This window comes from Rhinopithecus roxellana, chromosome 3, assembly GCF_007565055.1.
Source record: "Rhinopithecus roxellana isolate Shanxi Qingling chromosome 3, ASM756505v1, whole genome shotgun sequence".
Lineage (NCBI taxonomy): Eukaryota > Metazoa > Chordata > Mammalia > Primates > Cercopithecidae > Rhinopithecus > Rhinopithecus roxellana.
In genome coordinates this window covers 102,511,109-102,655,287 of record NC_044551.1, presented here as the reverse complement: position 1 = coordinate 102,655,287, position 144,179 = coordinate 102,511,109, and the positions used below count along the sequence as shown (strand labels likewise).

The following is a 144,179-nucleotide window of genomic DNA, read 5'->3' as shown; positions in this document are numbered from 1 at the left end:
CTAAATACAACATATCGATGGGTCTTGACTCTTTATCCAATTTGCCAGTCTGTGTCTTTTAATCGGGGCATTTAGCCCATGTACATTTAAGGTTAATATTGTTATGTGTGAATTTGATCCCATCATCATGATGCTAGCTGGTTACTTTGCCTGTTAGTTGATGCAGTTTCTTCACAGTGTCATTGGTCTTTATATTCTGCAGTGGCTGGTACCAATTTTTCCTTTCCATATTTAGTGCTTCCTTCAGGAGCTCTTGTCAGGTGGGCCTGGTGGTGTCAAAATCCCTCAGCATTTCCTGGTCTGTAAAGGATTTTATTTCTCCTTTGCTTATGAAGCTTAGTTTGGCAGGATATGAAATTCGGTGCTGAAAATTCTTTTCTTTAAGAATGTTAAATATTTATCACCACACTCTTCTGGCTTCTAGGGTTTCTGCAGAGAGATCTGATGTTAGTCTGATGGGCTTCCCTTTTTAGGTAACCTGACCTCTCTCTCGGGCTACCCTTAACATATTTTTCCTTTGTTTCAACCTTGGAGAATCTGATGATTATGCGTCTTGGGGTGCTCTTCTCGAGGAGTATCTTAGTGGTGTTCTCTGTATTTCCTGAATTTAAATGTTGGCCTGTCTTGCTAAGTTTGGAAAGTTCTGCTGGATAATATCCTGAGGTGTGTTTTCCAAGTTGGTTCCATTCTCCCCATTACTTTCAGGTACACCAATCAATTGTAGGTTTGATCTTTTCACTTGGAGGCTTTGTTTCCCATATTTCTTAGAGGCTTTGTTCATTCCTTTTCATTCTCTTTTCTCTAATTTTGTCTTCCTGCCTTATTTCAGTAAGTTGATCTTCAGTCTCTGATATACTTTCTTTCACTTAATTGATTCAACACTTGATACTTGTGTATGCCTCACGAAGTTCTCAGGCTGTGTTTCTCAGCTCCATCAGGTCATTTATTTTCCTGTATAAACTGGTTATTCCGTTTAGCAGTTCCTGTAACCTTTTATCAAGGTTCTTAGCTTCCTTGAATGGAGTTAAGAGATGCTACTTTACTTAAGTTAGGACATGCTACTTTAGCTCAGAGGAGTTTGTTATTACCCCATCTGAAGCCTACTTCTGTCAATTCATCAATCTCATTCTCTGTCCAGGTTCGTGCCCTTGCTGGAGAGGAGTTGCGATAATTTGGAGGAGAAGATGCATTCTGGTTTTTGGAATTTCCAGCATTTTTGCACTGGTTTTTCCTCATCTTCATGGATTTATCTACCTTTGATCTTTTAGGCTGATGATCTTTGGATGGAGTGTTTGTGTGGGGGTCCTTTTTGTTGATGCTGATGTTGCTGCTTTCTGTTTGTTAGTTTTTCTTCTAACCGTCAGGCACCTCTACTGAAGGTCTGCTGGAGTTTGCTGGAGGTTCACTCCAGACTCTGTTCACCTGCGTATCACCAGTGGATGCTGCAGAATAGCAAGATTGCTGCCTGCTCCTTCCTCTGGAAGCTTCATCCCAGAGGAGCACCAGCCTGATGCCAGCTGAGCTCTCCTGTATGAGGCGTCTGTTGACCCCTGTTGGGAGGTCTCTCCCAGTCAGGAGGCACGGGGGTCAGGGACCCACTTGACAAGGCAATTTATCGCTTAGCAGAGTTCAACTACTGTGTTGGGAGAGTCCTCCTTGTCAGGATCAGTGGCTGTCTTCAGAGCCACCAGGCAAAAAAGTTTAAGTTCACTGAAGCTGCACCCACAGTCGCCCCTTCTCCTAGGCGCTCTGTCCCAGGGAGATGGGAGTTTTATCTCCAAGTCCCTGACTGGGGCTGCTCCCTTTCTTTCAGAGATGCCCTGCCCAGTGAGGAGGAATCTAGAGTGGCAGTCTGGCCAGAGAAGCTTCACCACACTGTTGTGAATTCCACCCAGTCCAGACCTCCCAGCCTCCTTAGCACTGTCAGAGGAAAACCGCCTACTCAAGCCTCAGTAATGGCAGACGCCCCTCCCCCAACCGTACTTGATCGTCCCAGGTTGACTTCAGGCTGCTGTGCTGTCATTTAGAATTTTAAGCCAGTGGTTCTTAGCCTGCTGGGTTCCATAGGAGTGGGACCTGCTGAGTGAGACCACTTGGCTCCCTGGCTTCAGCCCCCTTTCCAGGGAAGTGAATGGTTCTGTCTCCCTGGAGCCCTAGCTAGGATATATAAAAAACAAACAAACAAACAAACAAAACTGCAGCTAGCTCGGGTTCTGCCCAAACAGCTGCCCACTTTTGTGTTTGAAACCCAGGGCCCTGGTGATGTAAACACCCAAGAGAATCTCCTGGTCTGAGGATTGCAAAAATTGTGGAAAAAGCGTAGTATCCAGGCCAGGTAGCAGTCCTTCATGGCTTCCCTTGGCTGGGGTAGGGAGGTCCCCCGGTTACTTGCATTTCCCAAGTGAGGTGACACCTCACCCTGCTTCTACTCATCCTCTATGGGCTGCACCCACTACCTAACAAGTCTCAGTGAGATGAACTGGGTACCTCAGTTGCAAATGCAGAAATCACCTGCCTTCTGCATTGATCTCACTGGGAGCTGCAGACTGGAGCTGTTCTTATTCAACCATCTACTCAGATCCCATTGTTGTTTTTAACTACACACCAACCAAGCAATTGTGCAGCAAATATCAGTTAGGTGTCCCCTTATTTAATTCTACCTGTAGTATAACATCCCCCACTTTAGACATCAATCATATGTAGTAGGCTGTCACCTATCCTTCTGACCAACCATATAAATCAGAGTTCTCAAGACCCCTCTTTGGGTTGCATTAATCAGATAGGGTGGCTCACAGAATTCAGGGCAACACTTTACTTACATTTACTTATTATTATAAAGGATATTATAAGGAATATAGATGAATACTCAGATGGAAGAGATGCATAGTGTGATGTATGGGAGAAGGGGCATGGAGATTCCATGCCCTCTCCAGGTGCCTCACTCTCCAGGAGCTGGCACATGTTCAGCTGTCTTGAAATTCTCCAAATCTAATCCTTTTGGGTTTTTACAGAAGTTTCATTATGTAGACATGATTGATTAAATTGTTGACCATTGATTATCAGCCTAACCTTTAGCCCATTTCCCCTCCCAAGAGGATGGGAGGGTGAGGCTGAAAGTCTCAGTCTTCTAATCCTGTGTGTTGGCCTATTAGCCATTTGCATATCTTTGGAGAGATGCCTATTCAAGTCCTTTGCCATTATTAAATCAAGTTGTTTTGTTGTCATTTTTTAGTTGTAGGAGTTCTTTATATATTCTAGATATTTACCCCTTATTAGATATATGATTTGCAATTGTTTTCTCCCATTCCATGGGTTAGCTTTTCACTCTTTTGATTATGTCCTTTGCAGAGAAATTTTACATTTTGATATAGTCCAATTTATTTTTTTCCTTTGTGGTCTGCGGTTTTGGTGTCATATCCAAGAAATTATTGCCAAATCCAATGTCATAAGGATCTCCTCATATGTTGTCTTATAAGAGTTTTATAATTTTAGGTTTTAATTTAGGTTTTTGATGCAGTTTCAGTTAATTTTTATATGTGATTTAAGGTAAAGGTCTAACTTTTTCTTATGCATGTGTATATCCAGTTTTCCCAACACCATTTGTCAAAAAGACTGTACTTTCCCCATTGAATGGTCTTGGCACCTTTATAAAAATCATCTAACCGTATGTGTGTGGGTTTATTTCTGGGCTCTCAATTCTAGACCATTGGTCCATATGTCTGACTTTATGCCAGTACCACACTATTTTGATTATATAGCTTTGTAGTAAGTTTTGAAATCAGGAAATGTGCGAACTCCAACTTCACTTTTTTTCTTCAGGATTGTATTTGTTATTCAGAGTCTGCTAATGTTTGAATGGTGGTGTCCTCTCCAAAGTTCATGTTGAAACTGAATCCCCAATGCAACAGTATTAAGAGATGTAGCCTTTGGAAGGTGACAAAGTCATGGGGGCTCTGCTCTCATGAATGGGATCAGTACCCTTATAGAAATGCTTAAGTTTGGAGGAAGTACTCTGTTGTCCATCCTTCCCTTCCACCATATGAAGACACAGTGTTCATCCCCCCTGCTGAAGGATGCAGCAGCAAGGTGCCATCTTGGAGGCAAACAGCGACCCTCACTCGACCCCAAACCTGCCAGTGCCTTGACCTTGGACTTCCCAGCCTCCATTACTCTAAGAAATAAGTTTCTATTCTTTATAAATTATTCCAACTTAAACATTCTGATATAACAGCACAAAGGAACTAAGACAGAGTTCCTTAAAATTCCCTATGAATTTTAGGATGGGATTTTCTATTTCTGGAAAAAAATGTTATTGGGATTTTGATAGAGATTGCACTGAATTTGTAGAATGCTCTTGGTAGTATTGACCTCTTAACAATATTAAATCTTTCAATCCATTAACATGAGATGTCTTTCCATTTATTGGTTTCTTCTTTAATTTCTTTCAACATCATTTTGTAGTTTTCAGTGTACTAGTCCTTAGGAATAAACTTAACCAAGGAGGTTAAGGTTAAGTTTATTCCTAAGTACTTTCTTGATGTTATTTGTAAATAGAATTGTCTTCTTAATTTCCTTTTGAATCATTCATTGTTATTTTATAGAAACACAACTGACTTTTTTCTTGTCAATTTTGCTTTCCAAAAGTTTGCTGAATTCATTTATTAGTTGAAGTTTTCCCTCCTCTTCAATATTTTGAAAGAGCTTGAGGAGGATTTTTAAAAATTATTTTTAAAATATTTGGTAGAATTCAGTGAAGCCATCTGGTCCTGCTAAATTAATTTATTGCTTTTCCTGGAAACTTTAGGGTTTTCTGTTTATAAGATTATGTTATCTGTGAACAGAGACAATTTAACTTCTTCATTTCTAATATAAACACCTTTTATTTATTTTTCTTGCCCAATTGCCCTGACTAGGACTTCCAGAACTATGTTGAATAGAAGTGGTAAGATTGGGCATTTTATGATTAAAACACTCAAACTAGGAATAGAAAAGAACTACTGAAGTTTTTCTAATTTAAATGTTGTAATCATGAAAGGGTGTTCAATTTTGTCAAATATTTTTCCTAATCAATTGAGATAATATGAAGATTTTCTTCATTAATGTGATGTATTAAACTAATATTTTTATTTTTTCTGTATGTTGAACCATCTTTGCTTTCCAAGATTTAATCTCCCTTGGTCAGAGTGTATAATTCTTTCAATGTACTATTAAGTTCTGTTTGTTAGTATTTTGTTGAAGATTCTCATATCAGTATTCATCGAGGATATTGGTTTGTATTTTTCTTTTCTTGTACTGTTTTTTCCTGACTTTGTGATTAGGCTAATGTTGCCTCAAAGAATGGAAGTTTTCCAATAGAATGAAATCTACCTCAAATGAAAGTTTTCCCTCTTCTTTAATATTTTGGAAGAACTTGAGGAGGATTGGTTTTAATTCTTTATATACATCATAGAGTTCACCAGTGAAGCCATCTGGTCCTGGGCTTTTCTTTGTTGGGATATTTTTCACTACTAATTTAATCTTTTTACTAGTTATAGATTTTTTAAAAGATTTTCTATTCTTTTATGATTGTCTTGGTGGGTTGTGCGTTTCTAGGAATTTGTCCATTTCATCTAGGTCATCCAATTTGTTAGTTTACAATTGTCTATAATATTCTTTTATAGTGCTTTCTATTTCTGTACAAATCCATAGTAATGTCTTCTCTTTAATTTCTGATTTTAGTTATTTAAGTCTCGTTTCTTTTGCTTAGTCAACTAGCTAAATATTTGACAATTTTGTTAATCTTTTCAAAAAGTCAACACTTAATTTCACTTATTTTTTTCTGTTGTTTTTCTGTTCTTTATTTTGTCTATGTTCTAATTTCTATTTCCTTTCTTATGCTAGATTTGGGTTTAGAGTGTTCTTTTTTCTAGTTAAGGGGTAAAGTTAGGTTGTCAATTAGAGATTATTCTTTTTTTATTTGAGCACTTTTAACTATATATTTTTCTTTCAGCATTGCTTTCACTATATCCCATAATTTTGGTATATTGCATTTTAATTTTTATTTGTGTCAAGGCATTTTGGAATTTCTCTTTTGATTTCTTCTTTGACATATTCATTGTTTCATTTTTACAAGCTTGTGGATTTTTCATTTTTCAGTCTGCTATTGATTTCTATTTCATTTCATTGCTATTGGAAAAAGTACTTCATATGATATCAACTTTGTAAAAATTATGAATATTTAGTTTGTGGCCTAATGTGTGATCTACTAATGCTTAAGTCTAAGACCTGAAACCATAAAAACTCTAGAAGATAACATTGGAAAAACTCTTCTAGAAATTGGCTTAATTTTACCAGTGGTCTATCAGTTTTATTTCCCTTTTTGAAGAACCAGCTTTTTGTGTCATTTATCCTTTCCATTTTTTTTTTTGTTTGTTTCAATTTCATTTAGTTCTGCTATGGTCTTTGTTATTATTATTTTTTTTTCCTGCTGGGTTTGGGTTTAGTTCATTCCTGTTTCTCTGGTTCATTGTGGTGTGACCTTAGATTGTAAATTTGTACTCTTTTTAAAAAACTTTATTTACTTATTATTATACTTTAAGTTCTAGGGTACATGTGCACAATGTGCAGGCTTGTTACATATGTCTACATGTGCCATGTTGGTGTGCTACACTCATTAACTCATCATTTACATTAGGTATATCTCCTAATGCTATCCCTCCCCCCTCCCTCCACCCCATAACAGGCCATGGTGGGTGATGTTCCCCTTCCTGTGTCCAAGTGTTCTCATTGTTCAGTCCCCAGCTATGAGAGAGAACATGTGGTGTTTGGTTTTCTGTTCTTGTGATAGTTTGCTGAGAATGATGGTTGCCAGCTGCATCCATGTCACTACGAAGGACATGAACTCATAGTTTTTTATGGCTGCATAGTATTTCATGGTGTATATGTGCCACATTTTCTTAATCCAGTCTATCATTGATGGACATTTGGGTTGGTGCCAAGTCTTTGCTATTGTGAATAGTGCTGCAATAAACATACATGCACATGTGTCTTCATAGCAGCATGATTTATAATCTCCTTTGGGTATATACCCAGTAATGGGATGGCTGGGTCAAATGGTATTTCTAGTTCTAGATCCTTGAGGAATCACCACACTGTCTTCCACAATGGTTGAACTAGTTTACGGTCCCACCAACAGTGTAAAATTTTTCCTATTTCTCCACATCCTCTCCAACAACCTGTTTCCTGACTTTTTAATCATCGCCATTCTAACTGGTGTGAGATGGTATCTCATTGTGGTTTTGATTTGCATTTCTCTGATGGCGAGTGATGATGAGTATTTTTTCATGTGTCTGTTGGCTGCATAAATGTACTCTTTCAGACTTTTTGATGTAGGCATTTAATGCTATGAAGCTTCGTCTTAACAATGCTTTTGCTGTATCCCAGAGGCTTTGATAAGTTGTGTCACTGTTATTCAGTTCAAAGAATTTTTAAATTTTCATCTTGATTTCATTGTTTACCTAAAGATCATTTAAGGGCAGATTATTTAATTTTCATGTATTTGCATAGTTTTGAGGGATCCTTTTGGAGTTAATTTCCAGTTTTATTTCACTGTGGTCTAAGAGGGTATTTGATATAATTTTGATTTTTCTCAAATTTAAGACTTGTTTTGTGGCCTATCATGTGATCTATCTTGGAGAATGTTCCATGTGCTAATGATTGGAATTTATATTCTGCAGTGGTTGGTAGAATGTTCTGTAAATATCTGTTAAGTCCATTTGTTCTAGGGTATAGTTTAAGTCCATTGTTTCTCTGTTGACTTCCTTCCTTGATGACCTGTCTAGTGCTGTCAGTGGAAAATTGAAATCCTCCACTGTTATTGTGTTGCTGTCTATCTCGTTTCTTAGGTCTAGCAGTAATTGTTTTATGAATTTTGGTGTTAGGTGCATATATATTTAGGATTGTAATATTGTCCTGTTGAACTAATCCTTTTCTAATTATATAATGTTCCTCTTTGTCTTTCTTTCTTTTTTTTTCTATTGTTGCTTTAGAGTCTGGTTTTTTTGTTTGTTTGTTTGTTTGTTTGTTTCTGATATAAGAATAGCTACCCCTGCTTACTTTTAGTTTCCATTTGCATGGAATATTTTTTTCCACTCCTTTACCTTAAATTTATGTGAGTCCTTATGTGTTAGGTGAGTCTCTTGGAGACAGAAGATACTTGGTTGATGGATTTTTATCCATTCTGCCTTTCTGTATCATTTTAAGTAGAGCCTTTAGGCCATTTATATTCAATGTTAGCATTGAGATATGAGGTACTGTTCTATTAATCATGCTAGTTGGTGCTTAAGTATCTTGTTTTTTATTCGTTGTGTTATTGTTTCTTAGGCCCTGTGAGATTTATGCTTTAATGATTTTTTGTTTTATTTCAAGATTTTGCTTCAAGATTTAGAACTCTTTTTAGTGTTTCTTGTAGTGCAGGCTTGGTGGTGACAAATTGTTTGAACATTTCTTTTTGTCATAAAAAGACTATCTCTCCTTCATTTATAAAGCTTAGTTTTACTGGATACAAAATTCTTGATTAACAATTATTTTGTTTCAGAAGGCTATAGATAGGACCCCAATCATTCTTGCTGATAAGGTTTCTGCTGACAAATCTTCTGTAAATCTGATAGGTTGTCCTTTATAGATACCTGATGCTTTTGTCTCACAGCTTTTAAGATTCTTTCCTTCACCTTGATTTTCGATAACATGATGACTATGTGCCTAGGTGATGATCTTTTTGAAATGAATTTCACAGGAGTTCTTGGAGCTTCTTGTATTTGGATATCTAGATTTCTAGTAATACCAGGGAAGTTTTCCTCAATTATTCTGGCAAATAAGTTTTCCTAACTTTTAGACTTCCCTTCTTCCTCAGGAACACCAATTATTCTTAGGTTTGACTATTTAACATAATCCCAAATTTCTTAGAGACTTTGTTTAATTATTATTTTTTCTTTTTTGTTTTTAATATACTTTAAATTCTGGGGTATATGTGCAGGATGTGCAGATTTGTTACATAGGTATACACGTGCCATGGTGGATTGCTATACCCGTCAACTCGTTGTCTACATTAGGTATTTCTCCTAATGCTATCCCTCCCACCAGTATGTGATGTTCCTCTCCCTGTGTCCATGTGTTTTCGTTGTTCAGTTCCAACTTATGAGTGAGAACATGCAGTGTTTGGTTTTCAGTTCTTGTATTAGTTTGTTGAGAATGATGATTTCCAGCTTCATCCATGTCCCTGCAAAAGACATGAACTCATCCTTCTTTATGGCTGCATAGAATTCCATGGTGTATATGTGCCACATTTTCTTAATCCAGTCTATCATTGATGGGCATTTGGGGTGGCTCCAAGTAATTGCTATTGTGAACAGTGCTGCAATAAACATATTTGTGCATGTGTATTTATAGTAGAATGATTTATAATCTCCTTTGGGTATATACCCAGTAACAGGATTGCTAGGTGAAATAGTATTTCTAGTTCTAGATCCTTGAGGAATTGCTGCACTGTCTTCCACAATGGTTGAACTAATTTACACTCCCACCAATGGTGTAAAAGCATTCCTATTTCTCCACATCCTCTCCAGCATCTTTTGTTTCCTGACATTTTAATAATTGCCATTCTAACTGGCATGAGATGATATCTTATTGTGGTTTTGATTTGTATTTCTCTAATGACCAGTGATGATGAGCTTTTTTTCATGTTTTTGGGCAGCATAAATGTCTTCAGAAGTGTCTGTTCATGTCTTTTGCCCACTTTTTGGTGGGGTTGTTTTCTTCTTGTAAATTTGTTTAAGTTCCTTGTAGATTCTGGATATTAGCCCTTGGTCAGATGGATAGATTGCAAAAATATTCTCCCATTCTGTAGGTTGCCTGTTCACTCTGATGATAGTTTCTTTTGCTGTGCAGAAGCTCTTTATTTTAACTAGATCCCATTTGCCAATTTTGGCTTTTGTTGCCATTGCTTTTGGTGTTTTAGTTCTGAAGTCTTTGCCTATGCCTATGTCCTGAATGGTATTGCCTAGGTTTTCTTCTAAGGTTTTTATTGTTTTACGTGTTACATTTAAGTCTTTAATCCATCTTGAGTTAATTTTTGTATAAGGTGTAAGGAACAAATCCAGTTTCAGCTTTCTGCATACGGCTAGCCAGGTTTCCAAACACCATTTATTAAATAAGGAATCCTTTTCCCATTGCTTCTTTTTGTCAGGTTTGTCAAAGATCAGATGGTTGTATATGTGTGGTATTATTTCTGAGGCCTCTGTTCTGTTCCATTGGTCTATATATCTGTTTTGGTACCAGTACCATGCTGTTTTGGTTAGTGCAGCCTTGTGGTATAGTTTGAAGTCAGGTAGCGTGATGCCTCCAGCTTTGCTTTTTTAAAAAAAGTTTATTTGTTTATTTATTTATTTGCTTAGGAGTGTCTAGGCTATACAGGCTCTTTTTTGGTTTAATATGAAATTTAAAATAGTTTTTTCCAATTCTGTGAAGAAAGTCAATGGTAGCTTGATGGGGAAAGCATTGAATCTATAAATTACTTTGGGCAGTATGGCCATTTTCATGAGATTGATTCTTTCTATCCATGAGCATGGAGTGTTTTTCCATTCGTTAGTGTCCTCTCTTATTTTCTTTAGCAGTGGTTTGTAGTTCTCCTTGAAGAGGTCCTTCACATCCCTTGTAAGTTGGATTCCTAGATATTTTATTCATTTTCTAGCAATTGTGAATGAAAGTTCACTCATGATTTGGCTCTCTGTTTGTCTGTTATTGGTGTATAGGAATACTTGTGATTTTTCTACATTGATTTTGTATCCTGAAGCTTTGCTGAAGTTGCTTATCAGCTTAAGGAGATTTAGGGCTGAGACAATAGGGTTTTCTAAATATACAATCATGTCTTCTGCAAACAGAGACAATTTGACTTCTTCTTTTTCTAATCAAATACTCTTTATTTCTTTCTCTTGCCTGATTGCCCTGGCCACAGCTTCCAATACTATGTTGAATAGGAGTAATGAGAGAGGGCATCCTTGTCTTGTGCTAGTTTTCAAAGGAAATGCTTCCAGTTTTTGCCCATTCAGTATGATATTGGCTGCTGGTTTGTCACAAATGGCTCTTATTATTTTGAGAAATGTTCCATCAATGTCTAGCCCTTTACTGAGAGGTTTTTAGCATGAATGGGGTGTTGAATTTTGTTGAAAGCTTTTTCTGCATATATTGAGATAATTGTGTGGGTTTTGTCATTGGTTCTGTTTATGTGATTGATTACGTTTATTGATTTGTGTATGTGGAACCAGCCTTCCATCCCAGGGATGAAGCCGACTTGATCGTGGTGCATAAGCTTTTTGATATGCTGCTGGATTCAGTTTGCCAGTATTTTATTGAGGATTTTTGCATTTATATTCACCAGGATTATTGGCCTGAAATTTTCTTTTTTTATTGTGTCTCTGCCAGGTTTTGGTATCAGGATGATGTTGGCCTCATAAAATGAGTTAAGGAGGATTCCCTCTTTTTATATTGTTTGGAATAGTTTCAGAAGAAATGGTACCAGCTCTTCTTTGTACCTCTGGTAGAATTTGGTTGTGAATCTGTCTGGTCCTGGACTTTTTTGGTTGGTAAGCTATTAATTATTGCCTCAATTTCAGAACTTATTGGTCCATTCAGGGATTTGACTTCTTCCTGGTTTATTCTTGGCAGGGTGTGTGTGTCCAGGAACTTATCCATTTCTTCTAGATTTTCTAGTTTATTTGTGTAGAGGTGTTTATAGTATTCTCTGATGGTAGTTTGTATTTCTGTGGGGTCAGTGGTGATATCCCCTTTATCATTTTTTTTGCATGTATTTGATTCATCTCTCTTTATTAGTCTGGCTAGTGGTCTATTTTGTTAATCTTTAAAGAAAACCCAGCTCCTGGATTTATTGATTTTTTGAATAGTTTGTCATGTGTCTATCTCCTTCATTTTTGCTCTGATCTTAGTTATTTCTTGTCTTCTGCTAGCTTTTGAATTTGTTTGCTCTTGCTTGTCTAGTTCTTTTAATTGTGATGTTAAGGTGTCAATTTTAGATCTTTCCTGCTTTCTCTTGTGGGCATTTACTGCTATAAATTTCCCTCTCCACACTGCTTTAAATGTGTCCCAGAGTTTCTGGTATATTGTGTTTTTGTTCTCATTGGTTTCAAAGAACATCTTTATTTCTGTCTTCATTTTGTTATTTACCCAGTAGTCATTCGGGAGCAGGTTGTTCAGTTTCCATTTAGTTGTGCAATTTTGAGTGAGTTTCTTAATCCTGAGTTCTAATTTGATTACACTGTGGTCTGAGACACTGTTTGTTATGATTTCTCTTCTTTTGTATTTGCTGAGGAGTGTTTTATTTCCAGTTATGTGGCAATTTTAGAATAAGTGCAATGTGGTGTTGAGAAGAATGTATATTCTGTTGATTTGGTGTGGAGAGTTCTGTAGATGTCTATTAGGTCTGCTTGGTCCAGAGCTGAGTTCAAGTCCTGGATATCCTTGTTAATTTTCTAATATTGACAGAAATATTGGGGTGTTAAAGTCTCCCACTATTATTGTGTGGGAGTCTAAGTCTCTTTGTAGGTCTCTAAGAACTTGCTTTATGAATCTGGATTCTCCCGTAATGGGTGCATATATATTTAGGATAGTTAGCTACTCTTGTTGTATTGATCCCTTTACCATTATGTAATGCCCTTCTTGTCTCTTTGGATCTTTGTTTGTTTAAAGTCTGTTTTATCAGAGACTAGGATTTCAACCCCTGCTTTGCTTGGTAAATTTTCCTCCACCCCTTTATTTTGAGCCCATGTGTGTCTTTGCATGTGAGATGGGTCTCCTGAATACAGCACACCCATGGGTCTTGACTCTTTATCCAATTTGCCAGTCTATGTCTTTTAATTGGAGGCATTTAGCCCGTGTACATTTAAGGTTAATATTGTTATGTGTGAATTTGATCCTGTCATTATGATGTTAGCTGGGTATTTTGCCCTTTAGTTGATTCAGTTTTTTCATAGTGTCGATGGTCTTCACAATTTGGTATGTTTTTGCAGTTGTTCGTACCAGTTGTTCCTTTCCATGTTTAGTGCTTCCTTCAGGAGCTCTTGTAAGGCAGGCCAGGTGATGACAAAATCTCTCAGCATTTGCCTGTCTGTAAAGGATTTTATTTCTCCTTCACTTATGAAGATTAGTTTGGCTAGAAATGAAATTCTGGGTAAATTCTTCCTTTAAGAATGTTGAATATTGGCCCCCACTCTCTTCTGGCTTGCAGGGTTTCTGTAGAGAGATCCATGTTAGTCTAATGGGCTTCTCTTCATGGGTAACCCGATCTTTCTCTCTGGCTGCCCTTAACATTTTTTCCTTCATTTCAGCCTTGGTGCATCTGACAATTATGTGTCTTGGGGTTGTTCTTCTCGAGGAGTATCTTTGTGTTGTTTTCTGTATTTCCTGAATTTGAATGTTGGCCTGTCTTGCTAGGTTGGGGAAGTTCTCCTGGATAATATCCTGAAGAGTGTTTTTCAACTTGGTTTCATTCTCCTCGTCACTTTCAGGTATATCAATCAAACATAGATTTGGTCTTTTCACATAGTCCCATATTTCTTGGAGGCTTTGTTCATTTCTTTTCACTCTTTTTTCTTTAATCTTGACTTCACACTTTATTTCATTGAGTTGATCTTCAATCTCTGATATTCTTTCTTCCTCTTGATCAATTTGGCTGTTGAAACTTGTGTATGCTTCTCGAAGTTCTTATGCTGTTTTTTTCAGCTCTATCAAGTCATTTATATTCTTCTCTAAACTGGTTTTCTAGTTAGCAATTCATGTAACCTTTTTTCAAGTTTCTTAGCTTGCTTGCTTTGGGGTAGAACATGCTCCTTTAGCTTGGAGGAGTTTGTTATTACCCACCTTCTGAAGCATACTCTGTCACTTCATCAAACTCATTCTCCATCCAGTTTTGTTCCCTTCCTGGCAAGGAGTTGTGATCCTTTGGAGGAGAAGAGACATTCTGGTTTTTGGAATTTTTAGCATTTTTGCACTGGTTTCTCCCCATCTTCATGGATTTATCTCCAAAGATTTATCAAAGACCAAAGTCTTTGATGTTGGCAACCTTCAGATTGGGTTTCGTTGTGAATGTCCTTTTTGTTGATGTTGATGCTATTCCTTTCTGTTTGTTAGTTTTCCTTCTACCAGTCAGGCCCCTCTGATGCATGTCTGTTGGAGTTTGCTAGAGGTCCACTCCAGACCATTTGCCTGGGTATCACCAGCATAGGCTGCAGAACAGCAAAGATTGCTGCCTGTTCCTTCCTCTTGAAGCTTCAACCCAGAGGGGCACCTGCCAGATGCCAGCCAGAACTCTCCTGTATGAGGTGTTTGTTGATCCCTGCTGGGAGGTGTCTCCCAGTGAAGAGGCATGGGCATCAGGGACCAACTTGAGGAGGCAGTCTGTCCCTTAGGAGAGCCCAAGCATGGTGCTGGGAGCTCCGCTGCTCTCTTCAGAGCTGTCAGGCAGGAATATTTAAGTCTGCTGAAGCTGTGCCCACAGCCGCCCCTTCCCCCAGGTGCTCTGTTCCAGGGAGATGGGAGTTTGATCTATAAGGCCCTGACTGGGGCTGCTACCTTTCTTTCAGAGGTGCCCTGCCAGAGAGGAGGAATGTAGAGAGGCAGTCTGGCTACAGTGGCTTTGCCAAGCTGCGATGGGCTCCACCTAGTTTGAACTTCCTGGTGGCTTTATGATGTGAGGAGAAAACCACCTATTCAAGCCTCAGCAATGGTGGACGCCCCTTCCCGCACCAAGCTGGAGCATGGTCAGGTCGTGCTCAACTTCAGACTGCTGTGCTGGCAGCGAGAATTTCAAACCAGTGGATCTTAGCTTGCTGGGTTCTGTGGGGGTGGGATCCACTGAGCTAGACCACTTAACTCCCTGGCTTCGGCCCCCTTTCCAGGGGTGTGAACGGTTCTGTCTCACTGGCAGTCCAGGCACTACTGGGGTATGAAGAGGAACTCCTGCAGCTAGCTCGGTGTCTGCCCAAATGGCCGCCCAGTTTTGTGCTTGAAACCCAGGGCCCTGGTGGCATAGGCACCAGAGAGAATCTCCTGGTCTGAGGGTTGCGAAGACCATGGAAAAAGCATAGTGTCTGGGCTGGAATGCACTGTTCATCACAGCACGGTCCCTCATGGCTTCCTTTGGCTAGGGGAGGGAGTTCCCCAACCCCTTGCATTTCCTAGGTGAGGCAATGTCCCACCCTGCTTCTGTTCGCCCTCTGCGGGCTGCAGTCACTGTCTAACCAGTCCCAATGAAATGAGCCAGGTACCTCAGTTGGAAATGCAGAAATCACCCGCCTTCTGCATTGATCTTGCTGGGAGCTGCAGACCGGAGCTGTCTCTATTTGGCCATCTAGCCAGCCACCCCCTACTCAATATTTTTACAATTTAATATTTTCTGTGGACTAATATATGCTCATTGTTTCTGAATATTTCAAGTAAACTTGTAAAGGTTGATTTTCTGTTCTCTGAATATAGAACGCATATCTACAACAAATTATACCTTTTAATTATATTTAGTGCCAGGTGTGGTGGCTCACACCTGTAATCCCAGCACTTTGGGAGGCCGAGGTGGGTGGATCACCTGAGGTCAGGAGTTCAAGACCAGCCTGACCAATATGTTGAAACCCCATATCGACTAAAGAATACAAAAATTAGCCAGGCATGATGGTGGGTGTCCGTAATCCCAGCTACTTGGGAGGTTGAGGCAGGAGAATCATTTGAACCCAGGAGGTGGAGGTTGCAGTGAGCTGAGATCGTGCCATTGCACTCCAGCCTGGGTGACAGAGCAAGACTCGATCTCAAAATAATAATAATAATATTAATATTTAGGTCTTCTATGTTCTTATTTTTTTTCTCACTCCCTTAATGCAGTGAAGGAAAGAAGTCTGCAAACATAGAATCAGAAGCAAGAACATACAGAGAGGGTCCTCTTGGTGTTAATCTCAATGGCATTTCCACCATTCTTCATTACCGCCATCATTTTTACAGGGTAATTATTTTCTATTTGGTGCTTAGCGATTTCAGAATGAATTTCTGTCACTTACAATAAGAGCATTGATTATGACAATATTCCAGTTCACTAATATTTTCCCTAGCTTTAGTACTTGCTAGTCTGTATTTTCTCTTTCCTTCAATAATTTATTCTTTTCCTTTTGAATTAAATATAATTTTGCAAAGTGCCTCAAATTCCCTGTGAAAGGAAGCAAGCTATAAACCTGAACATAATATCAAATAACTCCAAATATAGTACTTTTTCCCCTCTGCTGCAGCAGCCCGTCATGGTAGTCTGTGACATACAGAAAAGGTAACTCAGTTTCTGTAGTCTGTGATTCAACATTCAAAGGAGGCTGTGATACATTTTTTGAAGGTTTACTTTTAAAATGGTGAAAATAAGCAGTTTCCAATGGAGTAAATGCTAAGCCTCCGTTATCTGGAAAATCTACTTATGTGGAAAAGTACATGCTGGGCGTGGTGGCAGGCGCCTGTAGTCCCAGCTACTCAGGAGGCTGAGGCAGGAAAGTGGCGTGAACCCCGGAGGTAGAGCTTGCAGTCAGCGGAGATCCCGCCACTGCACTCCAGCCTGGGTGACAGACTGAGACTCCATCTCAATCAATCAATCAATCAATCAATCAATCAATACAAAAAGACAACCAAGGGTGGATTGGCAGCTGTTATTTTAGTACCGGTATTTTAAAAAAATTCAACATCTTTATTTAGGTTTAATTGCCATAAGATAAATATGTGCCAAAAAATAATAAGTGGCACATATTGAAAGTATACATTTTGAAAATGTTGACATGTATAAACCTGTAAAGCTATCACCTGAATCAAAATAATAAACCTATCCATTACCCCTAAAGTTTCCTCATGCCGCTTTATAATTTCTCCATCCTGTTCATTTCCTTACTCAGCATCCCCACAGGAAACAACCACTGATCTGCTTATCACTATAGATTTTCACTTTCTAGAACGTTCTATAAATGGAAGTATACATAATGTACTTTTCGTTGGGCTTCTTTCATCCTGTGTAATTATCCTGAAATTCCTCTATATTGTTGCATGTTATCCGTAACTCATTTTTATTGAAGAGTAATATTTAATTGTATGGATATGTCATAGTTTACCCATTCATCTGTTGAAGAACATTTCTTTTTTAGCTACAAAGCTTTTATGAACATTCATGTACAATTCTTTGTATGGATGTATGCTTTATTTCCTGAGTAAATACCTAGGAGTCCATGGTCAGTCTATGTAGTCCATTTAATTTTAGCCATTTTAATAGTTGTGTAGTAGTGTCTCGTTATGGTTTTAAGTTGCATTTTCCTAATTAGTAAGGATGTTGAGCTTCTTTTCCTGTACTGACTGGCTATCCGTATATGTTTTGTAGTGAAGCATTTATTTAAATGATTTATCTTTTTAAAGACTGAGCTGTTTTCTTACTGATGCTCAAAAATTCTTTATGTATTCTGGATATAAATCCTGTAATCAGATACATGACTTGCAAATATTTTCTTCTAAGCATGGCTTGTTTTTCATTCTCTAATCAGTGTCTTTGAAGTGCAGAGTTCTTAATTTTGATGAAGTTCTATTTATCAGTTTGTTCCTTTATGGATTGTGTGTTTGGTGTCACATGAAAGACATCTTTGTCTAACCTAAAGCCACAAAGGCTTTCTCCTGTGCTTTCTTCTGGAAGTTTTATAACTAGCTTTTACATTTATACCTATGAACTATTTTGAATTAACTTGTGTCTAGTAGTTGGGATCAAAGTTTAGTTTTTTACTTATGGACATCCAGTTTTTCCAGAAGTATTTGTCAAAAAGACCATCTTTTCTCCACTGAATTGCCTTTGCACTTTTGTTGAAAATCAGCCGTCTATGTATGTGCAGTCTTGATTACTGTAGCTTTAAAAATCTTGAAATCAGGTAGTATTAGTCTTCCCACTTTTTCTTTCTGAAAGAAAAACAAAATGGGAAGAGTAACACTACCTGACTTCAAGATTTATAAAGATATTCTAGGTGCTTTGTGTTTCAACAGAAATTTTAGAATCAGTTTCTCAAGTTTTACGAAAAAGTATGCTGGGATTTTGATAGGGATTACAAAATGACACCTTAACAACACTGACTGTTCTGATATATAAACACGTCATGTCTCTCTAGTTACTTCCGTTTTCTTTAATTTCTCTCAATAATATTTTATAGTTTTCAGTGCATACGTCTTTCACATTTTTGTTATGTTTATTCCTAAATATTACATATTTTTATGGTATTGGTACTGTGTGTGACTAATATATAGAAATGTGACTGATTTTTTATTATTATTCATATTGACCTTGTATTCTGTAACCTTGCTAAATGTACTTATTAGTTCTAGAAACTTTGTAGATTCCATTGGATTTTTTGAGATAGTCAATCATGTAATCTGTGAACAAGGATAGTTTTGTCCTACCTTTGTGATCTAGATGACTTTAGTTTCTCTTTTCTTCCTTATTTCAATGGTTATGAACTTCCAATACACTATTGAATAGAGCAGATGTTCTTGTTTCTGTTCCTGATCTTGGAAGGAAAGCATCTCCCTTTTACCATTAAGCGAGACATTAGCTGTAGGTTTTTCATAGATGTCCTTTATCAGGTTGAGAAAATTCCTCTAAGTTTGCTGGGGAGTTTTTTTCCTTTCTTTTCTTTGACCATTACTATCACTTGTCTTAGTCTGTTTGGCCTGATATAACAAAATACAAAAGGCCGAGTAGCTTATAAATAACAGAAATTTATTTCTTACAGTTTTAGAGGCTAAGAAATCCAGTATCGATATCTGGTGAAGGTCCACTGTCTGATGCATAGATGTCCCTGATAGCTGTGTCCTCATGTGGTAGAAGAATGAAGGCAGCTTTCTGGGTCCTCTTTTATAAGGTCACAAATTCCATTCATGAGGACCCCACCTTTATTATCTAATCACCTCCCAAAGGCCCCACCTCCTAATATCATCACATTGGTAATTAGGTTTCAACAGATGAACTTCGAGGGACACAAGCATTCAGACAACAGCATCACTTGTACCCCAAATGTCAAAAATGTTATGTTCTATAGAGTGCATTGGACCCTATGGATTTTAAGGGTACCTTAGAGTCCATCTGAGTTTGCATATACTCATTCCCTCATCCTTTGCTAGCCAACATTTTTGGAGTACAGGCCTAGAAATAGATTGGGGTGTTCCAGTCTCCTCAATAAGCTTACCTCTAAGTTCCCTTATGACTAGCAGCTAATCTAATGTAATTTGTGACAAATTGCTTCTCTGGTTCAAATGGGTTTGATAATACTTGTAGTTTCAAATTTAGTATCTCCTCTTACTGAATCTGAGAAAAAGGTTCTTGACATAAAATAATTAACATGTAGGCCGGGCGCGGTGGCTCAAGCCTGTAATCCCAGCACTTTGGGAGGCCAAGGCGGGTGGATCACGAGGTCAGGAGATCAAGACCATCCTGGCTAACATGGTGAAACCCCGTCTCTACTAAAAATACAAAAAACTAGCCGGGCGAGGTGGCGGGTGCCTGTAGTCCCAGCTACTCGGAGGCTGAGCCTGGAGAATGGTGTGAACCCGGGAGGCGGAGCTTGCAGTGAGCCGAGATCGCGCCACTGCACTCCAGCCTGGGCGACACAGCGAGACTCCGTCTCAAAAAAAATAAATAAATAAATAAAATAAAATAATAATAATAATAATAATTAACATGTATAATTAGAGCTTTTAGTAATAATGCTGTGATTAGAAACTTTTGTGTACTGTGCATCATAGCAACTGAAGCCATCATTGGGAGAGCAGTGAGTGTAGATAAACGAGAAGAAATCTATCTGTCTGTCTATACATGTTTTATTCTGTCTTTGCTATTGATTACATGAAGGCATTGGAGGCCCCCCTGACACTTTCATAATTTCTTAATAACAAAGAAATGTGTAAATCTCTTTCCAAGATACCATAATGGGAAGAACAATAGTAATACTTTATACACAACTATGTAAAGTTTTAGACTAAAAAGCTTCCGTATACTTGCTAAATATATACATTTTAGTTGAATGAATTCCTCAATTTATTTGATCACAGTAAATAGATTATTCTCTTTTATCTAGTAGAAGGGCACACCATTGGGAATTATACTAAATGTGTATATGCACTGAGGGTAGCATTAAAATGCCTACTGCACATATAGAGGAAATTTTAAATTCTGGAGTCATGCCAAAACATACTAGGTTGACAATTGCATCTCTTCATATTTGCACTGCTGGGATCATAGAGATGCTCAGATAGATGTGATAATGACACTGCGGTTCAAGTGACAATATGAGGCAAAAAATAATAGTAGAAGCAGTGGAACCATATGACAATTCTATAGACCTTAGAAAGAAAAAGAAAACAGCCCAAATGAAAATTGGGCTCCAAGCTCTGTCTCTTCTCCATCTCTTTCTCTTTCTTTATGTCTGTCTATCCCTCTCTCTCTCAGCATATCTCTCTCGCTCTGAGTTTTCTAAATAATCTTTTTAAGACAAATTTGGAGTGTCAGTGTTCCTGGCAAATGTTATACATGGATAAGGAGATGGAAGAGAAAAAAAATGAGGATTGGTAATAGAGGAGAAGAGGTAGGCTAAATGTGAACTTGCAAATGCAATTTTTACTGGCAAAAGGAAAAAAAGTCTGTGGGCTAAATTACTTCTGAAAACTATTTACACATCTTTTTCCTATTTGATACTTTTATTCTCTTTGTGCAAATTTTACAAATTTCAGTTAGTTACCTAAATAAACTTCTGCCAGAAACCAAGAGAAGACCATTAATCTCATCTGCCAACAATGAAGCTAAATCAGGAACTGAAATCTCCTTCCTCAAGGCAACAATTAAGTGAATACACCAAGCAGACTGCTACACTATCTTCTCTGATCTGAACAGAATAACTGAAGATGTGTACTAATAGTAACACCTCAGATTCTTGATGACTTACCATCTGCAGGGCATCGCATTTTGCTCACAATATGAACTGAATTCAAGTAATGTGATAATAGTCTTGAGATTCCAAATTTCAAGAAAACAGACTGAAATTTTAGTAACTAAATCCTTCTTTGCAAATTAGTCATAGAAATGAAACTAGTGCTTTAATAATGTTTTTAATCCTGCTCAATCTATTCACTAATATGAGAACTTGCTGAAGAATTGAGCAGTATACTGTAACCTACTAGACATAGACTCTCACTATTGGGTTGACATTCACTAAAATTCACAATTATGTCAAAGTAAGATTTTATAGTCAAGTTTTATTTGCTCTAGCCAAATTTTAATCTAAACTATTGGGGAAAATTCTGCAGTCATCCAGTACATCTGCATGCTTTTGACTAGTTAACATGTTAATCAAGAAAAGAGCTATGCTGTCCAACTATTAAATAAGTTATTTGGAAAAGAAAAGAAATTTGTCGACGAATGTGTGAGTGAAATGTTTCCAAGAAGAAATTATAAATGGACTCTATTTTAGTTCTCTCCTATTACGAATGACAGGTTTAACATTCTTAGAAACCTTAAGAATATAATAACATCTTTAAAAGCCTCTAGGGATTATTGTACATTAATATATCAGTCAGTAAATTATTTATCTAAAAATTAATCTTCCTAAACAGATTTCCACCCCTCTTCAATTTGAAAGCTAAACTTCTGAGTCTCCACTTCAGCAACTTCATATCTGAAGAGCCTACATCTGTAAAAACATTTCAAATGAAAACACTAAGACAACCCCCAGAGAAGCAAATAAAATGGGAATTAAGTATATAGCAGCCTTTCTACAGTTACATTCCTAACAATAGCAGATTCTAATTTGATGCCAAACAGAGGTTATATAACAAAATCAGTGAGCAATCTAGTTCTTTTAGTTTCAGTAGAACATTTAGGTACTTCGGCAGTTCTGTCTCTATTTCCCCATTTATGCCAATATGGATGGATTACGTGTCTCCAAGACCTGGAAGCAGAGGGCACATTAGCTAGGAAGAAGCATGATCGTACACTAGAGCAAGTGGCAGAAGAAGGGTATGATGAAACGTCTAGGCTCCAAGGGATATGCTGTTAATACAATTGCCAAAACACAAATGTCTAAGACGGATTTAAATTTTCAAGTCATAATTTAAAATTAGCCAGACTTTAACAGGCTTACACAAACCATGTTATTGGTTAGTAAGACCACTAACCGACAGTAAGACAACCTACCACCAAAAAAAGACACTAAGCCTACTTTAGGGTACTAGTAATATGTTTTGGGGTTTGTTGTTTTTAATTCTCGCTCCAATTTACATCCATCGTCTGGACTGTTAAATTTTAAAAACCAATTTTTTTTTTCTAAATTGTCATTAAAGATAACAAGACATAATTTTATAAAACATGAAGGCATTACAATTCTAAGTTTCGAGGAGTCTCCAACTTATCTTTAGAACTCAGGATTTAAATGTAGCCATTAGTTTTCACTCATTTCAGATTTTGGTAAAGGTACTATAAACATTCAGGGAAGCATCTTTGATCCATTTCTACAATCAAAGAATGACAAGATGTTATCTTCAGAAATGACTTGACAAGCGACTCTTGTGCAGAAAACTTTCAGCATGAGAACACTGGGTAGGCAGATTTGAGGCACAGTTTGAAGCAAACTTTTAAATTGTGGTAAAATATATAGAACATAAAATGTACCATCTTAATTATTTTTAAGTGTACTATTCAGTGGAATTATTCACAATGTGTGCAACTATTTCCATTATCCATAATCCAGAGCTTTTTCACCATCCCAAACAGAAACTCTGATCCTATTGAACAGTAATTCCCGTTTCCTCTTTTCCCCTAGTTCCTTTCAGCCCCTGGTAACCACTAGTCTACTTTCTACATCTATGAATTTAAAGCAAACTTTTTTTTTTTTTAAGCAAAAAACAATCCAACAAACAGAACTCCTCCACTTCTACAGGGCCTAGGCAGTCAGACCACAAGTTCATAAACCTGTCAGTGAGGCCATGGGGTCCTATTTTCCCCTGCATTTCAGCCGTCAAATTTTTTTACATCTATTTTGACAGGTAGACCATACACAATCTTTTTATTTCTTTATGAATTTAGCAAATATTATCTGAGTGCCTACATATGGCCGGCACTCTTTTAGTTCTGGAAGAAACTAAGACAGACCTGGTCGCTGCCCTCGCAGACCTCACATTCTGGTTGACACTGCTTCATTTATCCCCAAACTCTGAAAAGCATGGAAGAGTGTGCAATTTTGATGAGATACCGATGATATGTGTCAATAACCCCATTTTCAGTATCAGAATTGCTAGAACATTATCCACTTTTCACTGTTGTATTTGGTCAGTGCTTTAGAGGTGATAGATAGAAGAAAAGTTGAACTCTTTTCCCAATGGATGAATATGATGATGAATATTATGCCCTTATGTTGGTCTTCTGAGTCTCTGTATCATTTAATTCAACATCCGATAAAACATATAGAAACTAGTGGTAGTTTAGGTTTTCTAATATTTTCTATTTTCAATATCCAATTTGGGATTCCATTATATGAAATGCCCAGAATAGGCAAATCCAAAGAGACCAAAAGATTAGTGGGTTAGGGGCTGGGATAGAAGGGAATGAGGAGTGACTGCTAATGGGTACAGGGGTTTCTTTTTGGGGTGATAAAAATGTATAAAATAGTGGTGACAGTTGTACAACCTTGTGACTATATCAAACACTGAACTGTATACTTTAAAATGGTGATTTTATGGTGTGTGAATTATATCAATTAAAAAAATAAAAAATTTAGGTATTCAATCAAGTTAGACAAAAAGGTAGTGAGAACACATCTTTTAAGTCCATAAATAGCTACCAGAGGGCCCTTCCTACAGACTGTAAAAAACAGGTCGGTCCATTCTGCAGTGGCTGCAAACAGGCAATGTATGCTGGGGCAATCTGTGAACTCAGATTCAGGTTGGGCAGCATCTGGACAGGAAGTAGAGGAGAAAATCATCTGGTCAGATGAGACTGTCTCCCCATCAGCAGAGGCCCTAATACATCCTTAAACCACATTCAAACTCCCACATATGCTTGAAGCAACAGGAATTCAGGTACAGATAGAAATTACTAGGATTTATCTGCAAGGGAACTCCTATGTTTATACAGATATGGTATTAGATATACCTGGTAGACATTAAACACCCCTCCTATGCAGTACATGCCTGCATTAAACATGGAAACTAGACTTTTTCCATGAAAAAAAACACAGAAATTTTAAAGGTAAATCTGATTTTACCTTAAAATATTTGATATTTTCCTGTTACTGGAAACTTATTCACCTACCCATGCCTGCACCCACTCACTGATTTATCTACTGTGGTCATACTCATTAACTCCTAGGCAAAATCAGTGTAAAAACATTCGATGCCACTTACAAATGGAATGGTTATTGCTAAAAGGACTACAAAAGAGAGTGAAGATTTCAGACTCCCCTAGTTGTAAGACAAAAAATAGTATGTAAACACTTGAGAAAAAAAGACAGTCATTTGAAATAGGAAAACTCGAACACTTTGCCAACTCTGTTTAGAAAAAAAAGAACTCAAGCTGCTCAAGAACTCAGAGATGCACACAATTATGATTTTATTTGTTAAATTACAATAGCCAAAAGAGCTTTACAGAAGGCAAAATCAACTACACATCCATTTTAGGAAAGTCCTTTTTGTTTCTCTAAATCAGAGGCCCCCTCTAGTGTTTGAAAGCAGTCTCAGGCACCACACAATGCAATTGCAGCAAACAGTCACAGCATTTTACCCCAGACCTTTCAAAACAAAAGGCATACTTCTGTTCCATTCAAGTGGCACAAAAATCAATGAGAGAAATAGCTAATCATAATTAATATTGCAAATTCCTGCTATGATTCACAGATTCATTATCCTCTCATTCAGTAATTTATTATTTACTGCTGGGTTATTTTTTAGAAGATTAATGCTCTGTTAATAAGGAAAAAAATAAAAGCATAGGGACTTTAATCTCCCTAGTAAGAAATATATCTCATTTAAAATGACAGAAAATTAATGTTACCATATATCCTACTCTGCTTTGATGGAAGTTATTGGTAACTTCCTAAAGTATATACTTAATTACATTTGGAAATCAGAACTTTTTAAAGTACATATATTTTGAAATTCAACCTAATCTGTGACTTTGCTAAAACTTTTTCAGTACTCTGTAAAAGGAGGTGGGAAGCGTTGCTTTGAGGACAAATGTTGGCTCTGAAGAATATGATATAAAGGAACTCTTAGAGTTTATACAGACATGGCACTGAATAAATTCAATGACTGAATCTCGTGCACTTTGAAAAAGATTGATTGAAATTAGGGGGAGTAAAAAATAGTTGATTTTCATTCTATTTTTTCAGCTAATGTCTTTATGTGTCTGTTTCCATGTTCTATTACAGAGGGTTTAAGCTGACAGCTAGTATTACTATAACTGGAAAATAAAAACAAATCTCTAATTTTAACAAAATAAAACAATGCAAACTTGAGGAAGAAACCAACAGAGAACACTATATTAAGCTAATACTTCATGTTCTTAAAAGTTATAAGTACACTGAGAATTTGAAAATTCAATAGCTCTTGAAACAAATTTAATCTGTATTAACTTTATTTAAATAAATGACCAATTTGTCACCCAACATGTCATATGGCTTCTCTGCACTGATCTTGCTTTGTTTTCAAACTTGTCACTTGCAAATATTATAAGTTAAGAAAAAAAGGTCATCTAAAATGAGTTAAACTGGTTACAATTGGTTTCAACTTTTAAGAATTTACATTCAAATGGAATAGGATGCAGCATTTTTAAAGTGCAAGATACACTCTTTTGGCTCAACATGAAATATTATAGAACTGGAAATTACCGCAGTCATTTCTCCTACAATTCACTTAGTGAAAAGCTGTTTTGAAAGTTAGCCACCAGATTATAAACTACGAAAAACACTGAGAAGTCATTTAAAATGAGTATATAAAATGCAAATTACAAATAAAACCAGTGTGGGAGAGGTAGCATAAAGTAAATAAGATCAAATAAATACTATACAATAACATACAAAATTTTGCTTATAAAAAATTGAAAATACCATTTTAAAACATCCATTTTCCTCACTTTTGAAGGTTTTACAAAGAAATTAAAATTCAGACTTAGAGTCTCTATAAAGCTTTTCCAAATGTTATTAATTACTGGCATTGCTTTTTGCCAAAATCTCTCTGATCTTTCGGTCGAGTTCACTTATTATTCGATCCTCGTGATTATACACACCCGTTCTCATCAAAGTATCCCTTTCTTCTATTAGGCGAGTCAAATAATCATCCAAGCCTTCTTCCAATACACTGCCATGGGGACCATCCTTTTTTCCACTTGCAGTCTCTCTGGAATCCTGGTATTGTTTTTGCTCTTGTTGCCTTAACCTGAGAAGTCAAGAACAAATGCCACTCTAGCAACTGTGTTGGTTTTCTTAACATCACTATTTAAAAACAAAATGATTCAATGGTAAAATAAGGTTTCAGTAATATTTTCAGGAAGAAAACAAAAACAATGTTCCACTTGGCTAGTCAACAGTCTGCAGATTTATAAAAGGCAACTTTAAAAACAATACTTGCTTTTCTAATTACAAAATACATGAAAACTAGATATTTTGGAGCTATGTAAAGAAGAAAAAAATATCATCTGTAATGTGATCCCAATTTGAGTAACATTTTTCTGTATTTTCAAGTTTAAAAAATGCATATATGTACTTAAAATATGTATGTCTTGAAAAACTTAATGATACTACATATGCAATTCTGTATACTACTTTTCTCATTTATATAGTGATTTTTTTATATCATTAAATGTTCTTCTAAATTGTTTTATAATATTCCATTATTTGGGGTATCATCATTTAGTCATCCTTTATTATTGATCTTTAGGTTGCTCGTTTTTAAACCTTTGTTGTTGCTGTTTTGAACATATTTAAAAAAATTCATTCAACAAACATTTATTTGTGCCAAACAAGTTTTGGGGATACAGAAGTGAACCAAGAAAATTCCCTACTATTATGGAGTTGTATCTCTAATTATTTGTAGAAAGTGAAATTCTATATGTATGTGTGGTTCAAAGGGCATATGCATGTTAAGGTTTTGTATGGATATCTTCAAGTTATGTTTGTTATAATCTCATTTGGGGATAAGAAAAGGAGAGTAGATGCTGACCTGCGATTTGGGTATTTCCAACAGAACACTGTTGGTCAAACTGTCTTGAAAATGGAGCAGTAATAATAATACTTAGTATATTTTGTTTGTTTGAGACAAGGTCTCACTCCGTCGCCCAGGCTGGAGTGCAGCGGTGCGATCACAGCTCACTGCAGCCTCAACCTCCTGGGCTCAATGGATCTGCCCACCTCAGCCTCCTGAGTAGCTGGGACTATAGGCCATGCCACCACGCCCAGCTAATTTGTGTGTGTGTGTGAGATATATATATAGTTTTGTAGAGACGGCATTTCAGTATGTTTTCCAGGCTAGTCTCAAACTCCTGGGCTCAAGTAATCCACTTGCCTCGGCCTCCCAAAGTGCTGGGATTACAGGTGTGAGCCACTGTACCTGGCCTACTTACTAAGTGATAATAACACTAAATTTGGATATGGAATATGTTTAATTTAGAACGTACAATTAAGATATAATTTTGGCTGGGCACGGCGGCTCATGCCTGTAATCCCAGCACTTTGGGAGGCCGAGGCAAGCAGATCACCTGAGGTCGGGAGTTCAAGACCAGCCTGACTAACATGGAGAAACTCCATCTCTACTAAAAATACAAAATTAGCTGGGCGTGGTGGTACATGCCTGTAATCCCAGCTACTTGGGAGGCTGAGGCAGGAGAATCACTTGAACCCGGGAGACTGAGGTTACAGTGAGCCAAGATCGGCCATTGTACTCCAGCCAGGGCAACAAGAGTAAAACTCTGTCTCAAAAAAAAAAAAAAAAGATACAATTTTATATTTTTCTATATTAGTGGCTACAAAAGTATTTTAATTTGCAACGATTCCGATATTTTGTCTTGATTTTAAGACAAAGCAGTTGCATCTAAGTTCCTCCCTTTGAGACTGGCTTTTCCGTGGCTTATTTCCTCTGAAGACTAAGTCCATTTCTAAATTTACACACAGGATGAGGGAGAGGGAGAAAGAAGCAGTGAGGAACAAGTCCTGCTCTCACAGACCAGGATGGCCCCAGAGGGTACATGACTGTTGGCAGAACACACTTTCATTTGTTCAGATGACCCTCTGAAACTCCTATAATTCCTCACAAAAAAGGAAACTACAGTCCAAGAAGGATACCAAATGTCTTTATCTATTCTAAAACAAAAAGCCTAAACAGTGCAGGGCACTGTACTCTGGGACCTGGGTGGGCAATGGAGTGGTTAGTGAGACACTGGTACCAAGTCTTTCCATGCAATTTGAGTGATTCATGTGGATAAGGAAGGGCAGATTTCTGAATTGTTGTTTCCCCTACGCTAACTCTTACAGCTGCCTTGGAGGATAGGGTCCTCTAGGTTAATTAATGCACACCATGCCAAACTATGTACCAGAAAATTTAACCATTTCCCTTCTGTGCATCATCTGTCTATGCATATGGGACAAATGCAATTTTTGCACAACTGATAGATCATCTCTACCAAATCTTTGCTAAAATGCAATTATCAGTCATGATCGCAATAGAATTTTAGAACCTGATGGCTGAAGAAACTCATAAAGAAAACTTTTAGAACATTCCTGACAGCTGCTATTCTGGACTCTACAAGCACACTCCCTGCCACTAGGAACATATTACTTCGTAGAACTGCTCTTAGAAAGTTCCTTCTTATATTGAACTCGGTATGCCTCTTTATATTTTCTTTCTTTTTTTTTTTTTTTTGCCTCTTTATATTTTCAATAATTGGCTATGATATTGCCTAAGAGGAGAAGCCTACTTACTTCTTCTTAATATGGTAGCTCTCCAGATATGTGAAAACAGTTACCTACCACTTTGCCCAAGAGTTCTCCAAGTTCAATATCCCTCATTCTCTTAACCACTTCTTGGATGGCATGATATATTGCCCCTTACTGTCCTGGTCACATTCCACTGGAAGCTCTCTAGGTAGCTAATTTCCCTCAAAGTGTGCTGCATAGTGGTAAGAACACCCCAGAGGTGATTAACCAGTCCTGAATAATGAACACCACTGCTATGAATGACCCTAACTGTACTGACTCTTCGGCAGCCAAATCACACCATTATTAGTGGCCACAGCAGTTCTCCTAGGCTTCTACCCATCAACTGTTTTATGTCTTATCTATCACTTAACTGATTTTTCTTATAGCTTATACAGAGGACTCTGCTTTTGTCTCTAATATACTTAATCTTATTGGTTTCAGTTTTCTCAGAATCCTTATTTATTAAGGCATTAGTAAGATTGTGTCTGATCTACAGATTTGATAGGCAACATGGATATCTTTAACCCACCAAATCAGTGCTTAGCAAACAGCAGGAGCTAAACATATATTTGCTAAACTGGAACCAAGAAAGTGCTATATATGACAGCAAAATTTTGGAAGGCAAGGATATTATAATTCGTTAAGTTGTAATATCTTCCAAGTCTACAACATGGTAGATACCAAATAAATATTTCCTGAATAAATGAGAATAAAAGTACCACAGATTGAACCCTGTTAAGCATGGTACTTGGAGCTGACCTTTTACAACTGGTATTTCTTCAATTACCTTTTAAATACAGTTATTTAATTCAGCTAGGAACCCACTTAATATAGTGACCACATTTTTCTCCACTTCATACATGGAGATATAATAAGATACTGTGTTAAATGTAATGTGTATGCTCTGAAATGTGTCCCTGCCAAATTCAGATGTTGAACCCCTAACCTCCAATGTGACGGTATTTGGAGATGGACCTTGGGGAGATAATCAGGTTTAGATGAGGCCATGAGGGTGAACTCTCATCATAGGATTAGTGCTCTCCTAAGAAGAGACACCAGAGAGAGGACACAGCGAGAAGGTGGCCCTCTAAAACCAACCACACTGGCACCATGATCTTTGACTTCTAGCCTCTAGCACTGTGAGAAAATAAACTTCTGTTTAATCTACCCAGTGTATGGTATATTTTTTAACCAGTCCAAGTTAACTAAAACTGCACTTTGCTCAAACAAAAATATACTAGACCCTTGATAGACTAAGCCAAAAAGTCTTCCCCCAAAACTACCCTCCAAAAAAACTAGAATTCATTTATATGCTGCTTCCTAGTGATTACTTTTCTAACATGAAACACCGTTGAAGTTGTGATTAAGATGAACACAGCACTACAGAGAAGCCCAGTGTAGCATAGTAGTTAAAAATGCAATCTCTGGAATCAGATTTGAACTCTGGCTCCATGATTTACTAGCTACATGACCTTGAATAATGTGTTTAAGCTCTGTCTTTAATCTTCAATCTCTTCATCTCGAAAACGGTGAAAATATCTTCCTCACAAAGTAGCTTTGAAGATTTTTTTTAAAAAAAGAGCTGGGCAATACAAGACATTTAAAACGGTTCCTGGCACAAAGTAAGGGCTCATTAAGAGCTATTGTTACAGATATTAATAATATAACTAAATTTGAAATTTCTTATACTTTATGTAAGTCAAGACTCAGTTCAATAGTAGCAATAATCCTGAAATCACCACACAAAAATAAATTTTAAAGTAGTAATGCTATAAATGGAAACACAAGAGCTGAATGGACTTCCACAGCTGTATTCATAGCAAAAAAAAAAAAAAAAAGTTTAATAGTCTTTGGCATAGATTTTCTTTTCTTTTTAAATTTGACACAAGGCCTCACTCTGTCACTCAAGCTGGAGTGCAGTGTGGCATGATCACAGCTCACTGCAGCCCAGAACTCCTGGGCTCAAACGATCCTCCCACCATCCACTCAAAGTGCCAGGATTACAGGAATGAGCCACAGTACTCAGCTGGCATGGATTTTCTATTGTATATGTCTGTTACATTTTCTATATTTTTATATACGATCTACTTTATCCTTGAGAGACCTGAAGTTGTACCTTCCCTGAACCAAACTTTGGTTTTTGAAAGAAACACTCTTTTAGTTATTATACCTGTTCAATTCATTTCTTATATCCAACAATTCTTGTCGCTCAGTTTTTACTGTATCTTTTTCCTCAGCAGCCAGGTAACGTAGTCTCATCTGTTCCAATTCTTCCTGCTGCTTTTTAAGACGAGCCATTTGACTTTCTTGTTCCCTCTTGAAAGAAACAAAGAAACAAGCCATATCCTTAATATTAGGAACAAATATTTCATATGACTTTGACTTGTGATTATAATCCTATTTGACAACACCCATGATATAGCCACACACTGCCAATTCTTTTTTTTAAGAACAGAATCTCACTGTGTTGCCCAGGCTGGAGTGCACTGGCTAGTCACAGGAGCAATGAAGCACACTAAAGCCACAGACTACTAGGCTCAAGCAATCCTCCTGCTTCGGCCTCTGGGCCCAAGTAGGAGTACCTGGGCCCAAGGTGTGTGCCCACCCTTGCACTGCTAATTTTATGAGTTATATATTATCCAGAAAATACCCAGGTAAGTTTTCTCTAAACACTCTTTTACTTCTCTTTTACTATAAGTCATAATCCTTCAATCAGTGATTGATATTAGCTGACTATCACAGGACAATAGATGTCGAAGGCAAGAAAGAGGCAGCTGTCAATACAATGAACTGTCAACACAATGAACTGCCAAAAGACTGGTGGTAAGAGCAGCATCTGAGAAAACATTATACAAAGATGCACCTAGAAAAATTCAGTAACTGTCCCTGTACAAATCACTAACTCCACTCCTACTTCAGTAAATATGCCTTTCCACTCTGTTCTCCAGACTCATACAAAAACCTATGCACATATGTTTTTAAACAAAAATGAAAACAAACAATACATTCTAGTTTGCATTTTGAAAAAAGTTTAACAATTCTTCAGGTCAATAGATAAAGTCTTAAACTAAATGAGTAACGTTCCACATAATGCATATTCCATGACTTATTCAACCACTTGCTCAATAACAGACACTTTTGTTACTACAAACAATGCTGTAACAGGACACCCTGTCATCTATCACACAGGTTAGCTCAGGAATCCTTAAGTCATTTTCTTTTGTTTAGGACAAAATCCCAAAGTGGGAAAGCTGGGTCAATAGGTTTCTGTTAACTATTTTTTAAAGTATTTATTGAATTGTAACGGAACAGAAAACTGCCAAATGACAAGATACATTTTGATATATTTTCACAAAGTAGACCACTCACATACTCACCATCCGGAGATCAGACTGCCAGAATCCCAGAAATCTGTGTCTCCTCCCAGTCACTAACCACTCACCCTTTCCCAACGATAACTACTACCCTAATTTTAACAACACAAATAAGTTTTGAACTTAATACAGAATCTGTACAGTACGTATTTGTGTCAGGGTTCTTTCATTTACATTGTTTTTGAGACTCATTGTTCTATGTAGTTAATCATTTACATTATTATACAGCATTCCACTGAATGAATATACAATTTATTCATTCACTGCTGAAAGACACTGGGCAGTTTCCAGTTTTGAATTATAAATAATGCTGACGTGAAGATTTTATATATGTCTTTTGGAACACACTTGTATGCATTCCTACTGGATATATACATAGGCTTCAAATTGTGTGGTCAGAGGATGTAAGAATTAGAACAGCCTTAGTAAATACAGGTTTTAGTATCCCTTATCTGAAATGCTTGGGGCCATAAGTGTTTTGATTTTGAAATATTTGCATATACATAATGAGATATCTTGGAGATGGGACTGTCTAAACATGAAATTCATTTATGTTTCACATACACCTTGTATACACAGCCTGAAAGTAATTTTACACAATGTTTTACACAATGTTTTAAATAATTCTGTGTGAACTGTCACATAAGGTCAGGCGTAGAATTTTCCACTTGTGGCATCCTGTCAGGGCTCAAAAAGTTCAGATTTTGAAGCATTTCGGATTAGGGATGTTCAACCTGTATTTCCAAACAGTTTGCAAGTAGTCATATCAATTCATACTTCCACTTGAGCATTCCAGTGCTTTATATTCTTGCCAGCCCTTGGTGGTGTCATTTTTTTTTCATTTTAGCCATTTGATAGGTTACGTAGCAGAATATTATTGTGATTTTATCTTGCACTATTTAAAGACCAGTGAGGTTGAACACATTTTAACAGTTTTATGACATTTAGGTATCTTTGTTTATAAAGTTCCTATTTAAGTTTTTGGTACTTTACCTGGTTGTCCATCTTCTGTTATTGATGCTTATAAATACTGGGTAAGTCCTTTGTCAATTATATAAATTACAACTATTTCCCAGTAGTCTTTGGCCTGTGTTTTCACTCCTTTAATGTTGTTTTTAATAAAGAGAAGTCCTTGATTTTAACATAGTTCAGATTTTTCTGTTTATTCCTTTTTGGTTAGTGCTCTTTCCTGTTTAAGACATTTTTTGCCTGTCTCCGTCTGTTAGATATTCTTTTATGTTACCCTCCTGAAGTTTCACTTTTTCCCCATACAGAGCTCAAACTGACCTAGCAACATTTGCTGAAAAACACCTCTTCTCTTGTTGCTTGGCAGTTACTACTACTTGTCACATATCACCTCCATCCATATATGTATGTTTTTGTTTCTGGATGCTCTGATCTATTTATTCTTGCATTAACACTACACTGTTTTAATTACTTCAACTCTTGTAACAATGTGTTAATATATGATAGTGTAAGTTCTTCTACCTTTGGCTATTCTTCAAAATGATTTAACTATTCTTGGCTCTTACATTTTCATATACATTTCAATTTCTAAGGCTAAAAAAAACCTGCTGAGATTTTATTATGATTATATTGAATCCACAGATCAATTTGGCCAAAACCGGTGTCTTTAAAATATTTATTTTTAATCAATGAAATGGTTTACCTAATGATGTAGGTCTTAACTTTTAATAATAGTTTACAGTCCTCTATATGCTAAGACTAACATATTTCTTTGATTGTACTGCTAGATATTTGATTTTAGATGCTACTGTAAATGGTAGAGCTTTACAATTTTCATTTCCTAATTACTCTAGTAGACAAATAACATTGATTTTTACATATTGACTTTGTTTCCAGCAAACTTGCTAAACTCACTTATTCCTAATAGGTCATTTTAGATACTTTTTAGCTTTCTAAATACATCTGTGTTATCTGCAAATACAGGTAGTTTTACTTTCTCCCTTCCAAATGACACACTATTTCTTTTTCTTGCTCTATTACACTGGCTAGAACACCTCTAATACAATGTTGAAAAGAAATGGTAATAGAGGGAATGTTTCTCTCATTTCTGATCTGAGGAAAGTTTCATTATTTTAAGAATGTTTTTTGTAGGCTTTATGTAAAAACTCTACTAGATTAACAAATTTACTGTCTAGTCTTAGTTTGTTAAGGAATATGACTTTTTCTGCAGCTATTGGTATTTTTTTCTCCTTTACTCTTTGAATGTGGTAAATAACCAACCTTGCATTTGCCTAATAAATACACTTCACTGTAATGCTTATAAGTTTAATATCTTAAACTTATTATCTTCAATGTTTTAAAAGCCTGGCCAATTAATTTTGTCCTTGTAGGCTTTTAGGATCAAGGTTATGCTAGTCTCATTTTAAAAAGGTGAGAAGCGTTTTCACTTCCCATTTTCTAAAATCTTTGTGTAAGATTAGTGTTATTTCTTCCTAAAATATTCACTGAAATTCAAGTGTGAAGACATATGGGTCTGGAGCCTTCTTTGTGGGCAGGTTTTTTTTTATTACAGATTCAATTTCTCTAATAGCTATAAGACTATTTCTATTTTCTGTTTCTTGGTGTATCCGTTTTGGAAGTTCTTTTTTCAAATTCACATGAAATTGTTCATACTATCCTCTTATCTCTGTAAATGTCTGAGATCTGTAGTCTTGTCTCTTTTTTCAATTCCTGATATGGATAGTTACTGTCTATTCTTTTTGTCCTTGAATACTTGCTAACGGGGAGTAGAGGGGTCCTTTCAAAGACATGACTTTTGGCTTTATTGATTTTTATTGTACTTTTCCCCTCATTTCATTAATTTCTATTCATCTTATTTCCTTGCTTCCACTTTACTTTCTTGTTCTTCTACTGAGTTTTTGAAAGGAATATTTAGAGAACAGATTTATTCTTGTCTTATTTTCTAAACACAACTGCGGTTATACATTTCCCTCTAAGCACAGCTTTCACTAAATCCCACACTTTGATGTGTTTTATGTGCACTATTTTTCAGTTCAAAATATTTTCTAATTTTACTGTGGTCTCCAGTTTACCATGGGTTACGAGAAGTATACTACTTAATATTCACTCATTTGGGCACATTTTGTATTATCTTTTTACTTCTAGTTTAATATCACTGTGGTCAGAGAACATATTCTAAATTACAGTCTTCTGGAATGTGTTGAGAATTGTAGTTTAATCCAGCATATAAGCAACTTGGTTAAATGTTCCATGTGCACTAGAAAATAGTGTATATTCTGGACTTTTTGGATGAAGTGTTCTAGAATATACCAATGGTTAGTTGTGTTGCCCAAATCTTCTACATTGTTACTTATTTTCGGTCTGTTTGCACCATCAGTTCTCAGGAGAGTTATGGTAAAATCTTCTATCTTCTATCATTATAGATTTACCTATTTCTCTTTTAAACTCTATTAATTTATCTAATTTGTTGCTATGTTACCAGGTACAAATGTAGAATTGTTGTCATCTTCCAGGTGGATTAACCCCCTTTTATAACTATGAAAACTCCCTTTACCTACAGTAAAATGTCTCTCACCCTGAAGTCTGGTTTGCCTAATATGAAGTATTACTATACCAGCTTTCTCTTAGTATTACTATAGTATATATTTTCCTTCTGTTAGAATTCAACCATCTTATGTTCTTATATTTAAGGTTTATCTCTTACAAAGCATATTGTTAACTTTTTAAAATTCAGCTTTTAAATATCTGTCTTTAATGGGAGCATTTGGTCCACTTATATTTAAAGCAATTGGTGATATATATAGATTTAAATCTTTCCATCTTATGATTTTCTATTCATTCCATCTATTTTATATTCCTTCTCTCTCCCTTTAATGAAATAATTTGTCATTCAATTTTCATCCCCTATCTTGTTACTAAATCATTTTTAACTCTTCTTTTAGAAATATGTATCCCTCAACTTAACAGAATTTAATTAGGACTTTTACATCTTCAGATAATTTAACATACTTTAAACATTTCACTCTCTTCATATTTTTGCACTATTTTTGTCATAACTTTTAATTCTATGTATATTTTAAAGTCAACAAATACTGTTATTGTTTTCCTACAACCAATATCCATTTACAGTTAGCCTGATATTTATTTCCATTGTTCTTTACTCTTCTGCATTTCAAAGCTTTCATTTGGGATCATTCTTCTTCTTCTGCCTGAAGAACCCAAGTATTTCTTTTGCTTCAGATTGCCATGACAAATTCTGCCAATTTTTGTTGGTCTGAAGTCTTTCCTTTATAAATAATGCTTTTACTGGGTAACAAAATTTTAATTCAGCAATTGTTTTCTTTGGTACTTTAGGGATGCTATTTTACCATCTTACAAATTCCTTTACTTTTGTTAAAAAGTCATCTGTCAGTCTTATCATTGCTCCTTTGAAGGCAATGTATCTGTCCACCCCTGCTCCCAACAGCTTTTAAGGTTTTTCTTTGCTTTTTGTCAATTTTGCTGTGATGCATCTAGGTAGGTTTACTTTGTATTTATACTGCTTGCAGTTCATATTTTTGAATCTATGAACTGATATCTGTTTTACTTTGGAAAATTCTTAGCCAGTATCTCTTTAAATATTGCTTTCTCCCCATTCTTTCTCCAATTACACATAAGACAGTCTCAAAATATACCACTTCTCTAATACATTTCTTCATCATATCACCTATTTTCTACAGTATAATGATGGTAGTATTTCAAACTTCTTGTCTGATATTCCAGAATCTGAATTACACTTGTTGATTAATTTCTCCTGAGCACAAGACATAAACAGGCACTCCACAGATGAAGAAATGTAAGCAGCGTGGCAAAACCCTGTCTCCACAAAAAAAAAAAAAAAAAAAAAATTACAAAAATTAGCCAGGCATGGTGACGTGCACCTGGAGTCCCAGATACCTGGGAGGCTGAGGTGGATGACCTGAGCCTAGGAGGTTGAGGCTGCAGTGAACTGCGAATGCACCACTGCACTCCAATCTGGGTGACAGAGTGAGACCTTGTTTCAAAAACAAACATAGGAAAAGATGCTCAAAGTTAGTTATTAGTAACTACAGGAATAAAAATTTAAGCCCCAATGTGACACTACTTGGGGCCAACCAAACTGAAAAATTTAAGACATCTGACAATAGCCAACTGTTTGCAAAAATGTGAAGGACAGGAACGATTATACGCTACTCTTGGGAATTGCAAATTAGTACAACCACTTTAAAGATAATTATGCAATATTTAGTGAAACTGAAGAAATGAATGTCCCCTAGTACCAGAAATCCCACTTTCAGATATAAATACTAGAGAAACTCTTATAGGCACTAACACATTCAGGGTTCTCGTATCCTGGATAAAATTGTGCAATATTGATAGAGAATGATTGTATGTATATGAAGGTTCAAAACACACAAAACTAAGCAACGTTGTTTGCAAATAGTAGACTTTTAATGTATCTTATGTCACGAAATTATGAAAAAAAGCAAAGGAATAATAAATATCAAATTCAGGATAGTAATTACCTCTGGAAACAGAAGACACAGTTGAGAAAGGGACACAGAGGGCTTCTAAAGCATTCATAATGCTCTGTTTCTTAAACCAGGAGGCAGGTGGAAAGAGGAGAAGAACCTCCTTTGAAATGTGTATTTCATTTTAAAGGTATTTAAAAAGAAAAACATATCTGGACAAAAATGCACCAAACTGTCTTCTTTGGCTAAGGAGAGGATTACTGGTGATCTGTAGTGTCTATGTTACATGGTGCTGCAAATTGAGTAAGTATGACTGCAAGCAGGAAATAAGTAATAAAAGTTGATTATTAGCTTTACCCTGTAAAACTAAGTTTTTGATAAAATTTAACATTTTCTAAAACATAAGAAAACCCTTTAGATGCTTAGAATTTTGAATCAAGAATAGGGCATTAATAATAATCACACACACACACACACACACAAATTAGAGGTTAGTGAAAGACGTCCTCTCCAGTGCCAGGTGCTCTGGGTTAAAGGCTCCTCAATCAAGTGAGTATAATCTTTATTTTGCCTTGGCTGCCTATAAATCCAGAGAGGAGATGTAAACATACATACACTAGACTAAACAGCGGCTAAAAAGTGGCCACTACTTACTCTCCCACTCACACATACCATGTAAGTCTGTGGGAAAAAACTTACAACTAAACTAAGGAACTCAAGTAAAGTTTTCTGAAAATAACCCAGAGCTGACAAGTCAGTAGGAGGGCCTGGATGGTTTCAAGACACAGTTTTTAACCAAGACTTGGACCTCCAACTGTTTTCTTAAACAAAGATTTACATCCCATCCTTGGCTAAATTGCTTATAAATTAATCAAATTAATTACTCAGAGTGGATAAGCAGGAGGCTGGACAAGATAGTGCTGATGTCAGCCAATGAAGTCTGTGTTGTTTTAACTAAATATATCAGCTCAGTTTTAAACAGATCTACTGTGCACAAATATGGTAACAGACCCACAATCCTTCCCAAAATATTACTTCTCTTTCCTGTCCTGGGAACATACATACCTACTTTGAATATATCTGACATAAAAATGTTAAATTGTCTACAACAAACTCATACTTCATAACAATGCTTCATTTATTTTTTTTAAAAAGTAGGCTTTATTCTACTTAATGATATTCTAAGGTGTCAAGAAATGTTTTTAAGTAAATATGCAAATAGGTTATTTAGAGCACAAGTAGGAAAGCAGACAACTTCACTTGAGTATTTGTAGACCAATGCAATTCAAGTATTTCTTTTGGTTTTAAAATATTTCTATAGTATATCTTGAAGAAGAAAAAAGGAAACTAAATTACCTCTTACAAGTCTAACAAGTAGAACTTTTAACTTTGTCCCATGATATCAAATTTAAGGGTATCACTTCCTTGTTTTCTAAATCAGGACTCATTTTATGTTATGCTTATTTATATTTTACAGCTGTTGCCTTCCCAGTTACCAAAGAACAAAAAAGTTTTCTACTGGGAAACAGGCTTTTACAGTTGCAAATCAAAAGAAAAGATTTTTTTCTAAGTAATTAGAAGGTTATAAAATAGTTAGAAGGTTATATTTTTTAATTCACAAATTTACTATTCTGGGTCACCTTCGAGTAATGGAAATCTCTGTTTAAACATTCTTCTGGCAATGGGCACCAAGCATTAGGTCTTATTTCCAAGCTTTACCAGCTGGGTTTTGTCATTAACATTTATTAACAATCTAAGATATGGCTTTCACCATCTAATCCGTACTACACAAATGTTTTGTATGGCCCTCCAGAGGGTTTTGATGTGACAAATTACTGGCAGAGATTACAGCCCCGTGGCTATTCACCAGAGGCAATGTAAAATTAACATGGTACTAATCCAATTTAAACAAGAAGTTGCACAAACAATCTTCTGAACAAAACCAGATAGATGATTCCAAAATTATATTCAAGCACAATAAATGTGTTTTTAATAAAAAATTTAAGGAAAAAAAACTGAGTAATTTTCACACACATGAAATGTGCCTATTTGATGAAGTTATTAATTTTAATCTTACTAAAACAGTTAGGGGCAGAGCACAACTCACTATGGTAACCCCAAGGTCTATTACTTTTCTTCTTAAACTGTTGCATCTCAGTGTAGTCTGCAGAACATCAATGATTCCTAGTGACCTCAAAATGTGTTTACAGAGGTGCCTCTAAAGCAGAAAGTTTGTGGGATAAGGATTAAATTGGTTTGCAATGAAAAAGCAATGAGCATCTCTGCACTCAAAGAACTTTTCTTTCATGAAGCATAACTTTCAGAATTGAACCACTCATTTAAAACTTTTTTTTTCCCTTTCTTTACAAAAGGTATCTGAATGTTTGTGATATCCTCCTTATTTGAATAAAATAGCTAAAATTACTTTGCAATGCTTTTTGGGCAAGAGGGTAGGAAATACACAGGAAGAAGGTTAAATAAAAAATGGATTAAATGGAAAAAAGATCCAGAAGATAACAAAAGTGTATGAGGATGCGTGTGTTAGGAAGGAGGAATTCTTACATTGGAGCCTTTCACACTGAATCTTCTTTTAAAGGAGACTCCTTCAATACCCCAGTGTAAAACTAATCAAAAGCCAGGAATTTGGGGGATTCTATTCAGAACACTGTTTGTTTACTTATATTTTTTGAAACTACCTCAAATGGTGAAAAACTTAAAGAATGTAATCTATAATATACACACATGGACATGACAAAGTAAGAAGTTCTTGCATAGATACTTCTCAATAAAAAAAAATGTCAATTATAATGAGATGAAGTTTCCATAATTAATGATTATTCAGTTCTGCACAGAAAATGCCCTAACCAACAGCTAACAGTTTCTCCCTTTTCAGCTGATTTGGGTAATGTGTAATGACTGTTCACTACTCAGCTTCTTCAATAGAAGCACTATCTTCCACTTCTTCCCCATCTACTCTCCATTTAAAAACTTGAAATGATTTCCTATCTATTAGTGTTATTTGAAGCATTTTCTCTTTGAAATATTTCTCCCTTAGCTTTGAGTGACATATGTGGTGATAGCCCCTAGTGGTCCCATTGTTTTTCTAATACTTGCTGACTTCATTTACATTTCTTACCACCCTGCTATATTCTAAGTATCAGTCCTCCTAGGTGAACTTTAAGTTCCACATGGGAGCAACTGCTATATCTATAGCATCCCACTGTGCAAGGTGCATAGCAGGCTCTCAATAAGCACTTGCTGAATGAATGAAAGAATGAACTAACTACAGATGTTTCTTCATCTCAACGTACTCACATTCCTTTATACTCAAACTTGGGAAGTTTACCTACTGACACTCTTGCACATGTGCACATTTAGCCCTTACATACTTTTTCCTTCTGTACAGTTTTCTACAGAACGTCTAACTATCACTGCATAACAACATTCCTCAATTATACACACTTAAGAATTCTGACTCTCAATCACACAGCCCTCTAGTATTTGTTCTGTTCATCAATATCCAAAGCTACTGTCCAATTAGGTCCCCACTGACTGAACGCACCACCACTACAGAATGGCTTTATGGCTCATCTCTTTTTAATAAGTTATGTACCATTTACTGAGCACATACTATGTATCAAACACCGTATTAAATACACACTTTAAAACCACTCGTTTAATTCTCAGAATAATCTGTGGAAGAAAATTTCTCATTGTTTAAATGAAGAGACTAATCAGAGAAGTTAAATTACCAAAGTCAGAGAGGTAGAACCAAAATTCAACCTAGCTCTCTTGACTCCAGGGCCATGTTCTTAATTACTATTTATGCTGCTTTTGATGGAGTTTGTATCTTGTTACCTTTAACAGCCATTCTCATCATATTTCCTTGGCCCCAATTCCACAGGGACTCCTCTCTATTATACTATATGCAACTTAAATATCTTGGCAGCAGGACCATATATTAGCTGCTTCTCTCTCAAAATCACTTTAATTCTCATTACCAGACCTGGTCTCTCTTGTGGTCAATGATGCCATTTTCCTTCTTAGGATATACCAACTCGCCTAGCTCAGTACTCTTGTCAGAGTGGCTAATTTTCTTCTAGAAATTCTTTCATTCCTTGACATCAATGGACTAAGACCATAATATCATAAAAGGGAAAGAAGCCTGAGGCTGGATTCCTCAAAAGCTTTCAATGCTAGGTCTATCACTTAGTACCTATGTGATCACATGAAACTTAACTTCTTTAAGTCTCAGTTTCTTCATCTATTAGGCTGGTGCAAAAGTAATTGCAGTTTTTGCCACTTTCACTTTTGCACCTCTACCGTTTTACTTTTGCACCAACCTAATAAAACGGGAATATTACCTGCTATATAGGGATCTTTGTCAGGATTAAATGATAAATTCTGAAGGGCTTAGTGCTACACCTGGCACAAAGTAAGCCTTCAATACACGCTAATTGCTCTACCAGTATCATCATAATGATCTTCACATTTTCTCTAGTTGTTATTTCCTTCATTAGCTTTCTTTTTTCTTTCTTAAACACAAGAATTCCAAGTTCTAGCTGGCACAACTTTAAACACTACCTCTGCAAAGGACTCCTTTATGTCTATTTTTAAGCCCAATCATTCTTTCTAACTGGTAGCCGAATTTCATTCTGTAAAAATTAAAACATCCAAATTTGCAAATCCTATCTCGTTCCCACCCTCCAAACAGCTTTTTCGTAACTATTTCCAAAACGGGACCAGACACTGAAGCTTGGGCCCTTGGCATCACCTTTGACAAGAATCTTCTTGTTGCATTCCTACTGCTACTAAAGTTCCAGCCCTTATCACCAGAAATGACTTAGAAAACAGGTCCTCCTCTGTTTTATAAGAACAGCCTATGCTTTCCCACTTCATGCCTCTTTGCTATGATCATTCTATTCATTATATTCACATTTCCCTCACTACTTTCCTAAATCACAACCAATTCCTCTATTAAAATCTTAAGTATCTATCTCCAGAGGCCTATCACAAACACCTCCTCTCCCATGACACCTTTCCAACTCCCGAGTACTCTATATGGTCTGCGTCAAGGCTCCTACTGTTAGGCAGTGAATTTTATATTTATGGTTGTTTCTTCCTTACTACTAAATTGCCAGCTCTGTGATGGAAAGGCCAATGTCTTGCATAGATTTACACCTGGTATAATACTATTTTATACTTAGTATACCTGTAAGACACTGCTTTCAATACAGGAGACTCTTAGTACTACACATAATGTCTATCCTTAGTCCTGTCAGTATTAACATAGTCACATGGCACATTATTTTATATCTATATATACCTGTCTTCATTTGTAATGCTTACAATCCCAACTCCTCCATCATCTATGTTAGGGTAAACTATCTACCCTAGTTTTTAATTCTCATGTAGACTGGTAGTACTCTATGAAAGTGGTAAGCATTTAGTATAATAGCATAATGATTTTTAATAGTATTTGACGGTTATGGAGACACATTAAGAAAAATACAAACCTGAAAGACCCTATGTGTGAAATTTCATTCAGAATAAAACTGACACATTAAGTAAAAGTGCACTTGGAATAAACGAACCATTATGACTCTCTAAAAGATTTAGGTCAGTTAGGGTTAGATTCAAAATAAAAATCTTATTCATAATTTCTTCAAATGATTCAGATCAAATATGTTCAAAATTAAGACTAATTTCTTCGGAAGCATGCAGCATTTGTTGATTAGTAGCAGGAAAGAAAAAAAATATGTAACAATTCAGAAAACTTTTATCGAGGTTTTTAAACTCTTTAAAAATCATGCAAAAATTCCCTGTAATTCCTTTTCTTGACTGAATTACTGTGTCTTAAGAATAACATTTGAAATATATTCTTAAACTTGACAAAATGTTCAAGTTATCCTTAAATTTCGTCCTAAAAGGCACTCCCAGTGGAAAGTTTAATCCTAAGAAAGAAAAGAGTGGTTGTTTTATAAGTGAAAGTAAAATAAATTATTCCCAGTTTCTTCTGGGGAAAGGGATAGCTGGCATTTTTTTTTAAAGACACAATTGTTTCAGTTTCTAACTATAAAAAAGAAAGATCTTGCCTTTATAACATATTTTTATAAAAACCTCTAATCTCAAAAAATAGCAATATTCAAATGCAGACATCTGAATGTAACAGATATTGCCAAACATGCGAATTTGCAAAGAATCAAGGGAAAAAGATATAAAAAGAATAAGCTATAAACTACATACCTGTTTAAGTCTGGCAAGTTCTTTCAAAGCTCGTCCCCACTGCTGCTTGTAATGCAGTTTAGACTTAGTTGCAGATTCCAACTTTCTTTCAAGTTCAACCTAACAGTGATTAAAATCATATCAAGTGAAACACTATACCACTGTGTACAACCACTGAAAGATAATATATACAAAGAGTCTGGCTTAAGAAAAGAGTTTATACAGTGTAACATACGACATCATCTAAAACTGTTATATAATTTACTATAAATATTATGGCACATGAACATTTTCTTGTTTAAAATATAGTCTTATTTTTATTGCCTAACAGTCTATCCTAAAAAGAACTGAATTAGTCTTAACCTCCAGACAGTTACTATAAATGTATTTAAACATATATATTATATAAAGATCATGGAGTGAGAAATACATTCATTTTTTACAAAAAACAGTTCTAACTGTTAACATTCCAATTTAGCTGGCACTCTAAATCTTAGAAGCCAAATTTTCTTTTTGGAGGCCTATCTTCATATGGAATTTTGTCTTACGAAGACAGCCAGTAGAGATGCTTTTAAAACTGTATTTTGGCAAAATTGTGAAACTCTGAAAACAGTGAAATGTTTTATCAGAAAGCAGTTTACTAAGAAAGAGTACAAAGTCAAAAATATTTTAAGAATGTTAACATAAAGCCAAGAGTAAGAAAAATAATGTTCCTTAATAACACACATTCTGTTTTCTATTTTTCCTCAAATATATAAAGAAAAACATTAAAGTGATTCAATTAAAAATATGATTATTTATACTTGCAGCAGGCAATCTGTTGTACATGAACTGAAGCCAACTTGGCTATGTTTTGGAATGTACTCAGTGTTTCAAACCAAGTACCAAACAAATTCATGTAGCCAACAGATAGTTTTACTATTAAGTGATAATGTAATAATCTGCCTGAATTACAGTAAAACACTGTTACTCTGAACCAGTCTAATTTTTATATCAAGTCTAGTTTTTCCCGTACATATAGCTTGTAGTATTTTACAGGAAAACAAAAATGAAGATACTGTCCAAAATTTCCAACTTCAGAAAACTCATATGAAAATAAAATGAAAGGAAAAGCAGATGGCCAAATTCCCTTCACAAAAGCGCAGAACATTTTCTGCAGTAATATATGACTACATGGAGTCAAGGTCTTTTCTGCTTTACAAATCCCTAGTGCTTGGATTTAAATGTGTTGACATTTCACAACTAGACTCAAGCATCTTAAGTTGAATAATACTGCTGAGATTAAGATGATCTCTTCTACTTACGCCCCAAAGATGTATACCTACTACTTGTTAATTTAACAAGAGGCCATAGCTCAGAAGAAAAGAAAAAAATATTTTTATACCTGTGGGATAAGAGGATAGTATTCAATTATATAAGCAATCATGTCCATGGGTCTTGGAGAAGGTCTAGTATACTAGATGAGCCCCAGAATGAGAGTTAGGCCAGAGATGAACCTAGAGGGATTATTTATACTCAATGCACCATCAGAAAAAATTGTGGATAGGTTATATCTGTTCTGCCATAATTATTAAAATAGTTTGTATTTGCATAGTCACACTAATTTAAAACACAGGTATAGTTATAGATATAATTTCTTTATTCTTAATAAAATCTTGTAGCTAGTAAATCTGAGACACAAACCTCATTCTTCTAATTTATTCCTACACCCAAATCAACGATTCCTAACTTATTTTTTAAGATATAGATGTCTCTGTGATTCTAAAGAAATATACGGACCCAATTCCTAGAAACAATGTACACAACTAAAATTTTATAATTTCAAGACATTCAAAGACCTTGGGTTCTTAAGAGCCCTTACTGTAAGTAGATTTAAACTTCTGGAAGCCTTTGTACTTATATTTTTCCTTAGGTTTTCTTGGTCATGACTGAGGTAATAGACCATAAGCCAAGTTATATACTCCTCAAAGAAAAACTCAGCTCAGGACCTACAGTCCATTCAGAGGCTAGTAAAACTCAAAGCATAGATGAAAATTCACTGGTTTCCAATCTCCCTAGTTCTACCCTTGATACACCTACAATTCTAGTTCTTTACTAGAAGTATGGCATTGTCTTTGTCTCTTAATCTGCTATTCCCAGGTCAATTCTGTCACAAGGAACTCTGCATTTCTCTCTTGAAATATTTTCAACTTCTATTCCTTTATATTCCTACCACTACCTTCCTTAGCCCAGGTTCTTCTCAACTCATCTTGACTATAAGACAAGAAAGAGGTTCTCTTGTCTCTCCAGCCTCCCCAGCCTCAAATCTAGTCTATGTACAAATCTTGTAAAAACCACTATTAAATAAATCTATAGTAGCTACTATTTATCTACAGTATTAAACCTAAACTACTTGACCTAGGATTGAAGGCACTGCAAAATACAGTATCTGTCCTACCTGCTCAACCTGCTTTCCTCAACAGGAAATCTACGCCAACCAGGTTTGTGTCCCCTGTGTCTTCCCCACGCCTTGCCCAAGTTACCTTCTGAGCCTGCCAATTCTTTTTCCTCTGCTTACCTAAATCTTAAGGCTCAACTCAGATTCTACCTCTACATGAAGCTGTCTTAAAACTACTAGATTCCGAACGCCAAATGGTTTCTATCACATTCCTTGGAGTTTGATTATTGAAGGTCATTTACTGCTCTCTGAGTATCTCCCAATTACTTTACGAACTCTTTAAGTGAAGTCACAAAAGGAAATCCCAAAAGGATAATGTAAGTTTTCTCTTCCTATCTTTGATTTTTCTCTTACTTTCCCATTTGCCCCAAGTCAGGGGTGGCATATAGTAGATACTCGCCAAATATTCTTATGTACATAAATTTTAGCTTAATTAAAAATATCTATGTTCTTTCAATATATCTTCAGTCTTTTCAACCTCTGTAGGCCCTACTAAATTACATGCCTTCCCCATTTCATTTTTAAAGTCCCCATTATTTAAGCTATATATATATTTAAAAATTTCCTAACTAAAAGAAAACCATAAACTAATACTCACTTCTTACACAATACAAGTTGGGTATCCCTAATCCAAAAATCCAAAGTGTTCCAAAATCCAATACTTTTTCAGCACTGACATGACACATAAGAAATGCATCTCAGACTTCAGATTTTCAGATCAGGCATGCTGAACAGGTAAATACAATGCAAACATCCCAAAATTCAAAAAAATCTAAAACTGGAAACACCTCTGGTCCCAAGCATTTTGGATAAGGGATACGCAACCTGTAAAAAGAATCAACAATTCCATTTGCTAAAACTATATGTTAACTTATTTTCAGACAATTTCAGTAAGAAATAGGAAAATGCATATTACACTGAAAAGAATAGGTAATGAGAAAAGAAAAAAGCTCTCAATCAGACATAACCAGAGCTTACAAATTAAATCAGATACTTTTAAACTTGGGTCTTTCTTTTTGTGCAATTATCTCTTTGTCACTATTTTAAGAAATAAGATTCTGCCCTCTTCTGGCTCCAAAAAGATTTACAAGGAATTTTCAGAAGAGCTGAAAAGCCTTGTTTCACTAGGCACTTAAACATGCTGGATGAATGTATTAAGTCTAAAATAGAGGCAAATCACTTATGTACTTTTCTCTCTCAATGCAAGCTCACAGTACTGCTTATACCTTTAATATGTTTAATGATTTTTATCCTTTTGATAAAAGCGTAGTTGGAAGAAATTTTAAAAGTCATTTAAAATTTATTTTTATCGTGGATATTACTAGTCAACCAGTCTATATTCAGGGATGAATAAGATAATACCTCTGTTACTATTTTGATTTCTGGTCTTTAAATTTCCCCAGGGTAAAAGAGAAGTACTCTTAGACACCCACGTAATAGATCTTGTGAGAATCGATGTGATATTATCCAATGAGTGCTTTAAATATTTCTGGTAGGTACAACAGAATTCATATTTATAAACACAGAAATACTTTAGAAGTGGGAAATGTCCAGCTGGATTCAAGTTCACTGGCAGAAAAATGAAGAGACTGTCCAAACAGGTAAGAAAAAGAATCAATTAAGACTTGCAATTAAATCAATGTGGGCATAAGAGTACCCCAAGATAGCTTGGCAGTTAACAGGCTACAGAAACATTTACTGAGTTCAGAAACACTAGATGAAAAATGTATTTCAGGGAGATGACTGAGTTTAGTTTTGGACATTCAGGGATATCTTGAAGACTGACCTCCAAGGGTCCAGGAGATGGACACTATTTTCATAATACCAAAAGATTATTTGTCTTTTCCACTTTCATTCTTCTATGAATGTACACTGGAGTTTTCCAGAGGCTACATGACGTATAGTATCACAACAGAGTGAATTCAAAATCAGATATAAGAATTCAGATGTCTATTATCCAGACACTAAAGAGATTTGTAAAATAGTAAAACAATGTTACTCTTTTCAATTTTTTGTTTTAGAAAATATTTTTCATAAAAATGTTATCTAGGTATTTTTTCCCATTTCTAATACAGTGATCATCAGTAAAGGGACCCTGAGTCCAAAAGTTTGAGAACTACTGTTCTAAGGCATTCAAGAAAAGATGTTGGGTAGGCAGCTGAATATATGGGTCATAAGCCAAAGAGACAGGTTTTGTCCTCTAACACACATTTTCTACACACTAGATGAATAATTTTTTTCCTTAATGTAAAGATCAAGTTACTCTCCTACTTAAAACCCTTCAATGGTATCTCACTGTTTACTTAACTCTTATATTTACAAACACAGGATTTAAGTAAAACAATGTCCTAGGTTCTGTGCTTAGCATTTTACAAATACTGAGTCATTTAAATCTGTCATCAACCTTATTACTTTACTACCTCCATTTAAAATATATGGAAATAAGTACAGAGAAGTAAACCAAGTGGCAGAGCTAGGATTTGAACCAAAGTGATGTGGCTCATTTCCATACTGTTAACGGCTATTATACTATAACTCTATTAGAATAAAAACCTAAACTCCTTGTCATGGCTTTAATGGCCCATACTTGGAACCTCATCTTGTATATTCTCCTTCCCTCAAGCTCTAGGATGGCCTTCGTCCTCAACCTCAAACAATCCAGGCTTAGTCCCACTTCAGTTCCTTTGCAGCTGTTCCCTGGACACCTTCCACAGCTTTTCACATTGCTAGCTCCTTCTCTTCTCACAGGTCCCAATTAAAATGTTAGTTACCTCCTCAAAAAGGCCTTCCTTAAACACCTCATGTGGGGTAGTATCTATCCTGACAGGCCACCTACATTGCCACATTCAATATGACATCACCTTTTTTATTACTTTTATGTTTGACATAAACAAAAATGACCTCGTTATTTTTTTACTCTCTCCTCTATAATGGATCTCCCTGAGGAATCTGTCTTGTTTAATGCAAGACTAACTATAATCCTAGTAACACAGAAGGTACTCAATAAATAGCTGGTGGAATGATTAGCAGCAACTTAACATCTCAAAACAGTTTTGAAACAAGATGACAACATGCCCTCCATTAATTTTTGCTGAATAAATGAATAAATGAAAATTCTGAGTAGCAAAGATGGTGCTGGTTCATCATCATGATTAACAAAATGTTTACTCAGTGCTATAAGGTACAGTGTGCTGTCCTAAGAACAGGTAATATGAAAATAGCTATAACATGGTTTCTGCCTTGGAAAGTTTAGAATTTAGTTTGGATTATGGTAGTTCTGAAATAAGTGCAGAAAGTACACAATAAGTATTAACAGTTCCTAAAGGAATCTATTCCACAGCCTACTGTCAGATTATAGTATCTCAACATAAGCTTTAAGGATCTGAGTGCTGGATTTATTAAGTAAAAGATTTTGAAGCTATTCCACAGTCTTTCTCTCCCTGCCACACTTTAGCAGACACCAGACACTACTTCTCTCAAAGTACTCTTGGCTGTGATTGTTATTCTTTAGTCCATTTTCCCAAACATGGAAGTCTATCTCTCACTCTCCAATGCTTTGTTTTTTTTTTTTTTTCTTTTTTTGAGATAAGTTCTTGCTGTCGCCCAGGCTGAAGTGCAGTGGTGGGATCATGGCTCACTGTAGTCTCTTTTGGGCTCAAGTGCTCCTCCCACCTCAGCCTCCTGAGTAGCTGGGACAACAGGTACATGCCACCACATCCAGCTAGTGTGTATGTACTTTATATATATACACATATATACATGTATATATGTGTATATATACACATATATACATGTATATATGTGTATATAAGAAATGCATAAGAAATGTATATGTGTATATATATATATACACATGTATATGTGTATATATACACATACATTATATATATATACATATATATATATTTTTTTTTTCTGTAGAGACAGGGTTTCTCCATGTTGCTCAGGCTGGCCTTGAACTCCTGAGCTCAAGCAATCTGCCCACCGTGGCCTCCCAAAGTGCTGGGATTACAGGCATGAGACACTGCACGCAGCCCCCAGTGTTGCTTTCTGATTACGATTCATCAAAACTCATTTATATTAACATCCATTACACCAATCTTACAAACTTGGGAGTAACATCTGACTTTTCTTACCAGATAAAATTTGAATTCTTTCACTTAGCATCTAAGACCTTCCCCCATATGGCCAAAAATTACCTTTACTTCCAGCATTCTCGTATCAGCCCTATTTTGTAAACTACTACTACAGGTTCAGCATCTCTAATCCAAAAATCTAAAATGCTCCAACATTTGAAACTTTTTGAATGTCAACATGATGCCTATATTAATTTGTTTTCACGCTGCTGATAAAGACAAAGCTGAGACTGGGCAATTTACAAAGGAAACGGGTTTAATGGAGAACTCACAGTTCTACGTGGCTGGGGAGGCCTCACAATCATGGCAGAAGGCAAGGAGGAGCAAGTCACATTTTATGTGGATGGCAGCAGGCAAAGAGAGAGCTGGTGCAGGCAAACTCCCATTTTTTAAAGCCATAAGATGTTGTGAGACTTATTCACTATCAGGAGAACAGCACAAGAAAAGACTTGCCCCCATGATTCAATTATCTCCCACCAGGTCCCTCCCACAACATCTGAGAATTATGGGAGATACAAGATGAGATTTGGGTGGGGACACAGAGCCAAACTATAGAAATGCCCAAAGGAAATGCTCACCAGAGCTCTGTTGTCCAGTGACTAGAATGACAGTGAGGAAGGAAGCTGGAGAGAAGGGCTCTTGGATGGGACATGGAACCATAAAAAGATTCTACTACTGCCGGTGAAAATAAAGGAAGTAGAGAGATGGAAAAAACTACTGCAGCATAGATCCAACTCCCACCCACCAGTCTTCTGCTAGTGCCCCCTGGTGGCGAGTCTATGAGGGCAAGGAAGCCTTCAATACAAAGCTGAGTAGGAAAAGACAGAGAATGGCTGACACAATCAAATCTTTAAATTTTGAAGGTAATTTTCCTATGTATTACCTGTGTTATTTTCCTCTGAATGCTATATTTTTAAAATCATGCCTAAAAGTTATCAAATCATAAAATGCAAGAACACATATTGTCAAACTTAGATTGTCTAATGGACATTATTTTTAATGCCTAGCACCTGAACATTCTGTTTGTGGAGGAATCTCAATTTAAATGAGAAGAACATGGCTTCCAACAATAGAAAACAAAATAAGACAACCATCCCTTCTTTCTAGCTAACAGACAGAGTGCAAGTCTGTGGTTCAAATGAATACTCCTACCTAGGACATCGAATCTACAGGGGTGATACATGGAGAGAATACTCACAATGGCTACCACAAAACAGTTCAACAGCATGACACTAGAATCAGAGGGCAGGGAATCCAGTGACAGCACCAACAGGAGCATCCAAAGTAGACTGTTTTCTGACAGGATCTTAGCTATGCCTTGCTTCCCCTATCTTGCCCATAGTTCTTTAGCCTCCTGAAAGTTTTGTAAATTCCTTCCTTACTAGAGTTAGTCAATTCTGAGACGTCTGCAACCAAGGACTCTAATTTGTATAAGCTACAACTGACATAAGCCAAGAAATTCAAGTACTAATAACATCATGTGCCTTTAATTCTCTGATGCGTTCTTATTTGACATCAGAACACTACAGCAAAACATTATTACATTGTATACACATTATTTACTGATTTTATAAATTGATCACTGGGACTAGTTAAACTGTGCAAAATTAACATGTGTACCTTTTCCAAGGTGAGAAGATTTATTTCAGACTGTAGACGGATTTCTGGTTTGTTGTTTTGCTGGTCCTTGAACTGTTGGAACTCCTTTTCCAAAATCTTATACTTATTTTCAGCATCATTAAGCTGTATTAAAAAAAAGTTTAGCCATTTCAAAACAATGATATGCAAAGTTTAACAATAAAGAATTCAATTCAACAGAGTCTTTTTTTTTTTATTCTAAAGCATGCTCATAGTAGAAAATCTGGAAAACTGCTAGGGCATAATGAGGAAAATAAAGATCCTTAGTAATTAAAAATTCAGTAAATCAACTGATTATACAAAAACTTTTGAAGAATATGAAATTTCTTATCAAATAGTATCATGAAAATGTTTTTGGTAAAGCTCAAACGTCAAATTTAAAAGTTACCTTCAGAAATATACTTTTTTTACACTTTTCTTAAGATGTCACATGTAAGAAAAAATTCAGCAAGAGACCAACAGAAGCAGAGATGAGCTAACACATTTCAACACTAAGGCAACTCTGTCTCTCCTGGATTCCATTAGAGCAGAGTAAGTGCAAGTTCTCTGCCAACCCAGGATTAGGCCCTACAGCTACAGTGGAAAAGAATCTCAGGAGAAGACTCAGGAATAAAAACAGAGAAAAAGATTTCAGGCTAAAATTACTAGAAATCCTCAGAAAACAAAGAAGGAAAAAGAAACCAGAAAAACCATCAGCACAGTTAAGTAAATCAAGGAGTGACCGGGAGATTCAGTTTATAAAAGAATGGAAATTTCTTGAATTTGAAGAGTTGAGGACGAACAATCAGGAATAGTCTAAAGCAACTGCCCAGTGTCCAAAGCACAGGAGCATAAAGAAGAGATGGTGACAAGTTTCCAGACTTTTACCGGACTACTCTGATGCCAACAACCCAACCCCGGCCCTCTACTTAAGGAGAAGGCCTACACAGGATTCTGGGATACAGATGGAAGGACGACATCTTTTCAGGTTCTGTCTTTACAAATTTGGTCGTCCTTCCAATTCCTAAGTTCTAACTCCAGGCCTGTGTTTTGAGGAGCTCCTCTGAGCCACATGGAAGATCCTCGGGTACCCCAATGGAGCCCTGGAACATAAGGCCTCCATTGTCAGCTCCACACTGACTCCTTTTTCCCAGAGACCCCTAGCCCCTAGCAGCAGTGGTCAACCTCTTCTGATTGTGCTCCAGATCTTGAATTTAGAGACAGTTACAACCTGGATCCCAATTCTGTTTGAAAGTAAAAGAACAACATAATCATCAATACTCTGGTGCATGACTCTGCCTGGCCCAATGTAATGAAAATAAAATGTGAAAAAAATGAATAATCCTGACCCCCTGCCAAAAAAAGACTGAGCATTACAGATATGCCAGATAAGTATCCATGTAAATAAAAATAAGCTCAATTTTAATGTAGCATTTCTTGTTTCTATAGTTTGGTACCGTATGAATTTTACAAATTCAGATACTATTACAAGTTAAGGTAATTTAAAGATTATTTGGTTCAATTCCTTCATACTAATAGGTTAAAAAAAAAAAAACTGAAAGTCAAAGAAGCTAAATAATTGAGGTAGTGTCAAAGACCTAGTGAGCTAAGTCAGTAGCAGGGGCAAAAAGCGACTTTAGACTTTTTTATCCCCTTGAATAATGCTTTCATTAAAGCAGTCAATACTTCCTGAAAAACAAAATGACACGACAGTCAGCCTGGACTGAACATTCAAATTTCTCTTAGAACAGTTTCAAATTTTTTCTAAAAAAAGGTATGAAGATGTTCTTGAATGAGATTTTTTTGAAATGCGAACAAAGACTGCTGAAGATGTTTTCCAAAAACATGTACTGCTATGACTATCCATCATTAGATAAACCAATTATCTCTTCCCTAAGGCGTAGGACTTACCTAAATCTGAAATATTAATACTAAGAAAATATGTGGCAAAAATGGAAATCATCAGTAATAATTAGGATTTATCTAGCATCTTTAGGTAATGTGGTGTTCCATACATGAGAATTTTCCATATGACAGAAGTTTACCTATTTTTTAACATCCAAAGTTGAATAGAAACCTTTCTAAAGTCTCTCACTTTTCTGTTTTAAACAAAAGCTAAGAAACCATTAAATTTGGTAGTTTCTTCACAATTCCAGAACATTATCATAAACAATTCTTGTTATAATAGGGTTATAAAGCAGTAAGCTATCAAGGCATGTTGGGCTCTTTTTCCTTTGCTAAGTGATCCACAAATATAGTGATTTGAGTTCCGGTGCCTGCTATAATCTATTTGAGTACAGATACTTTATCTTCATCAGCTCTCACTGACAGTGTATTTAACTGTCCCTTCTGCCAGGCTAGTTAGAATTGTGTGTATAATACACATAACATGGTCAAGGTAAGGGCCCAAAGAGCTTTTCCATACCTAAAATGTGATACGTCTACAGTCATGGACTTAGCAATCTGGGCATCTTGGTAACTTCTCCTGTCCTTCTTACCTCCCCTTTTTTCCCCCAGGTTTTAGAACAGTAGTTCAAGAATAGAAGTGTGCTCTGGGTAATTTTTCCAAAATACCAGTTCTTCCCACCAAAGTTAGTTATTCCTACAAAGAAGTAAACTACACAATACACAACACTATCTGCAAGTCTTTTTTCTTTTTTTTGAGAAAGTGTCTCGTTCTGTTGCTCAGGCTGGAGTGCAATGTTGTGATTACGGCTCACTGGAGCCTTGACCTCCTGGGCTCCAGGGATGCTTCCACCTCAGACTCCTGAGTACTGGAACCACAGGTGTGCACCACCATGCTTGGCTAATTTTTATATGTGTTGCAGAGGTGCAGTTTTGCCATGTTGCCCAGGCTGGTCTTGAACTCCTGGGCTCAAGCAATCCTCCCACCTTGGCCTCTGAAAGTTTGAGATTACAAGTGTGAACCACCGTGCCTTGCTTATACCAGTCTTAGACAAGGTACAAACATGCGTATTTCTCAAGAGCTCTCCTGGTGACTCTAATACATGTTAAGAGCCTTTGTTCTAGATGGTTGAATCCTCCTGCTAAGTGGAAGAAGAGAAGCATTACTGGTGAATCCCACAAGTGCTCACTTTTACAACTTTATCTTTTGTATTTTAAACGAATCTACCCTACTTGGTAACAATCAAATTCATATTTTTACAACCACCTAAATAATGGCCCTGTGCTGTTGTGGAAACTGTTCATGAGAAAATTTACTGAAGACTTGGGAGGCATTCATCATACATATCTAATCTACACTGGAATTTTTCAAGAAAGATAAGCTTAATTTTTAACAGCTTGATTCCTTTTTTTTAGCAAATATTTATTGAGCCCCTTTTATGTGTTGACAACTGGCCTGGACTCCTGGGATACAGCTATAAACCAGAACAGTTTTTATGGAGCAAACAATCTGATACTGATTAAATTATCATGCTAATGAAAATAAAAACAAACTGATATGACATATCATAAAGAAAAAGAATAGGAGAATAATGTCCTATGAGACCATAAAATAAAAACCTGACCTAGACTCGGGGAGCATGAAATAGGGAAGATTTCTAGGAGTAGGTGATGCTTTAGCTTAAAACCGAAAGAGGAACAGAGTACATCAGGCCCAGATAATGCAGCAAACATGAAGATCCTGTGGGTGAAGTGAGCATGGCATGCCTGAGAAACTGATGGAAGACAAGCATGGCCAGAGAGTACACAGCACAGGCACAAGAGTGTGGGATGAAGTCAGAGAGACAGGCTCTGATCTATGCAGAGGGCTGCAGGACAAGGCAATGATTCTCATCTTTGTCCTATGAGCAACGAGACAATGCTGAAAAATTTTAAAGAGGAGAGTATCAAGATTCCCAAATTTCAAAAATATCTTTCTGGCTACAACATGAGGAGTAGATTAGAGGGGCCCATCACTGAAACAAAGAACATTTACAGGTAGAAGGTCAAGTATGGAGACAAGGGCCACAATGGGTTTTAAATGCCTTTAAGACATCTGAATAGAGATGACAAAAATGCAATCAGATATATGGGTCTAGAGGGCAAAGGTAAGGTCTTGGATATGACCCTGGATGTGAAAGTCCCCGGATATACAGATTGTCTCTGAAATCATGGGCATGAAATCATGAATAAGATTATTTTTGCAGAAAGTAAGTCCTGAGCTTGGAGGAAGTCCAATATGTAATGGTTAAAGGAAGACAAGCCTGCAAAAGAGCCTGAGGGTGGCCAGAAAGATAGAGAAAAACAAGGAGAGTGGTGATGTGGAAGTTGAGAAAACACAAAAACAAGGACAACAGTGTTGATCAAATCAATCAGCTTTACTGAGTATGAGGGGAGGAAATAGGAACACTGACAATTCTCTCATGAAATTTGGATCTTAACTAAATTTGGTCCTTAAATGAATTTGGTTTAGTGCTACATGAAGAATATCTGTTTGCTTAAAGAAGACTTATCAGAAAAAGATTTAAGTTGGAAATGACCTGAAATATGCACAATTTCACACAAAACAGTTAGAAGATCCAACTTAAAGTATATTTGAATCTCAGTGCAATAAATATGATTAATAGTCTAAAGTACTGTGAATTTTACCACTTTTTAGTAGTGAAATATTTCTCTTATTACTAGAATGCAAATAAACTAAGTATAAAAAGATGACAAGTACGTTATCCAACCTGTTGCTGAAGGCGGTGTTTATCCTCTTCAAGTTGTTTGATTTTTAACCTTTCTAGTTCTACTTGGTGAATACAGTCCTCTTTGGCCCTACGGATAGAGTCCTGCAGTTCTTGCAGGTTCCGTTGACGTTCTGATTGCAGTTCCTTTTTTTCTCTTTGAAGCTTAAAACAAAGGCATCTTTAAGAGGTTGGTTTATTACTAGCTGTATTATACTATTCAACATTCCAATATCTTTCTATACACTCAAATGTTCAGGATATTGACAAATTTATTTTCACATATTTTTCAGTTATTAGAGAGTTAATGTTCAAGTGTACCATTATAAATTTTCAATCACTGTTTAATACTATTATACACACATATAAAAATCCATAAACAATTTGTATAAATTCACTTCAAAACCCTAACCACTTAACATTTCCATTTGAATAAAACCTTTTTAATTGTGTAAGCAAATTTGCCCAAGTTTCTCTTTTAGAAACGTCTGATTCTTGCCTAATCACACAGAATAGAGCCTTCATATTAGGAACATATCTACACTATTAAGTTTAAACACTCTGACATACTTTTCTACCTATTCTAATATGTAAGATATGCTGAACAACAGTTTGAACAGCAGTTTTCTGCATGTCTAAAAGACAATTTTCATGAAATATATAGAGCACAAAGTAATAAACAGTAAGAATTTCATATATAGACTGTGAAATAAAGATATATGATAGATGACATGCTTACTAATAACACCACTTTCCACCTCTTTCTAAATAATTATGTAAGACTCCCATAAATGGAATCCCTCTAGTTCCAGTCTTTGCTGTCTCATTCTTATAAGCAGCCCATCCTGAATCCCTTCTCTCTTGGGACTATTTTGCACCTAACTTTCAAAATAGTATTTCTACTTTGCAAGAAATCCCTCTATGCTGAAAAAAAAAAAAATATGATAGATGAATGAAATACCTCTGATTCCGCACTAGCAAGCTGCTGTTCTCTCTTCTCCAAGTCAATTAGAGTTTTTTGAAGTTTTCCTTCTAGAATAGTATATTCAGCCACCTAAAATATAGTATTAAAAAAAAAAAGTTACCTACCTTCTCCCAAACTTAAAACACACACAAATTCAAAAATATGTATCATTTCACTGAAACAAAGGACCTGAGAATAGGAAAGTCACAACTTACATCCTCCAGTTCAAAGAAAAAATGTGTTTTTATGAATTTGAGAGTGGTGATGGCCATATTTCCTCCTCCTGGTCTTTTTTCTTCTCCAAGATAAACACAAATTTTAACTGTTATTCATATATTATGATTTCCACATCCTCTAATATATTAGACTTAATCTAAATTTACAGAGGATGAAAACAAAAGACTGTTAAATTTGAAACGCGTATGTAGTGTAAGCAACTAAATAGCCAAGTGCAGAGTCCAGGGAAGAAGTAAGGGGATGGGGGGGTGTGTGTGGTGGGTGTCTTGGTGTATATCATGCCAAGAGAGTGAATGAAATCATCAAAGGAGTGAGCATGCTGAGAGAAGAAAAGATGGTATTTGAGGACAGGGCTCTGGGACAAGCCAATAAAGCCAACATGAGGAGAATCTAGCATGAAAATTAGGAAAGAGAGACCAGTGAACACAGCGGAATACAACAGTAGTAAAGTATAGCCCAAAAAAAAAGTATAGTCAAAGAAGCCAAGTAGAGGAAGTGTTTCAAAGACACAGATAAACTGAGTAAGGATGAGGAAGGATTGTCTGTTAAGACAAAAACTAACTGTTTTGGTGAGTGAGAAAATGAATTGACTAGGGAAAGCAGTAGGATTGTGAGCAGCCACGAGGACGTCTTAGCACTTGAGGTCCTAAACCTCCTTAAAATCATCTCTACAACACCCACCTTTTCTCCATAACCTTTCGCTACTATAAGTTTTTGGCTTTCGTTTTCTTTAAGACATACTGCTTTCCTGGTCTCCTGGACGTTAGTTTCACATTACTCTATTCTATCCACTATACTTCCATCAGAATTATTGTTACAGAATGAAAACCTAATTATCTTATTTTATATAAAAATCTCCATTTTAAAAAATTCTGATATTTCTACCTTTCTCAACTAGGGTTTATCATCTGAACCACAAAACACAGAAAATGATTTAATTATTTTCTCCATCCTCTCCTAAAATGGTACATAACTACCATTTTAGATGCATAGGATAAAGTGAATTTATTACCAATAATGGATCCCTTAGGGTATTAAGGGCTTCATTCTCTCAGGAAGGCCTGGTTAAAAAAAACCCTACAGTATCTAGTCTACACTCTACATAATGGATTATGAGATCATTTATTCTCCAGGGCATCAACTTCTCTTATTTCTTGAGGCACACTCTTTCTTCCCCTCTTCCCCTCTTCCAACATCAAACTACTTATAATTTTCTTAACGCAGAGTCTATTTCAAACTTCTTTGCCTTTTGCTATAGGGGCTGTGTCTGGAATACCTTTTGAGTCTACCTGGCAATATTCACCAATCTTCACCAAAGTGAAAGCATGATCTTATCTACAGAACACTTCCTCATGCTCCCTTATGTAGAACTGAGGTCTTCCTTCTATGTGGGTAATGACTATCTTCAGCTATCTGATGGACAGTCATATGTAAGACAGAGTATATCTCAGTTGCTCCAGAGGGCAGAACATGAACCACGTATAGATTTACTCCTTCAGGTAAAATTTCAAAGTATGAAAGAAGTTATACATCGTTTTTTTAAAAAAAAAAAATTAGGTAAATAAAACAAAAACAGAAAAGGCTCACATAAAATTGACATTTAAAAAATACTATAGTGAGAGTCTGAGTATTTAGCTTTAAAATAATTGATCATACTGAAAAGCAACTTTTTTTTTTTTTTCTCACTACTGACTTGATTTTGCAGTGGTTGAAAAAATTTAAAAGAAAAACTGATCCCATGCAAGACAGGATACTTTAAGACAAATGAATTAAAGTATTTGGTCTCAAAAATGCACTTAGGTTGAAAGAAAATGGCAAATCTCAATCTCAAATCTACCTTTACTATATGATTAATTTGAGTAAACAGCACAATCACTTATTAGGTAGGCATCACATTGTTTTCTGACTGGAGTTATTAACTAGCCAGGAACTCATCATTTCAGGCTGAAAGAGTAGAAGCTGTATAAATGGAAACCAATTACAAATTTCAGCTGAAAAGATCATTATTACCAAAATGACAATAAACCAAAAATTACTTGGTGAGTTTTCACAGAAAGTTTAATTATGGCACAAATTGAATTTTTGTCACGGTTCTAGTAATTTTATTAACTTTTCAAATATTTCCTGATTTGAATTTTGCAGACCTCAATACTAAAATACTCTTTAACAGCAATGAAGAAAAATGGTTCAAGGATAAACTCATCTTGTCTAAAAGGCTAGGCTAAAAAGTTTAAAAATTAAAATGATATTTTCCAGCTCCCCCAGATTCAATGAATATCTAATAGGTGAGGTCTATAAATACTACTTAATATAAAACTCACTCTTAAATAACAAGATAACTAGTATAATGTTAAAATGTATGTCAGGGCTTCAAATTATTGTAATATTGATTATCTGAACTTTTCTGAAGAATAGAGACTTTGATGTACTCTTATTTTTGTCTTTCAGCTTTTTAAAAAGTTCACTGGTTATTCAAGTTTTTAATGGTGAGAATTAAGTTAGAAAAGGCTGATATGGTTATTTTAAAATCAAAGGCCTGTGTACTTCTGTTTCCACCCATAAAAGACAAATGGCCCTCCTCTATAAACACAAATTTTTTTTTTATTATACTTTAAGTTCTAGGGTACATGTGCATAACGTGCAGGTTTGTTACATATGTATACTTGTGCCATGTTGGTGTGCTGCACCCATCAACTCGTCAGCACCCATCAATTCGTCATTTATATCAGGTATAACTCCCAATGCAATCCCTCCCCCCTCCCCCTCCCCATGATAGGTCCCGATGTGTGATGTTCCCCTTCCCGAGTCCAAGTGATGTCATTGTTCAGTTTCCACCTATGAGTGAGTATAAACACAAATTAAACAACATTTATGAAACAACTGTTTTCAGCCATTGGGCAACTGGCAGCACAGGATGATGATCCGTAAAAGGTGGGAAATAAATGAGGCAACCCCTACAATATATCTAGCTTACTGCCTGAAGACTGTAGCTCAAGCAAGGGGAACCCAAACAGACACTAGCAATCTTGCTGAGCTGAGAAAATGGAATGGAGACTAGAGAGGCTGAGGCAACTAGAGTTGATGAGAGGAGGGGGTTACAGAGAGAAGGAGCACTGGAGACCTGTAGAGCCATCCCCTCAAATCTGAAGCTGAATACTGACTAACCACTAAGAGTATTTCTAACGTCCTAAAATTATTAATAGAATATTTGAAGAAAGTCTAACTGTTAGGGTTGTTTTATTTAATAACTTGAGTGTAAATGGACAAATATTAAGCTCTTGCTTCAGGAATAAAATCAGATGGTCTCATGTTATCATTTTTAAAAATGTGATTTATTTCATAATTCTTAAAAATAGCTTAAACATTTGAGACAGCTTACTAACTTACAGATTATAATATGTAGTTATATATATATTGAAATGTGCTATCTTTTTCTTTTTTATACATCAGCAGGGTTTTTCTCTATTCATTTTTGTATATTCATACACACACACACTTTTTTTTAAGAGATGGGGGTCTCACTATGTTGTCCAGGCTGGTCTCAACCTCATGGCCTCAAGCAATCCTCCCTCAGCCTCCCAAAGTGCTGGGATTACAGGTGTGAGCCACCATACCTGGCCTATATTTATATATTTTTTGAATAGGTAATACATTTGCATATCCCAAAAGCACAAAATACTTTACAGTGAAACGCCTCCCTTCTATCCAGAGCCACCATCCACTTCTTCCATGCCAACATATCACCACTATAATTGGTTATTCCTTCCAGAGACTATCTTTAATGCAAATATAAGATACTATCATTAATATTCTTCCTTTTCTTCCTCATTTTTACACAAGTTACTACCTTTTTCTTTACTAGTGATTCTCTTTCTCGGTCCCTTTTCTTCCATTCCTCTGCAAGAGCTTGCATATGAGCCAGTTCTTTCTGCTTCAGCTACAAAAGAAAGAAAAATAAAGTCACCAAAAAACCCCAAATATGTCAAATAAATGAATCAGTTGTCAAAGAATCGATGCTAATCACTAATATGATTTTTTCACGCATTCTTTTTCATTCTTAAAAAAAAAAAAAAAAGGATGCCTGAGGCAAATAATATCCGTTTGAGTTCACTTCAGGAAAGTATAAAGTTAACAGTGAGTTGTGCTTTCTAACTCTTGTTTGGAGACTAATGATGCAAGTTCCAGGAGCGTATGCCAAATGAGGACATGAAATTTAAAGAGTAACTTCCTAATTTTACCCAATAATCATGAAGAAAGTTGACAGAATTCTGAGTGGCTTCTGCCAAGTTGCCACATTTCAGGTATTTTTTGATTCTCAATTTTTTTTTTAAGGCATTGTTGACATTCAAAGAAATTAGATAAAGTACCTACAGAACTTATAGAGATTGAACCTTGCTATGGAGAAGGAAAAATACACAAAGTAGACAAAACAGAATTTTTAAAGTAACATTTAAAAAGTAACCTGATTTTCAAATATATCTTCTTGCATCTCCTTCCACATTTCTAGTTCAAGTGCTGCTTTGTATTCTAAGGTTTCACGAGGCTCTGTCTGGATCTCTGAAGGACAAGGTGCTGGAGGAAGAGAAGATGGCTTTTGTTGTATGGCAGACACACCCTAAGAGATGAACCAAAAAGTACATTTAAACACTCACACACATACGCACATTAGATTCCTTTTAAAAAATAATTTGATAACATTCAATTATATTTACCTGAGATGAATCAGAGACAAAAATCTCACGCATTTTTACTAGTCCGTAATCTTCTAGAGTCACTGTGTAAGAAAGATCTGCTATCCTGTTATTTGATCTACAAATAAAATAAGAAATACCTTAAAATTCACAGAAATACTTTTATATTATTTTTCCTTTTATTTCCACAGTGCTTTAGCAATGGGGAGTAAGCAATATTTTCTGCACCTAACTCTATTGTTTTTGAAACTGCAGTAGCTTCTGTAGGCTTCAACACCTTCCACATATATAAACTGATCATCACAAACACCCTGCTAAATACATGCATACGTTTACTACAAAATGACCCCTTTAAGACCTGTAAAAGGTATAAAGATGAAATTTAAAATCTTACTGCCCACAGGTAATTATTGCTAATATGTAGTTTATTTCCTTCCTGTTTTATTTACATATAGATATACATGCACACATCCATGTTGACTTCATATAGTTTTGTCTTGTTTTCCTATTTACATCAGGGGCATTTTCTCACATCATAATATTAATTTAAAAATGTGATTTTTTTATTGCCTGTAAAATACACAAATGAATTTATGTAGTAAAATATACTTAACAATTCCCCTACTCTTGATTATATTGGTTATTCTGAATTCTTTTTTCTACTTTTCCTGGGATGTACACACTCATAAATATTTTACTAGATATAAGCAATGCCTCTAGGCATAACTGGCACATAAGCAATGCTTCTAGGATAATTATATGTTAGTATTATCATAATGAGCACCTCTTTGCATCATAGAACTGCATGCGGCATTTGCCATTAGCCAAATGAAAACAAGAGAAAATATTAGAAGAAAATAAAATATTAGCAATACAAAACCATGATTTTGTCTAAATCAAATATACTCTGGTCAAACAAAACTTGAACGAATGGTTCTCACACAATTAGAAATCTTAATTAACCAACTTTTACATTTTCCTCTTGTAATCTCAGATTTCAGAAGAAGTGAATAAGGTTAAATGAAACATGACTATATCTGACAGAAACTCCTGAGAGTATCTAAGGTTCTCACTTAAGTAAAGCTCCTAAAACTTCTGTCTACAAAGTAGGGCAATAAAAGTAAATATTCATAACAAACAGGCAGCATTAAAATAGCTTTCATTGTTAATGATTTTATTATCTTCTTATAATGACAGAAAAAAACTAATTTTTAAGGAAGATTCTTCAGTAATAGGAGTCGAAACAAAATGGCTACGAATGCTGAGGAATAAGGAAAGACATTTCAGTAATACTTTCAGATCTAAAATTTTACTGGGCCTTATTTCTATCTTTTTTTAGTCTTATCTTCAACGATAAAGGGCATATGATATATAATGTTAAATTAAATTTTAAACTTTTATTGTTAATTTTAAAAAGATAATTCAACAAGTATTTTACTGTATTTAAAATACATTTAAAAAAACTCAAGTTTTTCTTTGTGGCAATGAAGTTCAGGGCAAAAAACCAATAATTATTTTAAAAACTGCCTCTGACTGCCAAATATCTATAATGTCCTCAGACTTTTGATTTGGGGTAGGAGTAAAATATTTTAAGTGGGAAAACAGTCTCAGCCATTCCCAATGCAAAATAATATAAAACACATGATAAAGTTTAATCTCAAATCACAAAATAAAAAAAAATAGGTCTTACATTTAAAATTCTAAAGCTAGAGAGGGGAAGGAAAATAATTAGCCATCTGACTATTACAATACTGTGGTAGCACAGACTCTTGACTTCTGTGAGGTGAAATGCGTATCAGAAAGCGAAAGGGCAAAGTGGGGTATAACTGCCACAGGTCAGAGAAGACCAGAAAAAAGAGGTTACGAAAGGGTGAAGTGGTGGATCAGGAAAAAGAGGTTATGAAAGGGTGAAGTGGTAGCTGGCTAATCAAAATCATTCAATGAATTAAAAAGAAAAAGCAAAGACCAATTCTGTGAAATGCATTACCCTTGTGCTGCTATAACAGGCACACTTTCACTGTAAGTTTGACGCCAACACTGTTCACCATTAGAACCTAAAAAACGAGTTTTTTCTGAAGACAAGACATTAGAAAGCTGGATTCTCGCAATTCCCAGAAGTAAATCTTTACTCATTTTATCCTTGTGCCATAGTTCAACCAGTAATGGAATCCTAAGGAAGAGAGAAACATGTGTTCATACCTATCAACTCTGACCTAAAGTCTTTTCTGAACTAAATTCTTTGAATTCCCTTAATGGAGTCAAAGATGTTTTTGTTACCTGGAATGTCATCTAACACAATTGTTAGACTGAACACTAAATTTCACAGGCAGCAAGTATGAAATGATGTTTTCATCAATGATGAGCCTCGTATACAATGGTGGTCCCATAAAATTATATCATATTTTACTGTATCTTTTCTGTTTAGATACACAAATACTTACCTTTATCCAACTGCCTACAGTACTCAGTACAGTCACATGCTGTGCAGGTTCGCAGTCTAGAAGCAATGGGCTATACCATCTAGCTTAGGTGCACAGTAGGTTATACTGTCTAAGTTTGTCTAAGTACACACATTCTACAATGTTCACAACAATAGAATTATCTAATAATGTATTTTTCATAATGTATCCCTATCTTTAAGTAATTCATGATAATACTTTTTTTTTTTTGAGACAGAGTCTTGCTCTGCCACTCAGACTGCTGTGCAGTGGCATAATCACAACTCACAACAGCCTCAACCTCCTGGGCTCAAGTGATCCTCCCGTTTTAGCCCCCTGAGTAGCTGGGACTGCAGGTGCGTACCACCATGCTGGCTAATTTTTGTATTTTTTGTAGAGACGGGGTTTTGCCATTTTGCCCAGGCTAGTCTCAAATTCCTGGGCTCAAAGCAATCTGCTCACATTGGCCTCCCAAAGTGCTGGGATTACAGGTGTAAGCCACCATGCCAGGCCTACTATTACATTTTTTGTACCATTTTCTATGTAATAAAAACCTTCAAATGCTGTAATTCCCACAAATGGTTAGATTGAAGTTACCCTTCGTTCTTTTCTAAATAATGTATAAATTTGAATTGTGATACTCTGAGAAAGTAAAGGTGTTTCGCAGATCTCAGATTTTTTCATGAATCCATTTCAGATAGCCAGATTAACATCTCTAGTTATATGTTCAGAATAGAAAAAGCAATTTTTTCCATTCGGTGAATCAACAAAAATATTTAGTTCTTAGCTTTTTATCTTCCCATATTATATTAGGAAAAGACAAGAGCACTTTTCAAAGGTCCCTCATTACATATAGTTTCTTTTAACAAAGTTAAAATATCCAAATTCAGGTAAATAAGATAGGAAAATAAAAAGAACCTTTATAATAAACCATGCAAAACCCTGTAGCAGATGCAAAAATTTCATACACATCATTAGTAAATTTGTTTCTTGATCCTCAAATGCATAAACTGCTATGGATTTAAACCTACAGGAATTCCTTTTTAATAAAATACAAATTTTCAAGAATTGACTTAAAATAATTAATATCATACATACACTGTATGCATTACCTTAAGAAGGTGTCTTGCAGCTGATGAGGCATAGTTGCAAAATCAAATGCACAGTAAGATTGGGGAAGAAAAACTTCCATGTTTTTCCGAACTTCTACAGGAGGATTAGTCATAATAGGAGCTGCACTTCCAAAGAATGGATATGAGTACCTAGAATTAAAAAAAAAATCTTATGATATGGTATACAGACGAGATATAGTCTGTTTCTTAGAAAAAAAGTACAATATGAATATTATGAGCAAATATAACTTTTTAATAGAAACGTGGTAGAAATACCAATCTGCCATCTGTATAAGAAGTTTCTTGAGGGCACATGTCCTACCTTTTTTATCTCTGCACTCCCAGGGACACAGGCAGTTTCTGCCATATATAATATTCAAGAAATGTTTCCTAATTTTATTTGTAAACCTAGTTTCTTTTATACAATAGTGTCCTGATTTTTTATGGGATAAAAAGCCCTTAGTCAACTCCAAAAGGATGCATTCAGGGTAAGCTGGTAATTATGGTAATCTTGCAAGGATGCAAGCAATTTGAATGTATTATGGATGAATCAGAGAGTGACATAACAACACTGTTTCTCCCTTTCATCACAAACCCACGCTAGATTAAATGGAAGAATGCCTGACTACTGCTGAACTTACTTTGTATTTAAAGCCAAACATAAAGATATCATAATGCTCATTTAAATTTAATCTTGCATCTTGTTATTCATATATGAGAACAAAAATTTAAACACTAATAGTAAAAACTGCTTTCCAATAAGAATTCTATGTAGTCACCCAATTCCTATATAATTACATATCCATTTAAATCCAGTTATCTCTGAGAAAGTTAAATGCCCTAGAGTTTCAACTCCCTATGCTTACCACCACACTACAGGATTTAGTGATTAAAAGAAAAATAAATACATAAAGGAAGTCATGCAGATGAGAAACTTTTCAAATACCAGTGTTACCTAAGAAATTCCATGACACAGTTGCAAACTACAGTTCCATACCAATAGAGAGCATTGTATGAAAATTTATCAAACAGAAAAAGTTAAATGGTCAGCATTTTTAAAGTGCCTTAAAATGATTCAAAGACAGAACTATTAGTCTGTATCAAGTGAATTCTACGAAAAGTGTTACATGGATTTAACAATTTATTTCCTAAACTTTTGTAAATGCTAATGCTTGTTCCAAAGAAATTTATGAGGAGATGCTAACTACCCCAAACTAAACACATAATTGTATTATATTTAATTTATATCTCAGGCACAAAAGACTATAAAAATGTAACATCATTAAAAACAAATTGTGTAAAACTACTTGACATATTATATAAAATTCTTAATATAGAACAATGTAGACACATTCCACTTACAGCTGATTAAGTATGGTGTTCAGATTCATAGCTATGAAATGTGGGTATTAGGAATATGAGCTCCCATGATAATACAGTTATACAGAAAAATCAGATAATACACTACCATTATTTTGACCGGTAATACCTTTTTCCAGAAAAAAACCACTTCTGAAGTTTAAGAGGCACTGTACTTTAAATGGCATATTATGTATATCAAAATACATATAATAGTTATATTACTTAGAATAAATTATTATAAATGCCTACAATTATTATAACAGAATAGATAAGACAGTTACCTCTCCTCTACCAATGCTACCCTTGTTTGAATTCAAAATCATTAGGATATAGCCTTACCCCCTTTTAGTCCACTGATTTAACAAATGTTATAACTTCTTTGGTGACATTTCTCTTTGCAATTCCCCAAACACAGGAAAGTCCTTTCTCTTCAGAAAATAATACTTTGAAACAAAATCAAATCACACCTTAATATACAGTTGATTGGAAAACCAATCTCCAAGGTATGTATACTCCTTAAGTCTATTGAAAAGCAAAAATGATGTGATGTTGCTGGAACAGCAATCTTCTGTCCTGAAGCTACTTCTGAAGCATTGGATGTAGTCACTGGCTGGGCCAGTGAAGCAGGTACAGAAGAACTGGCTACAATGAACATAAAATAAAACAAAACGATCACACTTGCTAACAGTTTATCTTAAATTGTACAGATAGTTTAAGGCTATCATCTCATTTACCTTTAAGCAGGAATTGGGCTATTTTGTCTCATAAACATATGAATTGAAGTATAAGTATCTTAAAAGTAACTCACATAAAATAACCCAGGTTGTAATTTCCATTCTAGAATTATGTGAAAAAAGAGCTTACTCTCAACACATATAGAAAATGTACAGAACAGAGAAATATGTATGACTGCAGCCTAGTAGGCACTAACTTATTTCCAAGAGGCACATAACTTAACATTTGAAGGGCTGTATATGAGACTTACTGATATAATGACATCACCTTTTTAAAGTAGTTTCGGTTATTTTAGGCATATTTAAAATAACAGAAGGCTGAAACTTAAAAAGACAGATTATCTAGTCCAACCCTATTATAGATCAGAGATACTTGGTGAGTGGCCTAAGTCACACAGCTACTCAATGACAGAGATGTAACTTACAGCAAAGAGATCTAACTCCTAATCCACTACTAGTTATTTACACTACTAACTATAACTGCAATGGAAGGAAATTTTTTATTAAATCAGATAATCATGCATTATCAGACTTTCCCTTAACTTTAGGATCAAAAATGGTTATTATGAGTTTACTATAAGAGGCAGTTAATAACTGTTCTCTCCAAAATTCAAGATATTTAAGAATCTAATCATTTAAAAAATCTATTTGCAAAAACTATATTATTTAATGTCTATTGAATAGGATATTTCCAGTGTACAAGTAAAATAAAAAATCCCTTACCTAAATTTAGTGAATTCTATTTTGAAGTTAGATAGATTGCAATGACTTTGCATTGAAATTTTTTATATTTCCACACATTATTGGTGGTTTTTTTTCTTTACTTTTCTTTTTTTTTTGAGACAGAGTTCCACTCTTGTTGACCAGGCTGGAGTGCAATGGCTCGATCTTGGCTCACCACAACCTCTGCCTCCTGGGTTCAAGCAATTCTCCTGCCTCAGCCTCCCGAGTAGCTGGGATTACAGGCAGGAGCCACCATGGCCGGCTAATTTTGCATTTTTAGTAGAGACAGGATTTCTCTATGTTGGTCAGGCTCGTCTCAAATGCCCAATCTCAGGTGATCCGCCTGCCTCAGCCTCCCAAAGTGCTGGGATCACAGGCGTGAGCCACCACGCCCAGCCTTATTGGTTCTTAACAAACCCATAATTTTTACTTAAAACTCATTTAAGTTCTCATAGTCATTTTTTAGATGGCTGCAAAATGCAATACCTCAAAGATCTGTAAACAAACAAACAAAAAAACCTTACCTCTTGGATTTGGTTTGGTGTCCTTATCATACTGTAAACTTTCCACTTCACTTTCTGTTGCATCATCTTTTGTTGGAGGTGACTGGTTGTGAGATGGAACAGGGGACACTCTTGGTGATTTTGGCCCAGTAAGTGTCTTCTCCTTTATGGGGGTTAAAACTTTCTTCTTTGAATGCTCTGGCTCATGTTCATTCTGGGTCTTTAATTCAATTAAAGACTAAAAACAATTTTTAAATAAAGTATAATTTGCAAAGAACTTTCCTTCATAATTAAGCAAAAAACTTGGCGTTGTTTTTTAAAAATATAAGCTTCCTTTCCCAGTTTGGATATTCCTAGTCTATTTTTCTTCATAATTTGCAAATTTCTTTATAGCATCTAGGACCAGAAAAAGGAAGATGAACAGAGGAAATATGATATCCAGAGCTGAATACCAAAATGCATCCTAATGGGTAAGAAAGGATATTTCAGAAAAGAAGTCAGGCATAGGTGTCCCTGGGGATGGTTATTCCTACCTACCAAGGCAGTACAATGGAGAACTAGACTCCTAAAGAGAAAAAACAGATGTCTAGTATGACTTTCTGTATCTCCTTTATTCCACTCCCCACTAAAAATATATGTATATATATCTTTGAAACACTCATTTCGGTTTTCCTATCTTTAATTCACAACCTGTATAAAGATCAGCTTTTTGAAAGAACAAGATAAAGTTGATTCTGGGAATAGATACAATAAAAAAAATACACGGCCAAATAAATGATCATCTGTATTATGTATACTAAAGAGAGTATGAGGACTACAAAGCACTAAGGAACCAAGAATTTTATTTTGGCTTTGGTTGCATTAACCAAAAAGATACCAGTAATGCAGATTCTCAGAAACTAGATCTAAAAATGTTCTCTTTCACTGGAGTTCCTTTTCTGCCTTAGTCATTAACTGAGTTGGGGGTGGGGGAGACCATAAGTGGGTTACCACTACATAAGAAGACTGTCCCAAAGGCTAAGAGGGCTCTGGGTAGGATCACTTATAAACCACAACAGAAGTCACAACACTTTTCAGAAAGGTCTTTTCAGAAAGGGGGTATCATATAACACAGGCCACTAACTAAGATTAATAAATACATCCTTGTGAAGGTAATTCTTCCGAAATTCAACTTTTGTAAGTAATCATGAGTGGGACTAGTGAAGGTGGGGGAATGAAGGAGGGCAACTACTTGCCTGGGAGTCTATGCCTTCTCTCTGAAGAGCCACAGACACTCCCACAGTTGGGGCTAGCTCCACAGGAATCGGTGCAAGCTTCTGTTTGGCTCTGTTTGGAGGGTCAAGGGTAAAAGCACCTTCGACTGTGACTGGGTGCTGGTTGATTTCTGTACTGCCCTTTTTAAGTAATCCAGTTAAAGGTATTTCTGTACTTCCAAGTGACTGGTCTCCACAGCAGAGATGAATCTAGTATGAAAGGGAAAAATCAAAATAGGGCTTTATACTTTCTCCTTTTTCCTAAACATCATAAACTTAATAAGAAGTTGTAAAATGATTCACGGAAAGAAAATATAATGCATCTCATTGACCTGAAGTGACTAAGTAATGAATTCTCACACATAACTGTTAAAACTGGTGATAAAACACAGTTTACTAGAAACTCAATAATAGCTATTACCCTTTTCATTTCTTTTGGTATTACATAATCATATGTTATTGCTCCTTTTTCTGCCTCTTTGATGAACTACTTTAATATTTTACTATGCAAAGTGTGTAAGAAAATAACTAATGCATGAATTTAAACAAAAAAATACCTCAACCTTTTTCTATTTCCATTTTACCATTAATTTAAACACGGTTTCAAAAACTAAGTCAGTGGATCAATCCTGATTTGGAATTTAAAAACCTCAAATAGTTTTGTTTTTTTCACTCATAAGATATCTTGAGCATTTCTCTTTTCTTGCTTTTCAGACCTCATATTAAAAAGAGTGCTTAACAGTAAGTAAAAGAATATCTCTGGAGTGGAATATACTGTTAATCACTGATAGCTAATTAAAACTTCAATATTACCACCTTTTGACAAGTTAAAAAAAAAAGACTGCTCCAGAAAATCATAACTTATTTTCCCTTACTATATTGAAGCCTTAGCAAACTTAGTATTTTAATGAATAATCAAGAAGCAATCATGCTGTAAAATATATTTAGCTCTAATATCATCAGTGAAAGGGTTAAGAGAGACCTGTAACTTAGTCTCAAAGTTATTATATTAAGGTGTAATATTTTTATGGGCTGGAAAAAAAACTATTTATATGATGTAAATGTCCTCCATTAGAAACTAATAAACAAATCAATACTTTTGGTAAGGACTGATACGTCAGATACAGAATAAAATTCAAACTGCTTTTTCCTGCATGTCATCATTTTATATAGCCTTCAGTTTTCTAAATATCTTGGGTTTAGTAGAACCATCTCTAAAATTCAGTTCTACTAAAATTTCCCAATGCTTCTTCTCACCTCCTGTCCATTACTTTATTTTAAACAAATGAATATCTAACCATATACAACACCACCCTATTTCAGTTTGATCAAAAGGAAGTGTCATAAAAGACAGAAGAGTAATGTTTACTAGGTAAGGTTAACTTATCTTTTTTTTGAGATAGAGTGTTGCTCTGCTGCCCAGGCTGGAGTACAGTGGTGTGATCACAGCTGACTACAGTCTCCAACTCCTGGGCTCAAGCAATCCTTCCACCTCACCCTCCCGAGTAGCTAAGATTACAGGCACACACCACCACGTCTAAGTAACTTTTTATTTTTTGTAGAGACAGGGTCTTGCTATGTTGCCCAGGCTATTCTTGAACTCCTGGCCTCAAGTGATCCTCCCATCTTAGCCTCTCAAAGTGCTGGAATTCTAGGCGTGAGCTCCCATGCTCAGCCAATGTTTGCTTTTAAATGGAGTCCAATTCAAAAAGAGTTCATAAAAAATACTCAAATCAAGGGCAGATTTTAGAAAGCTGTCTTACCTCATTGCTTTTAATAGCAGTAAGGCATATATATTTTGAAATCAAGAGTGATCTGTGTGACTACACATAATATCTCCACTAACAATAATCAAACCCTGCCCATGCCCACTGCTCTAGGCTCCAGGTATAATTGTTTTTATTGCAAAGGACTGGTAATTGATATACCTCTTTTCTCAATTATGGGGAAAAGAGGTGCTATCTCATAAAATTCTGAAGTAACTGTAATGCCAACAACGTCATGACTCAGGATAGTACCTAAAAAAAATTAGAAGATGTGGCAGAAAGATAACCTCTACTACTGAAATAGGATTAAGTTTAGGTACTAAACTCTCATTTAGTTTAGGTACTAAATTAATGCTTAAAAGACCATCTCCAGTTAAAAACGATTTGCTGCAGTACTCACCTGTAGTTTAGACTGAAGAGCCAGGTAAACACGAAGAACTTCTACACTGCTACGGATGCGAACTGATGCTCTCTCTGGCTCAAAGTTTGGGTTGATCAAATCATTGAAGGGTTCATTTGTAACATCATTTCCCAGTAAAGAGTAGTAGAAGAAAAACTCAGGCTGTCTTTCTGGAAGTTTCATGGTACATGGAATTAACTAAACATTTCAGGAAAAAGAAAACAGTATTACTTTCTAAACCACTAAACATGTTTAGTGTATCTATTGCATTCCAAAAATATTTGCTAAAATATTGATTTTTTAATTTGATGTCTTAACCCTCAAATGAAATTTCTGAATTTCTGCCAAACTGCTACCAAATTACTGTTTTAAAAAAGGGTTGTCTTAGAAAAGCAGAGTCTAAAAGACTTTATAGATTTATGTTGTTTTAAAGTTTTCATTGCATTCAACTGGTCCATGAATATGTGAAAGTTCTACTTAGAAGAAAGATTAAGTATTTCAAACTGAGCTTTCTTTATTTTCACATATTTTATTTCATCTTATACTTCCTCAGCCATCAGAGGCTCTATGTTATGAATGAGGAAAGGTTTGTAAAAAATTTAATCCAGGCTATTTAATATATAACATCTTAGTTGAGGTCTCCGATACAGTTTTTAGCTATTCTGTCAAAATTTAGAGGCCTATGAATTAACACCAAAAAAATACCTTTTGTACTATGAGTGTTACTTTTCAGAGTCGCTAGCTTCATGGCCACATATGACCAAGAGATGGGATTCCTGTCCTACAATAATATAAAATATTTTCTAACAGACCTTTAATGTTCACTAGCATACTGTTAAACAATAAGCTATAAACATTCAATGTGTTCATCAATAGGGGATGGCTTAAATATAATTATCATACACCATGGCTGCTAAATAATAACATACTAACTTGAAAGTTATCTAAGACAGCGGTCCCCAACCATTTTGGCACCAGGGACTGGTTTCATGGAAGATAATTTTTCCATAAACAGGAGGGCATAGGGTTCCCCTATTACAGGAGGAAACTTCTACCTCAAATCATTAGGCATTAGATTCTCATAAGGAACATGCAACCTAGATCCCTTGCATGTGTAGTTCACAATAAGGTTCATGCTCCTATTAAAATCTAATGCCACCACTGATCTGACAGGAGGCAGAGCTCAGGCCGTCATGTTCACTTGCCTGCTGCTCACCTCCTGCTATATAGCCCGGTTCCTAACAGGCCACAAACCTGTACCAGTCCACAGCCTGAGGTTTGAGGAGCCCTCTCTAAGATACACTGTTGGTTTAAAAAAATTACAGGATAGTTTGTATAGTTTGTGAAAATAAAAGTACTAATCACTTAGATTACAACAGCACAGTACCAGTCACATAATAAATGTAAGCTATTTTAATCCTACTTTAAAATGTATTCATGTTTAAGTGAGGAGATTTTAATCATGTGGACTTACACACATTGAGAGGAGCACCTATGCACTTATAATTGTTACAGTCACAAATCCTGGAGTCAGATCCCAAACCCTAACTCTAGTTCCATCAGTAACTTACTGTGAAATTTTAGAAAAATTACTTAATCACTGTGTGTATCCAGTTGTTTTAGGGTTGGAAGGATTAAAAGAGATACATAGTTGCTGCTACAACGCCTAGCACACAGTTAGCTGTTGTTATGTGAGCATGGAAAATCCTGGGGAAAAACATACTATCCGTTACAGTGATTATTCCGGCGGAGTTTAGAGAAGATTTTCATTTTCTTTTACTTTCTTTCATAATCATAAAGCAATAAAAATACTAAGAAATAAAAACCCTTAACTATTTCACAGTATATTTAATTCTAAATTATTCCCATTATGGGAAGAAATTATTTAAAAATTCTTTATTATCCTGATATTTAGAGACTGTATTTTTTTCCTACTCTTAACTTTCAATATTTAAGAAAAGAAGGAAGCAAGATTGTCACTAGCCAGTGTTCCCACTCCAAACTCAATCCTCCATTCTATTAAAACTTTATAGTAACATGTGCTAAGTCACTGATTTGCATCTGAAAAGGTTTGTAAATTTGTTTATTGCTAGATGCTTTCTCACGTTGCCTTTGACTAAGTTGAGAGGAAAAAACTAAACAGCTAGTTTCATCCCAAACATAAACAATACACTCATTAAGCAGCAACACCCCACCACTCATACTCTCCTGCCCCCAGTCCCTGGAAATCACAAATCTGCTTGAAGGAACTTTTGCCTATTGTAGATGATTCATATAAATGGAACCACACAGTATGTGGCCTTTTGTGTCTGGCTTCTTTCACTTAGCATGTTTCCAACATTCCTTTATGTTGTGGCATGTATCAGTACTTCATTCCTTTTTTTTTTTTTTTTTTTACTATAAAGATGGAGGTCTCGCTATGTTGCCCCAGTTGGTCTTGGACTGCTGGGACTTAAGGGATCCTCTTGCCTCAGGCTCCTGAGGAGCCGAGATTACAGCTGTGTGCCACACCACCCACAGGCAGTACTTTGATAGCTAAATTGTATTTAATTGTGTACATATACCAAAGTTTGTTTATCCATTCATCTATTGATGGGCATCTGGGTAGTTTTCACCTTTTGGCTATCGTGTATAGTATTGCTATAAACACTAACATACAAATTTTTATTTGAACACCTGTTTCCAATACTTTTGCGTATATACCTAGGAGTAGTATTGCTGATCATGTCGTAATTCTGTTTAACATTGTGAGGAATCTATCTGGCTTACTTTTTTATAGAGACAGTAAACAGTTTGCCAGACATCAACCTGTATGTATGTGTTTTTTTTTTTAAACTAAACTGAAATAGTAATTTGTCCCAGTAATTCACCTGTATTACCAAGAACTGTATTATACTGGTTTTTAAAAGTTCTGGACTCAATAGGTCAATTACCCACAGGAAACTTTACCATACAAATGTACTTTCTCACAAACAACATGGTAGGCAACTTACTAATATTACCTCTTTCCTCATGCACAACTGAAGAGATGGTAAATATCACCACCATATAACTATAAAATCAAGCTTCAAAAAGGTTATGTAACTTGCCTACGTTGAAGGAGCTAGAAAATAGAATGAGATTACAACTCAAATCTATTTTATTCCAAACTCATTAAGAGGCAAGAGAGCATTATATGGGACCAAGAGAATATTAAAAATGACCACATGGTCAGAAATACTTGGGCCATTAACTAGCCGTAAGATCTTCTTAAAACTTGGTCTCCTTATCTCTAAACTGAAAATGATCAACTCTAAGATTGTGGTAGGATTAAATGCAAAATATGCAGAGTGGGTGGCACAATGTCTATTATACAAAGCATTACACAGTCAGTAATCAATAAATATGAACAATTATGCCTCCCTAAGGAGGATAAAATTGTTAAAACAGTGATTTAAAATTCAGCTGGGCATGGTGGCTCATGCCTGTAATCCCAGCACTTTTAGGAGGCCAAGGCAGGAGGATCACCTGAGGTCAGGAGTTTGAGACCAAACTGGCGAACATGGTGAAACCCCATCTCTATCAAAAATATAAAAACTGGCCAGGCGTGATGGCAGGCGCCTGTAATCCCAGCTACTTGCGAGGGTGAGGCAGGAGAATCTCTTGAACTGGGAAATCAGAGGTTGCAGTGAGCTGAGATTGCACCATTGCACTCCAGCCTGGGCGACAAGAGCAAGACTCCATCTCAAAAAAATAAAAATAAAAAATAAAAAGCTTAGAAAATATGGTAACAACACAGTAAAAATACAGTACATTCCTAATTATCTGACACATGGACAAGAGTTTTCTGATGTGGTTAATAAATAAAAAGCCAACAGATATCTGTCTTTCCTTGCAACTAGAGTGGCATATTAAACTATAACAAATCCAGAGGCAGAGCTTTAAGAAGAGAAGAAAAATACGGAAACTGATATAAACGCAAAAGTATGTATGTATCAACAAGGAAATTCACAGTACTAAATTAGGAGAGAAAGAGTAAATACTCAAAGAACACCAAGTTCTTTATATAGTGGGCATGAATTCAGTGTGACAAAGTAAACACATTTCCCGATAAAAATCTTTACCTGATGCACCTTGCAAGTAAAATAAAAATGTGGTCACTAATTGCATATTTCATTTGTGAATGTGGATTACATGGATATTCTGTTCCTCTAAGAAAGTAAATAAGGCTGGGCATGGTGGCTCACACCTGTAATCCCAGCATCTTGTGAGGCTCAGGTGCGAGGATCATTTGAGGCCAGGATTTCGAGACCAGCCTGAGCAGCATAGTGAAACCCTGTCTCTACAAAAAATTTAAAAATTAGCTGGTTGTGGTGGCACATGCCTGTAATCCCAGCTACTCAGGAGGCTGAGGCAGAAGGATCAATTGACTCTCGGAGCTTGAGGCTACAGTGAGCTATGATCATGCCAAGGCACTCTAGCCTGGGCAACAAAGAAAGACCTGTCTCTTAGGAGAAAAAAGGGGAAGGGGAATCATCTGATAAAAATTGTACAGTTTTAGCCATATCATCTATTTTTGTAAGTATTAATTCATTTCAGCTACTACAGAACATAATGTCAAGAAAAGTAGACCTGTAAAACCAATTTGATGGCAGAGGACGGAAAAAAAAAGAAGTAGACTTGAGAAGGACAGTGGAACAACAGCTAGTTTTGTGTTGAGCTGCTGTTGGGAGGAAAGCAATCTACCATGAGCCCTGAGCATTCCTACACATTCTTGCAGAGTACGACAAGACTGCAAGGCCCAGACCACTCTTTTACTCAGCCCATTTCCCAGGGTCCTTTAAGCAGCTTGAGAGATAAGGTAATGTGTCTTCCTGAACAAACACCAGGCCTGCTTACTGTTTACAATAAAAGTGGCAGGTTCCCCAAATTCAGTTTCCTCAGCTGTGATAAAACCCACTATGTGCAGAGCAACCACCTGGGCCCCTCTGTGTAGTCCCCATGGGACTTGGGTAAGGGCAACTGAAGGAAATATACCAATATTCATGTTCTTGCTGTGCTAAGGGTAATAAATTCCTTCATCTGATCCAAGAACCTGTGTCTTCTGCTAGCATCCATGATAGTAACAGCTTAATTTGTTAGTTTATAAACAAGGTAAAATAGAACCCAAAACTGTATATGCATTAAGTATTACTGGCAGAAAGTATTCCTGACATTTTAAGTTTCTCCAAAAAGTAAATTATTCACAAATTTAAAAATCCTTTCATGTCAGTCCTTACAATGCCACACAGCACAATGGAAAACAATGTTAACTGATGGTCACTCTCCTAAATCCTGAAGATTTATTCTCTTATAATCAAGATCATCAATACCTATTCTTTTTTCTAAATTAAAAAGTTTTCTTTCTAGTATGAAAGAAAACATGTTTTGTACTCATTTTTCAAAAGTAAAAAAAAAAAGGCTACTTGCAAGTCATTTTTAGTAGCTGAAAGCTAAAATGTTTTACATGATGTTTTCAAATTATTCATAAGTCACCAATCTCATGGAAAGTCTCACCTGTTCCAACTGGGTGGCAAATGCTATGGTCACTGACATAATGAAGGAGTCAGTACAATATTCTGCTGGTCCAATCTGATGGTAGCCTCCCTCTTCATTCAGCACAGCCACAATGTCCCTGGGGTCAAGTCCTGCCAGGATGGCAGGTACTTTACAGAGAAAAACACGATTAAACTACATTGCAGTTTGTTATAAACCATTATAAGATTTTTAAAACTGATATTTTTTAATTTGCTTGGTAATTTTCATGAATACAGTTAATATCTAGTAAGGTTTCCTTTACTCTCTTACATACACTCTTACATACTCACCAAAGAAACCTTACTTAACCACCATATTCTTTCTGTATATAAAATTCTGAAGTAACCTTTTAAAACCTTAAGGTAATAAACCACATAGAAAAGGCATCTAACATAGGTTTTATAGTGAATCTAAACTGGAAAGTGAATAAACTAGATTTGGCTAAGAAGAAAAGGGTAGCTGAACAGGGAATGGGGGAGTAAAAAAAAGAGTGTTCTAGACAGAAGGGACAGTATGTACAAAAACACAGAAGCAAGCAAGAGAAAGCATGTGTGAGAAAACTGACACAGGCATAGGGTGCCAGATTACAGAGTGAGAACTGACATACAGAGAGAGGTGGGGCTGGATAAGCAGAAGCCATATCATACATTCTTTCTGTATGCTATCCAGACACATTTTTGGATAGTTTTCTAAGAATAAGAGAAAATCATGAAACAAGTTTTGAGAAGAAAACTGACATAATCAAATAGGCTTTAGTATGAGAAGACTGAAGAGGGACAGGGTTTTTCAAATTGATTTAAAAAACAAAAAATATACACAACGAAAATAACTGATAATATCCAATGTTGAGGAGAATGCAGGAAAGTGAGTGCTCTCAATATTGGCAGGTATACACTAGAATAACCTATTAGAGGGTGATGTATCAGGGCCTATCAAAATTTTACATGTGCATACCCTATAAACAAGCAATCCTTCTTCTAGGAGTTAATCCTAAAGAGTTGTGCTCACAGTAGCAGTGGCTGAAAACAGTATAATGATTAAGAGCACAGATATCTAAGTCACATAGACCAAGGTTCCAATCTCAGTTCTGTCCTTCACTTGTTGCATAGGGAAACTATATCCATCTCTTTTAGTCTCCATTTTTTTTTTCTAGAAAGCTTTTATAGAGTTGTTGAAAGATCAAATTAAATAATGAAAGCAAAGCATTTAGTACAGCCTCTGACCCATTAAGCACTTTAATAAAGGTAGCCATTACATAGTAAGGCCGACAGAGCTTAGAAGTTAAAATAACCATGGCATGTTCTCACTGACAGGGAAGGGTGTTACAAATAGGGTGAAGGTGAAAACTAGAATAAATCTTGTGGTGTTGGAATGGAATTGAAGGTGTCAATCTGAATTGATAATATATATACTGAAGCATCAATCTATATACATATATAGAAGAGCATCAATTCTGATATTGAATCTGAATTCAATATATATAGAACAGCATCAATGCAGATATCATGTATATACATACATATACATACACATATATATGGTGTTTTTTGTTTTTGTTTTTTATTGAGACAGAGTCTCGCTCTGTCACCCAGGCTTAAGGGGATCTCGGCTAACTGCAACCTCTGCCCCCCCGGGGTTCAAGCAATTCTGCCGCCTCAGCCTCCTGAGTAGCCGAGATTACAGGCTTGTGCCACCAAGCCAGACTAACTTTTTGTATTTTTAGTATAAAAGGGGTTTCGCCATGTTGGCGAACTCCTGGCCTCAAGTGATCCACCTGCCTCAGCCTCCTAAAGTGCTGGAACAGGCGTGAACCACCGCACCTGGCCCTGTTCAATGTATATTGATAAACATAAGCAAAATGGTGTATATGTGCTATGGTTTCAACGTGTCCCCTCCAAAACTCAGGTGTTGAAACTTAATGGCCAATGTGATGATATTAGGAGATAAGGTCTTAAACAGGTGATTAGGCCATGAGAGCTCTTCCCTAATGAATGAGATCAGGCGCTCTTATAAAAGGGCTTGGTGGAGAGAGTTCCTCTCTTGCTCTTCAGCCTTCCAATATGTGAGGATGCAGGACAAAGTCCCTCACCAGATGCCAGTGCCTTGATTTTGAACTTCCCGGCCTCCAGCACTGCAAGAAATAAATTTCTGTTCCTTATAAATTACTCAGTCTGTAGTATTCTATCATAGCAGCACAAAACAGGTAAGACCATATGTATATATACAAATGTGTGTATGTATTTATACGTGTGTGTACACATATATGCACAAATTCCCTAGCTTTGACTACTGAAAGGGCCTGGAAGCAGTGACACCTCGATATCAGCTAACATACCTAGCACCTAGATCTTGGCTTCTAAAAATCATTCTTTACTAAAAGGAAGCAGGGCTCCTTAGAGAAATGGCTGAATCCAGAGCTGAGAGAGGGAAAGTACAAGATGAGGTTGGAACATCTTGCTGTGCCTGAAAATATTTGTTGATAAGTTCAAGGAATCATGGAGACATTCAAAAGCAAACAAAAGCAACTTGAAAGGGCTGCCCAAATCTGGGACAAATATTCAGGGGTAGTTAAATATTATAAAACACTAAACAAAAAGAGAAAAGTGTAAATTCAGACTGATATAAATAAATGAATTGAAGGTCTAATAAGAAATTGAATATATTCATAATTTCACAATTCTGCCCCACAAAAGTTATTAATTACAAAGGAAAAAAGAACAAGTTTACAGTTGAGAACACTAACACACAACACTTTAATCAAGTCATCAAAGCTAGCATCAGTAATAGGACAAATCAGAATTGTGCACCACCCGATAAGATGCAATGGGAAGAACGTGGCATCTCTTCGGTGATATTCCTGCCAAAGATGCATAAGCTAAATCTAACATCAGACAAACTCAAGTCATGAAACAATCTACAAATTAACTGGCCTGCAATTTTCAAAATTTCAAGGTCATGGAAAGATCAAGGAACGATTTCAGAATAGACAGATACAACAATTCAATGTAAACATCTAATTCTAAACTAAATCCTTTACCTATAACAGAAATTATTGGGAAAAGACAACTGGTAAAACAAAACTCAAATGAAATTAGGTGGTAATAATGTATCAATATTTCATTAACGCAATAAGGTTACATGCGTTCATATATTGATGTAAATTTCCCAGTTCTGACGGATATACCATGATTATGAAGGAGAATGCTCTAATAAATACTCCAAATATTCAGGTGCATTAGGTAGTAAATTCCTCTCAAATAGTCCAGGGAAAAATATTCTTCTTCATAACATACTTTCAACTTTTGGGGAAGATTATTTCACAACAGAAAACAAATTCTTAAAAATATTTTTTCACTGAGGGAAAAAATAATAAAGGCTCTAGAATCTGACTTCCAAGTTCATATCCTGATTTCACTACTTATGACATATGCCATTTTGGCAAACACATCGCTGAAATTCAATTTAACCATCTATTGGGTTCATGGTGCCTAGAGGTCATCCAAAAGATGTCCAGGAGGCAAGTGATATTTGGGTCCAAAGGCCTAAGTGGGGGGTCTTTGGCACAGAAGAGTATGATTGATGCCTGGTATAAATAAATAAGATTGCATTGGAAGAGTGTATACAGAATGAGAAGAGATTTCTTTAATATATAAAGGTTGGGAAGAGGATGAAAAGGCTAAAAGGAAGTTAAGAAGTACTGGTAAGAGAAGAAACTGAGGAAAAGTTATTGTTAAAATACTGAATTATAATTATCTTCTCAATTCAAAAGGTAATTCTCAACTCAGAATTAAACTTTTAGGACAAGACTATTTATAAATTCACTGAACTAAGAATATATGTGCCAATACAAAGAGCGCTATTAACGTTATTTTCCAGATAAGTCTAGGACATTGCATGCAACATGACTGAAGCACAGAATACCAATTGTATGATTTCAATTTCACTATTCGTTTCTCTCACTTCCAGAAGACACCTTCTTCCTCTATAGAAAAAGTTTACACAAGAGATGGAATCACAAGATATTAGAGTAGGAAAGAACTTTAGAGACTATCTCATTCAATTCCATCATTTTACCAAAAAGAAAATAGGGACTGTAAAACATTGAAGAAGAAATAATACAGTCTGGCACACAGAGCTTAGAAATCTTCACTTAGCCCTAACAGCAAATAAAAAGCTGGACAAACTAAAAATTAACAACTCTCCATAGATCTGTCAGAGAAGTGAGATCTCAGGAAAACTGCTGCTCCCCAAAAAGTAAGGAAACAGACAGGGAGCTACAGAGAATCACAATTTTGGAACAGAAAGAGCCAATGCAGGAAGTAGGAAAACCTGAACTGGGAGGAATTGCTACTAGCTTGGTGTGGACCAGCCTGAGAGATAAAAACTCTAGGGGGACCCAGTCACAAGGGAGCCCCAAACTTTTGTGACTTTTACCTCCAGGAGCTCTACCAGGTCCTCACAGTGAATATCAGAGAAAAGTTCCCTCATTCTTCTGGCATAGGGAAGAGAAAAGACAATTCTGCTTTTGTTAACAAGACCTGCCCTCGGGAGAAACTATTTGCCAAAACCTAACCTGTTGAGGTTCTATCAGAGCTTAACTGACCTGGGAGAAGAGAAATACCCAACTCCAGCTGCCTCTGGTCTTCCATGCAAGGGAAGGGAATACACAACTCTAGCCCCTCCAGACACTCTGCCTCATCTAAGGGGAGAAAAAACTGAGAAGCAATGGTGAAGTTCAGACCCAAGGGGCACAGGCTCAGTAAAAGACTGAGACCTAACCATAAGTCTATAGAATGCTTCCCCTTCCCCACTCCTGACCACTACATTACTAAGGTCTATTTATAGCAGTTCCTTTTGCCCCATACATCATGCCTGGCTTGCAACAAAAAATTGCAAGGCATACTAAAAGGAAAAAAAAAACCAGAAAGAAAAAACACAGTTTTGAAGAGACGAAACAAGCATATGGCAGGAATGTTGGAATCATCAAAACAGAAAACATTTTTTAAACTATGATTAATATGCCTTATAAGGATTTAACAAAAAAAGTAGACAGTATACAAGAACAGAGAGACAATGGGAGCAGAAAGATGGTAAAGTGTAAGAAAGAATAAAAAAGAAATGCTAGAGACAAAAAAATACTATAACAGAAATGAATGACTATGAGAATTGGTTCATTAGTAGATGGGACACAGGCTGAGGAAAGAATCTCTTAGCTTGATATGACAATAGGAATTTCCAAAACAGGAACATCAAGAGAAAAAAGACTGGCGGGGGGGGGGGGGGGGGGCCGGGGGAGGAGGAACACAGAACAGAACAGAACATCTCAGAACTGTGAGATAACTAAAAACGGGGTAATAAACACAGACTGGGAATACCAGCAGAAAAAAGAGAGAAAGGAACAGAAGAAATATTTGAAGCAATAATTACTGAGAATTTCCCCCAATTAATGACACACCAAACCACTGATTCAGGAAGCTCAGAGAACACTGAGCAGGATCAATGCCAAAACAAAACTTGCTGCTAGGCATCCCATATAAAACATCATCAGAAAATCAAAGCTAAAGAGAAAATATTGAAAGAAGTCAAACAGGAAAAAAAAAAATTTTACTTCTAGGAGACCAAAGAATTACATCCAATTTCTCAGAAGCCATGCAAGCAAGAAGGGTAGAGTGAAGTATTTACAATGTTGAGAGAAAAAAAAAAAAAAAACCACCACCCTAGAATTTTGTGCCCCGTTAAATTATCCTTCAAAAGTGAAGAAGAAATAAAAACTCTCAAATAAAAATTGAGGGCATTCGTTGCCAGTAGACCTGTGTGCAAGAAATATTAAAAAGCTCTTCACAGACAAGAAAAATGGCATGGGTAAGAAGCTCAGATCTACACAAAGAAATGAACATCATCAGAGAATAAATGAAAGTAAAATAGAAACTTTTGTTTTTTATTCTTAATTGATCTAACAGATAAAAGGTTCTTCAATTATGTGTGTGTGCACGCATGTGCGTGTATGCTGATGTGTAACCGAAATGAAAGCAATGATACAAGGGACAAAAAGGAGGGATTAGTAATATTTTATTTTAAAATACCTAAAACAACCTGTGAAGCAGAATAGTGCTATCTGAAGCTGGACCTTCAAAGTAAAAGCAGTATACTGTTATTTGAAATTTGTAAATGTATAGTGCAAACTCTAGGGCAACCACTGAAAAAGTAAAAAAAGAACAAAAACAAAAAAGTATAACTGATATGCAAGAAAGAAAATAAAATTAAAACCACAAATGTGGGAAAAGAGTAACAGACAAAAACAGGACTAAGGAACAAGAGAAACAAATACAAAACACTAACAAATAAGGTTATTCACACAACATATTAATAATCACCTTGAACATCAATAGTTTAAATGTACTAGTTAAAAAACAGATTGTCAGAGTGGATCAAAAAACAAGATCCAACTATATGTTATCTACAAGAAACCGACTTTAAATATAAAAACAAATATAGATTAAAAGCTATACTAATCAAAAGAAAATGGTAGGAGTTATATCAATTTCAGATAGAACAGACTTCAGACCAAAGAAAGTTAACAGGGAAAGAGGAATATTTCATCATCATAAAGGAGTCAATTCTCCAAAGAGACAAAATAATTTTTAATGTGAATGCACTTAACAGAGTATCAAAATACATGCAGCAAAAACTAACAGAACTGCAAGGAGAAACAGTTGAATCCAACTTGGAGACTTTAACACACACTATCAAAAATGGACAGATCCAGCAGGCAAAAAATCATTGACATAGTTGAACTCAACATTATCAATCAACTGGATGCAATGGATATCTATAGACCACTTCAAACAACAGCAGCAGAATACATATTCTTCTCAAGCTGACATAGAAAGTTCACCAAGACAGAGCAATTCTGGGCCATAAAACACATATGAAAAAATTTAAGAATAGTAATCATGTCTGCTGTCAGGCTACATAAACTAGAAAATCAGTAATGGAGATAGCTGGAAAATCCCAAAATACTTGGAGATTAAACAACGTACTTCTAAATAAAACATGGATTAAAAAAAAAATCTCAAGATAAATTTAAAATATCTTGAACTAAATGAAAATGAAAACACAACAAAAATTGTGAGACACAATTTTTATTTGAGAGTTTTTATTTCTCCACTTTTGAAGGATAATTTCGCTGGGCACAGAAATTGTGACATGCAATGAAAGCAGTACTTAGAGGAAGATTTACAGCATTAAATGCATACGTTTGTTAGAAGAGAAGATCTAAAATCAAACATCTAAGCTTCCACCTTAGGAAACCAGAAAAAGAAGAGCAAATTAGGTCCAAGTAAGCAGAAGATAATAATAAAAATTAGAGCAAATCAGTGGAACTGAAGACAGGAAATCAATAGAGAAAAATTAACAAAATCAAAAGCTGGTTCTCTGAAAAAATAAATAAAATTAATAAGCCTCTAGCCAGGCTCAGTAAGAAAAAAAAAAAAAAAAAAAAGGAAGAGAAAGGATACAAATTACCAATATCAGAAATGAAAGATGGGATCACTATAGCGACTATGGGTATTAAAATAATAATAAAGGAATACTACAAAGATGTCTGGGCCCACAAATTTGATAATCTAGATGAAATAGACCAATTCCTTGAAAGAAACAATATGCCAAAACTCATACAAGAGTAAATAGACAATCTGAATAGGCCTATATCTATTAAAGAAATTGAGTCAATAATCAGTAACCTTCCCAAACAGAAAGCACCAGGTCTAGAAATCACTGATGAATTCCACCAAACATTTAAGGAAGAAATTATACCAATTCTCTATAATCTCTTTCAGAAGATAGAAACATAGAGAATACTTCCTAACTCATTCTATGAGGCCAGCATCATCCTAATACCAAAATCAAAAACATTACAATAAAGAAAACAAAAAATACAGACCAATATCTCTCATGAACACAAATGCAAAAATCTTCAACAAAATATTAGCAAATCAAATCCATCAGTGTATAAAAAGAATTATAGGCCGGGCATGGTGGCTCACACCTGTAATTCCAGCACTTTGGGAGACTGGGGTGGGAGGATCACTTGAGCCCAGGAGTTTGAGACCAGTCTTGGCAACATAGGGAGATTCGATCTCTACAAAAGTTTTTAGAAAGAAAAATATACACATGATCAAGTGGGATTTATCCCAGATATGCAAGACTGATTCAACATTCGAAAATCAATTAATGTAATCCATCACATCAACAGCCTAATGAAGAAAAACAAAATCACATAATCTTATCAATAGATGCAGAAAAAGTATTTGACAAAATCCATTATCTATTAATGATAAAAACTCTCAGTAAACCAGAATTAGAAGGAAACTTCCTCAATTAATAAAGCATATTTAAAAACCTGCAGCTAACATTATACTTAATGGTGAAAAACCTGAAGCATTCAAGATCAGGTACAAGACAAGGATGTCCCCTCTCACCACACCTTTTCAACATCATACTTAGAAACTTACTAATACAAAAGAAAAGGAAAAAGTATACAGATTAGGAAAGAAAAAATATAATTGTCTTTGTTCACAGAGGACATGATTACATAAAAAAGTCTGTGGAAAGAATCAACGACGACGACGAAAAGAATTTTAAAAAAGGCCAGGTGTGGTGGCTTATGCCTGTAATCCCAGGACTTTGGGAGGCTGAGGCAGGCAGATCACCTGAGGTCAGTAGTTTGAGACCGGCCTGGCCAATGTAGTGAAACCCTCTCTCTACTAAAATACAAAAATTAGTTGGGCATGGTGGCATACACCTGTAGTCCCAGCTACCTAGGAAGCTAAGGCAGGAGAATCGCTTGAACCCGGGAGACAGGGATACGGTAAGCCAAGATCACACCACTGCACTCCAGCCTGGGTGACAGAGCGAGACCCTGTCTCAAAAAAAAAAAAACAAGCAAAACACACACACACACACACACACACACGAGATTATAGCAAGGTTACAAGATACAAATACACAAGTCAACAGTTTTCTTATATGCCAGCAATGAACAAAGAAAATTTACATGAACACCCCCAAAAATAAAGAACTCAGATAAAAATCTAACAAAATATGTAAGATCTATATGAAGAAAACTATAAAACTCTGATAAAAGAAATCAAAGAACGAAATAAATGGAGTGCATGTTCACAGACAGGAAGACTCAATATTGTCAAGATGTCAGTTCTTCCCAACTTGATCTACAGATTCAACACAATCCCAATAAAAATCCCAGCAAATTATTTTGTAGATACTGACAAACTAATTCTTAAGTTTATATGGAGAAGCAAAAGAACCAGAACAGCCAATTCAATATTGAAGACAAAGAATAGAGTCAGAGGACTGGCACTGACTTCAAGTCCTACTTGAAGCTACAGTAATCAAGACAGTGTTGCACTGACAAACAAATAGACAAATAGATCAATGGAACATAATAAAGAGACCAGAAATAGACTCACATAAGTAAAGTCAACTGATCTTTGACAAAGGAGAAAGACAATGCAATGAAGCAAAGAAAGTCTTTTCAACAAATGGTGCTGAAACAATTGGACATCTATATGCAAAAAGTGAATCTAGACACAGACCTTACGACCTTTCCAAAAATTAACTCAGAAAGGATTACAGACCTAAATGTGAACTGCAAAACTATAAAAGTCCTAGAAGATAACAAAGGAGAAACCTAGATGGCCTTCGGTGGTGGCAACGATTTTTCAGATACAACTACAAAGGCACAATCCATGAATGCAACAACTCATAAGCTAGACTTCATTAAAATTTAAAACTTCTGCTCTGGGAAAGACAACGTCAACAGAATGAGAAGTTAAGCCACATACTGGGAAAACATATATGTAAAATATATATCTGATAAAGAACTATTATCCAAAATATACAAAGAACTCTTACAATTCAACAAGAAAATGAACAACCCAATTTAAAAATGGGCCAAAGACCTGAGCAGACACCTCAAAGAAGATATACACACAGTAGGTAAGCATATGCAAACATGCTCAACATCCTATGTCATTGAGGAACTGCAAACTAAAACAACGAGATACTATGATATACCTAGTAGAATGGCCAAAATTCAAAACACTAACACCACTAAATTCTGGCAAGAATATGGAGCAACAGAAATTCTCACTCATTGCTGGTGGGAATGCCAAATAGCACAGCCACTTTGGAAAGTAGTGTGGATATTTCTTACAGAACTAAACATACTCTTACCACATGATCCAATGACTGAAATCCTGGAAATTTACCCAAATGAACTGAAAACTTCTGTCCACATAAGAACCTGCACACAGATGTTTACAGCAGTTTACAGTAGCTTTATTTATAATTGCCAAAAGTTAGAAGCGACCAAGACGTCCCTTAGGAGCTGAGTGAAAAAATAAACTGTGATACATCCAGACAATTGACTGTTACTCAGCACTCAAAAGAAATGGGCTATCAAGCCATGCAAAGACATGAAGTAACCTTACATGCACTTATGACTAAGGGAAAGAAACCAATCTGGAAAAGGCTATATACGAAATTATTCCAACGATATGACATTCGGGAAAAGGCAAAACTATGGAGACAGTAAAAAAGATCAATAGTTGCCAAGGGGGCTGGGAGGAGGGAGGAATGAATAGGAGGAGCACAGATGATTTTTAGGGTAGTGAAACTACTCTGTATGATACTACAATAGTGGATACTACGAGTCATTTACATTTGTCAAAACCCATAGAATGTACAACACCAAGAGAGAAACCCAGTGTAAAACTATGGACCCTGGGTGACACTGATATGAATATGTTCATGCACTGTAGCATCACTACTCTGGTGTGGCATGTTGACAGCAAGCAGGCTGCAAATACGTGGGGACAAGGAGTATATAGGAGAACTCTCATTTCTCTCTGCTTAATTTTACTGTGAAACTAAAACTGCTCTAAAAAATAAAGTGTATTAATTAAAAAAGAAAAAATGCAAAGGTTTTGTTAAACTACAGTTGAGTTAATAAATAGAGAACAGCATGACCATTTTGGGCTTTCCTGTACTCATCTTAGGAAGAAAATTGTCCTAAGTAGCAAATTTTTAAAACTATACAACATTGTGCTTTTTTCTATTACATAACAAATAAAGAAAAAACTGTCCTAAGATTTGTAAACAAGAGCTAAGAGCAACAAGTGCTGCATGTGTAGCAATGTCACAACAGTTGTCTGATGAACAGTTTACACCCTGCATATATCTCCCTATAACACTCCCCCTTCCTAAAGCTCTAGTCCAAAGATGGAACTTCTTAGAGAATGTTTTTAGAGATGATGCACAAACCTTTTCCATCTCGAGGGGGAGCCCCCTTTGCTTTAAAGCTATCCACTGGTGCCTTTGTATCGGTTTCCAAAGCAATACTTATCTGTATCTCAGACTTGAATTTGGTGTATTTATTACTCAGCAACTGGTACCATTTTGGTGCCTAGAGAATAACAAAATAACAAAACACCTACTAGTTAATAAGGGAAAAAAAATATTGGGAAATGCTATATGGTTCTAAATAAATTTCTTGTAGCTTTTCAGTACTTTATTCTCTATAAACAATGTTTTTTCACATTTTTCTCAAAACAAATTAATCCTCCTTAGGAAGCCATCAACTGAATTTTCCTCTGGAAAAACTATGTAGAAGTTTAAATTGTTTTCTTTGCTTGTCTTCTATGCTTCAAGAGGTAAAATATTAAAAGGAAGAAAGCATAATATATTTCTTTCTACCTTTCACCTTATATCCCCAATCTCACTCCATCCCTTAAGCAACACAAAAAACTACCAGTTTTCTAATTCCTTAACCTCTATCTTCTCACATTTTAAAAGTATACCTTTTCTTTCTGCCATAGACCTGCTTCGTTCTGCTTATATCAATAAGCAAAGGAAAATCTTGGATGGATGGCTCATGCCTGTAATCCCAACACTTTGGAAGGCCGAGGTGGGTACATCACTTGAGTCCAGGAGTTCAAGACCAGCCTGGGCAACATGGTGAAATCCCATCCGTCTCTACTAAAAATACGAAAAATTAGCCAGGCATGGTGGTGCACACCTGGGAGGCTGAGATGGGAGGATTGCTTGAGCGTGATAAATTGAAGCTGCAATGAGCCATGATCGCACCACTGCACTCCAGACTGAGCAACAGGAGAGAGACCCTGTTGCAAAAAAAATAAATAAATTAAGAAAAAGAAAAAAGAAAATCTTATTAGTGTTAATAGAAAGCATTAACAAAATACTAAAGTCAAGGCCTGATGGAAGAGTGGTGGATTATGAACCAGGTACTTGACTGATATTGAAACAAAACCCTTCTTACAGAATAAAGCATCCTAAATTATTTGAATATCCCCACTAGACCAACCTCAGAAATTCTAGTACTCAAGACCACCTGAAAAATATCATGCCTACATATATTATTAGTGCAGGAATCACTGATCAGTAGGAACACCATCTCAATACTTGGAAACAGCATTTTTTAACTCTGATAATTTGTTATATAAAGATATAGTAGGCCGGGCGCGGTGGCTCAAGCCTGTAATCCCAGCACTTTGGGAGGCCGAGACAGGCGGATCACAAGGTCAGGAGATCGAGACCATCCTGGCTAACACGGTGAAACCCCGTCTCTACTAAAAAATACAAAAAACTAGCCGGGCGAGGTGGCGGGCGCCTGTAGTCCCAGCTACTCCGAAGCCTGAGGCAGGAGAATAGCATGAACCCGGGAGGCGGAGCTTGCAGTGAGCTGAGATCTGGCCAGTGCACTCCAGCTTGGGTGACAGAGCGAGACTCCGTCTCAAAAAAAAAAAAAAAAAAAAAAAAAGATATAGTAGATGGTGCTTATATTGTCTTTGTTGTATAAAGACATTAATAAATGGTGCCTATACTGCTATTTTACATTCAAGTCATGTTTGATAAGTAAAACAGAATTAAATAGGCCATAGGTTTAAATAAAAATCAACAACCTATTTTTTAAAGATAAAAACGCATAATACAGTTGATGTATTTCTTATGACAAATATGTTATAATTTTGAATATAAGCCTGAAAGAAAGATTTCCAGCTACTCAGAGAATTGATGACTTTTTCTGTTACATAACTCAGAAAAATAAATCTGGATTTTTTTCTGTTTATATTTATTTACAGAGAATCAATTTATTTTGAATTTCAAATATTGTACCATCCAATTTCAAATATTTATGCTGACAAACAGGAGAGAATAAGCAATACAACATTTGGTTTAAATAACTGAGCCATTTCTCCCTAACTTTGATTACAAATATGTTGACAAACTGTGCTAAAGGACAAGGGGACAAGGAATGCCAAGAGTATTTAGAGGCATGACCTCATCCCTCAGATACCCTCCTAAGAGGATTTACCTTCTCTGCAACTAAACTGACTGCAGAAGTGTCTTCTAGACACTTGCACATTACATGAGAGAAGGTGGTTAAGAGAAACATCAAGAGCCCCATCAAGGCCCAGGGTCTAAAACTAAAGAAGGAAAAACCTTTTCAGGATAAGATTTAGGGGCAGAGAGGTAATGAGTACCAAGGATGGGAGGAAAACAAATCCTCTTTTAAAGCATTTTAAAATTGTAGTTTCTTTTAAATTATTCCAACCTTGGGCTAGGCTGACTGATCATATGCAAATATCATTGCTATCAGCAGCAAAAACGTTAGTAAGAGATAAATTTTTCTTCACAGAATACCAATTTAAGATTCAAATCAAGAAAGGAGTTTTAAATAAAAGAGAAGATATTATTTTAATTTTTTAACTTTTTTTCCCCCGTAAGAAAATTATGACCCAAGACAAGCCGAAACATTGCAAGGGAGGTTTCTAAAGGCAGTCACATACGAAAAGGGCAGAAGAGACTCAAAGCCCTAAGCAGCAGCCGGGCGCAGTGGCTCACGCCTGGAATCCCAGCACTTTGGGAGGCCCAGGCAGGCAGATAATGAGGTCAGGAGTTCGAAACCATCCTGGCTAACATGGTGAAACCCCATCTCTACTAAAAATAAAAAAAATTAAAAAAAAAAATTAGCCGGGCGTGGTGGCAGGCACCTGTAGTCCCAGCAACTCGGGAGGCTAAGGCGGAAGTATGGCGTGAACCCAGGACTCGGAGCTTGCAGTGAGCTGAGATCGCACCACTACACTCCAGCCTGGGCAGACTCCATCTCAAAAAAAAAAAAAAAAAAAGCCCTAAACAGCACCATGTTAAATAATAAAAGTCACTATTATCACAGGAATCAGGACGATTCTGAGTTCCTTTTCTTGGGAGTAGTGGGGCAGAGAGAGAGGTACTGGTTAGATAACATCAAGTGTGTTTCAATAAGTTCACTTGCTCTGACTGCTATGTAAGGAATGCAAGAGCAGGAAGCAGGGAGGCTATTATAATAGCCAAGGCAAGAAACAATAGCAGCTGAATTTGGAGAGGCAGCAGTGAAAAGCAGAATAGCAGAGAGATCAGGAGGGAAAAAACTGGAATAGGTGGTTATAGGGGAAGGAAAAGGAAAAATGTCAAGGAAGACTTCTGTATTTCTAACTTGTATAACTGAAAGGGGAGTGGCGACAATTCACTGAAGCAGGAAACATTGGAAGAGGATGAACCACCTTCAAAAGGAAAGCTCAGGGGCTAGGCATGTTAAGTTTCTGAAAATAGCAACTTGGATACAAGTGAGTTCAGAGACGTTTTTTGAGAAAGACAGTTCTTGGCCAAGGAAATGATTAAAATGTTGAGATTTTCTAAATCTAATTCATAAACTAAAACATAAGAACTGCCATACTGACTGGGTGCAGTGGCTCACGCCTGCAATCCCAGCACTTTGGGAGGCTGAGGCAGGCAGATCACCTGAGGTGAGGAGTTTGAAACCAGCCTGGCCAACATGGCAAAACTCCATCACTAAAAAGACAAAAATTAGCCAGGCGTGGTGATGACTGCCTGTAATCCCAGCTACTCAGGAGGCTGAGGCAGGGAGAATTACTTGAACTTGGGAAGTGGAGGTTGCAGTGAGCCAAGATTGTGCTACTGCACTCCAGCGTGGGTAACAGAGACTCCATCTCAAAAAAAAAAAAAGAACTGCCATATTGGCTCAAGCCTATGATTGATCAGGTCTAGTATTTCATGTCCTTTTCATCAATCTGTTATCGACTGAAAATAATCAACTGTCTAACGTAATCATTAGCAAAACATCAAAAGGGCAATACCTGCTTTGTTTCTTGAGCGGTTCTTAAATCGAGAACGATGTAACCTATGGTTTCCTTGGCTGAAGTTATAGGATCCAAGGCAAAACATTGGAGTTTGATAGGAGTACGTTGTAGCCTATAACAAAACATGTGATAAATAAAATGGTTTTTGCTTAATGAACTTTCTGTTAGCCTTGAAAATATTACCTATTATCAAGATACTTATAATTTTGATGGATAAAACTGTATCTATTTTATATTGTCTAAAAAACTCTTCAACAGGCAAGAACTAGGCCACGTGCAATGGCTCACACCTGTAATCCCAGCACTTTGGGAGGCCGAGGCAGGCAGATCGCAAGGTCAGGAAATCGAGACCATCCCGACAAACATGGTGAAACCCCATCTCTACTAAAATACAAAAAAAAAAAAAAAAAAAGTTAGCTGGGTGTAGTGCCACGTGCCTGTAATCCCAGCTACTCAGGAGTCTTAGGCAGGGGAATCACGTGAACCTGGGAGCCATCATGTAGGTCAATGTTTCTCAAGCTTCTGTAACGTGTAAAACTTTCTGAAAGTAAAAAATTACCATGAATTTTCAGGACCTATTTTATTTTTCTTATACTGTAACATATATAAAATTAGAAATACATGCTTATAGCTCTTTTGTAGCTAAAAAAACAAACAGGAATACAAAATAAATTAAAATTTAAATTAATAATTTAACACAAGACAATATTCTGAAAGAATGATATTGGCTTGTTTAGCATGGGCTCTGTTTTAGTTGGGAACCCCTAAACTGGCTCATGCATTAAGCTGAATAGATTTTGCCACTGCTTTTATCTAGTGGAATTATTATAGAACTGCGCTTAGCACAAACTCATCACTTATAAATTCAATTTATCTGTATTTTCTCAGCCTACAACAGAGTGGTACTAACCTGGCACTAACAAAATGGAAGTCCTAACAGCTCATAGCAGGACTCCATTACAGACACCACTAAAAGGAAATCCAACATTGATATTCTCTAAAGATGCAATAATTCTTCAACTAAATCCATGGACTACTCTAGCAATAGAGGCAAATTGAGTTTTCCTTGCTTTCCTTTAACTTTCCATTTTGATTTAATTTAGTACTGAGAACAAGCAAGTATTAAAGTGATAACATGTTTCCCAGAAGAAAATATATTTTTAATCCTTTAATAAATAAGAGTATTGCTTTTATTGTTGTTGCCTGCTTCCAGTCACAGAGTTCACAAAAAATATATACTATAACTTTAAGTCTATTTTATATACTAATAAAGTGGTTTTGTTTAAAATCAAACATAAATTAATTAGAAAGAAACCTTGATAGAATTACTTTCATAGCTTTTCACTGGATACCCCTCTATATATCCTTGGCAAGCCAGGTAAATATACAACAATTAACAGAATTAATGAATTCCAACCCTATTTAGCACTGAGTAGGTATCATCAAGGTATTTCTAGAACATCTACCATCTCACACATTAGGAAAAAAAACCCCAAACAGCTCAGTGTAAGTGTAGTGTAAAAGTTCAGGCTTTGGAGCTGGATTGGCTGGGCTCTACCACTACTAAGCTAACAGACTCAAAGCAAGTTACTAATACTTAACCTATCAGGCCTCAGTTTCCTCACCTATAATACAGGGGAAATAAAAATACCAGCTTCATAGTGTTCTTCTGATGTTTAACTGTTTTTGTTGCAAAGCACTTTAAAAATTTCCTGTCACATTAAAAAAAACACTCAATAACTGTAATTGTTACTATAACATAATGAGATACAAAATTTATAAGTTGAACATTCCTGATTTGAAATGCTCCAAATTCTAAAACTTTGAGTGCTGACGTAATGCCACAAATGGAAAATTCCACACACAAGCATTTAACACATACTTCATTTTATGAAAAATTTATTTAAAACATTATGTAAAACTACCTTTGACTATGTGTATAATGTAAAACACAAATAAATTTCATGTTTAGACTTGGGTCCCATCCCCGAGGTATTTGATTATGCAGATATTCCAAAAATCTGAAACACTTCTGGTCGCAAGTATTAAATACTCAACCCGCATTTATTTATAACAGCCTGAAAAACAAGAAACCAATAAAGCTACTTTAAAATGAAAATGATAATCACCTGTGCTGATGAAGTGCCTTCCTGTCAATTTCCCAGGCTAACTCAGTAGCAAATTCTGGCTGGTCAGTGTGGTCCACAGGATCAGTAGCCAACTGTTCTCCATCAAACTTTGCTTCCACTACAAGCATATGCTTTGGACGTTTGGGGAAATGGCGACCTGGAGAAACAGAATATACAGATTAATCAAAAGTGTACAAAAATCAAACAGGATCACTTAGCATGTGTTTTCTTGTTTGGCTGTTTTTTTTTTTTTTTTGAGATGGAGTCTTACTCTGTTGCCCAGGCTGGAGTGCAGTGGTGCAATCTCAGCTCACTGCAACCTCTGCCTCCCAGGTTCTTCTCCTACATCGGCCTCCCGAGCAGCTGGGATTACAGGCGCACGCCACCAAACCCAGCTAATTTTTGTATTTTTAGTAGAGACAGGGTTTTGCCACGTTGGACCTCCTGACTTCAGGTGATCTACCCGCCTCAGCCTCCCAAAGTGCTGGGATTACAGGCATGAGCCACCATGCCCAGTCTAGCATGTGTTTTTTAAAACCAGTATCTGTTAAGTGTGGTTGACATGCATTCCATAAGCTACCTCACTAATGCAGGCTCACATATACACCCACCTTCATAATTCATAAGAAACATGAATCAAATGGAAAGCTATAATTTACAAATATGTGCTTCTCAAACATTAGTGTGCACATGAATCACTTAGGGACCCTGTTAAAATGCAGATTCTGACTCAGTAGATTTAGGGTGGGCCTAAGATTCCACATTTCTAACAAGATCTAAGGTGATGTGAATGCTGCTGTCCTTGGTTCACACTTTGAGTAGGAATGATCTCAACAACATCTGGAATTAAAGACTTAATGTGATTACATGAATTTTAGATATTACTATAGCAGTACTTTAATAGAGAACAGTCATCTGAAGAGCTGGGAGATAAATTAGTAAAAACAAACTTGTCTGCATCTTAATTTTTCCATTAACTCAGTTAAGAATACTTTCCTGGTGAAATCCTGTCTCTACTAAAAATGCAAAAAATTAGCCGGGCGTGGTGGCAAGCACCTGTAGTCCCAGCTACTCAGGAGGCTGAGGCAGGAGAATAGCTTGAACCCTGGCAGCAGAGATCACAGTGAGCCGAGATCGTGTCACTGCACTACAGCCTGGGCAACAGAGCAAGACTCCATCTCAAAAAAAAAAAAAAGAATACTTTCCAAATTAGCTAAAGAAAAATAGCCACATGGATTCCTTCATTCTATTCTCAAGGACAACACTGTATACTATCAAGCAATACACATCACTTTTCATTTGTACTGCTAAACTCCATTTCATCAATGTTTACTGAAGACATTCAGAGTCAGGTATTATATCAGATGGTGGAGTGCAAAATGAGTAAAATAGAGGACTTGCTCTAAAAAACCTGAGGGTCTAGTTAAGAGAAACAACCAAAAAAACCGAAAACAGGAAGCTAAAGAACATCAACAAAGAAACACTAAGAATCTTGCCCTGAGTCAACTTGTCCTCCTGTTTATAAATCGGGTAAGGTGGATCCTAGTGAGGGGAATTTTATCCACTGATTAATAAAGAAATCCCTGCTGCTACTCAGCCTGGCGCAAGCTACTTGTGGGGGAAGTGTAGGAATTAAGCTGTTAAAAAAGACCGTGACTGCTAACCTTGTGAGTTTAAGCCTGAGGTTCTCACTGAAACTCTGTATTAGGAGTGTTAACACACATCACACAGCTCTCCCAACTAGCGTTCACAGAGGCCCCTCTCAGGACCTCATTTCTGCTGCTCCAAAAGATACCCAGCTTCCCCAAAGGAAATGTCATATATGTCACAGAACCTATATTTTCCATATGATTAGAACCAACAGCTTCCAACAAGCTTGAGAACAGAGGATGTGAAGTGGAACAAACAGGTGCCTGCCTCGCAGCGGACAATGATACAGAGAGAATAGAAACCATCTTCTTCATCCTTGGAATCTAATACATAGCCCAAATTTTGTTCATGGTAAAAGCTTAACCATTTTCTTTTGAATAAAGGGCATTTCTAAAAGTGTAGTCAAGAAATTGCAAGTAACTCTTAAGGGCTATAGTCCCGAGTCCTCCACCAAGCCGAAGAGCTGGGAATACATGAGGGGAAATGAGACTGAAAAGGTAGGCAAGAGGTCTACCACAAAGGGCCATGTATGCCATTCTGAGAAATACAGACATAACCCTTTACGACACTGAAGGACTTTAAGAAAATCAGATTTGCATTTCAGAAAGATTATCCCCAGTGAGTAATGGAGGAAGTCTAGATGTTTCTGGAAAGGAAGAAAACATTCAAGAATCAGACTATTGAAAAGATTATTACAATAAGTTAGGTGGATGATGAGCGCCCCTTACCAAGGCACTCAAAATGGAAACTCATTCATTCAAAAACTTACATGTAGAATCTATTATTATTCAGAAATAAAATCAATTTTACTTGGTGACCATTTAAGTTAGAAATGGAGAGTGAATCCAGGCTGAGGATGACTCCTAGGTTCTTGGCTTGAGGCAACAGCATGGTTATGATGAATGGAAATACAGTACAAACAAAAGAAAAGAATAGTTTGGAGGAAGGACCACATGCTAGTTTCGGGTATGTTTGTGGTAACAACCTGACATCCTTGACTCCAGGTTCTCTTCCTTGCACACTGCTACTAAACTGAACTCGAGAAAAGCATTCTATTTAGGAATACATGCTGCCAACCTATTTCTTAGAACATTAATTCTAAACTGGGTTTCAAGGCCTATTTGCTCTAGTTGTACAAGCTCATTTCTTACCACGACATTTCTAAATATTCACCATGGTCATCTTGCTGATCTTTTCAATGTTCCACCCACCATGCTCACCCTGGCACAAGCTACTTGGTTGGGAATCAAGCTGGTCAGAAAGACCTTGACTGCTAACATTTTTAGTTTAAGCCTGAGGCTCTCACTTGAAACTTTGTATCAGGAATACTAACACACATTGCACAGCTCTCCCAATTAGCACTAACAGGCCTCTCTCAGGACCTCATTTTCTGCTGCTCTAAAACTAGCTTCCCCAAATGAATTGCATGTACGTCCCGGGTTGTCAGATCAGCCTGGGTTGTCCATAGAATTCAACTGTCACATATCTAAAGCTCACTTATTACTTAAAGAACTTCAGCCATCCCGCCCACCCTACCCTCAAACCTATATTTACAATCCATATCACATATTTTAAATATTATATTATACCCCAACATATTGTGTCCTGTGATCTCCCCACATGGACAGACCTCTACATCCTTGGAGGGAAAGTAGATATTTGTTTTCTCATAGCATGGTCAGTTTTAAGTCTAAAAAGTGTTGTTAACCAAATTTTAAGGTTATTTCAGTCCTGCGTTTTTAAACAATAAGTAATCTAACAGCTAATAGTGCTCCAAATCTTTATGGCTTCTGGTCAGTCTCTTGTCCCAAAATTCAAAGATTAGGATTACAATGTTTCCTTTGCTCTCATCCCTCACAGAGCGCGAGGCCTTTATAAAATACTCTCCCATGGGGGAAAGAATGCAGCCAGGCCTCTGCTCTGGCTCAAGATGACTCCTTCTTAACATATTATTCGTAAAGTGTCCTCAATTCACCTGTTATCTCCTCTGCTCTCTACTTTCTTGCAAATCTGTTCTCCAACTACACTGACTGTAAGCAACATTTACTGAACGAATGTAACGAAGCAAGGCAAAACGTGTCTTGCTTTTCCATACTTGAAGTGCCCTCTGCTCTTCCCTTTGCCTGGAATGCCCTTCCCTTTTTCACCTGACAAATTCCTAATCATCTGTAGGACCCAAAAAAATGCCACCTCCTCTGGTGAATCTTCCCCAGTTTCCTCAGACAGAGGTGGTCATTCATCAGGGTCTTTCATATCCCGATGAATTATTTGCTGACACACTCTCCAAGCTACATCCTTAGCTTTTTAGAATCAGGACTATTATGACATTCCCAGCACAGTGTCTGACACTCAATGAGTCCCCAATAAACAAATGTCATTCATCTAAAACACACTTTTTAAGAAATGTATAATACACCCTCTTAAGAACTGTAGTCCCGAGTCCTCCACCAAGACGTGTAAAGGGAATTGCCTCCGTAACACTCTGGAATTGCAGGAAACCTGTATTCAAGTCAAAGCTCTTACAAGTGCTATTATTGGGAACCGCTGATCAGAACGCGCTTCTCAGGACCACGTTCAGCTCATATATAAAAGCCATCGACGTGCTGCTTTGGATGAAAATCGTTTTCTCTAGATTCTCTGGGGCTATGGCTAGTCACGCTAAATATCACTTACTCCTAATAGCGCTCATATCCCTGGAGAGATTTTTAAATCAATTGCCTAACAGACTTCACTACGTACAACTTTGAACAAGTCTGTGGGGACCATAAAAGCACAGACGACAGGGTTCTTAAGGTTAACAAAGCCTCGGTCCCACACTAATCTTTTAAAACTTGGGAGGCAGCAGTTGCAAAAGCAAGCCTCAGGCCGCTCACCTTCTAGGATGGACACGACGATGAGCAGCTGGTCGGATTTGGAGACCATGGTTGCGGTGGGCGGTCTGGGGGCGAAGTTGCCTGGGGGGAAGTGAGGTCCAGGTGAGTCGCGGGTAACTCGGGACCCCCACTTCCCGCCCCGGGTCCCGGTCCCTGATGCCCGGACCCCACTCCGCAGCCAGGTCCCACCGCCGTCTGCTGCAGCGCGCCCGGCTCCTCGGCCCCGAGCCGCCAGCCCAGACTCTAACTCTGCCCCGACTCAAGGAAAAAGCCGCTCTGCAGCCCTGCCAGTCTGCAGGCAGAGACGAGCCCGCCGCCCGAGGACCTTTTGCCGCCTGCGTAGCCGCTTTTCAAACGCCCCGGCGGCCGCAGCGGCCGCCGCCGCGCCCAGCTTCCGCCTAGCAACCAGGCCCGCAGGCCCAGTGCCCAGGGGAGGTTGGAGGACAAAGGGTGATAGAGACAGAGCAGTCAAGGCTAGAACGCCCGTCAGCGAGCTTCGCCTCCCGCCCTTTTACGCTCTGTTCCAGAGCCCTAAGGGGGACGCCTTCATTACCTCACAGCGCCCTCTGCTAGCCCGACGGGGAGAGGCGGACGACTTGGTGTGGGACCAGCTGCGCAGGCGCACTACTGCTGTAAACGCTTCCTGAAACTGCGTAGCCTTTAAGGAGCATGAGTGTAGCGTATTACGTGCTTTGTACCTCAGCCACAACCTGAGAGTTGTGTTAGTGGGAATTAAAAAAACAAAAAAACCTAGCTTAGTTGAGGTACCCAGTGTCAACACTGCTTAAAAAATTAAATCACAGAAAAATAATAACTTAAATCTAAACTCTAAAGTCCCTAAATCGGGCTCACGCGGCACCTCAAATTTCCGACCTTTGAAAACAAGTAGCGTCAATACGGTAATCACAGTACTTGTTGGAGCTGACGTAAACTCCCCGAGAATTTCCTGTCCCTTAGAAATTCCCCCTAAAACAAAAACATTGTCACGTGGGCAATGAAATATACAGGTATAGGTTCTTCCACCCCCCGACCCCCATCACAAAGTTACTAGCAAAGTTAAAACCAAGGCATTGAGATGCTGTCTGCTGACCCTTTCCACTTAACATCTCCCAAATTCAGACTTAAGAAATGGTTCAAGACTTGTAAAGGGAACGGCCTCCTAAATACTACTGAAATTGCATGAAGCATGTATTCAAGTCAAAGGCAAAATTCTTTTGGAGGTTATCTAGCTTGAAACCTAAATAACCAAATTGGTTGGAGCGATCGTGGACACTATTAAGTTTGGGAAAAATTCTGCTTCAGAAAACAAAAGTAAATCATAATAGATAGAAAAATAAAGCTGTAGAGATAGCACTAAGTAGTGGACATAAGTCCGGCTTCTATTACTTTCTTGTTTTGTAAATGTAGAAGTTGTTTTGAGAGCAAATGTATCTCGCTATTTTCTTCTTCTATTGCATTCTTGTTTTGTAAATTTAGAAGTTATTTTGAGAGCAAATAATACAACATCACTATTGTTTTCTTCTTCCTCTTCTTCTTTCTTCTTTCTTCTTTGCTTTCTGCCCAAAAGAAAAGGAGAAATACGTGCAGATTGGACTAATTACTTCTAAGGCCCTTTCAGGTCCTGTCACAGGCATTCTTAAAATGAAGCACTATTCAATGTAAAATCAAAGTAATGATCTACTTTGCATTCATCATTGAACAATGCATGATTTTTGTGGAAGATGTCAAACATACTTTAAAGAAAGCAGAATGATTTAATAAACCCCCAGGTACCCAGACCCCAGCTTCGACAATTACCAACTTAAGACCAATCATCTTCATCTGTTATATTATTTTTAAGGAAATCCCCAACATCACATCAATTCATTTTTTTGGATACGTACTTCTAAAAGATGAAGACTTTTTGGCCAGACGTGGTGGTGGCTCACGCCTGCAATCCCAGCACTTTGGGAGGCCGAGGTGGGCGGATCACTTGCATCAGCAATTAGAGACCAACCTGGCCAACATGGCAGAACTCCGTCTCTACTAAAACTACAAAAAGTAGCCAGGCATGGTAGCGCAAGCCAGAAATCCCAGCTACTTGGGAGACTGAGGAACGAGAAAACTGAGGCACGAAAATCGCTTGAAATCAGGAGGCAGAGGTTGCAGTGAGCCAAGATCATGCCACGGCACTCCAGCCTGGGCAACAGAGAGAGACTCAGTCTGGAAAAAAAAAAAAAAAAAAAAAGATAAACACTTTTTAAAGAATCTTAAAATATTAAATATTTAACCATAATCCCATTGTTACACCTAATAATTAACAAAAATTTCTTAATCCCATTAAATATACACTGTTCAAATTTCTCTGATTGTCTAACAATTTTTTTGCAGTTGTTTTTTTCAAATCAGGATCCAAACAAATTCCAAAATACGATGATTGGTGTGTCTCCGGTCTTTTTTAATGTATACGGTTAGGCTTTGTGCCCTGACCCAAATCTCATCTTGAATTGTAATCCCCACAACCCCCATGTGTCAAGGAAGGAACCAGGTGGAGGTAATTGAATCATGGGGGTGGTTTCCCCCATGCTAGTCTCCTGATAGTGAGTGAGTTCTCAGGTGATCTGATGGTTTTATTAAGTGCTCTTCTCCCTTTACTCACTCACTCTTCTTCTTGCTGCCTTGTGAGGAAGGTGCCTGCTTCCCCTTTGCCTTCTGCCATGACTGTAAGTTTCCTGAGGCCTCCTCAGCCATGCTGAACTCTGAGTCAATTAAACCTCTTTCCTTTTGAAATTACTCAGTCTTGGGCAGTTCTTTATAGTAGTATGAAAACAGATTAACGCAGGTACCCAATCCTACTTTTTTTTTCTTGAAATTCTTTTTTTTTTTTTTTTTTTTTTTGAGATGGAGTGTGGCTCTGTTACCCAGGCAGGAGTACAGTGGCGCGATCTCCGCTCATTGCAAGCTCCCCCTCCCGGGTTCACGCCATTCTTCTGCCTCAGCCTCCCAAGTAGCTGGGACTACAGGCGTCCACCACCACGCCCGGCTAATTTTTCTATTTTTAGTAGAGACGGGGTTTCACCGTGTTAGCCAGGATGATCTCGATCTCCTGACCTTGTGATCCGCCCGCCTCGGCCTCCCAAAGTGCTGGGATTACAGGCGTGAGCCACCGTGCCCGGACTTCTTGAAATTCTTTATTGAAGAAACTGGTCGTATCTGCAGTTTACCACAGTCTAAATTTTGTTGTATAATACCAGTGATGTGGTTTAACATATCCTCTGTTGAGAGGTCTAATAAATACGTACACATTAACAACACTTAAAGATTAGGAAACAAATTAACAACAAACAAATATAATGTTATCAGTGGTGTAAGACAGTACTCAGCCTTATAGACAAAGAGAGGCCCAAGTACCTCTGATGGAAAGAGTACCCCCAGAAGATCAGCGTTTGGGACCTACCTCTGCTATTTGCATGCCAGGTGACCTTAAGCAAATCACTTTACCTCTTTGAGCCTCAGTTTCAGCTATAAAATGACAGTATGCATGGTTCTTTAGAACAGGATTTAAATGTGGTAAATGCCACCTAGTTGTTATTTTTTACGTGAACAATCTCAGACCTTTAAGTAGTAGCTGTGAAAAGAGCCAGGAACTGTCCATCAGCATACCTTGTTGTTTTGCTTTAGGATATCCAGCAGAGCTTCAAACCTAGATTATAAACCATTACTGTATGCCATAGAATAGTTTTAGGTCATAAAAAATCTGACAATTATTAAAATTAAAGAAATGAACTTTTTCATGTAGTAGATTTCACATGATTCCCTTTATTTGGATTTTCCTCATGAACAACATTATTACTCCTAAAATCACTTCAGCACAGCTACTGAAAAGTCACCAATTTAGTTGTCCTGGTGCTTTCTTTAACAGAATGTACAAAATCAATGATACGAAATTCCCCATCTAGAAATGGAATTATAATCCTGTCATCATCTATATCTGTTATTCTATAATCTAATTTCCTTTCATATGTGATATTAAACAGTAGTGACTTCGGTTCTAGTATAAATCATCACATTTAAGCTTAGATTTATGAGGGAAAATCTAGTTATAAGTTTATAAAGTACCAATTACTGCTTCAAAATATGAAAGTAAATGCTAGTAACACGTAATTTTTATCTATAAGACAATATGAGATTTATTACAGTATAAGCTTATAAATTTAAACTGATAGTTTTTTTATTTTATTTATTTATTTTTTGAGATGGAGTCTTGCTCTGTCACCCAGGCTGGAGTGCAGTGGTACGATCTTGGCTCACAGCTCACTGCAACCTTCGCCTCCCGGGTTCAAGTGATTCTCCTGCCTCAGCATCCTGAGTAACTGGGATTACAGGTGCACACCACCACATCCAGCTCATTTTTGTATTTTTAGTAGAGATGGGGTTTCACCGTGTTGTCCCGGCCGGTCTCAAACTCCTGACCTCAGGTGATTCTCCTGCTTTGGCCTCCCAAAGCGTTGGGATTACAGGCATGAGCTACCGCACCTGGGTGAAACTGACAGGTTTGACTAAAGGCTTGATTCTGAATTCATTAGTTTGTCAACCTAATAACTAATCATATTAGGTGGCTTTCTAGTTCTATAACTTTCTATCAACAAAAGAACAAGCCTTTCTTTAAGCCTTTCTTTGCTGTAGCTATGTTACCTTTTGGAAAAACGTTTTACTTTGTAGTAGTTATCTATATTTTTTCTCTTCAGCCACTTCTGTGGACCACCACAGGAGGAATTATGAGCTATATTTCTCTTCCTCAGCCTCTTCCACTGTATACACACAAATGCACACACACTGTGTAAAATTTTAGGCAAGCTCCCAAAGACTAATAAAATTAGCACATCTATTGAATAACTGCAGTTTGTAAAAGCTTGGTGATAGACCCAGCTTCAAGAGGTGCTTCTAAAATTGCTCCATTAGAAAGAGGGAATGGGAGTAAAAGTGATAACTCGTCCTCATCGCTTAGTGTCAAGAAGACAGAACCTTTCAATTCAGGATTTACTGTAATTAAACTTGGCAATTAATTTGGGCATCTTTGATCCCTGGAAGTAGGGCCTCTATCATCTATCATAAGAGAGGCAGGATAACCCAGTATCAAAGAGCCATATGTCTCTGAATTTCAAGTTCCATGACTTATTAGCTTTGTGACTTGGCCAACTCACTTATCTCTGAACCTCAGTTTTTCCATCTGTAAAACAGGGTATTAGTCCTTTCCTCACATGGTTTTTGTCAGAATTAAATGGGATTGCTTCTGTGAGGGACCTAGGCCACTATGAAATCTCCAAATGTGGTAGCTAGTTTTATTGTTAGTATGGAGGGATAATTTGTTGTGGGATTATTCTGATATTTGTTCCCTTTCTTTGGTTCTACAAAGTTAACCAGACCCTTTATATTCCCTCACCTTGGCCTATATTTATATTCTATTGGTGATATCCCCAAAACAGCTCCTCTCTCCCTGGCTTCTTTTACTTTTTGTGGGCACGTAGTAGGTATACATATTTATGGGTTATGTGAGATATTTTGATACAGGTCTGCAATACATAATATCTCCCTGACTTCTGTAAAAGACCACAATAGAGCATGCCAAAGTCAAACCATCCTGTCGGTCAGGTGTGGTCAAGTAGTGAAGCGGGGTGAGGGCAGAAGTATGGCACATAGCTGTCTCAAGAAGCAGCCCTGCTCTGCTCCAGCTGATCATTGCCATGCAATAAGACAGATCGTAAGTTTCATAAGGAGATAGAATTATAGATTTTTATGTGAACTCATGCAATTTTTAAATGCCAGTAACGAAATTTAGTTTAAAAACAAAAAGCAGGCCAGGTGCAGTGGCTCACACCTATAACCCCAGCACTTTATGAGGCCGAGGCAAGCAGATCACTTGAGGCCAGGAGTTCAAGACCAGCCTGGCCAACATGGCCAAACCCCATCTCTATGAAAAATACAAAAATTAGCTGGGCATGGTGGCACACCCTGCCCAGTCCTAGCTACTTAGGAAGCTGAGGCATGAGAATTGCTTGAATCTGGGAGGCAGGTTGCAGTGAGCCAAGGTTGCATCAGTGCAGTTCAGCCTGGGTGATAGAGCAAAGCTCTGTCTCAAAAAAACAAAACAAAACAAAAAACAACAAACACTGCATGAGCCAAACTGAACACTTCTGCCAGCCACAGGTTTGTTACCTTCAGCCAAATTCATTGAGATGGTTGTGATAGGTGTCAGGGGCAGAGAAAAGAGAGCAGTAAATAAAAGAGATTGCCTACAGCTAGGAAGAAACAGGATGAATGAAAGTGTAGTGGAGACCAACATTCCACTCCTTGGCAGAGTCTTGGGGAGGGGACAGACACAGAAAGTGGCCCCGTGGGAACCCTAGGAAAGTGAGACCTTAGGTCCTGGTTTATCATCCTTGGCATAGATTCTTATGCCCCTAATTTGACAGACTCAGCAGGTTGGCTTGGATATTAGTCAGCTTATCAGTGACAAGTAAGGCAAGAGCCAGCAAGGCCTCCCCCAATATTTGCTCTGTGTGAGAACCCCAGCGCCTTTGCCCAACACTATGTATGTAGAGAGGGAAGCCCCAGTGATTACTGAGATTGAATTTCCTGTCGATTGGCAGAAGGAGATTGGGGTTGAATTTGAGTATAAAGAAAAGCAACATTTCTTGCACACCCTCCTTTGTGTTCTAAGCTTCATGGGATAACTTTAGGCTGAGATGAGCGTTGAGCCACTCTGTTGTGATGTGTGTCACAGTGGCTCTCCCTGAGGCAAGGTATAGAGTGGAGGGTGGGAGAATGCCCCCTACTCCATGGAGGAAAGGCAGAGGGAGGGACATTCTGAAACTGTAGCAAAGGGTTTCAGGCCAACAAAAAATGCTGCTCAGGTTTGCTTTGAAAAAACTATACCATTGGCAAAATGACCACATTCTAGAGACAGCTGACTTGTGAACAGGTTTCATTTTAGGAGTAGAGATTGGAACAGATGGTAGATGCTGGAACACCTCTCTGTAACACTGTGACATTGAGAAACACTACGTGACATTGTGGGACTTTGATTCACTTATTGTGTAATGTCTGATGTGTGTGGATTTTTTTTCATCCAAAAATCTTTCTTTTGACACACTGGAGCCAATGGCAGAGGAAGAGCTGGTGCCAGCCTACTCAGCTGTCTGGTGAAGAAATTCCCCAGGCTCTGGGTTAGTGTTTTGGCCCATAAAAGTCTGATCTCAGTAAATGGCAACACAGAATCTTCTGTACTACAAGCTATCTCTGGCAGAAGGGTTCTATTTAATGCTAACATTACAAGTACACCTGAAGGTTATAAGACTATCCCCTACTTCTCTGTGTTTCAAGGAACAAAATAGATAAATAAATAAATTATAACAACAGTCAATAGTAACCCCCCTCCCCTTTGAATTCAGAGGGAGCTTCTAAACATACAACCTGGGTTCAGAGACGAGAAAAGCCTCCATCATACATTAAGCAACTGCACAAGAAGCTTCCGCAGCCAGCAGCTAGTAAGCTGAGTCACCCATTTCACTAGGGGTATAGCAAAGCTCTATCCCTTGACTATTGCATCAGCCACAAAACTGTTCTCCCTGAATTATGGTATGTGTTTCTGCTGCCAACATAATGCTTTCTATTTGCATAAATGTGTACGTTTCTAAGCATCTAGCAAGTGTAACAGTTAACAGGAAGTTGAATGGTGACTTTTATTTATTGCCTTAGTGTTACCACCTATGACTCAAAAGGTGACACAGAGGTGTTGTTTCCCCCTTCTCTAAAGAACACCTGAGGAAACTGAGGCACAGATACCACTCCCAGTCTTGGTAAGAGGAGATGACACTGACTTTGCTACCTTCAGCCATCAGTTTAGCACCACCTAACTTTATATTCCTAGATGATGGGCAGAGGAGTATTGAGTGATAAGCCTGAGGCCCTTTCTATTTAGAAGGTGGGAGCACTTCCCTTTCTCACCCCCAAGCCAGGTAGAAGAGGGCAGGTAAAGGGAACCTCTCACAGAGATGGGTAAACCTGCTGATCAGCAGTTCACCATGAATGCTTGAGTAGAAAGAAAAGAGAGAAAGACTGTGTGTGTGTGTGTGTGTGTGTGTGTGTGTGTGTGTGTGTGTGTGTGAGAGAGAGAGAGAGAGAGAGAGAGAGAGAGAGATGATTAATTGATTAGCAGCCTGTGTCCAAATTTGTTGTGGCAAAAATGTGTGAGATTCATGTGGGTGAAAAGAATATAATGGCAGGTCACTTTCAGTTATTTTCGTGTCCAAGTTGACAGGCCACCCAGTGAGAAGACTGAAGCAGCATAACGTTACCTGGTATAGAATCCAAAATAAGAACTGATTTGGTTTCAGAAGAGTTGAGCAGATGTCAGAAGTCATTGCGTTATGCAGGTCTCCCAGAACAGGATATATGGCACTGGGACCCCCGACTCCACCACTCTGCAACATCAACCCAAGAAATAACACCTGTGTCCCAGGAGAGACTCTACATTTAGCTGGGATCCACTTAGCATCAGCGACTGATGGATCCTGAACAGAAAAAGAGCAAGAGACAAGTGAGGAACACAGCCACATCACTAAGGTAAGGATATTTGTAGTCTGTCTCTGATCCCCAGGAAAAGGCTCCCAAAAAAAAGGAGTGAAAAACATTGATTCCACTCCCTCCCCAATCCAAGTCTCTCAGACAGCAACTTTGCTGAAATTGAAGGGGTAGGAGGAGATGAGACTTCAAATAGATATGAGATTAAATTTTAAATTAGATCAAAATGGAATGAACTGACATTTTAATAGCTGGAAGTGATCAGAAAGCTTATGGGATCTGACAGAGTTGTGAATAAGGGATGGGAAAAAGACTCAGTGGAACATAGCTGACAGCAGTATTTGGAGAAAAAATGAACTATTTCATATTTGTACTTGACCCTAGTTCAGATTGTTGAATAAACCAATCATACATATTGCCACTTTTGATCTCCTAAGCAACACTGTGGAGGGAAAAGCAGGAGTTTTACCATGTTTTAACAGATGAGAACATCTGAAGTTTGATAACCTGAGCAATTTGATAAGAATCAAGAGCTCAGGTCTTCTGAGTGCTTATGTTAAGCTGCCCAAGTTATTCTCAAAGTACCCTGAGAACATGGAGCTGTGCCAGGAAACTGGAGTAGAAACAGTATATCATGTTGTAGAGCAACAATGTTCATCAATGGTAAGAAATTAAAACATTGTATTTATAATAAAAAAATAGAAACAATGCAGATACAATAAACATTTGCATGATTTATTTATTGTTATTTTTGGAGATAGGGTCTTACTCTGTCAGCCAGGCTACAGTTCAGTGGCATGATCATGGCTCACTGCAGGCTCACTCTCCAGAGCTCAGATGATTCTCCCACCTCAGCCTCCTGAGTAGCTGGGACTACAGGCATGCACTACCATGACCAGCTAATTTTTTAATTTTTTGTAGAGACGGTGTTTAGCCATCTTACCCAGGCTGGTCTCAAACTCCTAGGCTCAAGCAATCCACCCGCCTTGGCTTCCCAAAGTGTTGGGATTACAGACATGGGCCATCACACATGGCCTTGCATGATTTTTAAATATAAAATATACCTCAAAGAAATTTGTTTTGGATTATATCTTCAGCCTGTAACCTACAGAAACCATGTCTATTTTAACCCTCTTCTGCACTTAAGAAGTAACTTGGGGAACCTTTGAGAAGCTCATCACCTACATTCTTGAGCCATACTCACATTGAAAGCTGTTTGGAATAGTGAAAGGGAAACATTTCCTAATGTTTAAGAGAAAGTAACATGCTACTTCCACATTATGCTCCATGTGGTAGAAGAAGATTAAAGTTATTATTCCAATTACATGTTAAAATTGTTGTTAACATCAATATAGTGAATGAAATTCTTAGGAAGTTTCACTTGGATATTCTAGTTTCTCCAGATACATTTGGTTGAATGTTTAACTGAGAGGTACCCTTATAATTGCTGAGTGTGAAAACAGAATGTTAGTGTACTCTATAAATGGTTATAAATGTAAAGTACTTTTGCTAATTATAAAATTGATTAATATCCCAGATTAGTGAAATCAGAGATACAAAATAGTGATTTCTTTAAAAAAAAGTTTCTGGCCAAGAATCTGTAATGTCAACATTTACAGGCTTAACATTAACCAGAAAAATAATAATCTTCCAAAAGTTGATAAATGTAAATTATAGTAACTTATAAAATGTCTTTTTTATTACCATATTCCTAGTGCCTAGAAGTGTCTTGAATAAATTTATAGTAAAGACTCAATAAATTCCTATTTAATAAATAAATGAAGCTAAATTTATAACAATGTTAGATCTTTACACCAGTGATAGAGTAATAGAGATATAATTCTTATATGTATAGAAGACAATAATGAATACATAATTAAGTGCAGATAAAGAAAAATGTGGCTGTGAGAGATTGTCTTACTCAAATTGCATTTGAGAAAATTGCCAGCCATTCTTTGATACATTAAGAAAAACATTATGATGCATTTATTTGATTTCAGAAGCTTTTTGATAACATGAAAGGAAATTATTTATTGCACAGGAGGAGAAGAGAAAGATTTACAGTAATGCTTTGGGAAAAGGCTAAAATATTAAGGTGACTGTAAACAGATGATTTTGGAGGGATGTAAGGGATAAGAGTAAGTAGGTTAACATTGGAAAATATGTCTAATCTATAAGTGTTAAGAGGAGAAAGAAGAAAAATTGAACAAAAGAAAGAAAAGGGAGGGATATAATATTAAGTTTATATGTTATATTAGTATTTTCATTGGCAGTACCACAAGAAGCCTGACAACCAGAGAATATTTCATTAGGGAGTGAGAGGGGGACAAGAGAAAGAAAGAGAGAAGGAAGGCATGAAGGAAGGGAAGGGAAGGGAAGGGGAAGGGAGGGCAAGGGAGGGGAAGGGAGGGGAGAGGGAGAGGGAGAGAGGGAGGGAGCGGGAGGGGAGGGGGGTTAAAAATCTAGACATCTGAAGAACTTAAACCAATACCCACTGATACAATGAGTGGTATTTTCTGAATGTTTTTTGAAAACATATGTATTTGTCAGCCACTTCGACTACTTCTTATTTATATAACATTTACAAAGGATCAAGATATAGACTATTATAGTTTTGTTCACCATCCAGGAACCATTAATTAACAAACTGGGTTCTGTTATCTCTATCAAGGAATATGAACACACAAAAATGATGTCTATTCAGCAGGGTGAAGTTAAAAAGATATTTTATTAGCCGGGCGTGGTGGCTCATGCCTGTAATCCCAGCACTTTGGGAGGCCAAGACAGGCAGATCACAAGGTCAGGAGTTTGAGACCAGTCTGGCCAACATGGTGAAACCTCTGCTAAAAATACAAAAATTAGCTGGGCCTGGTGGCCGGTGACTATAGTCCCAGCTGCTCGGGAGGCTGAGGCAGGAGAATCGCTTGAACCTGGGGACAGAGGTTGCAGTGAACCCAGATGGCACCACTGCACTCCAGCCTAGGGTGACAGAGCGAGACTCCATCTAAAAAAAATTTATGTGTTTGTTATTATTTCTTTGTTGTGAATTTTAAGAGTTTTGATATAGTGCATGCTAAATCCTTGTTTAAATTAGTGTCATTATATTGCTAGCACAAGTGCCAATGAAGTACAATCTATTAAGTTACTTGAGATAGGTATCTTGTTTGTTCACCTGTTCACCTCTCTATCCCCAGGGCCTAGAATAGTGCTTGGTGTACAATAAGCACTCAACATGATACATAATAGATTTTAGTCAGTAGATGGACTGACTGTTAAATCTAATCCGACATGATATATTCAAGTAATATCCTCTTTTGTAAAGTAAATGAATCAAAATATTAAACACTTCCTTGGAATATTCATTTCTTCACAATAAAATGTTATAATATTTTATTGTATTTGACTAGTAGCTTTCTCATTTGTCAAACTTCTAAACTTCAATTTTTTTATGTGGAAATCAGAGGTTTTCAAGGACTTTCTCCTATTTCCTAACTCGACCAAAGTAGAACCATCAGGCACCATAAGATTCCCAGGAGTTTCTTCAAATTTCAAGTACCCCAATCCACATTGTTATCTATCTTGAAAAATTTACCTTTGAATGTACACAGGGGAATTGAATAAATTTATCACATATCTATTTTCAGTAGAGTTTGCTAGTGATTTCTTTTTCTTTTTTCTTTTTCTTTTTAATTAAAGTAATCTTCTAAGTTTTAGGAAAACTGAGCAGACATTCCAGGGCTTGAGTTTGCTTCCACTTAAAAAGCATTAAATGGTATAACAAATGCAGCTCAATAGATCCAATTGTCATCCCATGCAAACAGTCAACTTACCACTTCTAAGAGTAGAGCTTAGGGAGCACTCATCTTACACGTGTGGTCATGTTTCCTTTCTTGTTCTTTCCCCTAAAGTGTTTCTGCCTAGATCAATTTACCTTTTCTCCTTGCCCAACCTGGTTTTCATGAGTATGGGTCCCTCATGTTATCATTTTGATATAAAGAGATGGAACTTCCTAGCAGTTTTTCTTATTCATTAACTTCAAATCTACTTAAATCAAACATGCTTTAACTTGACATCCAGTAATGAGAGAAAAATTATTCAGTACATTCTTCATCTCCCCACCCCCCTCAAATAGGTCAACCATGACTTTATTCAAAGTTAATAATATATCCATCTACGGCATTTATTTCAATCAAAACTTCACTCATTAAGATATTTTGTTAACAAGCCCTCTTCCCCTAAACAAAGTCTTCTTGGATTCAAATGTTTTAGATTTTTAGAAGTAGAACCTACAAATCATCTCATATTAGTTGTCTAATTAGTTGGTAGTTCAGATACTGCCCTCCCTCCTAAAATCTCAAACATGAGCTCCACACCCAAAAATAATAGAGTCAATTTAATGCATTTTTCCTTAATTTAAGAGCTTTCTTTTTTGGTGTAGCAATCTTTTTTCCTACTTTCTTATGTCAGCAAAATGGAAATCAATTTAAATCTCGATGATCAATATTCAGCCAGCTTGAATACTTTATTTCCACTGTGGCCATATGCTATTATAATATGTAGAAATGTATTAATCTAGCAAATTAAATGTAAGTAAATAATGGAAGGTGGATGGCAATATGCCTGTGGATCTGTAGTCTGCAAAATAAATACTGCTGAATTTAATGAGAAATTGGAAACCCCCAAATAAGCATGTTTGAAGGGCAGATGATTTTTCTATCAAAATGTAATACAGGTGTGCCACAATTATTCTGGCACCTAACTAATCTTCAAAAACATACACTTTCAACGCAGTTACATTTCTCCTAGAAAATCATCATGTGATTATCTTGCATCTGTTTTTCATCACCTCCTCTCCTCCCCATACCCTAAAGGTACTGACTTCCTAGACATACAAATTACAAAACAGAATATAACATAATTTTACTAAAGAGGGAAAAAAGAACTCACCTTAAATTTTGTAGTGTTAATGTGCTGTTTTAAAATATTTCAATAAATTTAAAGGACTGAATGAGTGATCTGAAAAGACACCATTTTAAAAACATAAGGATTATTTTTCCAGTGTTACTATAGTTATTGAACTCTCTCTTTAATGTAATTCTTCAGCTTGATGATGTGATACATAAATTATTCACAAAAAATTTATTTTAATCATTGCTTATCAGCATTGATATTTTAAGATAAGATCCCAAGGATTATACAGGTAAAACATAGTTTAAGCATAAATCCTATTATTGAGATTTGCTGAAAACCATTGACATTTGGTGATTGCTAAAAGCCCTCACCTCTTATAACCTAACCATGTTATGATGCTGTATTTAATAGAAACTTTTAGAATTAATATTTAAGATGCTATTTTAGGTAATTAACTTCAGTCAATAGTTAGAGAGACTAAAGCCACTGCTTTTTTCTTATTCATTCCAACCTATGAAGCGAAACTCAATTCACACAAAAACCATGGTGTGGTAAGTTAAATGATACATATATATTTTGAAGAATTCTTCAATATTCTATATGCTGTATCAGTATTAGTGTGCTTTCAGCTGCCAGACATGGAAAACTTTACCCCAACTGGCTTATAGAATAAGAAAATGTATGCCTTTGGTATTTGAGAAGTAAGAAGAGTTTTAGGATTAGTGCAGAGTTTTCATTTGTGCTATCTTCTCTAAGGTGTTTCATTCTCAGGTCAGCTTCCCTCCCTGAAGCCAGGCTGTAACAGTCCTGGGCATTGCAACAGCATGCCAGACTGCCGGAGAAAGAGGGGATGTCTCTTCTAGGAGTTTTCTCCTGAAAGCAGGAACATTTCTTTCCAAGCAGCTGGAGTCTCACTGGCTCACATTGGCCCTCATGCTCATTTCTGAACTAGTCCTGTGGCTAGGGGAATGCCGCAGCTGACTTGCTCAGGCCCAATTTTTAACCCAGTCATTGTTGCCAGAAGTTGAGATTGCCTTTAAACCAGCCAGGCCCAGGAAACAAGTGTTAACTGCCATACCGAGAATGGTGGCTCAGGGTGCAGCTGGAAGTTCCATTGCTCTAAGGAGTGTCCCTTAGTGGACGACTCAAGAGTCACTAAAACCAGTATTTCTGCTTTTATGGTACAGCGGCATTTCCAAGACTTTAGATCCCTTGTAGACTACCTTCATGATTTTTCCATATCTGCCTACCACCTGTGCTATCATTAATATTTTTCTTGGAAATGATTCACTTCTTAAAATATAAATATTTGTTAAATAAAATCATATTATTTTAATTTTAAGAAACAGTATCACTTACCACAAAGATATGCCAGGCAACCTCATTAATTCAATGAAAACAATCAGAAAACAATTTTTAAAAGTATTTAGTTAAGGCTAGTTACTGTTGCTTGCCAAAGGCTATTGAGCCTGAGGCTTGATTTCTGTTTGTTTAGGAAAAGAAAAGAAAAAAAAAAGATTAGGAAGTAGGTAGAAGGAGTTACTAACTGTTAAAAGCATTAACAAACTGGTACTGTTCAAGGACTTCCTCAAAAGAACTGCAAGCACATTGAGTCACTTTCTCTATATGATTCGGTATTATTTTTACAACCTCACTTCCTTTCCAGCGTGCACACCTCTCTAGCAAACACTTGCTGGAGGAAGCTGCCCTGTGTAAAGCGTTAAAGAGCAGACCTGGATGTTGCCCTAGGCCAGCCTTGGAAACTGTTCAGGAATTGAGGAGTTACCATGAACCCCTACACTCTACAACTGAATGACATGTTGATCAGGGAATGCTCTCCCATCTGATGAACTCTCCTGATACAGGCTGGCTTGTGTCCCTCCAGAATTCATCTGTTGAAGTCGTAACCCCCAGAAACTCAGAATGTGACTGTGTTCGAAGATAGGGCCTTTGATGAAGTAATTAAATTAAAATAGGTAGGCCTATTTTATAGGGTGGGCCCTATGACTGGCGTCCTTGTAAATAAAGATTAGGACACAGAGGAGAGACATGTGAAGACACAGGAGATGACAACCATCTGCAAGCCAAGAGGCCTCAGGAGAAACCAGCCTTGCTGACACCTTGATCTTAGCCCTCATCTCCAGAATTGTGAGAAAATGCATTTCTGTTATTTAAGTCACCCATTCTATGGTACTTTCTTATGGCAGCCCTGGAAAACCAATACATTTCTCAAGTGGAACAGCATTCAGAAGACACAGATTTTGTATAAGTGCTTTGACTTGCTTCCTGAAGTATTACAGAGGCATTAAGGCCTAGAGCACATGTGGAGACCATTTGGATTTGTTTCTTTGCTGGTGTGGGGATTTTTAAGATTCCTGGTGGAAAGCATGTGTGGGGAGACAGCCAGTGAGTACATGTGCATTGTTTAATGACAGGATACATTCTGAGAAGTGCATCGTTAGGCAAGTTCATCATTGTGCAAACATCAGAGAGTGCACTTACACAAACCTAAATGGTACAGACTACTACAAACCCAGGCTAAATGGTATAGTCTATTGCTCCTAGCCTATACATCTATGCAGCATGTACTGTACTGAATGCTGTAGGCAATTGTAACATAATAGTAAATATGTGTGTATATAAACATATCTAATCATAGAAAAAGGTGCAGTAAAAATATAGTATAAAAGAGAAAATTGGCATACCTATTTAGGGCACTTACCATGAATGGAATTTGCAGGACTTGAAGTTGCTCTGGGTGGGTCAGTGAGTGGTGAGTGGATGTGAAGGCCTAGGACATTACTGGACACTACTATCGGTTTTGTAAATACTGTATACTTAGGCTACACTGTTTATTTAAAAATTCTTCAATAATAAAGTAGCCTTAGCTTACTGTGCTTTTTTAAAAATTTATAAAGTATTTTTTAGCTTTTGACTCTTTGTAATAGTTGGCTTAAAATGCAAATATATTGTACAGGCTGTACGAAAAGTTTTATTTCTTTATATTTTTATTCCATAAACATTTTTCTATTTAAATTTTTTTAAATTTTAAAACTTTAAAAAAAAAACTGAAACATAAACACACACATTAGTCTAGGCCTACACAGGGTCAGGATCATCAATATTACTATCTTCCACCTCCACATCTTGTCTCACTGGAAGGTCTTCAGGGGCAATTACACACACGGAGCTGTCCTCTCCTATGATAACATGCCTCCTTCTGAAATACCTCCTAAATGACCTGCCTGGGGCTGCTTTACAGTTAACTTTTTTTTTTTGTAATAGGTAGAGGGAGTAAACACTAAAATAACAATAAAAAGTATAGCATAGTAAATATACAACCCAGTAAAATACTCATTTATTATCAAGAATTATGAACTGTACATGATTGCATGTATTATACTTTTATAAGACTGGTAGCACAATAGGTTTGTTTGCATCAGTATCACTACAAACACTTGAGTAATGTGTTGCACTATGATGTTACTATAGCTACAACATCACTAGGCAGTAGGAATTTTTCAGCTCCATTATGATCTTATGGGGTCACTGTCACACATGCAGTCCATCATTGACTGAAATGTCATTATGCGGTACATGACTGTGCAAGGAACTTGTTCAAGTCAAGCAATTAAAGGCAATCCTGTGTATCATTTAAATAATCATGTACATACTTCAATGGTGGAAACAGCCCTGCACTTAAATGGAGCTATGAATCTGATTGACAATGTCCTCAGAGGCGTAACTCTTGCCAGAAGATGCAATTGGACCTTATTCCAAAATGATGCCTCCATAAAACCATAAAATGAGTCATAAATAAGATAATAATCAGTTAGTCTACATCAACTGAAAGCCATCTGTACCAAACACGCATGGCCTTACATGCCAGGTGGGCCTGAGACCCATTTTGAGGGGTAGTAGTTTGACTCCTGAGGAAGGCAGCAAATTTCTGTAATGGAACTGGAATCATCCCTTCTGACATAACTCCCTGTAGCTTCTGTTATGGGTTAGAGGAACAATTCAGCTGATAGATTTGTCAATAACACAAATCAAATGCTTTCCTGTATTCTGGTACTTTAACGTCCTTGAGAACTGAGACAGTGTAGGACAAAGAACATCAAAGAGATGCTGTTGCAGGAATTAGATGACACAGTGATGTCAGGAAGAACCATCTGACTCAGTGCCACCCCAAGCCTAGGAACTGTATGCCTGTGCTGTAGCCATACACACAAATCTGTAATTATTTTAGTCATTTGTCTTATTTTTTGCTGTCTGTCTCTCCTACTAGGCTACACTGAGGTCAGAAAATATTCAGCTATGTTTTCCTCAGCATCCAGCAGGGTACCTGACACATTGTGCATGCTCCATACATATTTTTGAAGCAATGGTACAGGAGCTAAGGGCATAGACTATAAAGCTAGAGCAGCTAGATTTGAATCTCAGCTGTAAAGCCAGAGCAGCTAGATTTGAATCACTACCTCCGTGACCCTGGGCAAATTATTTAACCTTTTCCTAGGCCTCAGGTTTCTCATTTGTAAAATGGCTTTAGTAATGTCTACTTCATAATGTTGTTTTAAGGATTCAGTGAACTAACATAGTACCTGGCGTGTAAGTGCCTAGTAAATATTATCATCATTTTAATGATTGGTTCCAAGATACAGAAAAATTGAATACATTTAGTTGGCAGAGGATGGACTATTCAGGCAAAAGTAGATTATGCAAATCATTGGTTTTCTTACTACCTTTTTTTTCCTGTGTGCTATGTAGATTCCTATTAAAAAAATATGACCACCAAAACATGTTTGAAATACTCGTATTATACTATAGTAGTTATAAAATTCACAGCCTATTTTTTAAATTTTAGAACTTCAGTGTTCAAATCTGGTCAATCTATTTTATGTATAATTAACTCACAGTTTATTATGTAGGCCAATCCAGGCATTTGTTGTAAATAGTTATTATAGCATTAAAAATATTTTTAAAAATTAAGACTATTATGCATTTAACAGCATTCCACATCTTAATCCATTAGTCTAGGAGAGTAGTATCAACATAAGTTACTATGAAAACTTCAAACTGTTAACTGATTTATACAAGCATCCAAGTAAACCACTTAAAGAAAAATGCATGTAGTAAATATCTTTTAATCACCTGCTGTCTGGAAGCAATGTGTGTGTGTGTGTGTGTGTGTGTGTGTGTGTGTGTGTGTGTGTGTGTGTGTTTCAGAGACATAGATGCTACACTCTTGGCTCCTCTGAATATAAAGGGTTATAGTTAAAGAGGGAGGCAAACAAAATTTAAAATTCCAGTTTAGCTTTAGAGATATATGCAATGACAGCCTTTTATCGGAGAACAAATAGCTGATAGTCAAATTTCCGTTTTTATTGTTATTTTTGCAGGAAAAATAAAAATTTAATTTAATTTAATTTAATTTTATTATACTTTAAGTTCTAGGGTACATGTGCATAACGTGCAGGTTTGTTACGTATGTATACTTGTGCCATGTTGGTGTGCTGCACCCATCAACTCGTCAGCACCCATCAACTCGTCATTTATATCAGGTAAAACTCCCAGTGCAATCCGTCCCCCCTCCCCCATCCCCATGATAGGCCCCGGTGTGTGATGTTCCCCTTCCCGAGTCCAAGTGATCTCATTGTTCAGTTCCCACCTATGAATGAGAACATGCGGTGTTTGGTTTTCTGTTCTTGTGATAGTTTCCTGAGAATGATGGTTTCCAGCTGCATCCATGTCCCTACAAAGGACACGAACTCATCCTTTTTTATGGCTGCATAGTATTCCATGGTGTATATGTGCCACATTTTCTTAATCCAGTCTGTCACAGATGGACATTTGGGTTGATTCCAAGTCTTTGCTATTGTGAATAGTGCTGCAATAAACATACGTGTGCATGTGTCTTTGTAGTAGAATAATTTATAATCATTTGGGTATATACCCAGTAGTGGGATGGCTGGGTCATATGGTACTTCTAGTTCTAGATCCTTGAGGAATCGCCATACTGTTTTCCATAATGGTTGAACTAGTTTACAATCCCACCAAAAGTGTAAAAGTGTTCCTATTTCTCCGCATCCTCTCCAGCACCTGTTGTTTCCTGACTTTTTAATGACTGCCATTCTAACTGGTGTGAGATGGTATCTCATTGTGGTTTTGATTTGCATTTCTCTGATGGCCAGTGATGATGAGCATTTTTTCATGTGTCTGTTGGCTGTATGAATGTCTTCTTTGAGAAATGTCTGTTCATATCCTTTGCCCACTTTTTGATGGGGTTGTTTGTTTTTTTCTTGTAAATTTGTTTGAGTTCTTTGTAGGTTCTGGATATTAGCCCTTTGTCTGATGAGTAGATTGCAAAAATTTTCTCCCATTCCGTGGGTTGCCTGTTCACTCTGATGGTAGTTTCTGTTGCTGTGCAGAAGCTCTTTAGTTTAATTAGATCCCATTTGTCAATTTTGGCTTTTGCTGCCGTTGCTTTTGGTGTTTTAGACATGAAGCCCTTGCCCATGCCTATGTCCTGAAACCTAGGTATTACCTAGGTTTTCTTCTAGGGTTTTTAAGGTATTAGGTCTAACATTTAAGTCTCTAATGCATCTTGAATTAATTTTCGTATAAGGAGTAAGGAAAGGATCCAGTTTCAGCTTTCTACTTATGGCTAGCCAATTTTCCCACCACCATTTATTAAATAGGGAATCATTTCCCCATTTCTTGTTTTTCTCAGGTTTGTCAAAGATCAGATGGCTGTAGATGTGTGGTATTATTTCTGAGGACTCTGTTCTGTTCCATTGGTCTATAGCTCTGTTTTGGTACCAGTACCATGCTGTTTTGGTTACTGTAGCCTTGTAGTGGAGTTTGAAGTCAGGTAGCGTGATGCCTCCAGCTTTGTTCTTTTGACTTAGGATTGTCTTGGCAATGCGGGCTCTTTTTTGGTTCCATATGAACTTTAAAGCAGTTTTTTCCAATTCTGTGAAGAAACTCATTGGTAGCTTGATGGGGATGGCATTGAATCTATAAATGACCTCGGACAGTATGGCCATTTTCATGATATTGATTCTTCCTATCCATGAGCATGGTATGTTCTTCCATTTGTTTGTGTCCTCTTTGATTTCACTGAGCAGTGGTTTGTAGTTCTCCTTGAAGAGGTCCTTCACATCCCTTGTAAGTTGGATTCCTAGGTATTTTATTCTCTTTGAAGCAATTGTGAATGGAAGTTTATTCATGATTTGGCCCTCTGTTTGACTGTTACTGGTGTATAAGAATGCTTGTGATTTTTGCACATTAATTTTGTATCCTGAGACTTTGCTGAAGTTGCTTATCAGCTTAAGGAGATTTTGGGCTGAGACAATGGAGTTTTCTAAATATACAATCATGTCATCTGCAAACAGGGACAATTTGACTTCTTCTTTTCCTAACTGAATACCCTTGATTTCTTTCTCTTGCCTGATTGCCCTAGCCAGAACTTCCAACACTATGTTGAATAGGAGTGGTGAGAGAGGGCATCCCTGTCTTGTGCCAGTTTTCAAAGGCAATTTTTCCAGTTTTTGCCCATTCAGTATGATATTGGCTGTGGGTTTGTCATAAAATAGCTCTTATTATTTTGAGATACGTTCCATCAATACCAAATTTATTGACCGTTTTTAGCATGAAGGGCTGTTGAATTTTGTCAAAGGCCTTTTCTGCATCTATTGAGATAATCATGTGGTTCTTGTCTTTGGTTCTGTTTATATGCTGGATTACATTTATTGATTTGCGTATGTTGAACCAGCCTTGCATCCCAGGGATGAAGCCCACTTGATCATGGTGGATAAGCTTTTTGATGTGCTGCTGGATCCGGTTTGCCAGTATTTTATTGAGGATTTTTGCATTGATGTTCATCAGGGATATTGGTCTAAAATTCTCTTTTTTTGTTGTGTCTCTGCCAGGCTTTGGTATCAGGATGATGTTGGCCTCATAAAATGAGTTAGGGAGGATTCCCTCATTTTCTATTGATTGGAATAGTTTCAGAAGGAATGGTACCAGCTCCTCCTTGTACCTCTGGTAGAATTCAGCTGTGAATCCATCTGGTCCTGGACTTTTTTTGGTGGGTAGGCTATTAATTATTGCCTCAATTTCAGAGCCTACTATTGGTCTATTCAGGGATTCAGCTTCTTCCTGGTTTATTCTTGGGAGAGTGTAAGTGTCCAGGAAATTATCCATTTCTTCTAGATTTTCTAGTTGATTTGCATAGAGGTGTTTATAGTATTCTCTGATGGTAGTTTGTATTTCTGTGGGGTCGGTGGTTATATCCCCTTTATCATTTTTTATTGCATCTATTTGATTCTTCTCTCTTTTCTTCTTTATTAGTCTTGCTAGCGGTCTATCAATTTTGCTGATCTTTTCAAAAAACCAACTCCTGGATTCATTGATTTTTTGGAGGGTTTTTTATATCTCTATCTCCTTCAGTTCTGCTCTGATCTTAGTTATGTCTTGCCTTCTGCTAGCTTTTGAATGTGTTTGCTCTTGCTCTAGTTCTTTTAATTGTGATGTTAGGGTGTCAATTTTAGATCTTTCCAGGTTTCTCTTGTGGGCATTTAGTGCTATAAATTTCCCTCTACACACTGCTTTAAATGTGTCCCAGAGATTCTGGTATGTTGTATCTTTGTTCTCATTGGTTTCAAAGAACATCTTTATTTCTGCCTTCATTTCGTTATGTACCCAGTAGTCATTCAGGAGCAGGTTATTCAGTTTCCATGTAGCTGAGCAGTTTTGATTGAGTTTCTTAGTCCTGAGTTCTAGTTTGATTGCACTGTGGTCTGAGAGACAGTTTGTTATAATTTCTGTTCTTGTACATTTGCTGAGGAGTGCTTTACTTCCAATTATGTGGTCAATTTTGGAATAAGTGTGATGTGGTGCTGAGAAGAATGTATATTCTGTTGATTTGGGGTGGAGAGTTCTGTAGATGTCTATTAGGTCTGCTTGCTGCAGAGATGAGTTCAATTCTTGGATATCCTTGTTGACTTTCTGTCTCATTGATCTGTCTAATGTTGACAGTGGGGTGTTGAAGTCTCCCATTACTATGGTATGGGAGTCTACGTTTCTTTGTAAGTCTCTAAGGACTTGCTTTATGAATCTGGGTGCTCCTGTATTGAGTGCATATATATTTAGGATAGTTAGCTCTTCCTGTTGAATTGATCCCTTTACCATTATGTAATGGCCTTCTTTGTCTCTTTTGATCTTTGATGGTTTAAAGTCTGTTTTATCAGAGACTAGGATTGCAACCCCTGCTTTTTTTTTGTTCTCCATTTGCTTGGTAGATCTTCCTCCATCCCTTTATTTTGAGCCTATGTATGTCTCTGCATGTGAGATAGGTCTCCTGAATACAGCAGACTGATGGGTCTTGACTCTTTATCCAGTTTGCCAGTCTGTGTCTTTTAATTGGAGCATTTAGTCCATTTACATTTAAGGTTAATATTGTTATGTGTGAACTTGATCCTGCCATTATGATATTAACTGGTTATTTTGCTCGTTATTTGATGCAGTTTCTTCCTAGCATCTATGGTCTTTACATTTTGGCATGTTTTTGCAATGGCTGATACCGGTTGTTCCTTTCCATGTTTAGGGCTTCCTTCAGGGTCTCTTGTAAGGCAGGCCTGGTGGTGACAAAATCTCTAAGCATTTGCTTATCTGTAAAGGATTTTATTTCTCCTTCACTTATGAAACTTAGTTTGGCTGGATATGAAATTCTGGGTTGAAAATTCTTCTCTTTAAGAATGTTGAATATTGGCCACCACTCTCTTCTGACTTGTAGAGTTTCTGCTGAGAGATCTGCTGTTAGTTTGATGGGCTTCCCTTTGTGGGTAACCTGACCTTTCTCTCTGGCTGCCCTTAAGATTTTTTCCTTCATTTCAACTTTGGTGAATCTGGCAATTATGTGTCTTGGAGTTGCTCTTCTCAAGGAGTATCTTTGTGCCATTCTCTGTATTTCCTGAATTTGAATGTTGGCCTGCCCTACTAGGTTGGGGAAGTTCTCCTGGATGATATCCTGAAGAGTGTTTTCCAACTTGGTTCCATTTTCCCCTTCACTTTCAGGCACCCCTATCAGACGTAGATTTGGTCTTTTTACATAATCCCATACTTCTTGCAGGCTTTGTTCATTTCTTTTTCTTCTTTTTTCTTTAGGTTTCTCTTCTTGCTTCATTTCATTCATTTGATCCTCAAGTGCTGATACTCTTTCTTCCAGTTGATTGAGTCGGTTACTGAAGTTTGTGCATTTGTCACGTATTTCTCGTGTCATGGTTTTCATCTCTGTCATTTCGTTTATGGCCTTCTCTGCATTAATTATTCTAGTTATCAATTCTTCCACTCTTTTTTCAAGATTTTTAGTTTCTTTGTGCTGGGTACATAATTCCTCCTTTAGCTCTGAGAAGTTTGATGGACTGAAGTCAAAGTCATTCTCCGTCCAGCTTTCATCCGTTGCTGGCGATGAGCTGCGTTCCTTTGGAGGGGGAGATGCGCTCTTATTTTTTGAATTTCCAGCTTTTCTGCCCTGCTTTCTCCCCATATTTGTGGTTTTATCTGCCTCTGATCTTTGATGATGGTGACGTACTGATGGGGTTTTGGTGTGGGTGTCCTTCCTGTTTGTTAGTTTTCCTTCTAACAGTCAGGACCCTCAGCTGTAGGTCTGTTGGAGATTGCTTGAGGTCCACTCCAGACCCTGTTTGCCTGGGTGTCAGCAGTAGAGGCTGCAGAAGATAGAATATTGCTGAACAGCAAGTGTACCTGTCTGATTCTTGCTTTGGAAGCTTCCTCTCAGGGGTGTACTCCACCGTGTGAGGTGTGGGGTGTCGGTCTGCCCCTAGTGGGGGATGTCTCCCAGTTAGGCTACTCAGGGATCAGGGACCCACTTGAGCAGGCAGTCTGTCCATTCTCAGATCTCAACCTCCGTGTTGGGAGATCCACTGCTCTCTTCAAAGCTGTCAGACAGAGTCGTTTGTGTCTGCAGAGGTTTCTGCTGCTTTTTGTTGTTGTTGTTGTTGTTTAGCTGTGCCCTGTCCCCAGAGGTGGAGTCTACAGAGACAGGCAGGCCTCTTTGAGCTGCTGTGAGCTCCACCCAGTTCAAGCTTCCCAGCAGCTTTGTTTACCTACTTAAGCCTCAGTACTGGCGGGTGCCCCTCCCCCAACCTGGCTGCTGTCTTGCCCTTAGATCTCAGACTGCTGCGCTAGCAATTAGGGAGGCTCTGTGGGCATGGGACCCTCCCGGCCAGGTGTGGGATATGATCTCCTGGTGTGCCCGTTTGCTAAGACCCTTGGTAAAGCACAGTATTGGGGTGGGAGTTACCCGATTTTCCAGGTGCTGTATGTCTTAGTTCCCCTGGCTAGGAGAAGGGATTCCCTTCCCCCTTGCGCTTCTCAGGTGAGGTGATGCCTCGCCCTGCTTCAGCTCTCGCTGGTCGGGCTGCAGCAGCTGACCAGCACCGATTGTCCGGCACTCCCTAGTGAGATGTACCCAGTACCTCAGTGAAAATGCAGAAATCACCTGTCTTCTGTGTTGCTCACGCTGGGAGCTGGAGACTGGAGCTGTTCCTATTCGGCCATCTTGCTCCGCCCCCAAAAGTTTTTAATAATTTAGTCTTACCTAAGAGTGAAACAGTTATAAAATGCTGTATTTCTATTCTTGATTATTTATCATGTTTGGGACAAAAAGTTATTTTCAACCATGATAGGGAATGCATGTCCACACATATACATATGTAATATACATACAGAATATATAATGGCCTCTGTTTAGTGGAGGTTCAATATAATGGCCTTTGTTTAGTGGAGGTTCACTGCAGTCTATGAAAACTTAGAAACGTCTTTATTTTCAAAGAAACTCTGTCAGATTTTTAAAATTTATTTTTATTTTTTATCTATCTATCTATCTATCTATCTATCTATCTATCTATCTATCTATGGGGAGAGAGAGAGAGAGAGAGAGAGACAGGGACATGGTCTAACTTTGTTGCCCAGGCTGGAGTGCAGTGGTGTCATCTCAGCTTGACCTCGACCTCCTGGGTTTAAGCCATTCTCCCACCTCAGCCTCCAGAGTAGCTGGGACACAGGCGCACGCCACCATGCCTGGGTAAATTTTTTTTGTATTTTTAGTAGAGACTGGGTTTCACCATGTTGGCCAAGCTGGCTTCCAACTGCAGAGCTCAAAGGATTTGCCTGCTGGGCCTCCCACAGTGCTGGGATTAGAGGTGTGAACCATCGCCTCAGAATTTATTTTTTGTTTTAAAGGCAGGGTCTCTCTCTGTCACCCAGGCTGGATGCAGTGGCAATCATAGCTCTCAGTCAGCTGGAACTCCTGGGCTCAAGCAATTCTACCACCTCAGCCTCCTGAGTAGCTAGAATTACAGATGTGCACCACCATGCCCTGCTAATATTTAAATTTATTTTATTATTATTATTATTTATAGAGATGGGTCTTACTATGTTTCCCAGGCTGTTCTCCAACACGTGGCCTTAAGTATCTTCCCACCTCAGCCCCTCAATGTACTGGGATTACAGGCCTCAGCTACCAAGCCTGGCCTCAGAATTATCTAATAGAGAGTAATATTGTTTCAAGGCACTAACTTTTATTATGAGTACATTTTATTACACGGTTTTCATTACTTTTAGCTCATTTACTTGAAGCCTTGCAAAGCAATCTGTAAACAAATATTAATTGTATATGCTGTAAGGGAATAAAAAAAGATGATGAGATAAAGTCACTGCCCAAAAGGAGTTTACAATCTAATTAGGAAATAAAACATCCACCTGAGCCAAGCAGTAACTGTATGGACAAGACAGAATTTTATACACATTTTAAAAATCACATTTTATTCTGACTTATACAAAGGTTTGGTGTCCTCTACCCTTTCTCTAAGAGACAATTAAAGTTAGAGGAAGAAGAAATTCACAGGTGTATTTTTCATCTTGCATTACGCATGGCTTGATCTGGGTGAATGACTGTATGTTTTATAAGAGCAGATTGTGTCACAGAAATACACATTAAGTAAAAAGATTATTCTTTCTGCTAGAAGGGAGTGAAAGGAGAGCTAGATTAAATAAGATTGTTCTTCTCTTCTTGAATTGTATTATTTTTTACAGATTAAAATAAAGACTAAAAAATACTGTGTTAGGTCTGTTTATTGATGATCAGGAACTTAAGCCTAAGTTTCCACTTATTCTTTTTGTATAAAATCTGTATATATTGTATTATGTCTCTGATGAATTGAAAAATTAACAAAAAATTCCATATTTTGAAAATCAATATAAAAACCCCCAAAAATCTATACCATAGCAATAAACCTATATATGCTATACTTCTGATCTAGTTTTTTAGTCTTCTCTGCAGAATAGGGAGCATGGCACCTACCTATTTTCTCTGCTCAGAGAGAATATGGAAAGTTTTTTTCTCTACCTGTTCATCACATTCTTTAGAGCCCCTGGAATAGTGCAAAACCTAGAGATTGAGTTGAGTAGGTGTGTGAATTTACCATGTTCTTCAGGAAACAATGGAAAAGCATTACTTTACAGGAGCTTGCTATCCCCACTATTACGTGGAATACCGTAAGTATAACTGGGGACACAGGTGGCTACATAATTTTCACAAAGGGAGCACACTGTTATGCTATTTTACTTCTTGAGTTCCTTTTGTTTTCCGTAAATGATCCAGAAAGTCAATGTAGTATAGTAGTAGACTGCTGAAGAAGAATTTACAAGGACTATAAGCTGAAAGCAGTGTACATGGATAAATAAATCAGTTTTGCACTCTTTAGTTTGCCTTGATTTTCATTGCCACTAAATAACCAAATTTATTAGATAGTGACTATTAGAAATTATCTTCAAATATATATATATATATATATACACCTTTTTTTAAGACAGGGTCTTGCTTGTTCTGTTGCCCAGGCTAGAGTGCAATGGCACAGCCACGTCTCACTGCAGCCTCAACCTCCTGGGCTCAAGAGATCTTAAAGTGTTGGGATTACAGGCGTGAACCACCACACCTGACCAAACATGTTTTACTTTTGTGGTTAGAATAAAAGGCAGTTGATCACCGTTCATTTTTTAGGTAAAATATTTTATTAATGACAATTGTAGTTTTTTAAAAAAAACTGGAAAACACCTCAGTTCCCTTATACTTTATAGAGGAACATGTGTATTATAATTATACAGGTTTTTTTTTTTTTTTTTAGTAAACCTGTGTGAGTCTTTTGTGTCTAAAGCTTTGTCTGACTAAGGGTAACCAGTAAAACAGGTGTGCTAGGAGGAGAAAACCATCTGTTTCTCTTTGTAGAGATCTTTTTAAAGGGGTGGAAATTGATTTTAAAAGTCTATCTCCATTTACTGGAAAGCTAAAAGAAAATGAATACCTTTCCTACAATCCAGCGTTACCTTCTGTTGTTATTTTCAGTGAACATCTCTTTAGAAAACTACCAACAACTATTTACCAAAGTTTTAGAAATACAAGTTTGATTCAGGCTTGAGTCTCAAAGTTTACTCGCCAAAAGGGTATTAATTAGTAGCTGAGGTTAAGGTGGAAACAGCCATAAACATTAAGTTCTTTTCAGAAATCCCTGCTTACTATGATTAAAGTTTTGTTTTGTGCTAGAAAGATTTGGGGCTCTCTTTAGTCTGGAATGGAGAAAATCTCTGCCTATCCTACCTGCTATATTTCCTTCTGCATAAAGTGAGAATCATGTTGGAGTACTTAATAAAGAAGTTGGTAAGACCTCACAAAAGTGCAATTTTTGATCTTTAAAAGGGCCACAGTTGAACACCTGTGAAAAGAAGGGAAAATAAAAAAGGGGAGGGGGCACAGAGTAGCAATGCTGATGTCCTTCAATAGGTAAATGGATAAACTAACTGTGGTACATTCGTACAAAGATAAAAGGAAATGAGCTACAAAATCATGAAAAGAGATGGGGGAAATTTAACTGCAGATTGCTTAAATGCATATTTTAAATACACATCTGAAAAAGCTATGTACTATGTGCTTCCAACTACATGAAAAGGCAAAACTATGAAGAAAGTAAAAAACCAAGAAAACAAACAACAAACAGCTGTTGCCAAGGGTTTGAGGCAGGAGTGAGTAAGAGAGGAAGGAAGGAATAGGTGGAGTACAGGGGATTTTTAGGGCAATAATACTGATCTCTATGATACTGTAATGGTGGATACATGTCATTATACATTTGTCAAGCCCATAGACTATACAACACAAAAAGGTGAACTCAGTCATAAACTGTGGACTTTAGTTAATAATAATGTATCAATACTGGCTCATTAAATGTACCACACTAATGCCAGATGTTAATGACAGAAGAAACTGTAGAGGGTAGGGAGAGGGAGTGAGGACAGGGAGTATATGGGAATTCTGTACTTTCCACTCATATTTTCTGTAAACCTAAAACTGCTCTAAGACAAAGTTTATTAATTAAAAACAAACAAATGAAAAGACCATGAATGGCTACTATGTGAACACCTGATCATCAGAGAGCTCTGATGGTGTCTGTAGCCTCGCTCTAACAGGCACTGCCAGACCTGGGTTGGGGCTTTGTGTCCTTCCATATACAGCAATATACAGTACACGTGAGTCGCATAGTCATGAAAAAATTACATCGGGTATTTTACTGTGTGTATGAAAGCTATTATATTAATTATTACCATATTAGAATGTTTTGGTCTTAAACCATATATGATGGAAAATTTTCACGCAGAGTTCCTTTAAAAATGTCCCAAATTGGCATAGTTTTTGCATGTCTAATACCATTTGCCACCTGCTCCTTTGAGGGCAAGAACACAAAAATCACCCAACCTTTAATTTGATCAATTTTATCCTTTGAAGCACAATCCTGTTGAAAATCGGTAAAACTTACACCTATACTTTTGTGAATTAAACTCTGATATTTATTAATTACAAAACTTTTTATGAATATAATTACATATTCTGCATTTTTTTTATTTGGGGGAAATATCAATTTTTTTTTGGTTTGTCATACAGTGCCCAAGTAGACATTGGATCTTTAGAACTGATATGTTTCTCACTTTCCCTCTCATTGATATGATGAAAAAAAGCATAAGAGAGATTTCAGTATAGCACAGATTGCTTAGGTAAACATCTTTGTTTTCTCATTTATGTGCCATGAGGCTACCTTAATTCTTTCTATATGAAAGTAAATTCCCTTAATCATAAAAATATATTTTGAAGGTTTTTTGATTTTTTATTTTGAAATAATTATAGACTCACAACAAATTATAAAAATAGTACAGGCAAGGCACGGTGGTTCACACCTGTAATACCAGCATTTTGGGAGGCAGAGGTGGGTAGATCACTTCAGCCCAGAAGTTCAAGACCAGGCTGTGCAACATGGCAAGACCCCACCTTTACCAAAAAAAAAAAAAAAAAAAAAGCCTGGTATTGTGGCATGCGCCTGTAGTCCTACTTACTTGGGAGACTGAGATGGGAGGATTGCTTGAGTCCTGGAGGTTGAGACTGCAGTGAACCAAGATTGTGCCACTGCACTTCAGCCTGGACAACAGAGTAAGACCCTGTCTCTAAATAAATAAATAATAAAAATAGTGCAGAGAGGTATTATGCATTCTCCATCCAGCTTCTCCCAATGATAGCAAAGATTAACATGATTAACAGATTTTTTATACACAACAAAATATTTCCAGTCCATGACCATATTGTTTTTAATTAAGCAGATTACATATTTTTCAATAATTTCAACAGCCCTCTAGATGAATTCACTTTATTCATCTAGTGAGATTTTACTAATATGGTGTCTCTTTAGTATGCCTCAGAATCAGCTGCAGGCACATTAAACCAGAGCTTACTGGGTTCCTCTTCTAGAATTTCAGATTCAATAGGTTTAGGGTAGAGAACCAGAAGCTGCAGTTCTAATAGGTTCCCAGGTAATGCCAATGACAGTGGACTGGGAACCACACCTTGAAAACAAAAGAATGAAAACCACATAACCTATGGCTAATTTCATGTTTTTAGAATGTATGCTTAAGAAAGTCAGAACGAATTTGAAAGTGAAAACACAACTAGTGAAACTAGGCATTTTATTATCTCTAAATGAGTAACAGAAAAGGTTTGGGAACAACCAAGTCTGGCCAAAGGTTGTATTTTCAGTGAAATTAAATTACTAGAAAGAAATTGTGACGATGAAAGCTAAAACTTAATCAATGGAATTGTTCTCTGTCTGAAGAAAACAGGTATTTATAGGGAAGGAATGATCTGTATGGATTTTGGAAAAGAACTTCTTCCAAAGTAAAAGTTGTGGTTATTCAGCATTATTCAGAAGAGGGGGCACACTGACGAAGTGATATGAATAATCAACCTGGAATGTAACCTGAAGTGGTCATACATGTACCAGACTTGGTGAGACTTATCACTGAGAGCATTATCTCTTTAATTTATTTACACTGGATTTGCATGTAAAAGTTGGCACTTACCTGTTCTTTTTCTGGCAAACTTTTGATCCACTTGGAAAATATACAATTTTTTCTTGAGACCAGGGTCTTGTTCTGATGTCCAGGTTGGAGTGCAGTGGCATGATCATGGCTCACTGCAGCCTCGACCATGGAGGCTCAAGTGATCCTCCCACCTCAGCCTCCCATGGAGCTACGACTACACGCATGCACCACCATGCCTGGCTAATTTTTTTTTTTTTTTTTTGTAGAGGCAGGGATTTGCCATGTTGCCCAGGCTTGTCTCGAACTCTTGGGCTCAAGCAAACTGCCTGCCTTGGCCTCCCAGAATGCTGGGAGTACAAGCATGAGTCACTGCACCTGGCCAGAGATGATATTTTTTGATGTGAATGAACTCAGAGGCATTATGAACTATGTATCGATCTCATATGAGTTTTGTTAGTCCCTAGGCTGTAACAACTCTAAGGACCCAGACAATATAGAATTTCTAGATATGCAAGTACTGGTACTTCTAAAAACTTATTGGGGTGATCAGACAGATTGTATTCATATCTCTGTATCTACTCTCCATATGACAGTAAAACTACTGTTTATATATCCTGAAAAATTATCTATTTTAAACACATGAAATTTTTCTATTTACTAGAACTCCAGAGAAGAGACCATGATGTTAATTACAAATGTCAGTGTTGTCAAGAACTGTGAAGGTTCTCAGATTTTTATCTTGCTTGCTGGCTTACAAGTTATGCTGCCACAGTTTCATGGATGCTGAAAAAAAGACAAGATTCCTGGATCAGAGATGAAAGATAGCAGTAGCCAGTGTCGGAATTTTTGTGCTGGTTCTCTGAGCCCCAACTCTTACAGGACAGCACAAAGGGGGCCGATGACAGCTGTAATGCACTGTTGGTTGTGTTAGAGGAAAGGAACCTGAACTTCACCAGAATCTTTTATAAGGGCAGTGAACATGCCTGCCCTTTGCTTTGGAATGAGATATTCTCTATGTTATATTGAATATTAGGCATGCCTGTCCATTGTCCCGGAGGCTGATACTGTCTGTATCTTCCAAGGCTGTAAGCAAACCTTTGTTCAGAAGTGCAACACTTTTTTCATTTGCTAAGTCCATACAAACACCCTGACATTGTCCACAAAAAAGGGCAATCACAATGTGTGCATAAATGTGAAAGACCCATGGAGAATTGTCTCCCAACCAGTATATATTGCAACAGTTCTCAGTCCTGAAAACACTGACTAGTAGATTAATGATTTTCTTCTAGAAATCTTATCCTTCCATGATCCAATTCATATAAATTAGAGCTAGCTAAATCTATTACCTAGGCTAGTCTACTTTGAGGTAAAGGCGGATTTGTGGTGATATATAATGGCATATATACATTTGTTTTCAATTCATGCCCTTTCAAATACTCCTTTTTCCCCTTAATATTTCTAATTATTTCCATCAATGCAAGTTTTCATAATGATTATTTGGCTTCTATTTCTCTCTCCTTTAGACCTGTTAAAAGTGTTCTGATTGTGATTTTATCTCTGTAAAATAACTCGCTGCTTTTGAGTCACTCCTGAGTCTTGAAAATTTTGAAAGGTTAGTAAAATGTTATGCTGTTTCATTATTGCTGTGGTAGCTACAGTTTTCTTTTCCCTTCTGCTTTTTGTGCCTTTGTTTGTCATGCTGCAAAATACTTTTTGATCCTTTCCTGATAACTTGTACCAGACATAATGTCTCCTATCAGAGATCTAAGTCTGCAGCAGAAAAGAAAATATCTATTGTGTATTTATGCTAATTGGAACATACTGTCTTGTTCTCTCTTCTTCAATGAAATGAAGAAAACAATAATTTTGTCTTATTTAATTTTTTTAGAAAGAAATTTTGCATTTTACACGGAATAAGAAAATTGTTGTCTTTTTAAAATACAGCAGACAACTTTGAAAAAATTTCTTGTCACATATGGTTAAACTCTAAGGGAAAAATTATGACAAACATTTCTAATTTTTGCAACTATAATTATCTATGGCAGATTCATTTGATGTGGATATTAGATTTGTAGGGAATGGAACACCCTTGAAGTCTGCTATCCTTTTATTATAAGCAAGCTGCTCACTGTAAGAATAAAAACAGTTTTAGCCACTTTAAAAGCTCATTATTTAGAGGGGCAGGCTTTGGCTTGGTAACTAGAACAAATTCTGGCTCATGGCCAGCTTTGTTTCCTTCCATACAAACATTCAGTGATTAACTAGACTCAGAACCGTAGTGCGGAAGATGTAGTAGGAATCATTTAGTTCCATTGGTTTTCAACCTCTTATACGGTATAAATCCAGCAAGCTCCTGGGTCTCACCATAACAGAAAAAAACAGTAAACAACAACAAAATGCAAACACAACATTTTCTGAGTTTTGTGCTTCCTTTCATTATAATAATGGCTTAAAATTTGTTCAAAAGACTCAGGCATGCCATCTATGCTACATATATATATTTGTGGTAAATTAGCAGTGGTTGAGATCCACTGCGAGTTTCAAGATTAGAAAACAGGCTTGATCAGCTGAGGTCGCACAGCTGTTTGGTGGCAGAGTCAGGATTAGGGCCCTACATCTCTTCATTCTCAGACATGTTTTTCAATATCTTGCCTCCTGGGGCACTGAACAGATGCTCAGTTGCCCCTGGAGTGATCTAAACCCTGCTTCTCTTTATGTCTGTATTCTGGGTGGGACTTTATTTGATAAATGAGTTAGCCACAGGCATAAATTAGGCAGTTTTCACTAATATCCAGAGGTCATTAGGGGACCATTGGTAAAATAGGTTTTATCTTAACTAAAAGGGCATCCTAGTAGCCTGAAAGAATTTATGTACCTCCAAACACATTAAACCAGAACTGAAGACATTTAGTATAGTCATTTAACGAATAATCCAAAACTTCTATTCTCTCAAAAATTATTTAACTATCTACATTTTTCACTTGATGAAAATTTTATCACATTTTCTTCACATATGTGCCTTGGTGACTATTTATGACTCACTGATTGGTTGCATATTCACTCATCTGGGTCACATACTTTTATTGAGTGACAGAAGCTTGGAAATAAAGATGAATCCAATACCCCCTGAATACAAGGCACTCAAAATCTAGGAAAGAATAAAAAATATACAAATGAAAAGTCATTCAACTTGAATAAGACTGCAGGGTACAAATTGTAGTATAATATACTTACTTTCAAAAGTATATTATAAAATCACTGCTTTTGTAATTAATAAAGAATATCCTATTATATTAAGATAATCATAACTACTAATGGAAAAGCCATAGCACACAAATATATAGTTTAAAGAATAATTGCTTACTAATTTAAAATAATCTATATAGTTTTCTAAAAGCTTACATATATATCATCTTATTTAATCTTGAAAACAATTCTGGGAAGTAAGTAGGATATACAGTGCTATCATCATTTTATAAGTGAAACTCAGAAATTTGGCACTTAATATATGGTAACCAGGATGTATGTCCCTCCTGATCTCTGCTCTTCGTTAGGTACCTGTGAGCTGGGGCCCAAACCTAATACAGCTTTTAATTCCAGACAGTGTTTTGGGGCCCTGATCCTTTCCTCCTTTGCCTATCACAGGAAGCCAGAAAGAAATGTCTCCAGGCTCCTTCAGCCTGCAGTAAAAACTTGAACAGAATGCAACCCAGATGAAAAGGTTGAAGGAAAGGGTCTCAAACCCTGACAGGCTGAATTCTCAAAGACCATAACTAAAAAAAAAAAAAAAAAAAAAAAAATCAAAATGCTATATTTAAAAAGCTTTTCTACCTCTCCTAACGGCCAAGCCATACCCTTCTCCTATTAGATGCAAACACCATCTTTAATCTATAATGCTTCTGCTTTCACAACACAGAATGATTAAAAGAGAGGAAGGCTCCCCTCCATGCCCTATTCCCCTATTCTACTTACTTTCTATGCTTTTCTAACTAGCTTATTACTATGAACACTGCATGTTTCTGGTGATGTTTTTGGAGCTCTTGCCTTTGTTGTCATATACTAGACTCAGAGCCTCTCATTAAGGAAATTAATGTAAGTATAGTAAAAGATGTGGCCAAAAGAGTCAAAATTGAACTAGGTTTTGCTCACTCCATGTCCATTCCATATGCCAAGCTTCCTCAACTAATCTCTTTGTATTTTTTACCTTCACTAATTTGACTGCTATTCATGAGTATTTAGATACAGTTATCAAATTAATAAATAAGTAATTCTAAAGTGCCATTTTTCTTGCAAATCCAATGATGCTTAGACAACTTTTGGCTGGGCGTGGTGGCTCATGCCTGTAATCCCAACACTTTGGTAGGCCAAGGTGTGCAGATCACTTGAGGTCAGCAGTTCAAAATCAGCCTGGCCAACATGGAGAAACCCCGTCTCTACTAAAAACACAAAAAAATTAGCCAGGCGTGGTGGCGGGCTCCTGTATTACCAGCTACTTGGGAGGCTGAGGCAAGAGAATCGCTTGAATCTGGAAGATAGAGGTTACAGTGAGCCGAGATGGCACCACTGCACTCCAGCCTAGGAAACAGAGCGAGACTCTGTCTTGGAAAAAAAAAAAAAAAAAGAAAAGAAAAAAAGAAAGAAAACTTTCAATGCTAATTAATGTATTGTAATATAAACAGTTTCTAATTTTTACTTAGATTTATAAGGGTTAGATGATATTCCTGAAAGAAAATAGAAAGTCACATAGGTAACCTGATTGATCTCAGACCAGTGTGTTTAATACTGCAAGGTAGTATAGTAGAGGGGTAAAGAGAGAAGTCTGGGGCCAGATTGTCTAGGTGGGTCTGATTTCGGGCTCTACATTTATTACTGTGTCACCTTAGGTAAGTCATTTAACTTTTCTGTGTCTCAGTTTTATCATCTAAAAAAAAACCTTGAGATGATAATAGTATCCAACTTATAAAGGCGATGATTTAGGACTTGTAAGATGCTCAAAAGAAATGTTGTCTGTGGTCATTATTGCACATAGGCTAATACTGAGGGAAGAACACTGGTTCATTCCCCTGCCTGTGATTTCAGGAATTCTGTCCCACTTAAAGTCTTACCAATTTATTTTTGGATTTCCCACTTACAGTTTTCATGGACTCACAAAAACTCAGATTCTGCCTAAGCTACCCGAGGGTACGTTTTGCCTCCCCTGTTGCTGGTCCTGTGACAAGGCTAATGTCTAGCCACACCACGGTGCCTCCCCTAGATGCTCCCAACATTGGATTTCCAGGAGTCTTACTGTGCCAAAGCCAAGGTCTTTTGCACTCAGAAGGGAAGGGAATACTTAGCCTTAGCCTCCTGCCTCTTGATGTCACATTCTACTCCCTTGAGTGCTTTAAGGAATTTGCTTCAATGCTTCATGCCTACTACGTGTTTCTCTTTAAACTTCACACTTGGGGCCCTGGCTACAAAACAGGGATACCTGAGGCACAAAACCTCCCTACCTCTCCCTGTTTTTCAAAGAGAAACTCTCCAGCAAATGGACTCATGAAAGTCCTGCCTAAAATTTCCTCAGACGTGGTTGAATGGGCTTAAATCTTACTTTAGGCTCAGTCCAGGACTCTGATTCCCCCTACCTGGTTATATAAAGATGCCAATAAAATCCTGAAACCTCCTTTGAGCAATGGGCAGAGAGAATCTCCTCTTAGTTTTCCCTTTGGGCAACTGTACATTCCTGTACTATATTCAGTAAACGTATTTCCTAAACCAAGTAAAGCTTTCCGTATGCTTTTGTGATTTAAACACATCACTAATTGAGCACAGTAAAAGCCTGCAATGCATGCAATGCTAGTAAGATAGTCCCATGGGTATCTATTTCCTTAAACAGCTTTCCATCAAAAGCACTAAATGTCCCCATAATATCAACTATTGATAAAGTTCTCAATTCAATGTTATGTCAGTTGAGGCAATCCACTGATTTATATTTCCTAGAAGGCTTTTTCTTTAAGAGTTAGAATGGCAGACAGAAAAGGAAATTAATCTACATGAAACTCTAAGGGAAAAATGTAGGTTTTCAAGTAGTGAGGAATGGCAAACTATTTTTTTTTTCTGCAGGACATTTCTGATGAGTCACGTTTATATGCACAAGTATGTATACCCACTGTTACTACAGGCATAGTAGAGATACAGTTGGCTGCAGACTGTACACAATAATCTGAAGGCTAGCTGTAAACCTTCTCTTTGCCTCCCATTAATCTGCCACACACTGATGATTAGGAATCCCTGGTCCACTAATAATCTTTTCTACTATGAATATATAGCTGAACAATTTGTGATTACAGTTGCTAAAATATCCTGAAGTACACCTAACCTCCAGTTGATGTCTCATCTGGTGGCGTTTCCAGTTTTGTGAGCTTTATTTCTGAATCAACTTTAATAGATAATGGTAATGTCCTGAAGCCCTAGTAATCACTTGGTTCTGGAACCCTATCTATCTCAACATTTTAATAATGGGCATTTTTATTTAATGACAATGAGCAGGGAATGTTCACAGAATGCATTATGTAGGGATTCCCTAATATCTGCATTGTAGCAGCATCTAACCGTATGCCATTCAAGTATATTATAAGAAAAAGGGATGGCTTAGCCCAGTGTGGAACAATTAGAAATGAGCCAACTTGCCTGAAACAAAGGCTAAGGAAAGAGTTTAAGAGTAGAGACATCTGCTTACCATCAAGGGTAGACTCTACAAATAGCAGTAGCAACCCAAAACCAGAAAGTGATATACATATATAAATGGAAAGGACTACTGTTCACACACAAACTTTCCAAAACCACCACGACTGCCCCATCATCATTATCACTAATATTCCTTTGCAAATATTTACATTTAATATGCATTGAAAAATCGGGTTGCTTGTTTTAACATAAAACCAGAGTGTGTGATATAGAATGTTATATGTCATTTTCAAATTTTAAAAGGAAAAAGAAAGCTCATAAAGGAATTACCCCAGTTATTCAGAGAGTTCAAATGTTTCCATTTTAGTTATCCGTCCTCTCTGATACAGCTCACAGGGAAGCTTCAAGTAGTTAGGAAATAGAGTGTATAAACCAACATTCACCGAGTCTTCTGAAAACACCCTAACTTGCAGTTTCATAATTTTAAGAGACAGCACCCTGGAATACCATACTGTGCTTGAACATATGCAAAGAAGGATAATTATTATCATTTTTCAGTCTTGTGTGGCTAGAAATGGAGACATTGCAACCAACCTGCAAACTTCATTATGAGGCCACCAGGGTGTCCATCACTGTCAAATTCCTACTGGCATTTCAATTAAAGAGGAGGATCGGGAGAGGGAAAGGGAAGTGAAAGGAGGACAAATATTAGTCCTAGAAAGTAGGTTCAGATATTTGTACTTAATATTTTCTACATTTTGATTATTTGGCAAGTGCGATGGGCGAAAATGATGTCCAACTTTGCTTGTCATTTATCTCAGCTTATCCTTTGTTCCCAATCACAGACTCAACTGGAAGCACCATGCAAATTACCCCATGATGCAAGAATGCAATTAAGCCAATGGGTTATTTTGTATTTGAAGATGTCCCACCAAATGAATAACTTATTATTTATTGAGAGTTTTTTCCCCTAAAGGTGTACTAGATTTTCACCTAACAATCTACATACACTTATTCAGTTGCTGCGTGTGACCAAAGGCCAGTTGTGTTATCAGGTGATTACCTAGGGCATGGAGTACAATGTATGATAACGTGGACAGATATTCTCCATAAAGTAAGAGGAAAATCATATGGAGAGTGAATCTTTGACCTAAGATTCATAAATACAAAGTACTTGCCAACTGAACTAGTTGGCTAAAGAGAAAGAAAGCATTTCCAATTAGGAAATAAACCTGGTTTCCCGATACTGTCTATCAAATATTAAGGGATTCTCAGCACTTTTGTACCAGGTCAAATAATTCTATACTTTTATTCTTTACCCAAAAAGCTCCCATTTCCAGAGACTAAACAACCAAGCACATCTGTGAATCTTGATTAAATCCTTATTTTAAAAATTATAAAGACATTTTTGGGATGATTAGAGAGATTTGAAAATGATTATATTAGGTAAATTAGTGTTATATTTCAGAATTACTGTTATATGTGCAAATTACTGTTATATTTCTTAGAGACCATAATGCTATTATAGTTTTATATGAAAAAATCCCATCTTCTTAGAAATTACAGCTAAAATATTTAGAAGTGAAGTGTGATGTCTGTAACTTTCAAATGATACATATACACACACACACACAAAGGAAATATTGCAAATTATTAACAGGGTGGTGGGTTATTTATTTTATTATTTTTTCAACTTTTCTATATGATTTAAAATTTACATAATAAACATTTTGGAACAGTAATTTCACTTTCTCAAGCTAGGACAGCTCAATGAAAACAAAAACCAAAAAAAAAACCCACCACTCCAGACATTGCCAATGTTAATGGAGATGAGAACTCCTCTCCTAAGTTAGGTTGCAAAGAAAAATTAACTTGGTTGAATTTGTTTTATTTCTTAATTAATTTGACACATATTTGTTGAATATTTATGCTGTGCTACATACATAGGGGTAAAATAATAATCTGGAATTCCTCTAAGAATTTGTAATTCAATAATGAATACTAATTATTGTGAATTCTGCCTCCAACCTCTTTCTATCCCCTTCAATAACTCTGTGTAACCATCATCTAAGACTACTACAATTAGTGCTTAAAATCTTTATCATAGCCTATCTGGATCACTGTAATTGCTCTAGACCTGATCATGCCATTTCCCTGCTTAAACTCTGTACTGCCTTGTCACTGGCCTCAGACTTCTATGATTAATTAGGTCTCAATTTACCTCTCTAGATTTATCTATCATCACTCATACCTCAAAATCTACCATCACTTTAGATTAAATTGTTTTCCGTTTTCCATATTGCCATACTCCCTCTTACTTTTAGGGTTTGCACATGACACTCCTTCTGCTTGAATCATATTCTCCACCCCACTCCCCCTCTATCTTTGTCTGTTTATTTCTTACAAGCTGTTCAGGTCTCATATTATACGTCACTGCAGGAAGCTTTCCTTGACCTTTGAAGTCATTGCTTTGACGATAGCACCTCCCACTTTCCCTGGCATTCCCCTTATCACACCACATTGTAATTGCCAGTTTAATAGCCTAGTCAGTGTTTAAAAATTAGCATGTTGCATTTCTCACTATGAACTCTGGCATAATTGTTAAGATACAGGTAACAACATTGACTGGAAACTTTAAATGGATATTAGAAGAGTGTAAAGTTCTTTGTATATGGGTAAACTTCAAGTAATGGTTATGTCACAGCCAAAGAAAACTTCCCCTTCACCCTCTGAAGGTTTGCTGAGAATCACTGACAAGAGGCAGGTTACTAAGAGGAAAGGCATACAAATTTATTTAATCATAGTTTTACTTGACATGAGAGCCTTCAGAATGAAAACCCAAAGATAGAGGGGAAATTTCCCATTTTTATGCTTGGGTTCAACAAAATATGGAAGCTGTACAAAAGTATGATTGGGCAAAAGGGTAAGATCTAATGTTAATAGGCTGAGGGGAGAAACCCAGCATGGCCTGTCTGTCTAGATTCTTTTTGGCCTCTCTGATCATGCATTCCTTCCTTCTGAGTGAGGGGTGAGACCCTCTCAGGAATGGGAGTCTTATGACCTATACTCAAACAAAGTAGGTCAGATAATTTCCCTATGACCAGTCTTTCTCTATGTCTTTTTTTTTTTTTTTTTTTTTTTGAGACAGAGTCTCACTCTGTCATCTGTCACCCAGGCTGGACTGCAGTGGTGCGGTCTCAGCTCACTGCAACCTCCTCCTCCTGGGTTCAAGTGATTTTCTTGCCTCAGCCTCCTGAGTAGCTGGTGTTACAGATGTGCACCACTATGCCCAGCTAATTTTTGTATTTTTAATAGAGACAGGGTTTCACCATGTTGGCCAGGCTGGTCTCGAATTCCTGGTATGGCCAGTTTTTACACAAAAGCAGGGCGAGAAAGTTAGAATAATATTTTTAGATTTTATGGCTGGCTCTGAGGAAACGGATTCTGGTTTCTATGACTCAATTCAGGGAGGAGGGATCCTAATTTGTTTGGCTAGTCTTGGGGGGAAATGAGAGTGAGGGACAGGAGGGCAGGTGAGAGAAAAACTTTGCTTCTGCGGCCTTCCTTTTGAGGTATTATTTTCTGAGTCCAATGGTTATTATTATATGTTGCCACTGGCAAATTATCTAGTTAAGAAGTTCCAACAGAGACTATATGGCAATATATTACCTACCTTTTGGTTTGGAATTGTAATATTTTTAGAAACATGTAGGAAGTCAAAATTCAACTCCCTTATATCTATGTGTGCCGTTTATTATAAAGTCACCTGGTACCATGACTTTTAAAGGCACACACACTCACATGCACACAATTAAAATGAAAGGAAAGAGGTGAAAAACTCATAACTTAGCAATATGCGTATCAACCCCCTGGTTATTTGTTGAATTGTTCACTAGATAGCCTTTCCTCAGTACTCTGGTAATAGAAATAATGCTAATTATAGGACACTTCATTTTTACTGTGTATCCCACTACAGAACACTCTCCTCTACCTTTTTCTTCTCTTTCCTTTCTTTCTGTTTTCCCTTCTGTCATGGATTATTAATGATGGTTGGCAGTGATTTATTGGCTGTCTTGCACAGTGTTTCTTAAGTGTATCATTGACATTAGCTAATTGCCAATGTTGTGACCCTGCCATAATCCCTGTCACACTGTTTTCCATTTAAACACTTGCTATTTTGCCCAAACTTCCTTCATCACTGATCTTCTAAAGACCAAATACAATGCTATCTACTATTCTCTATTTATAGTAGCGGATTGATTCCGTAAAAAGTCTGAAGTTTGACTTCAGGGAAGCTCAAATATATTATAAATTGTTGTGCATGTATCATTACATATTACCTTTAAAGTTTAAAAAATCAACTAGCTCACATAATATACCAATTACCAGGCTGAAGTGATAATTCACTCTCATTTGAAAAATGAGAAGTCACCCTGATTTATAGTTTGTACCATACATGTATAGTGTATGTAACACAAAAGCATGTCTGCCCAGGCATTCTATCTTGTGACACTTCCAAATATCTACAGTAAATAAGGTTCATAATGAAGAGCCTACCAGGTTTTGAATATTAAATTGTGGTCCAGGTAGTTTTAGTATTGAATGCATTTAATTGTTAAGCCCTTTAGAAATGTAATATGTGTGTTGTATAGGTGTTCTAGGCGAGTATCTATTTTTAACTGTTAATTGTCAGTAGTCACTTTTAACACTGTGTCCTGTATGCACAAAATTGTTATATGCTCTAGGCATCTGCCTATTTCTCACGGAGATGGTTTTGTTTTTAGTATGTGAATAAGTGAGTCATTTCAGAATCCTGAAAAAACATATAATATACAATTATAAAAGTTATTTCTCTCTAATTATCACCAGGGAGAGTCTGATATTGAATCACTAACTACCCTTTAGATCTGTAATTTAATGGAAACAAATGTGAGCATCACTTGCAGTAGCTTTAAACAGAATTCCTAGCCCACTTATATGCTCTAGTGGTGAATCTCAGTCTCTGCTTTCTTCCTGTGGAGGAACTGAAATTCAAACTGTTCATTATCCTGTAGAAGTATAGCACGGAACTTGGCCTTGAATCTTTGAGTTTCTTAATCTGTGCTTATTTTGTAAACCCCCCCATAAAGATATTTTTATTATTATTAACACATCTATCACCACTCATGCTGTACATTAGATCTCCAAAAGTTGTTCATCTTATAGCTGAAAGTTTATACCCTTTGACCAACATCTTCTCATTTTCCCCACTCCCCAGCCCCTGGCAACTACTGTTCTATTTTCTGCTTATATATGAGTTCAATTTTTTTTTTTTTTTTGAGACACAGTCTTGCTCTGTTGCCTGGGCTGGAGTGCAATGGCCCCATCTCAGCTCACTGCAACCTCTGCCTCCCAGGTTGTAAGTGATTCTTCTGCCTCAGCCTCCTGAGTAGCTGGGATTACAGGCATCCACCACCATGCACAGCTAATTTTCGTGGTGTTTTTTTTGTTTGTTTGTTTGTTTGTTTGTTTGTTTGTTTTTGTTTTGTTTTTGTAGAGATGGTTCACCATGTTGGTTGGGCAGGTCTCAAACTCCTGACCTCAGGTGATCATCCACCCACCTCAGCCTCCCAAAGTGCTAGGATTACAGGCATTAGCCACTGTGCCCAGCTGAGTTCAACTTTTTTAGATTCCACATATAAATGAGATCTTACAGAATTTGTCTTTCTGTGTCTGGCTTATTTCACTTAGCATAATGCTCTGCAGGTTTATCTGTGTTGTTGCAAATGTCCTTCTTTTTTTGCTGGATAATATTCTAATGTATATATGTCCCACAGTTTCTCTATTCATTCTATCCATTCATGGACACTTAGGTTGTATCCATGTCTTGGCTGTTATGAATAATGCTTCAATGAACATAGGGGTGCAGATATTTCTTTAAGATACTGATTTCATTTTCTTCGGATATATATCTAGAAACAGAATTGATAGATTATATCTTAGTTCTATTT

The 144,179-nt window shown here is 36.9% G+C and overlaps 1 protein-coding gene and 1 long non-coding RNA gene across 5 annotated transcripts; both read right to left on the bottom strand.

Moving 5' to 3' along the window:
- Nucleotides 1-24,661: 24,661 nt before the first annotated feature.
- Nucleotides 24,662-101,275, bottom strand: CEP120 (centrosomal protein 120). 4 transcript variants are annotated; one of them, XM_030927418.1, is made up of 21 exons: nt 101,165-101,275; nt 100,612-100,692; nt 96,089-96,245; nt 93,957-94,071; nt 90,064-90,205; nt 78,700-78,848; nt 73,165-73,362; nt 70,981-71,208; nt 69,767-69,983; nt 68,253-68,427; nt 66,424-66,573; nt 64,861-65,043; nt 62,895-62,991; nt 62,645-62,797; nt 62,030-62,119; nt 57,943-58,035; nt 56,985-57,146; nt 52,312-52,434; nt 44,140-44,238; nt 31,213-31,358; nt 24,662-26,508 (listed from the first exon to the last, which is right to left on the bottom strand). In XM_030927418.1, the coding sequence occupies exons 2-21, from the start codon at nt 100,658-100,660 to the stop codon at nt 26,274-26,276; spliced, it is 2,961 nt and encodes a 986-aa protein (XP_030783278.1). In that variant the 5' UTR covers nt 100,661-100,692; nt 101,165-101,275; the 3' UTR covers nt 24,662-26,273. The 4 variants fall into 4 exon arrangements, 3 of the variants coding, with proteins under 3 accessions (XP_030783278.1, XP_010365786.1, XP_010365787.1); XM_010367484.2 differs by lacking the exon at nt 101,165-101,275 and adding an exon at nt 100,937-101,034; XM_010367485.2 differs by lacking the exon at nt 101,165-101,275 and adding an exon at nt 100,778-100,910.
- A 7,678-nt stretch (nt 101,276-108,953) lies between these two features.
- Nucleotides 108,954-115,659, bottom strand: LOC115896555. Its single transcript, XR_004056475.1, has 3 exons — nt 115,444-115,659; nt 114,121-114,189; nt 108,954-109,163 (listed from the first exon to the last, which is right to left on the bottom strand). It is a non-coding gene; the product is annotated as an uncharacterized LOC115896555 (long non-coding RNA).
- Nucleotides 115,660-144,179: the final 28,520 nt, after the last annotated feature.

What these genes read in the sequence shown, in the direction of transcription:
- CEP120 (XM_030927418.1), bottom strand. Translation starts at nt 100,660, where the DNA reads ATGGTCTCCAAATCCGACCAGCTGCTCATCGTCGTGTCCATCCTAGAA. An exon ending in CTCTTCAGTCTAAACTACAG is followed by an intron (nt 71,209 to 73,164) that starts GTGAGTACTGCA and finishes CTTTCATACTAG; the next exon opens with ATTCATCTCTGCTGTGGAGA. An exon ending in CCAATCAACTGTATATTAAG is followed by an intron (nt 66,574 to 68,252) that starts GTGTGATTTGAT and finishes TTTTAATTCTAG; the next exon opens with GTACTCATATCCATTCTTTG.